The sequence below is a fragment of the Furipterus horrens genome, unplaced genomic scaffold (assembly GCF_987537825.1).
Source record: "Furipterus horrens unplaced genomic scaffold, mFurHor1.1.pri manual_scaffold_16, whole genome shotgun sequence".
In the NCBI taxonomy this organism is placed as follows: domain Eukaryota; kingdom Metazoa; phylum Chordata; class Mammalia; order Chiroptera; family Furipteridae; genus Furipterus; species Furipterus horrens.
The window spans coordinates 12,587,833-12,714,085 of NW_028327186.1; the positions used below are offsets into that span (position 1 = coordinate 12,587,833).

At 53.0% G+C, this 126,253-nt stretch overlaps 4 protein-coding genes and 1 long non-coding RNA gene across 18 annotated transcripts; 2 read left to right on the forward strand and 3 right to left on the reverse strand.

Moving 5' to 3' along the window:
• Window positions 1–286: 286 nt before the first annotated feature.
• FAH (fumarylacetoacetate hydrolase) lies at window positions 287–13,639 on the reverse strand. Its single transcript, XM_090263619.1, has 14 exons — window positions 13,438–13,639; window positions 11,584–11,694; window positions 10,746–10,867; window positions 10,238–10,287; window positions 9,732–9,822; window positions 7,658–7,755; window positions 7,499–7,551; window positions 6,139–6,238; window positions 5,390–5,520; window positions 3,913–3,988; window positions 3,321–3,367; window positions 2,627–2,728; window positions 1,917–2,034; window positions 287–496 (listed from the first exon to the last, which is right to left on the reverse strand). The coding sequence occupies exons 1-14, from the start codon at window positions 13,516–13,518 to the stop codon at window positions 417–419; spliced, it is 1,260 nt and encodes a 419-aa protein (XP_090119745.1). The 5' UTR covers window positions 13,519–13,639; the 3' UTR covers window positions 287–416.
• Window positions 13,640–15,740: 2,101 nt separating this feature from the next.
• On the reverse strand, window positions 15,741–43,076 carry ZFAND6 (zinc finger AN1-type containing 6). Of its 10 annotated transcripts, none has more exons than XM_090263797.1 (7): window positions 42,969–43,076; window positions 32,321–32,413; window positions 26,746–26,918; window positions 25,663–25,831; window positions 24,330–24,430; window positions 18,462–18,575; window positions 15,741–16,485 (listed from the first exon to the last, which is right to left on the reverse strand). In XM_090263797.1, the coding sequence occupies exons 3-7, from the start codon at window positions 26,897–26,899 to the stop codon at window positions 16,337–16,339; spliced, it is 687 nt and encodes a 228-aa protein (XP_090119923.1). In that variant the 5' UTR covers window positions 26,900–26,918; window positions 32,321–32,413; window positions 42,969–43,076; the 3' UTR covers window positions 15,741–16,336. The 10 variants fall into 10 exon arrangements, with proteins under 10 accessions (XP_090119923.1, XP_090119921.1, XP_090119926.1 ...); XM_090263795.1 differs by having other exon boundaries at window positions 26,746–26,915; window positions 32,319–32,413; XM_090263800.1 differs by lacking the exon at window positions 42,969–43,076 and adding an exon at window positions 42,870–42,932 and having other exon boundaries at window positions 26,746–26,915; window positions 32,319–32,413.
• A 6,540-nt stretch (window positions 43,077–49,616) lies between these two features.
• LOC149992176 (uncharacterized) lies at window positions 49,617–53,069 on the reverse strand. The gene is made up of 2 exons (XR_016508433.1): window positions 52,605–53,069; window positions 49,617–50,348 (listed from the first exon to the last, which is right to left on the reverse strand). It is a non-coding gene; the product is annotated as an uncharacterized LOC149992176 (long non-coding RNA).
• A 413-nt stretch (window positions 53,070–53,482) lies between these two features.
• Window positions 53,483–66,445, forward strand: BCL2A1 (BCL2 related protein A1). Of its 5 annotated transcripts, none has more exons than XM_090263663.1 (3): window positions 53,483–53,500; window positions 61,944–62,524; window positions 66,203–66,445. In XM_090263663.1, exons 2-3 carry the CDS (start codon window positions 62,105–62,107, stop codon window positions 66,308–66,310), a joined length of 528 nt encoding a protein of 175 aa, XP_090119789.1. In that variant the 5' UTR covers window positions 53,483–53,500; window positions 61,944–62,104; the 3' UTR covers window positions 66,311–66,445. The 5 variants fall into 5 exon arrangements, with proteins under 5 accessions (XP_090119789.1, XP_090119786.1, XP_090119788.1 ...); XM_090263660.1 differs by lacking the exon at window positions 53,483–53,500 and adding an exon at window positions 53,584–53,804; XM_090263662.1 differs by lacking the exon at window positions 53,483–53,500 and adding an exon at window positions 53,812–54,141.
• Window positions 66,446–70,036: 3,591 nt separating this feature from the next.
• Window positions 70,037–82,106, forward strand: MTHFS (methenyltetrahydrofolate synthetase). The gene is made up of 3 exons (XM_090263656.1): window positions 70,037–70,238; window positions 72,910–73,171; window positions 81,653–82,106. Exons 1-3 carry the CDS (start codon window positions 70,119–70,121, stop codon window positions 81,883–81,885), a joined length of 615 nt encoding a protein of 204 aa, XP_090119782.1. The 5' UTR covers window positions 70,037–70,118; the 3' UTR covers window positions 81,886–82,106.
• The last annotated feature ends 44,147 nt before the right edge of the window (window positions 82,107–126,253 follow it).

Here is a 126,253-nt window from a genome sequence, read left to right on the forward strand (position 1 = left end):
TCTGCAACCCCACGAGCCAGTTCCTTACACTAAATCCCTCTAACACATACCTGTCCTGGTGGTTCTGTTTTGCTAAGAACCCTGACATGGTGCCATCCTCTTCCCAATTCCAGGGGAACACGGGAGGCCGGGGTGTCGACTCAGAAAACTGTGCCGAGACCCCAGCCACACTAATAAGAATAGGAGTGAATGTCGCTCAGGGAAGCAGCACACACCCTGACCCACTGAGTGAACTCAAACAGGAGTAGACACCACGCTCCACGACAACGCAGGCTCCGAGCGCAGACACAGAGCACAGCGGCTTTATTTGTCACTGCAGGGAGGACCAGCCTACGGCCACAGAGGGGCCCCGGGTCCCCGGATCCCAGGGGTGGGGTGGGGGTCTGGCACTTTGGTTCAGGATGCCAGAGAGAAGCTCACGCTGGTGAGAGAGAAGGCAGCACTTTGCCAGCACATGGGCCAAAGCCGATGCGGTAACCGTCCCCCTGGCAGTGTCCTGGAACAGAGGAGGACAGGGGTCAGCAAGAAGCCATGGGGCTTCCTGGAGCCAGTGCCCACATGGCTGCGGCAGCGCTGGTCACCACACAGCTGGGCCTGAGGCAGGAAGGCGCTGTCAGAAGGACAACTGTGCACTTTAGACAGAAGACTAGCCCTCAGAAGCTTGTCGGAGCCACAGGAGTATCTGCGGTGGACGTCCAGGCCCGCCCCCGTCTCAGACCCTCCAAAGTAGCTCAAGGATGCGGCACAGCTTTCCATGTGGTCCTGGGTTCAAACCCCAGGTCCGCTAATTAGCCTGGAGCAAGATGCCTGGGTTCAAAGCCTGGCGTCTCCCCTAAAGCTCAGTTTCCTCATCTGTGAAATGGGTCTAACAACAGTAAGCACATCGCAGGACGGTGGCAAAGATGACAGGTACCCACAGAAGGAAGACTCTGAGAACCTGGTCCGCAGGGAAGGTGCAATGATATCAGCTACTGCGACGGTGATAAGCTGGGTGAGGGGGCACCTGCTTTAAACTCAGAGCCCGGCCCCCTCCCCTGACAGCGGGAGTAACAGCGCTCATCTCTCAGGCACATGAGGATTCGGGGGAGCACGCCAGCGCAGCCCCCCGCGTGATCTCTCCCACAGAGCAGATGTTCAATGAGCATTAGCGTCATGCACTAGATTCCATTTCAACACTAGCGACAAAAAGGCAGAGAGCAGGGGGAGAGCGCGCGCCCGTCCTCGCAGGGGGGCCGGCCCGCCTGGACGAGAGTGAGAGGAGAGGAGCCCACGAAGTGACGAGGGCGCAGCGTGGAGGACCCGGGAGCAGGAAGGAGGGAGCCTCGGAGCTCGGGGCTGGTGGGGGAGAGGAGCCCCCAGGGAGGGCACCATGGAAAGCGGGTGCCGGCAGAGGGAACAGCACGTGCCGCCTCTGCTGGCGTGCGCGCTGCCCTGAGAAGCCAGGTCACGGAGTTTGCACCTTATCTGTCCTTCCAGCCCATGAGTTACATCAACACCCCCCGACCCCCCACTGGACAGCTTCCTGAATGCAGACAGTGGTTCCATCCGCTCACTCCCCTCTCACTCTGTCCCGGTGGGCAAAGTTGGCCCCCGCCTCCCTACTTCAGTGAGCACAGCAGGGGCCCAGACACAGGGTCTCTGCCCTGTGATGTCCACAAGGATAGGAACCTGACATTATTTTATCATTCTGCTCAGAGAGAAGGGGGACAGTGCAGGACATCTGTGGTCTTTCTGGGGGAAAGCCAGATTAAAAGCCCATGGTAGTCAAGCTGGGGCAGAGGACAGAGCCAGCAGACAGAGCCCCAGGAATGCCAGAGTGGGGCCAAGCCAGACAGATGGCCGTGCAGCCGACGGGACAGAGCGCGCAGGCAAGGACACGCAGCGAAGGAGACAAAGCCCTGGCTGGCTGTCCTCACCTGTAATGACAACTTCATCCCCGTCCTGCAGGAACTTCCTGGTCTGTCCATTCCCCAGCTCGATGGCCTTCGTCCCCCTCCACGACAGCTCTAACATGGAGCCAAAGCTTTCTGGTTCCTTCATAACAGGACAGAGAAGAAAGGGTCACGTGGACTCACCTCTTGGTCAGCCTGTCATCCCCGGCACGGGCAGTGCTCAGCAAGCCCTGGGAGCCCAGGCAGGGGCCGTAGACCCCGTGCCCCCCAGAGACCCTGCTGTGGTGGAACCACATGGGAATGCCCCCAGGCTTGGTGCCCTGCCCCTGCCCGCTGTGTTCAGGGCTTGGGGAATGCCAGGTCCCTGCCCACTGGGAACAGAGGCTGAACCCTCAGGAAGGGATGGCACACACACTGCCCCCAAGTCATCATGTCTAAGGCTCTGAGACTCTACCGTGGGCTGAGAGTGGCATGGGGGGAGGGGGAGGGCCACAGCAGTGGGGCCCCCTCACCCTAGAAGGATCCAACCACACACTCTGGCTGTTTCCTGAGTCTCCCCACATAGAAGACGCGGCCTCCTGTTCCTACACCATTGCTTTAGCTCTGAATTTGGAAAGGGAGGAGACTGAGCAGGACAGAGGGGTCAAACACACCCGCCTGGGGCTGGAGTCCTTCTCCGAGTACGGTGGGGGCCCCCCAGCTGCATGGCAGCCCCAGGGCAGTGAGATACTCACCGGCCCGCTGATGGTTCCAGAAGCCAGGAGGTCCCCCGGACGCAGGTTGCAGCCATTGACGGTGTGGTGAGTGAGCTGCTGCAGCATCGTCCAGTACATGTGCTGCGGGCGAGGGGCACTGGTGGGGCCGGGCCTCCTGCACACGCTGCCCCCGCCGTGGTTCGGCACAGCAGCCCCCCTCGCCTGCTCTCCCAGGTTCCCTTCCGCAATGACAGCCGTCCCCCTGCAGAGCTGCCTGGGCACCTTCCCCGCTCTGCCCCAGCCCTGCTCCACCCCACCTTGCCCACGGAACACCCCTGGAGCAGCTGGCCTCTGTGCAGAGCCTCAGCGTGCAGCCTGCTCATCTGCCCACAATCACACTCTGCCCGGGAGTGCCCCGAGCCCGGCAGTAGCTTCTTGCAAACGAGGACCCCGCTGTCCATCTCCCACCTTGGGCCGTGGAATGCAGGGTCATGGTGGGAGGCCCGGCTGTGGGGAGAGGGGCCAGGACCCCATGTCCCCCCAGAGGCTAATATGCAGCATCCGCCACGCCTCTCTGCGCCCACAGCTTCTTAGGTGTGCCACTCCTGGAGCCATGGGGCTCGCATATGGCACATCATTTCTCTAAACGGACGCCACCCCCCTTGTTCCTGCCAGGAAGAAAGACTCCCTCCCCCCTCTCAACCAGAGCAGTCTGCCCTGCTACCGAGCTTACCTTAAAATTGGACTTGCATATGGTTGCCGCCTGGCTCATTCCTTCTCCTGTTGGAAAGACAAGGAACATCGACAAAGAGACTCAACTCTAACAAATCAAGGAGGGGAACAAAACCACCTTGTGAGGTGAATTCTGTGGACCAAGTTTCCCATGGTGTGACATGGTCTGGCCTGAAGAGTCCAAAACACAACAAGTTCATACATTCTCTGAACGGGGAGGCCTCCACGAGACCCTCTAGTCCTGGGGCGGCTCACACCGTGCCCACCGCCTCAGAATCCTTCTTAACACTGCACTCCTGGCAGCCACAGGGTCACTAGCAATAGGTACAAAATGAATGGCACGGCCATACCCCCAGGAGCCCTTCGGAGAGCTCGGGCCACCGGCCCCTTCACAACTGACCTCAGCAGGGCTTACTAAACACCCACTGCTCTGCCTGTGGGCCCGGTGAGGCTTCCTTTGCGCAGCGTCCCTTCCCCTCCTTCTTCCTTTACGAGAGCCCACAGGCCTAAGGCTTCAGCAGGTGGCAGTCCCTCCCCCACCACCCGGAGCTCAGGAACCATCCAGGACACACCCTCCGACCCTATGACAGCACCTTTCAGGGCGACAGAGAGGTTGATGTTGAATGTGTAGGGCTGGTCATGGCGGAGATACGGCAGGGGCTGGGGATCCTGCAAGGGCAGAACACAGCACAGAGGTTACAGCAGGAGGCCCCTCAGCAGAGGACGTGAGGCAGAAGGGGCCACGCTCCAGGGGCTCAGCACCATGTCCCTGGACAGCGAGAGGTGAGGGTGGTCCAGACACCAGGAAATGGAGCCACATAGGGGCATCAGCAGGTCAAAGGTATAGGGGTCAAGTCAGGGATGTCCCAGAAAGGCAGCCCTGGAGCCCAGGGGCCGGTGGGCAGTGGGAGGGTCACGGACGGGAAACAAAGCGAGGCCTGTGACAGAGAGGGTGGCGGGGGCAGGTGCAGCCAACAGAGGCTCACAGCCCCGACCCATCCGGGACCCTCCGCGGAGGCAGCGTTGACAGCCTAGCCTGAAAGTCTGCACTTAGGCCAAAAGCACTGCTTTCCCAGGGCGCAAAGCTTGAGTCAGAAGTGGTACGTGACATAATTAGTGTGGTTTTGTTTTAATAGTTGTGTGTTCCCTTTTAGGATTAACTGGGAGTCCAGGGACGCCGGCAGGATTATAAAGTTCCTTTTCTGAGCACATTATTTGAGTTTTAAAACTGGAGCTGTTTTCAAGAAAAACATTCACTATAAAATAGTTCAGGAGGGGCAAGAGGCACAAAGACTGTGCTCAGGTGCTGTTTTGGAGGGGCTGGCACCGAGAAGAGGAAAAAGCAGTGTGTCCTGTGAATGGAGAGAGGAGGGAGTCCGGGGGGGGATGCAGGGCTCCGGGCGGTGTCAGGGTGCACGAGCACAGAGGGGGTGGGGGTGGGACCCGAGCAGGTGAGCTGCTCAGGGGAGGTGTGGGCTCCAGAGACTCAGAAGAGCTGGGACCGGTCACGTGCCAGCAGCCAAGGAGGGAGAGTGTGTAGGAAGAAGAGGGGGCTCCAGGTGTCCACCCTGAGGAAGGCACAGGCCATGGCATTAGTCATAAGGTCACAGGGCACTTGGTGAGGCCATTGGGGGTCGTGGGGGCAGGGGTCATGGGGACTGTGACAGGCTGAGGAGTGAGGGTGAGGCCGGGGACGAGGCCTGAACAGATGTCTGGGCTCCGGGACCAGGGCCCGCTGGTGGCCCTGCACAAAACTGCATTCTGCCAGTTGGGCTCCAGGGGTGCCCTTGCGCAAGCAGCAACCTGACCGCCCTGGTGAGCCGCGCAGCATGCTGGCAGGGACTTTTTCTCTGGCTCCCCTGGCCTCAAGGGATTCTGACAGTTTCAAAATCGCGTGTCTTCCCCAAGAACTGCAGGGGACCGGGAAAGCACAAGGCCGAAGGACCAGCACCCGCTTGGAGGTCCTGGGCGGCTGTGCTGGGGGCACAGAGCTTCCCTCCCGACAGGCAGGCGAGCAGCCTCAGGGCAGAGGGGCCAGGGGTGGGCGCGTCCTGCGGAAGCTGTGCTCACCTGCTCTGGGTTGGGCACCACGAAGGGCATGAGGGCATCCATGGGCACCACCCACGGCGATATGGTGGTGGCAAAACTCTTCCCGAGGAACGGCCCGAGGGGGACATACTCCCACTTCTGAATGTCGCGAGCTACAGGAGGAGGACCAAGCGGGGCTCACTCAGGCTGATGGGGCCTGGCCTCCAGGCTCCCGCCTGCCCCTGACCACAGAGCACACACGCCCCGCAGAGCCTCCCCACGGTGCTCTGGCCCCAACCAGGCCACCTCAGGACCAAGGGCCAACAGCATTCAATGCCGAGGAAAGAGGTCCTTTGAGGTCACTGTGCCAGGTTACAGCAAAGGATGACCAAAGGGCAGGCAGCTTCTCTCCCCGTGAAGGGGTTGCACGTCATCCTCATGCTGGGAGGCGACGCCCCTGGACTCAGGCCACATATTTCTCTTGTGCGTGGCCCAGGCGCTGAGATGGGCTCAGAAACCAGGCTGCTGGGTCTGAAATCTTAGCTCAGCAGCTAACTGCCTTAGTGCCTCCCCTGCAAGCGGGACATGCACGATGCACACACCCGTTCGCTATGACACCAGCCCTGTCCCGGTTCAACTTACAGGGACAGTTTGGCTCCAAGCGGAGAGGTCTGCTCGGTGCCCACGCTCACCCTCTCAGGTGCCATTGGGCATCCCCAGACCCGGGGCTTCTGTAAAAGGGTCCCAAACGCCCAGCCTCCACCTCAGGCCGCCCAGCTCCCAGTGCTCACCGCTCCAGTCGTTCATAAGGACCATCCCAAAAATGTGCTCATGAGCCTTGGAAATGGGGATTGGCTCCCCAAGTGTGTTCCCAGGGCCTACAAAGAAAGCCTGCCATATGGAAAAGCTGATTAGAATCTGGGGCTCGCCAATGCCCCAGGTCACTTGCCTGGAGGGCAAAGGTCAGACATTTCCAAACCGGAGCCAGAGACCAGGACTGCCCAGGGGATCCTGGCAAGGCACCAAATGCACGGTTTCTAAGTCATGAGCTGCTGCACTCAGGTGGACTGATAGCTACCCTGGGGGAGGTGGTTAAGTGCCAGCCCATGACCTCTGCACAGTTCCTAACACCAAGCACGGCAGCCCCGCAGCCCCCTGAAGCCCCTCTGCCGCCTGCAGCCCCTCCGCCCCTTGCAGCATGCCCCCGCCTCTCTGCCCCTTCCCTGTTACCCCACACACCTCTGCATTTCAGCAGCTGATGGCTGCACGAGGCTTGTGAAAAATGAGAGCACTGGGGTTTGTGCTCGTGCCAAATTGCAAGGCTGCCCCCAAAACACAGCCAAGAGTCTGACGGGGTGCACCTGTTCCCCAGTCTATCACCCACCGCTGTAGAAGAAAAACATCACCAATACTGGGACAGTGTCTGTCAACAGCACAGAATCAGCTATGACATTTGCAAAACTGGAGTCACAGCTTTATTTGTTTTGTGGCAGTGTTTAAACATTGCAAATTACTCACCCAGACAAAAAACAACTAACCCAAGGACACCAGCTTGGAGCGCATCTTACCAGTCCATCCAGCCCAGATTACTTGTGCTTCCCCCAACTCTTTCTGCCTTTTCTCTACCTGCCCCATCTCTTCCCTGATGGGAACCAACCAGGTGAAGCACCTATCTGCAGAGTCCTCTGTGTGCCCAGGAAAGACCCCGCTCCCAACCTGGGCCCTGCACCTGCTCTCTGGGTCAGGGCTGGGAGACCTGCTCTGGGGTCCACGTGGCACTGTCACTACGGCAGCAGGAGGCAGCGGCTGGCTGGGCCTGGGGGACCACGGGGCAGTGCCCCACACATGTCCTTCCTCCTGGCAGAATCCAGAGATATCACCGGCCAGGACTGGACAGACAAGGAGCTCCTGCCTCCTGCAACCAGCCCTGATTTCCACAGCTCCAGCTCCAGGGGGTCCCACACCGCTTCTCCTCCACCCGCTGTGAGCAGACACCAGAGCTTCCCTAGGTCTCACCTAAACCACAGTGCTGCTGTGAAGAGCACCCCCATCAGTCCGCCTGCACTCCCACGGGGCCGGGCTCCAGCACCCAGCACCCTGCCACCTGCTTATATAGAGCCCCTGCCCGTAACACGCCAACGCCCAGCTTACCATTTCCAGCTCTATATCCAACAGTTTGCAAGGACCGTACACAGGAGGCTTAGCTGCAGTGACACCAGAACAAGAGGCTGCTGTGGGTGCCAGGCCAGGGAACTCCCTCCGTGGGGACACAGAGCCACCAGGGCGGGGCCTGAGCGCTGGGGCACTTACAGTCATCGGGTCTCATCTGTCCCACAGGCCTTCGAATCGAGGTGCCCGACACCACAATGGAAGAGGCGCGGCCGTGATAGCCCACCGGTAAGTGCAGCCTGACCAAGGAAGGTGAGAGAAGAGAGAATGCAGGTGTCAATGCTGTTACATGTTCCAGGAGACATTTCAAAATTCTAAATAATTAAAAATAAAAAAGGAGTCAACATGTATACATGCTTTACAGAGCAAAAGGTATTTCCACACATTTGTCAGGAGGTAAATGGATAAGCAAATTTGGTCTATACATATAATGGAATATTGCTCAGCATAAAAAGGAAGGAAATTCTGTCACAAGCTACAACATGGATGAACCCTGAGGACATTATTTTAAGTGAAATGAGCCAAAGAGACAAAACTTGACTTTAGCCCATAGATACTAATTTTGTTAATACAATGAGAATGATTTGCGTGACATAGATGTAACCTGGCAGCCAAGGAGAGTGGACTGCAATGCATATGTGCAAACAATGGCGACTTCACTGTACTAGTCAGTGGGGGTGGCAGATGCCGTTGAGTGAGTATGTGTACTGTGTGGCCCTCGCATTCATTATGACTGAGCCAGTAGAGCAACAAATTTGCATCTATGTTTGCATTAAACTTGCACATTCTTCCACAGAAACTCTTCCGATGCTTCAGAAGGCCGCAGCTATGGGCGACTAGTGATTGGCAGCTTCTTTACAACCATGCAACTGCTCATGTATCATGTTTCCTGCAGTTTTTTGGTGAAACATCAAGTCATCCAAGCGGCTCAGCACCCCTACAGCACAAATCTGGTGCCCTGCAACTTCTGGCTTTTCCCAAAACTAAAATCACCTTTGAAAGGGAAAAAGATTTCAGACTGTCGATGAGATTCAGGAAAATTCAGGCAGCTGATGGCCACTGGGAGAACAGTGTGAGGTCCCAAGGTGCCTACTTTGAAGGGGACTGAGGCATCCTTGTCCTATATAAAATATTTCTTGTATTTTGTATTTTTTTCAATAAATGCCTCTATTATCCATATTACATGGCTGGATACTTTCTAGACAGACCTTGTATATTACCTTTGTAATATATATACATAAAATAAGCAAGGCATAGCCGCAGGCTGCCTTGTACCACACACCTTGATAAAGGTCATATCCTGCAGAAGGAAACGGGCTGCGGCTTCCCCATCGGTCTGGAGCCTGCCCACGGCCATAGTCCCAAACATCTGCCCACCAGCAGTCCTAGCATGTCTTACAACCTTGGCCTTCTTGCTTAACTTCTCTGCTCTCTCTCCCCTTCTTCCTTCTTCAACCAGGGTCAAACAGACACATCCCCTCCCGGCACAGCCCACCTGAGACTCTGCCCACTGCAACTACTGCATGTGCTGAGAGCACCTGCCTGGGGGTGGGCACGTGCCACTGTGTCTGAATAACCATCACCTCCAGAGGACAACATGGAACAAAGGGGCAACAATCTTAAGTGGGACAGTGGCCTCGGCCTGGGCATTAAGGAGATGGCCTCTGGCCTGTTGGTCCTCAGGTGGGTCAACCCTTATCTGGGCCTGTTTTCCCCCCAGTGAAATGGTCTAACAGTCATAGCCTCGGTGACCCCATGGAACTCCTGGGAGGGTCAAATAAAAGCATGTAGCTCCCATTTTGAACTGACCACACTTTGAAGGATGCACAGCACTGGGAACAGGTGAGGATCCCCATTCATCACAGAATTCTAAGTTGAAGAATGCTGAAGTCTAAGACTTGCCACAATAGTACATTGTTTACAAATGCAAGATTCTGGAAAGATCTTAGTGGCTCAGGGGACTTCATTCCACCCACCCCCACCTCATTCTCTAGATAAAAGAGCTTAAGGGATTGCCCCATGGGCCCAGCAGATCCAGGGTGGAGTTGAGAGACCAGAGGCTGAGACAGTTGTTTGCAGACACATCATGGCCAGCATTGTTTGTCGTTGAACTGGTTTATTGAACCTTGGAGGGACTTGGCGGCTCCCGAGACAGCATGTTGCCGCACACACAAAGACAGACTTCGAACTTATCAAACCCTGGCCTGGGACATACCAATTGGGCATCAGCGCGTTTTCCTTGCCCCTGAACATGATCCCGACGTTTGTGGCATGCTGCCGAGAGGAGTAGAAGTCTGTGTAGTCACCTGCAGAAGAAAAGTCACAAGGGAGTCCCTCAGTGACCCAGACGCCTCAGGACAGAGAAGGGACTGTCCAAGGACCAGGATGAGAGGAATAAGGTAGAGGAAGCAAAAGACCAAACTTCCTCTGCATCCCACTCTGTGGGGTGGGAGGCAGGGGCCATGAGCACACACCCACATTTGCACAACCCCAAAGCTTAGCACAAAATGTATACAAATTAGCCTCACTAAAAAATTATTTCAGAACCCTCAACTGAGAAACAAATAATAAATAAGAATTTTGGCCTTCAACACGGCCTGAGTCAGTGATGACGAGGAGTAACAAACAGCCCCAGTGACCCTGCCCACCAGGAAGCACAGTCCGGCCATCCTGGCCCGCTAGGCTGTGCTGTGCATGTCCCAGTAATGAGATTGTACTCACCTATGGCAGCTGGAAGGTGCATCATGGCAGAAGCCTGGGAGACGAACGCACTGAAACAGAACCAGGGGTTTCAGGGTCAAGCAAGTAGCGAAGCGAGGTCCCTGCTCTGGTGGCCCTCCTACAGACTCTGCCCAGACCATCCCAGAATCCTGCTCATAACCAGTGAGCAGCTCGAGGCTGGCCTGGGCCAGAGCTGGACTGAAGTGGTCACACCAGGGAGGGGCTCCACCCAATAGAGCTGACCTGGCTCTTCTCCATGTCTGTGTTCCACTCTAGGGAACGCGTTAAATTACTCCTGCTCTGGGAACCAGACAAGGAATACGGATGATGCTGACGAGGAAGTGGGCCAGTGCCACAGGGGTAATTCCAGTCCACCCAGAGCCCTCCCATCCACATAGAGCCTGGGCAGCGGCCTCATGAGGCCAAGGCAGCCCTGTGGTGCCTCCTAATGACCCTGATACCACACTGTCCCCTTCTCCCCATCCACCAAGGTCCACAGGCTCCTCACCGCTTCCGAAGCTCCGGGTCATCTCTGAGCCTAGCCTGACTGGCAGACAGCAAATTCTGCAAGAAAGCTCTTGCCTCCTTCCAGGCAGCCTGGCCCAGGCCCATGAAGCTGTTGAGGGTCGGCTACATAGCGAGAAAGAAGGTCACACACAGGAGAGGCTGGCCTTCCTGCCAGGGCCCCGTCACTCATCTCCAGGCCACTGAAACTCTTAGCTCTGTCATCTGTTCATCAAGTTGGGGAAAGGTATCACCTTTCCTCATGGGACTTAGCCCCTCATGGACTCACACACAGCTGGCAACACCTGGGAGCTGCTCCCTGGGTGCCCCTGGTGCAGCCTGGCCTGGCCGCGGGTGGAAGGGGTCTAACGGAGGCACACTCCCCTCTGTGGGTTATCACGGTCTGTGCACCTCCCCTTCACGTAAGTTAACAGGAGGTGTCTCGGCCTGTGAGGCATGGCAGAAAAAGCACTTGTGGATTCTGAGGCCTGGAATGACAGCCCCAGATCCAACACCCGTAGCCATGTGACCAGGGAGAGTCATGTCTTCTTTCAGGTTAGATCCTCACCCATCTAATGAGAATCCCAATTCCTATGCCAGAGGGTGGCAGTGAGGACTGGGCAATAGAGGTGTGTGAAACTCCTGGCACAGAGGATGGGAAGATGCCCCTCAAAGCACCCGGCCATCTACAGGGAGGCACATGCACACCCTTCCCACAGGTATGTGTACTGCAGGCTGAGAACACAGAGGGCACTGGGGCCAGCTGTCCCCGCCTCCCAGGCCGTAGCTACAGATCTGCAGGGCCACTGAGATCCAAGACAAGCCATGTAACCATGTCCTACCTGATCAAAGACATGCTGGCATTTGGAGAGGACAGGCCCGGTGAAGAGGTGCTTAATGACACTGAGGTCCAAGATCTGGTCACCAATGGCCACGCCAATCCTCGGTCTTGGCTGGGAGGAAGGTGGCATGGTTAGCACAGGGAAGAGCCTCAGCTGGGCTCAGCTTGAGTCCCCAAAACGTCTGTCCACTGAAGAGCCCCTGGGTTCCCCTGTCGATGACCCTCTATGGAGAGAGACAGGAACTGGATCCTCAGCACTGAGCCTGGGCGCCCTGCGCCTCCCCACGGGCTGAGACACCTGCAGGGATGGCTTCAGATGAGGCCTGAAGGCCCTGGGCCCTCTGGAGTGCCAGGGAGGCCAACCGAGTCCCCGGCCCAGCGCACTTCACACGTTGTATGTGGGGCACGGAAAATTACGTTTTTCGCTAACTGTGCCTAGAGTTCCTTTATCGTTCACCCTAACGATGAAGAATACAGCAGTCCCTCTTCATATCACGGTTCACTTATTGCGGCCACACTGTATCGCGGGATTTTTTAAAATATTATATTTAATTATTTATCGCGGATTTTTCGTTATATGGTGGGATTTTGCGGTACTGTACAGTAAATACTAAAATAAACGTAAGGTTCCAACTTCACAGATTTTCACCCATGGCGGGGGCAGGTCTAGAACGTAATACCCGCGATAAGAGGGATCACTGTACACCCTCAGGTGAGGAAATCAAAGTGTCACAAAGAAAATGCAGAGCAGTTTTCCATCTAGAGTGGTTTCATGTCAGGCCCAAGCGTGCGCAGCACCCGACGCCGCGGACAGTGTGTTCGGAGGGCAGCGGGAGGGGCTGTGTGTCCCCGGCGTCCCGGGCCGTCCCTGCACACGCGCCCAGGAAGGCGGCAGGGGGAGCGGGTGTCTGCAGGCCGCCAGCCACGCTCCCAGGGGCGTTCACCCCGAGTCCTGCGGAAGAGCACGTCCGAGCAACCCCGCTCGCCCCTGTTCCTGCCTCATTGATTTGTCGTCCGGGACTCGGGGAGGGCCGCGCCGCCGAGGACCAAGCCCCAGCGAGGGCAGGGCGAGCGCCCCGGGCAGGCCGCCCGCCGGGGGTGGGTCGGTCACGGGGTCTCGCGTGTTTTCCTTTCCTGCGTCCGGAGGCGCAGGGTCAGCCTGCTGTGTCCTTGCGACACCTGGCCGGGCCCGGCCCTTGTGAAACCGCAAGTGGACTCTTCTCAACCCGGGCACCCACGCGGGCAGCAGGCCGGCCAGACCCTGGGGTCAAAGGTCACCGGGGGAGCGGGCACCCCTGTCCCGAGCTCTGTGGGATCTGGGGTGCAGACCTCGAAGCAACATTACCACGAGTAACCCCCAAAAATGTGTTTTCCGCACCTTTGTCAATAAGCCCCAACTTCTCGGATTGCCTTTTCCCTGCCAGACAGCACCGGCGATTTTCAACCGTGCGCCCCCAAATGTTTAAGATCCGCGATGCCTGACTATCCGGTCAGACTGTCACGTGAAGATAAATGACCACAGCCATTTTCTGGTCGGGCCGGTACAAAGTCTGGTTTGGGGGCGCCGCGGAATTCCAGCCGCCCGTCGGAGCGCCGCGAGAGAAACAGGCTGGAAAGCCGGCTCGCCGCCCCGAAGGGCTGCTCCTGACCGCACCGCGAGGCCCCCGCCTGGGGCCCCGCCGACGCCCAGGAGCGAAGGCGCCCGGCCGAACCGTAACCGCCCCCCCCCAACCCCCCGGCTGCCCGGGGCTCCTCAGGCCGCGAGCCGGCTCCTCTGGGGCGTCCGGTGGGGACGAGAGGTCAGAGCCGGGGGGACCCGCGTGAGGGGACGCCCGCCCGCCCGCCCGCAGCTCACGTTGCCTGCGGTGGAGAAGACGCCGTAGGGCAGGTTGTGAATGGGGAAGTCCGAGTTCTCGGCCACTGGGACGAACGACATGCTGCCGGGCTGGAAGCCGCGAGGGGGTTCGGGGCTCCGGGACTCGGTGAGGCGGCCAGTCAGGCGGGAGCGCTCCTGCGGAACCGCCTCTCAGCGCGGCCTCCGGGACTTGACGGACAGCCCCCCGCAGACCACGCCCCCTGCTCCAGCTCCGCCCCTCACAGACCCCTCCCCGAATGACCACGCCTTCTGTCAGAGTAGCCACGCCCCCAGCTGCCTGTGCCCCCTTGAGCCCCGCCCTCCAGGACTATTGACTGGTTCTCTGTACTGGCCCTGACCCTCCTCTTAAGCGCAGGAACTCTGCCAACACCCAGCAGAATTCCGGGCACAGAACGGGTGGTGCTCCACCAATGCTTAACTGACTAACACAAAGCTGCTCAAGGCCATCCATCCTCGCGAGGATGGGCCAGGAGCTCCCACCGAAGACACACAGCCTAGGAAGAGCCCAATGATAAAAGCCCTGCAGAGAAAACCAGAAACTTTGGGGGGAAGAGGGTGTGTGTGGGCACAACATGGTTGACGGTGGAAGTAAGATTTCTTAGTTTTGTTTTGTTGAAGATTTTTTGATTTATTTTTAGAGAAATGGGAAGGGAGGGAAACACCCATGTGTGGTTGCCTCTCGCAGCCCCCCTAAGTGGGGACCCCGCCCACAACCCAGGCCTGTGCATGACTGGGAATCGAACCGGCGACCCCTTGGTTTGCAGGCCAGTGTTCAATCCACTGAGACACACCAGCCAGAGCAGATTTCTTAGTTTTAAAATAGACTTGCGAACCCACTAATTACACGTAGTGTCTGCAAGTGCCAAAGCTGTTCTCTGGAAATAAAGCATTGGCAGTAACCTGGAAACACACTCTATGTTCTTTCCTCCTTTGGGGGAGGGGTGTATGTGTGTTGATCATATACACTACAATGATAAAAATATAAATTTAAGAAAAAAATGCCCCTAATCCCACCCACCTAGTCTTCACATCTCCCTGTTATTTGTTCATTTCCTTTGTATGGACAGGATTTTTCCCATCTCTGTGAACTGTACAGAGAGGCCATTTTTCAGGCTTTCCCTACATTTTTCTCATGAACACTTCTCCTTGTCTGAATAGGCTTCGTTACTATCATTTTCGTGGGTTGAAGAGGCTGCGATGCTTTGGATTGTGCTAATAATGGAGCGGTGAGGGTCTCTGTCATGAATTACTCTGCTGGCCAGGACCTACAACACCGTTCTGAATATAAGCAAGGGGCAGCCCCGTGCTTTTTGTTTGGTTTTACGAAACTATCAGCCCGAGGAAATTCCTTTCTATTGCTAATTTATCATGAGGTTCTTTTAATCATGAGTGATTGCAAAACTCTATTAAATACTTTATCTGAATCTGTTGCGATAATCCTAATGATTTTATTTTAACCTGTTAATGGGGTAAATTACATTTTCAGATTTTAATGCTAAGCCACCACTACATAAGATAGAACATATAAGTAGTAAGTAAACAAATTTAAAACCTAGAACTTTGTATTATAAAATACTGCTGCCATCTGTTTTACGTGATATTTTATGTTTTAAAAAGGCTGGCTCCCAGGTAAGTTTGAAAACACAGGACAAATGGCCTTTGGAGGGTCTTTCTACTCCACAATTCTCCAGCTGCTCTGTCTGAATTATGATTTCCGTTTCTCTAATCCCACCAGAAAAGGGAGCTTCTCCCAGATACTAATTTAGTGTGAGAGTGCAGAACAGAGAATCAGACAAGAACTAGGAAGTACGATATCTTAAGTGACAGGAGTTCTTGGCTTTTTGTTGTTGTTGTTGAAATTTTATAAGAGTTTGAGCCAAACTGACTACATAGGCCAGGAAGCAAGATCTTCAGTGCTCCCGGAAGCTCTTGGCTTTAAAGAAATGCTGACATCTGCAGCTCACAGGAATGTGGAATCACAATAAAGCACTGTGAGATCAGTCATAGACAGATGTGAGATGAACAACAGGAGTTCTCTTACAAAATTAGTGAAGCAGCGAACTACAGGGCAAGAAGTCAAAACCTACTACCTGAAGAGTAGCAGAGAAAAGGCAATCCACAGGGTTGTACGGTTTTCCTTTTTATTTAATCAAAGACTGGTAGATAAACATAAATACAGCACAATTACTTCAGATCATTCTTCATATCATACACACAGACAGATGAACCTGAAAGAAACCTGCAGTCAGCAATGAAACGCATACAGCTTTTCCTTTCCTTGCTAAAAAAAAAAAAAAAATTCTCATTAGCACATTCTCTCCTGTGACAAATGATTCAGACATAAATAGTGGGTGCAAAGAAACTATGTGCTAACATATGTATCACCTTTGTTAACGAAAAAACAGAAGCAGCCATAGTGATTAAGATACATTCAGTTACTGATATAACTAGCTGTGCCCGAGTGGGCATTATCCAAAGAGAGATCGTGCTGCAGAGAAAAGCTATATACACACACACACAATGAGAAAATAAACCGCAAGATTAACGCATGCATGTTTAATACTGGAAAAATCACAGCCCTCCAAAATTTCTCCCCGTTTGTTATAAAAGCCCTCTGCACTCAACTAAAATTAAAATGATCATAAAAGGAGAATACTTGTAAAGCTTACTTAAGTCTTTTCAGCCACAGAAACTGCAATGGAAATAAATGTTCAGTCATTTTCAAAACAAAAACAAAAATCTAGTCTTCTGATGACATGCATGATTAAAAGGTCTATGCAAGATACAATGCTCTACAATCCCAATGACTAGGAAAAAAAAACCTCAAGTCAATTTTTAGTTTGCTGATGGTCAAAGGATTTTGTATTCCAGCAGGAGTTCAAATCTTCTGGATCTTTTCGCCAACAACTACTGGATTCTCTTTTCTGATTTTCTCAGCAGCATCGGCTTTGTAATTGTACGAGCAATTGTGTACATCGGAGTAACGATGTACACCACAGTAAACATTTCCACACCGGCATTCAAACCCTGAAAGTGAATTAATACACACATCTGAGTTGGATGCAAGGTCTAAATATTCAATTCCTTAGCATAATTAATGTTAAACACATCATGTATTTAGGACAACGGTCTAAACCATCATTCTAAACAGTTTTACAACCCCAGAACATTCTACACATTCTCAAAATTCGCTAGCTGACCGCTTCATATCTTGTATCAGGTTTGTACCAGGGTGAGTCATAACCAAGTCATGGCCACTGCTCTGAGCTCCATTTTCTTACCCGTGGCATGGCTCAGTTCCTTCCCATCAAAGACAGGCCACTCAATTGGAAATGTGAAACACTGCTCAAATCCCAATATTACAATGTGAAAACAGGCCTGCTGTCAGAGGCACTCTTCAACTTTAACTGAGAAAGACAGGATGACCTTCTGACAGGACTGCTAACCAGGAAGACGGCACCTGCGCCAGCTCCCCGTGGCTAACGTCCCACGGACAAGTGACCTGGACTTTGGCAAGGTGGTTAAGACCGTGGGACCCAGTGTTAAGCTGCCCAAGCATGAACCTCCTTACTAACAAGGGCAAATCACTGAAGTCTCTCTGAGCCTCAGTTTCTGCACCCATATTTAGTTACTTTAAGGATATAATGAGGAAGGTATTAAGCACTTACTACATAGTAAACACACAACTAATGCTACTTAGTTTAGAAAAATGTCCAAAGCTGAAGCCAAAAGAGAAATATAAGGAAGGTGGACAGTCTTTGCACCAAACTGACCCTGCCTTCCAAAATGAGGATTTTATGGTGTGATGGAATGACTGGAAATGGAACACAGGAATCAATATTTTAAACACTGACATGTGCTGTAAATTTCCTGTACCATATTTTTCAACTATAAAAATGTATCTGCAACTATAATAATGAAAAAAAGGAAGCCAACAATAACCCCAGACTGACAGATCAAAAAAGATGAGAATTAGTAAGTCTCAGCCCTCCAGTCATAAAGTTTGAGAGATTCTGAGATTTAGAAAGACTATATTTGACACTAAATATACGTATTTTCAAATGTCGTATCTGTGCATGTTTGGATGGGCCAGCCTTACGTATCTTTGTTGTCAGACTGAAATCTCCTTTCCTCTTTACCGCCGACCTACTCCTCAGCCCGAGGAGCCTTCCTGAAACGTAGCTGCACTCCCTGCCTTACCCGCTCCTTTCTCAGCTCACGCCGTACTCAGCACAAAGCCTGGCACGGCAGGCAGTACGTGGTCTCTCCTGTAGCTGCAGCTGCTTCCCCCGAACCCTCTGGCCCACAGCTCGGGCCCGGCGTCCGCTTCTGTCTGTGCGGCATCCACACCTTCCCCCTCGAGCGCCCGCAGCTCTCTCCCCGTTCCCGCCCGAATGTGCCCTGTGCTTTCCCTTCTCTGAGTTCTCCTTCAGAAGCTCCTCTTTCTGGCCGAAATGCCCGTTTCCATCAGTTCTAAGTCCTGCTCATCTTTCAAGTCCCAGCTGAAACAGTCTGCCTTCGGGACACCTTCCTCGATGTGCCTCTTCTCTCCTCTTATATGAACCAATCACGGCGGCCCCCGAATTCCCAAACCATCCAATCTGACTGCACTTACTGTGCTTCCTTCGCTGAACACCCAGGCAGGATCTGGACACGGTCAGCTCCTCTCTCGGCGGCAAAGCCACCTGCCAGCTGCTCCGGCCGCCAGCGCCGAGTACTTACTGCGGCAGCACGAGGCTCCTCGCTGCCTTCTCAGCCGGGGGTGCACTGACCTAACTTGCCTAATACTCTCCAACTCAGCTGAAATGACGTTTTAAAAGAAAACTATTCCTTCCACTTTCAAGTATATAATCAGATCTACTTTTACTTCTTTCAGCAAATTCAGAAGCTGAAGTGTGACTCTTACAGAAACAGAAACAATCCTACTTGAAGCCTGTGATAGTAAGCCAGGCATCCGTTTAAAATGCAACCTTAATTGTGAGCCATTTGATGTGGACCCTTACCAGTAAGTCCCACTTTCTTCCTGCACATGAAACAGCGGTTCTTTTTCTGTTTTGGTTTTTCAAGAGACTTGTTTTGCTCTTCAGACGGCTGTTGTGCTGTCTCTGATACTGAAGCTGACAAAAACAGGAAAGGGGTAGATTTAGTTATTCAGTAAGTGATATCGGGGTGGCTGCTGCCCCCCTCCCCCACTCATCTGTTATTCAGAGGATGACGAGGACTTTATTTGTGCCTGGGAAGATGCTCACAGTAAGTTACAAAGCAGTTTATATAATGATCCTTTTTGTTTAAAAGGTATGTAGGTATATATGTAATGTATATACACTCAAGCAGAAACTATACTGGCATGTTCATAGAGTCTCCATCTTGTAATTTTTGTAATAATTATGTATTTGATCAATGAAAAGGCATGCACACACACACTTAAATGCTACTTGTGTACCCTAAGGAAGTGGGTAAGAAAATGGCCCTATGCAAAATTTCAAAGCATTGCTGGGGTCAGAACTAAGTAGGCTACTACAAGAAAAAAAAAAGGAAAGGAAAATAAAAGGCTGAAACCAAGATTCAGTAGAATAATACTAAGTATGATTAAAATTTTCAGAATGTTTCACATAAAATCTTTAAAATGTTAGAAATAAAATAAATTGATGAAATTTTATAATCAGAATAAATGGATGCATGTAAGTCGTGAAACCAGGGCTAGCAGCATGACGATTCAGCTCGAACTACTGCCCCAAAAATAACGTGTCCCCCCCCATCACTAACACTCGGGATTCCCTGAACGCTGCCACTGGACGCAGCTGTAACATGACCTAGCAGACACGACATCTGGCTCTAAATCAGAGACGTGCCTTGGAACATGTCCCCAACCTCCCGATTTGATCACCAGACCTTCTCTTTTGGAATCTACTGCAGGCCCCGCCCGCAGCCAGTCCAAAAGGCCTTCCTCGGTCTCCCTCACTTCATCTAGGCTGTCTCCTTCCTCTTAAGGCTGGGCTCCAGCGCCTGTCCTGCAGGAAAACCCCACGCAGTTCTCGGCAGCCCTCCCTCTGACGGCCCTGAGCAGTGCCAGCCCAGCACCGGGCAGTGCCACACTCCCCACACTGCCGCCCACCGTCTGTCTCCAGTGGAAATCTCGCGAGGTGCCCTCCATTGTTTAAATTTTTGGACTCCCCACGAACCCCAGGCTAACGCCCAGGCCCTTCAAGGTCTTTCTCATCCTTGGTCCTCCAGCCTCACCTCTCACCTTGCCTCCTGGAGGCTCCATGCGTCAGTCACACAGAAGTACACGTCGTTTCCCTGACTATGTCAACTTCACTTCTATCTCTGGACTTCTGTGAGATGCATCCTCTCTATGAGGAATGCTTCTTCCGGGCCCTCGTCCCTTTCTTTACCTACAGCGTGATCACTGCACACCCAGACATTCTGACGCTAGACAGGAGGCAGTTCTACTGATATATACATTTTATTTTTGAAACAGAATACGGACACACAAAACCCTTCGTTTTCTGTAACAAACTATCCCTAGAATGTGCGCTGCACAGGGCAGGCCGCTTGCCTTGTTTACGGCTTTATCCACAGCCCTGGACAGTTCCAGACAAGGCCGGGCTGTATGCGAAGGGCTCGGGCAAGGTTTTAATTGCAATCCGCAAAGAATCTATTATATTTATTACCTTTGAAATCTGTAAGCCATAATATCTCATCTGTTCTCCCAATTATATTCAAATAAACTAATATAACTAATGTTCTATAATGGCAGTAACATCTCCACCAAAAGATCACATTTTTGACAGAACCTGTTGGCCTCCTGAGACGCCAACGCCGAACGGTTTCTGAAAACGGAGACGGGAGACGCTACGTGTACCTGCAGCCACGCACAGGCCACCCCACACCCCAGGGCGTTTCACGGGTCCACCCTGGGGATCCGTCTCCGCGGTCTCTCTGTAACTGACGTGCGTGCACACCCCTTCAGGTCCTGGGTCAGTGGGCCTGCAGGCCAGCGCTCCAGTGTGAGGCCAACTGGTGTCCAGGACACCCCACGGGACTAGGGGCACCTCAGCCCCTCTGAGGCTAGTGGCTGGTGGCCGGAAACGTAAAAGCCAGCACATGACTTCATGGGGAAGATGCAAATATTCTATAAAAGTCTCTGATCCCTAGAAATTCCCCATGTCCTCAGTTCTAGGTGAGACTTAAAACCAGAGCATGTCTGATCAAACTATGTTATGTGGAAGGAAGCAACTGAATCCCTTTAAAACTGCCAGTCAGTGGACTGAAGGCCAAAGGACCATAATCTCATTGAACCTGAAACCAAAATAAGGACAGTGTCCTCAGAACAGGCAGTTTTTCATATTCTGGAATGAGAATCGTTAATGATTGATAACAGGCAGAGGCTGGGGATTCAGCCATGGGTCCTAAAGGCCCGCCCGGGAGGCCTAGGCAAGGGCCCAGCGTTTGTGGAACAAACTGCACGGCACTGGCTGCTTTCGTGTTTCATGGGAACCGCAGCGAGACGGAGCCTCCCGGCCTCTGCTGTGAATGTACTTCGAGAAGGACCAGGCAGGTACATCAGTTTCACTACCCACGTGGGGCATCACACGCAAGAGGCACAAGGCCCTCTGATCCGGGCCCTGGGAGGGAGGAAGGAAGGAGGGAAGGAGGGACGGAGGGACGGGGGGAGAGGAAGAAAGAAAAGCACAAACGTGACAATGCGCACACACAGCGAGTCAGCACTACCCCTGGGGCTCAGATACACGCGGTGAGAAATGAAACTGGACGTCTGACGCCCCAAACAGGAAGCTCCAAGTATTATCATACAGCGGACACAGTATCGAGGTAAGAGAACGGGTGAGGCTAAGCGCTGTGGGGCCGGGGCCGCTGCTGCTCACGCCGCACGCCCGGTGGGCACACGCAGCCGCTCCGCAGACCCTACTGAGCGAACAAGCGTGTCCGTGACCCGCTGGGAGAAAGCTCAGTCCCTGTGCTGGACCGCCTTTGCTGACCTGCAAAACGAGGGGCTGGACCCAATGCTCTCTAAGTTACCTCTAGCTCAAAAATTTGCAACAAAATGAGGAAAATTTAAATATTCCAGAGAAAAATAAGCCTGTATGGTAGCAGAGTCCAAAAGAAATATGAGTCATATATTTAATTTTATATTTTCTAGCAGCCACGTTAGAAGATGACAAGATACTGCCCTGGCCAGCTGGCTCAGTTTGGTCAGAGCACTGCCCCAACACCCCACGGTTGTGGGTTTGATCCGCAGCCAGGGCGCAGACAAGAAACAACCGATCAAACGCACAGGTAAGTGCAGCAACAAAGCGATGTTTCTCTCTCCCTTCCTCATCCCCCCCCCCCACCAAAAAAATCAATCAATAAAAAATGTTTTAAAGTAGAAAGTGATAGAATATGTATTATCATTTAAAAATGTAACCTGGTGGCAACACATTCTAATTATAAGCAGAATACCCGCAGAGAAAAAAGCTGTTTCAAAGGACACGATTCTGAGAACTGCAGTAAGAAATGTTAGGAAACTGGCTCAGGCACACAGTTGCTACCCACGTTCCCTCTGCCACCTGGGGCAGTCTTCCCTTGAGGGACGCAAATGGAGACTCATAAGGAAAACAGATCCCGGGTAGGTCACCGCCCTGGGAAGAGGCGGCCCGGACGTGGCATCGGGAACGCACATCCACATCCCGGCCCAGGAAGCCGCACGACAGCTTCTGCAGCCCCATCACGGGCCTGCGGTCCCGTCCCAGCTCAGAGGACCACGAACGCGCTTCAGAGACGCTTCCTCCCTCTGTCTCCTTTCATCCATCTCTTAAATAGGTGGGAAAAAATTCTCTGCTTCTGCTCCTGTCAAGCACTTTTATGTGTTAGGAAGGTATGAGTCTATATATAGATTCACACCAGTGTGCATGTTTTATAATAAGACTTTCTTAATTCAACAGTAGAAGCAAGATATTTTTAAAAACTAGGCTAAGAGATTTTACACATTGAAAACTAGTCCTCCCAAGTGCAGATGAGAGTTATACCAGATTTTTCAAAGATTCTGCTATGCAGAAATTACAAATGTTAATTTTTGAAACGTATTTAAAAGTTAATACTGGTTTAACCTAAAAGCCATTGGAAAAAAAAAAAAGGCGTTTTTAAAATTTTAAATCTCCTCACACACAGAATTTCTCTTACTATGGCACCAAGACCACCTTTTGTATCAACGAGCCCAGGGCTAAGCAGAGACACCCTTCTTCTCCAGAGACAATGGATGCTGGGAAAACGCTCCACCTGTGACAGCGGCCACCTTGCAGCCTGCGCCCCTGGTCAGACGCGACCGCCGCCCCTCCGTGCACTCCCACTGCTGTACCGCACGTCCCACTGTGCGGCATCGGGGCGTCTTCCTGACACACAGCCTGCGCCCCTCCTCTCGAAACTGCCACGCAGCCCTCCCTTCGGGAACCTGGCCCGGCCTCTGCGGCCTGACGCTGCCCAGGAGGAGCTGGACGGCCCTCCGCCCCTTCGCTGCCTCGCCGGCCCCCTGCGCCTCCTGATCTGAACCCCTCGTTTTCGACCGGTGCTGAGGACGTCCAAACCTCAGAGCTGACACTGGTCACATGTTCAAATACCTGTTATCTACCCACCACCTGACACTGAGCGCTCTGAAATTTTCTTCCTTTCAGCTCACTCTACCTAAAACCCCGTGGCCACACTGCCTCCTGCAGCCTGTCTTTAGCAGGCCGCCATGGCCACCCCCGCCAACGGGAACTGCACACCGTCCTGGCCTTACTCCCAAGTCCAGTGGAAAACTGAATCGTGGGAGCTTTTCTATTTCTGCTTTAAACATAGCCCTCACCTGTGCCCTTCCTTAAACATTCCTATTTAGATAAAAATAAAATTATTCACTTATAATACTTATGAATTTATAAATAATGTCAGGTGGACTAGAATATTCAAATTGGACAAATAGTATATTTTCTTGCGATAGCAAAATTGGCAAAAAGGCAATTTATACCAGTTATTTACTGGGCATGAAATCAGAGCAAGGCATTAGCTGGCGTAGCTGATTTACCCCTTAGCAAACTGAAGCCAAGACTGACAGGTTTACCTGCCAACACCACGGAACACCACGCACCACGGAGGCCTCACCAGCGAGGGAGCCCGGGTGTCTCCTCTCTGTAATTCCTGCCACAGGCCAAGTGCCACACTGCGCGTCCTCGGGCCTGTCTTTCCAGAGCCCCACCTTCAACGAGCGCACAGTTTCACGCTCTGGCAGAACACAGGTCAGGAAGCCCAGGGACTTCACAAAGGCCGCCCCTGCTCTCTCCGCCCACTAAGAGCGCCTTCCTGCACAGTCCAAGTCTTCCCAGGTCACATGGACCCGCACGACAGGGCACCAAGAGGACGGGCAAGAACAGAGATGCCCCCTGTAAGTACAAGCAGCTGAATGTGACAGTTGCACTGGGAGTCCCTGAGGGTGGCTGCCAGTCAAGTTAAATAGTCTCCTCAAAAACCTGAGTCAAAACAAGAGATTCCTCTCAAACCAGGGACCCCAGGTTGCTTGGAGAGGAAACAGCATTTAGATTAAACTGACTGAAATAGTAAGAGCTGATAACGTCACACCACCACTCATTCATTTAAATATACTTCTCAAACTAAACAGATTTTGAAGTTTCTAATTTTATGCTGAGGACATAATTTTATATAAGTGGGACATGGAATCGGTTCCCAACATTTCAGTCAATTAAATATTGAGGATATAAAATGTTCTGCTCATAAAGAAAATAAATATAAAAATAGGTTACAATTTAAAAACTAGTACCTGACCTGTAACACTGACACATTAATTACATGACAAAGTACATGCTAGTTCATATGCAAACCTTGCAGGTCTTCCGTTGCAGGTACTGCTTTGTCCGCAGGCACACTGTCCGCTTGGGAAGATGCTACAGACTCTGATAAAAGTGACTGATTTGCTACAGGACTAGAAAGCAAAAATATTTAGATTTTAAAAGATCATCTCTGCATGAACAGGCCCTAAAGTGATATAAGGAAAAGTTCGACATATCTAAGTAAATCATTAAGACAAGAATTAACACAAAAATACTTTTTATAATTTAAACAGAACCATAGAGCTTTGAAACTAGAGACTAATTTGGACCAAAAGTTTATTGCTTTGGAAATAGAGCCACAGTATAGTGTGTGTCCTTTGTGTGGGAATTCACTTACTGAAACTAGCGTGATGGAGACACGCGTGAGGAACCCTAACACAAAGCTGTCAACGCTATACTGGCGAAACGGAACTGAACATCTCCTGTCATGAATCGGGAAAAAAACCTATGGCGCCCTAGCCGGGCAGAGCGTCGTCCTGATACGCCAAGGTTGTGGGTTTGATCCCAGGTCACGGCACGTACAAGAACCAACCAATAACGCGTAGTTCGGTGGAACGACAAATCCATGTTTCTCTCTCTCTCTGAAATAAATTTCAGAAAAAAACAAAAAACCTGGCTGGTGTGGCTCAGTGGCTTGAGCACTGGCCTGTGAACCAAAGGGTTGCCGGTTCGATTCCCAGTCAGGACACACGCCTGGGTTGTGGGCCGGGTCCCCGGTTGGGGGTGCGTGAGAGGCAACCACGCAGTGATGTTTCTCTCCCTGTCTTTCTCACTCCCTTCCCCTCCCTCTAAAAATAAATAAATAAAATCTTAAAAGAAGAAAAGAAAAACCTACGGAATAGAAACTTAGGATTTGTTTCTTAACAGTAGAATAAAAATAAAACAAATATTCTGCACTTTCAGGCTTCTAAATGTTACTCCCAAGTTAACAAGAAAAAATCCCCTACAGTACAAATAATACGACTACCACATCACGATATGAAACAAAGAGTGCTTGTGAGAGGGCTATTCAAAAAAGTGAGATACCAGTACTTGCAGAATAAGACTATAACTAGAAAAACTTAGCATGCTTCAGAAGGACTTCAGGAGTGGGTCAGAATGTATGAGGAGAAGGAATCCAGGAAAAGCTCCCTGGAAAAGAAATCTGGGACTTAAAAGACAACCCCCTTTCCCCCAGCTCAATGTAAAAACAAACAAAAAAAGCCTTTCCTAACCAGTCAGCAATGATCACGAGACAGATACACCTCTCGGCCAGTTGATCCTAAAGCGACTTCGCACAGTGTCCTTACAGGACTGGCCGCACCCACCCCGAGGCCACACGCACCTGGGCTGCAGAGACGAAGAGGCGGAGTCTAAGGTGGATGGAGCTTCGGGGACGCTGCCCTCTGTGCACGGGACTGGTAGCGACTCGGACAGACTACTGACAGAAGCTGCTGGAACGGGACCACGAGTCACGTTAGAGATGCTGCACACCGGGCACTCCCACATCTTATCTAAAAATATCAATATCAGCTTTCCACAAAATACAGTATATGAACTTGGTTACTTTTAATTAAGAATTTTTCAATACTGTAGTTTTCTAATGAAAATAAAAACTATATTTATTTTAAGCATGAGGGAGGAAACCATATGCGGGCCTTATATATTCATAAACTAAGCTCCACTTCTCAGGAGTAAATGTCCCCCAAGACTTGAACTCACAAACATCTCCCAAGTACCGGTGGAGAACTGAGCTGTTCATAATAAAAAGTAATGCAGCAGTGAGGCAAACCTCGGTTCAGAGTTAAAATCTGTGCTCAGGATATGAGGTTACATAATTTTCCCTGTTCTTCAAAAGACAAAAGTGTAGATGATGGCTTAATTTCAAAAACAGTAATTTATATTGATTTGATTTTAGCCTTAAAACACCCGAAGAAGCTTTGATGAAATGGCTTGAACACAAAGCCATGACGAGAAAGACACCACACAAAACGCTTGATGGGCTAAGGACCAGCCTGCAGGTGCACCGACCACGGCCACCTGCACCCTCAGGCGCTCACCCGCACAGGCGCGACCCCAAAACCGCACTTTGCAAAGCTTACACTCAGACTCCTCACGGTCCTTCTTACCCAACTGCTGATGCCTAAAGGCCCACCTCGATGCCAGGAGAACCCTTTGATTCCAACAGGCAGAGAGCGCAAGTGACGGGGTGGGACGGCGTTTGGTAGCACACCAGGTAAGACTATGACATGGATTTATGGTGGCTGTTTCCAAGGGGTAAAAACACTCGTATTCCCGCTTCCCCACCGCTGATGACCGCCGTATGCAACGAGACATTTTACTGCCAGGAACTCAGTAAAGCAAGGACAGTGCTGGGGCAGAAAAGGGTGTGGGGCACCCTACTGCTGCGCTTTCCAGAATTACCTACCAGGCGGGCTTATTCGACCATTACCACTGTTCTGTCGTTGGAGGTGCTCCTTGTAGCACACGGAGCACATGCCATTCGTGCGAGGGTTCCCATAAAACCCGCAGCCGGTGGGACAAAGCATGGGCACTTGGCTGTGATTAGTTTCTTGAGCCATGTCCTCTGCTGCACACCTGAAATTGACCGAGAATTAGCAAAAAGGTCACACACGGCATGCATACATCTTCCACATCTGCTTTATGTGATAAAGAAAGATCCTCATACACGCCCCTCGAAATCCTCTGAAGGATGTGCTGTCTCAAGACGGAGGGCTAAGATACGGAAAGAACAAGTAAGAACTGAAAGGACACAAACAGAACCTGCATCACTAATGCACGGCCCACCGGTCTGTCCCAGCTCAGAAAGTAACCAGAACTCCCAGAGAAAGGTCCTGTTCGGAAGACCCCACACCACCAGACGGCACGGAAAACCCTTTAAGTCCAGTGCCGTTTGAATTCCTAGTGGTAAGAAATAGACATGAAAAGTTTTGCTATGTTATACTGTTCATTTCTAGGCTTTTAAGCCTTGGTCCAAGCTCATGTTTTAACTTGTTTAAACAATTTCTTCTGTCTGAAAAGCATTTAACACAACAGCGATGCTGGGTAAGACACAGAGAAACGGGCAGAGTGCTGCCGAGTGAGAGGCTGGGCCACCTCGCTGGAAAGCGACCTGGCAGGTCACCCTGAGAGCCTGTGAAAACGACCCCTGGCCCTCTCGTTTTCCGAAAGAGCCTCCAATAGCATAACGCGGACACAGTCAGAAGGAGGAACGGGCGCAATGTGAAGTGCGTATACAGTATGTGGAGATAGAGCTGCCTTTCCGACAGAATGGAAGCTGCCTGGCTAAAAGGTGCGTTTACCAACAGAGGTGGGAGTCTGATTAGAAACAAACTTTAAAAAGGTTCCTCAGGAGGGTAATAAAGAAAAAAGACTACCCAACGCTGCTGCCACCAACTATTGTACACTGCCCGTCGGTGACATTAAAGTGACGAAAGACGAGAATTAAAGACACTTTCCCCACTGGTGCTTTAATGCATGGCTGGCAATCACATGCACCCACAGAAGATATTCAATTTCTATTAAAACTCAAGTACACAGCCCCAGACTGGAAGTACAATATGACCACCAAGACGTTACATATCACAATATCTGCTTTTTGAACAGGAAGATTAAAACTGAAAAACATAACAAGGCAATTTCCCAAAGCCAAACCGCCCTGCACAGCAGCAAATTAACAGTGGTTTTCAAAGTCAGGAGCTTTCTTATAAAAAAAACTATTATCCTGGCAGGTAAAAAAGCACAAAGGATTTCACAGCTTACTGAAAAGGGAAAAAAGGGGGGGTCGACCTTATTTATTCATCTTGAGGCCTCACCGTGGCCCTGGGCACGAAGATGCAGAGGAAGACAACCCACGCAGGGGATCTGAGCCCAAGAGGACATGCAGCGCTTGAGACGGGGCAGCCGCGGAGAGGGGGGACCCCTCCCTGCAATGCTCCTGCCGGGCAGGGGACCGCATGCGGCTCGGGTGCCCTAAGTGCCCCGCTGAGGGATTACAAAGCTCCCCCCACCCCGTCCAAGAGGTCAAGAATACGATTAGCAAACAAAGAGACGGATTAGCATGGCATCGTTTTTTTAAATGTCTATGAATTGCAGAGAATACAGAAAACATGCTTTCATCATCAAAACCACAACCCAGTACCCTCTCTACCCCCTTGGAGAGCACTTACAGAACTTACTAGGCGCCAAGGATGGCCTTGTTTTATTTATCTCACTGAATTCTCTCCAGAATCCTCTGACGTTGGAGCTACTGAGAACCCATTAAAAACGAGGACACTGATATTCAAAGAGACTTGAAATACTTGCCCAAGTCACGTATGTAGCAGGCAGCTAGGTTTTTTCCTTTATCTAAAAGATGAAGATAATGACTTTCAAAGTCCATCCTCTTACTTTGTGAACATTCATCAATTTTTATTTAAAGATAATTTAAAATTTCATTCATTATTCAACCTTAAGATATTATGCAGCTTTAATCAGCTTAAGCAAGCACTTGAGAAAGTCTGTTTTTCCTTTGTCTTTTTACGTAAGAAATTCTCATTAGCATAAACCTTGAAGATCAAAACTACACATGGATGTTTCTCTCCCTCCCTCTCCCTCCCTTCCCCTCTCTCTGAAAATAAATTAAATCTTTAAAAAAATAAAATAAAATAAAAATCATATGCCAGATGACAAGTCCATGTTGAAGACTTTCTGTTGCGTGCTATATTCTCCTTAAGAATTTAAATGGCACCCATAGGTCATTTTTAAAAAGGCAAAATGAAGACCGCATACAAGTACAACTGAAGGAGGCCCTTCTTCATACCATTAACACCTACATGTCTGTTTTCATTACTTCGAACGCTCAAACAAACGAGAAACCTGACACATCTTCAAGTCTCCCTTACTAAGAAAATTAAAGTAGAAGCCTATTAGCTCTAAAACTACTTAAGAGTCAACATTGGAACCTGCGTTGACCTGATCTCAACATTAGGTAGCAGCAATTCTCAAACTTGTTTCATTGGTGGTGCACATAAACTAATTACTAAAAATCTGTGGCACACCCCAAAATATATTTTTTTCTGATTTGACCAAAAAAAAAAACAGTGGGCGTAATTTTGATTCATTCACATCGGATCGCTCTTGTTGTGTTTGCCTGTTGTCATTTTTTTAAAAAATCCTTTCCCAAGGATATGTTTATTGATTTTTAGAGAGGAAGGAGGAGGAGGGATGGAGGAAGTGGGGTGGGGGGGCACCGATTGGTGGTCCCCTGTCCACACCCGGACCAGGGATGGAGTCGCCACCTCTTGGTGTGCAGAACAACACTCCAACCAACTGAACCACCTGGACAAGGCTGCTGACATTTGTTTACTTGACAATCTGACGGAAAGAGATCAGGGCACCTGACTAAACAGTCAGGTATTGAATGTTTTGAACACCCTCGCAGCACGGCGGGTGAAAATCACCGTCACACACAGATCACCTCGGTAACCTGAGGTTCCAATCCGACTCTCGCCGTCTGGCAGGCCCCCGTCAGCCATTCCAAACAAGCTCTTCTCTCCCATTTCTACGTGTAGTTATAAAACACAAAATAAACTGCCAGGCACCATGCTCTTTGACGCCACTTAGCATTCAGGGGAAAACAGTTTCCACTTCATCAACAATGTGCCCTATTTATTTAGTGTTCTCCTGATTTACTGGCTTTAAATCAGCTGGATGAGGGCCAAGTAGCTCCAATATATTTATTGCTAGGAAGTTCAAATCCCAATGACCTGGCTTTAAGTCAGCCAAACCAAAGATCAAAGAGAGTCTAACTCGAAATTCCAAAATAGAAGCAAGCTTAAAAAGTCAGTCTTCCTGAACTGATCGCCAGCATGGATTTCCCTACATAACCTTTCCATCAGTGTCTCCCAAATCATGACGAACAGCATCAGAAAACTGCCTATTCCTATGTCCTCCTCCGTACCCACTGCATCAGTTTCTGGAGGCTGAGCCCAAGGATAAGATGCACCAACAAGTTCCTAAGGAATTCTCAGGTTCAAGTGGGAGAACAGCCACCTTAGTACCTACCGGAAAATACTACTTTCATACATAATACGGCACGTGCATTTTTTATAGTTGAAAGAAAAATGGTTTCAAGGTACTGCAGATGTGATAAATTTTAGAATAATTTAGGTCAACTAAAATGAGGTGAAAGGCTGCATTTCAAAAGAAACGTCTCAAAAAAAACAATGGTTTCCCACTGTAAACCTTGGAAAACCACTACTTAGAATTTTAGCAAGTGCTTCTGGCTGGTCAGATGTAAGAGACACGGTCAGTACCCACTATGGCAGCTGGGACGGAACAAGCGGTTTTACCTTCTCAGCAGTTAGTGATGACGACAGCAACGAAAATGATTATAAACACAGAGATTTGCTCCTCAGATCTGGGGGCACAAAAGGGAGTAGCTACCCAGATTTGGGATTCACTGAAAAAAGATACAGCATATCTTTTAACCAATTACCTAAAAATTTAAGAAAATGATTTTGTATTAATGAAAACTATGTAATAGTCTTTTCAAATTATATATTATTGTGTTATAACATTTAAAATCTATTAAATTGTTGTTTTGCATTTTTATTATTTAAAAAGAACAGCAACAAACTTTTGAATAGTAAAATATGCCAAATTAAAAATTTGAGAAGTGTATGGCATTTCCTGCCTCTAAAATATTTTCATGGTTAAAACCAACCAAAAAATCAAAAATTTGTTTTTATAATGAGCAACCACAGATTTTATAAAAAATGTTTAACTGTATTAACTCCCAACTACAGGTAAGAATTCAACCCCTTAAAAGAAAATGATATCACGTATATTTTCAAAAGTTCTACCCACTTGATCTTTCTCTTTTACTACCAAGATGCTTTCAAAGCTATAAACGAAAAAGATTTTTGTTTTTGTTTATTTTGCCTTAAAATATGTTAGAGGGGGATAACGGAGAGAAATAGAGTAAAGGAATATAATATTTGGGAAAAAAAGGCTCCAAATCAACTACGTCTCAGTCCACCTCATCTTTCCAGACGAGAGGAGCGGCCGCCGCTTCTTTCCGCTGACATGAAGTCTGATGAGAAAGAATGGGTGTAGCCTGTTTTCCTACCTGTAGTTACGCACTAGCGGGTTTGACTTGTGGGCACAGGTAGATGCTTCGTCCACCTGGACGCAGCAGCGGACACGAGGTCCGGGTGAGCTGCTACTGAAGGAGGTCGGCAGCGCTGCAGACAACAGCCCGGGGACAGGGCGCTCGCTCTCACACAGCGCGGTCTCTGGCTTCTACTGAACGTCAGGGCTCCAGCAGCTCTAAAAATCAACACTTATCTTTATTTTCCCTATGTCTCATTCTTTTATCTTCTTATATTCTGCGCATTCTAAAATGCCTATCTCTTTGGGGATGTTCCAGAACACTGTCAGAAATGTTTACCTTAAAGCACCTTTAGACTCGGGCACTAAGCCTTCCGCACGCCCCAGGAGGAGGAACAGCACAGAGCAGAGCGGGAAGGAGCTGCAGAAGCACCAGGCCCAGCTGGGGAAGCACACCGCTCAGGGGTGAAGAGGAAGGGCTTTGGCCAAGGTCAGTTCAAAGTGTGGACCTACTTATCAGCGAAGGCAACCTTGGACCAATTAGTCAGCCTTGCTAAAATGCCTCGCCTGTTAAATGAAGGCAACACTATACTCACCTCTGGGTACTGCCCTAGAGAATGTTTAGTCCAGAAGCAGTAGGTATTATCATTCTCCCCAGGTAATTAAGAAAGTTCAAAGGGCAATAAGGAATCCAGAAAGAATTGTAAGCAGAGAAGGACAGACTTGATCACACCGTGCAGAATACAGCACAGCAAGCCAGAACCGGAAGTGAAGACCAGTGAGAGGCGATCTGAATGAGAAGCCGTGGTGTGGCCTCTGCTGATGGAGGGGCAAAGGTGTGGGTTCTAACATACCGTCGATTTAAAGTGGACAGGAAGCTGTGGCTACCTGGGGGTGAAGGAGAAGGAAGACCAGAACGACCCAGGATCCGGCTTCAGTGGCAGCACCACCCGCTGGCTTCGGAGGGGAGACGGTCTGAGACCCTGTTGGGAGGACAGACGAGCAGTTAGGGTCAGACTGGCTGGGCTCCTGCAGGTGTGGGAGGAACACTGATAAGCTGGATAAATACGGGCTTCAAGTGCAAACAAAAAACCTGGATTTAAGACCCAGGTCTTGGAATCATCAATACATAAGTATGTTAACTGAACATGGGGACTTAACATGACCCGACGGATACAGTGAGGACAGTGTGAATGAAGGTCCACATGCTATAAAATTCCAGACTGCGTGGTCGTCATGAGGAAACACGTGCAAATGACAGGCAGCGCGAACAGGAGGCGAGGAGAGCTTCAAGAAGGACAGGGTTACCAACAAACAAATCGCCCCCTAAAACACTCATCGACTTCCACAAAGAAGCTGCCACGAGCCACACTGCAGGCCTGTCCCGTCCCCACTACACAGAACAAGGAGCCCGTGCCACTGCTAAGCCCCTGGTTCTAGGTTGGTTCAGTTTTACCGACTATGGCCCACGGAAACCTCCCTTCTGTCTCTGTCCGCAGCAGACCTCGGGGCATCTCTTCTCCCCCCTGGATCCCGTGAGCTCCGCTCTAAAAGAACACGATGGAGCTACCACCATTCCCACCCCGCCTCAATGCTACGGCAGTTAGCTGCCTGACCTCCGGAAAACTGGTTTCTTCCCTGTGAATGACACGTTCACACCAAAAGGGAGTACTAGGTGTCCCTGGTTCTGCCAACCAGAGGCCAGTGTAGCAGAGGCAGCAGAGGAACAACGACAATCATTTCTCCAAGTGCCAGCGTCCCCAGAGTACTAGGGTGCCCATCAAAATGTAATCCACAGACACACTTGAAATGACTTTCACTAAACTTGTTATATTTACAATGACCTTCATCTCTCCCTTGGCAGCAATACAATTAATCTTTTAAGAAGAAAATTAAATACATTTCCTCAAATACAGAACAAAGGAAATATTCATGACATAAATATTTAAGCATGAACAAAAAATTTTAAATATTCAAGTGAAAACCATTCTATTCATGAATAAAGTATTTGTGTAAATACTGACACATCTAGGAAATTTAAAAGCACAGAAGATGTATTTCATAAGAATTTTTCGCTAATGAAAAGTGATGAGTTTTAAGGTTTTCTTTTCTATTCCAAATATGAAAACAAGTGTCTTGAAAATCGAAATTTTCAGATATGACAAGCAAAATACACATTAAAAAGAACTTTCCCCTGAAACAAAATAACCGACACACCAGTATCAGCTCTGAAAGTTAGACAGACTAAACTTAGTAAATTGGGGAAAAAAAGTACCGATAATAAGTTAAGTTATTTAAATTGCAAAATGAGCTAGACAATTTCAAGATTATACATGCTCAACGGCTGGCTGCACCAATGAGTCAGGAGTTTAACCCGCGACTTATCATCGCTTCCCTTTTAAAGTATTAGTATTTTTAATTGTCTTGATTTTTGCTTTAAAATGACTTTTAAAGTTTCTTCTGGAACACTGAGTTGTTAACAAGTTCCTAACCTGAGCGGTGAGAGCACCTCCCCGGTGAGCTGGCGAGGACCCACGCCACGGGCAGTCCCCTCCTCAGGGACAGACAGAGGCCACACACCCAGGCCCACCACGTGCATGGGGCCAGCTTACCTCTAACTGAAGACCTGGGAAACACTGGGAGGGTGCCGATATACCAATTTTAATTCCTAAATCTACAGATACATATTCTGTATCTCATTATATTTTAAAAAATCAGAAGTGCACAAACAGTGACAAAGGCTTTTCCTTTCTGTTCTGAGAGAGGTAACGGTAACTGGCGCTGCTTCAGCCCCCACTCTAAAATGTTTCTGAGATATTTTCTTGGAAGAAAACATTTCTTCTTGTATGCGCTTACCAGAAGCACGTCCTCAGGAAACCTGGCCGGAAGCACAGTGCCGGTGCAAAACAGTAAGGAAGCCCTGTAGTTGTGGACAGCAATCTACGTAACAAGTAAAATACCCAACAAGAAGGTAAGTAAGTGCTCACTGAAGTGGGTAAGAATTTTCCCAATTTCCTTCAGATGACTTTAATGTCCAGAAAATGGATTTAGATCCAACTGCCTATGAGAAAGTGAAATCTAAAATAGGTTATCAGTTTAGGCAAAACTAATCAATAAGTCGGCGGGCTCAGAGGCACACACATTCTGAAGCACACCCGCTGGGGGCAGGTAAACCGCTGTGTCCTTTCTGAAAAGCAATTTGGCCAATCAAGTGTTCATATCCTTTAATCCAGGTAAGCCCACTCCAGGGGATTTTTCCAAAGCAAATAAATCATTTTTTTTTTTTAAAGGAAAATATTTAAAAATTTACACAGACGTCTGTTTAAAACAATGCCTACTTAAATGGTGAAAAGTTAGGAACAATGTAAATACAAAACAGACAAAAGCCTAGGTAAAGTAAGGTCCCACTAACAAAATAATTATATAAGCAACAGAACTTAAAAACAGTTTTGACAACAGATGATACACTGTAGTAAAAAATCTGCACTTCTTCACAATTATGGGGAAAATATGGGAGGCTATAGAAGAGGGAAAAAATAAGAGCACCATACAGTAATCTTGTGGGTACTGGGTAACTTTTCTTAATTTTATTATAACATTATTTAAGCACTATTTAGAGCAGGAAAGCATGATCCGGAAGGAGCAACACAGCAAATCAAAGGTATACGGGCTGAGATGCTGAGCTGGCACTTGGGCTGATTATTCATTAAACTTTTCTTCCTTCATTTCCACGAAATCAAAGAACAATATAAAGAAGATATCTCTTAAAGAAAAATTCTGGTACTGCAACATAACACGATTATATCCTAAGTAAGAAATGTCAACAGATTCCTAGATACTTTTGAAAAAAAGTTTGGGTAGCCGAGTTACAGGTCTTAGCAATACCTATCCATTTATTTCCGGTTTCAAAGGGTGCTAATGGCTCGTCGACAGCTTTGAAATAAATAGTTTGAATGAAGGAGAAAGCAGTTTTACCTTGTTTTATATAAATCAATTAATTATCTTTTTAGAAAGAAAGCTGAAACTTATGAGCATATTAAGAATGCCAACATACTGCTGAATTTAAAACACACTGAAGTTAAAGGGGGGAGGATTACGCAGGCGGAACGGAGGGGATGAAACAACGGGCATTTCCATTCCCGAAAGCGCAGGACAGACTGGAGCCGCCGCTCGGGCCGCTCTCGCAGCAACTTCACGCCTGCAGGGGTGGGAGCGGCGGACCCAGCCCACCTCCGCCAGGTGTCATTCACAGACCCTGGGAGCTGCCGGCTCCCGGCCCGGCCCGGGGGCAGCGCCCGGCCCCGGCGGCGGCTCGGACGCCCGCACTGGCCCCGGCCGCGCCGGTCCGCACCGAAGGGGATGATAAAGGAAAGTCGGGCTGGATTCTCTCAACACCTATTTCCTGTCCAAACAGCCCTTTTGTTCTGCTTCCCTGCTTCACGTTACTGCTCGGTTCGCGTCAGGAAGCGGCAAGGCGGACCGAACCTGGCAGACGCGGACGCAGAAAGGAGCAGGAGTGGGAAACGAGGAGCATGACAAGATTAGAACAAAGATCCTACCAACAAAACCTCCACAATTCTCTGTTTGCTTCACCTCAGATTAACTTCACTTGGAGCTGTACCCAGCGCAACCGAACCTGAAGCGCAGGCCCCGCCCTCCCCGGCGCCAGTGGCTCCGGGCCCTCGGCCCCGCCCCGCCGGGGCGGCTGCGCGCGCTGATTGGCCGCGGCTGGGATCCATTATGGGCGAGAACTTTTCCTCGCTAGCAGGTTAGGTGAGACGCACCAAAACCCCCTGGCTAAGCTGGTTTCTTAAAGCCACAGCGGCGGCGTTTCGGGCTCCCCTCCGGCGCAGCGCGCCGCACCTCTTTTGTCCGGGCGAGAATCGACAACCACCGGCAGCGAGGACGTCGCAGGGGCGGCTGTCGTCGGCGGGCGCGGCTCGGCGGCCGGCCGCCCCGGACACGGGATTTTACACCCGAACCGCTCGGCGCGTCCGCGGCCGCGAGGCTGACGGAGGCTCCGCACACACAGACGCCGGTTTCGGCAGAGCGCGCGTCCCGCCCGCAAGTGTCACGACGGCGACAGAGAGTCCGCGGCAGCATCCTGCCCAGAGGCACCAGACGAACGGGCCGCTCCTGAGACCCGCGGGGAAGACCGGAACTTGTACACACGCCACGCTGAGCACTGCGCGCAAAGCAGGAACTCCAAGCGCCCCGCCGGGCTCCCGCTGCTTCCGCGAGCCCGTCGGGGACAGGAAAGCCTGGCTTTTCTACCCGAAGGAAGGGGAGGCTGCGAGATGCTGACAGGTCCGCCTCTGCGCGGCGAACGGGGGTCTGTAAACGGCAGAGCCGCTTGTTCTAATAATGACCCGTTCACGTAAAAAGTTTAGGATGGCTCGAGTGGTTTATTTTTTTAATGTCGTTTTTAAAAATAAGCGTGGGTACTATTTTGTACCCTACTTACTTCTTTAAGGCGGCACGGGAACCTTGAGATGCAGCTGAAGGGTATGCACACTCCCCTGAAATCCTAAATTATAGCAAATGTCATTTCTACTACAGTTTTCGAAAGCGAGTCCATGGAGACTCTGATTCTAAACAAAAAACGACGTCCTGTCACTTAAAACATGACCAAAAAGGAGAGACGGGACTGAGCTATTCCACATTGCTCGAAGACCTCCACGGTCTCAAGGGGATAAATATCATCTCAAGGCGGCTTACAGGTTAAAATTAAGGGTACTGTATTCTACGTCTCAATCAGGAGAAGCAAGCAGCAAAAAATACATAACAGGAAAGCAATTTCACAACCCAGATTATTTAACAGCAATATTGCTTCACAGGAACCAGCGGCTGCAGAGACTCCCTGAGCGAATGTGACAATACTCCTTTCTGAACGTCAAGTATTCAAAGGACTTCTTGTATATCCTTCCTGGGAGCTCAGGTTTCCCAACCCGTCCACGAAAAATAATTTAGAGGAGAACAGGTGCTCAACCACTTGTTCTCAGTCCACTTTTGATTTAAAGGGCAATTTTTGCTTTTCAAAGTTGTCAGCTTGTGACTATAATTTTTAAAAATGGTCTGCTGTTGAGAAAAGAAGCTTTTCTTTTGATAGCTGTGTAAAAAGTTAGCCTCATTCATCTTTCCGTTTTTTCCTAGCGTAGGCTGCCAAGGACAGAGGGAGCCCAGGTCTGCCGGGCGCTTCCTGTCATGTACATGTCCAGCAGTTTACTCTGGTATGTGGTTTGGCACAAGGAAATGCATGACTATTAAGTCTTAATAGCTGAGGATTCTGGTGCTTTTTCCTTTACTATCCTTTGGTCTGAATATTGGGATCCCTGTTTCTTTTTAATTTACATCTATTGTGTTGACCCTTTAGACTTAAAGCGATTTACTGTCTCATAGAAAGATCGCTCTTCTTTCAGCTAAGTTTTTGCTTTCTTATCTGTTTCCTTAGTGTTTAGTATTTTGCTGAATGGGATATTACCTCCCTTCCCTTCCGTCCATATTCCCCTTACGGAGTCAGAAGATACATCTCAGGAATTGCAAATTCAAATACATACCTCACTTGTAGGCAGTGTGGATCTGTCAGGGAAATGTTTGTGAAAATTATTTGGTTTCCTCATCAGTTGGTGGTTTTTTAGGCTTTATCCTAGTGACCCGTCATGTTTTGCTAATGTCAGAGACTGGTCCTTTTATCTGTGTGACCACCTGTGGTGCCCGGGGGTGACGCCAGGACGCATCTCTGTGTGGGAAGGATAGCCTGAGCCATTCTCAGCCCTGCAAAATTCTAAGGAAGTTTTCACTTCGCTCTCTTTGCACAGAAAGCGAAAAAGATTTTTTAAATGGGGCGGAAATACCTGATTAACAATTAAGAAAAAAATAAATAACTGAAGTTATTTCACGTCACATATTATGTCCAAATAAATCCCAGATGGACAGGAAGACAGATGTGAAAAATGAAACCAGAAATGAACTAGAAGAAAAGTTATCTGGGTAGAAGAATTCATTAAATATGAAAGTGAAGTAGAAGCCATAAAAGGAAAGCACTAACCTAAATTTCTTGCATGGTAAAAAGTCTTCCATAGTTAAAAAAAGATGTAAGCAAATAAAAGGCAAATGAAGAGCCAGGGAAAATCTTTGCAGTATGTGGCACAGGGCTGCTACCCTACAAATACAAAAGGCTAAAAACGGTATCACAGATACAAACCACCACCCAAAACGAGCAAAAGATAAAACCAGAAGATGTCCAAAGCCCCATCTCTATTCATCATCGTCATTAATTACGAAACAGAGGGTACATGTTAGTTACGAAGAGGGAAGGAAAGTAGGAAGAAAACACTCGTGCTGGCAAAGACGTGCAGGAAATGGGTATTCTCTCATACTCTTTGTTCCAACTTCATAGATTTGGTCAACTTTATACTATAAGAATGCTAGTCAAACTTTTAAGACAAGATTTGGCTATATTTGTGAAAAGACAGAAAATGTTCATATGCTTGAACTCAGCAATTTTAAGACAGATTAAGTCCTAGAGAAATGAAAACATGTAGGAAGACTGAGCTCTTATGGTGACCTTCACACCACAGTGTAGCAGGGAAAAAGGGTGAAAGTTACACACAAAAGCGACTAGTTACCTAAGTTCTCTCATATATCAAGAATAAAAACCTTATTCTAGATAGATGGGGACCCAATGGTAAATGTGACTTACACGTGAGGACAGAGACAATAACCGCATAAAACGGTCCAGATGACAGGTTCTACAGAGCAGTGACGCAGTCGGGAAGGCGGTCCGCAAAGGCTTTGCTGGAGGAGAGGGATTTGAGCAGAAACGTGACTGTTCCAGGCAGCAGGGGCAATTTTGAGGGAGTGAGCTTGGCGCGCTCAAGCGGAGGTTGGCGTGTCGGGGGGAGGGTGGCAGAGATGCGTCTCTGAAGCTGGCAGGGCCAGGTCGTCCAGACAGCACCGTTCACTCAGGCGCCACGCGTGGGCCCCACGTGGCTGACGGTGCATCTGAAACAAGGCCAGCCCAGGATGCGCCTGAAGTGGGAAGTACACCTCCGACATGAAGACAGTCTCAATAAAGAAAAGTAAAATGTCTCATTAAAAATGTTATACTGATTACTTGTTGAAATCACCGTATTTTGGGTTAGATAACACATATGGCATCTGCCTCTCTCTCTTTCTGTTGGAAATGTGGCTATGAGGCAAGTTTAAACTACTTACGTGGCTCCCACTGGGTTCGCACTAGACACTGCTGGTCTAGGGTATAAGTGCCACAGTAAAAAATTAAAATTTCATTTTGTCTATTGAGATGGGTCATATCTGAGATAAGCTTTGAAGGAGAAGCAGCCTAATAATGTTCACATTCAACTTGTAATTGTTTAGGGTATGAAGGATACACACAGACAGAAAGACTGGGGGTATGCCTGCCAAAATATGAACAATGGTTATTAATTCTTTGTAACATCGCATTCCCTCTTAAAAGTAAAAACAAAATACACTGCCCTTATAATAAAATACAAAACTGAGGTTTTTAAAAGCAGAACAGCCTTTCCAAACCAAAGCATCCTGATGATGTGGCTGCAAGTTACATAGACTGTTAAGACCAAGTCCAATCATTTCTCTTCCCAAGTCTTTAAATAAAAACAGGTTATTCAAAGCTATGCATGCTTACACACACGCCCCTTTTTCCGGAAACTAAAGCTGCTCCCTTATGTGTCACCGCACAGTAGTTAGCATGATAAATAAAACAGACTGCTCTAGAAGCACACCTTGGGGCGCTTCCAAACCTGGGGCTAAGGAAGGAAAAAGCGCTTCAATGTCTGGTTAACATATCCTGATAAATACCCACCTTCAAAACGTTCCAAAGGACCCACTAATCCTTTTCCTCAAACGCCCCACTATTTGCTAGGCGCTTTCCTTAACCAAGGTCAGCAGAACTGGTAGGATCAGCTCAGAACGGTTCCTATCCCAGGAGCAGGTTAAGGCACAAGAGACGTTTTAAGGACAGGCCTCCCTAGTTTTAAAGCACTCTGCTTTACTGTGCTTCATATATATATATATATATATATATATATATTTTTTTTTTTTTTTTAAGCTGAAGGCAAGACCCTCCAGCAGCAGAAGGATTGTGACTTGCTTTATTATCATGACCTGGAAGTGGACTCGCCATCTCCGAGGTACGCCTGTATTTTGCCAGATTACACAAGGGAGGAGAGGGGAACACAGAAAGAATAATTTATGTCGCATACAATCAAGTGTGGTTTTTTTCCTACTGTATTTATTTTTACATTAAAAAAGGAGTTTGCAAATAGTGCCAGACATTTTACATTGTGATTTCAAGGGAGAAGATTCATCATATACCGGTGAACAAGGAATCTTCCGGGTTTCTCATGCAAATGTTCAAAAGCTATGAACTAACCACTATGGTTATAAATATTCCACTAAAGAAGGAAAAAAAAAAGGAGAGAGAGCGCCCTGGGGTTCCATTCATTGGCTTTCTAGTATTTTAATCTTTGCTGTTCCTGACCACCCACCCAAACCTCTCTCATGCAACCCACATCATGTCCTCCAGGGGGGCTCCTGCACTTGTGCACCAGGAGTCAAGGAACAAGAAATGTTCAAAGGGTACAGCTGTTGATAGCAAAACAACACCAAAAACATAATCTACGTGCCCATGAGTAATGGAAGATGAACACCATCCTGTACAACAATGAAATGAATGGACCACAGTCACACACTATTTTTATAAAGCTCAAAAGAAAAGCAAACCTGCCCCAGATGGTGTGGCTCAGTGGACTGAGCACCGGCCTAACAACCAAAGGGTCACCAGTTCGATTCCCAGTCAGGGCACAGGCCTGGGTTCTGGGCCAGGTTCCCAGTTCGGGACAGAGGCAGCCACACATGGATGTTTCTCTCTCCCTCTTTCTCCCTGCCTTCTCCTTTCTCTAAAAATAAATAAATAAAATCTTAAAAAAAAAACAACAACTAAAAACTTATAAATATATAGATGTAAGTTTCTTTCTTTTTTTATAAAGGCAAGGGAATGAGCTCTAATAGGATGGCTCAGTTGGGTAGAGCATCTTCCCTAAACGCCAAAGTTGGGGGTTCGATCCCCAGGCAGGGTACCTAGAAGCAGCAACCAATGATGCATCGAAACTCGGAACAACAAATCAATGCTTCTTTCTCTCAAACCGAAATAAATAAAGGCAAAGGAATGATAAATACAAAGTCTCCCTGACTAGACGGGTCATGGATCAGGAGGCAGGATGCATGAGAACTGCAGAAGCAGATGCAAATTTTGGAAACACTCCAGTTCCCACTTTGGGAGAGGAGTCATGGATTTTTATTACACTGAACCTCTTTTTCCTGTACTGTTGCCTATTCTTTTGTGGTATTAAAATGTTCCTGAATACTTGTTTCCGGTTTTACTGCACTATACAATACATACAATAAACTGTACGTACTTAAAAGTTTAAGATGTGATCAGTTTTGACACAATGATCTCCACAATCCAGATAACAGTCCATTAACCCCCGAAATCTCCTCCTGTACCTTTACGATCCCTGCCTCCCTTAAATATATTATTTTTTAAGTTTTTACAACAGATTTTTATTAAAGATTAGTATCCCCTGCATTCCTAGAGCCATCCTTTTTTTTATCTATTAATCCTTCAGTCCACCGACAGTAAACAGTATTGATTGACAGGGGGAAAAAAAGTTAAAAAACAACTTGTTTGGGAAATTCAAATGTGCGTGTTTGGCAGAAAGAGAACTTCTCCCCCGTGAAAACCTGGATTATGAGTAACTCGGCAACCGTGCAAAAACTGGAAATATAATTACATAATGAGCCTGAACACTCAAAGCTTGTGGTCCTCCGGTGGGGCGACCACTCGGTGAGGCACGCGAATGGGCAGCCAGGGCTGTGCGCTCCAACCAATACGTATGCCAACTTCAGCTTAATCTTTTAAAAAAAAAACTTTTTCAGCAGTTTATTCTATTTTATATTTAAAAATCAAAGCCCGATTTTGATTTCAAAGACTTCCACCCTGTTCCTCAAACTTGTGCACGTCGGGCAACAACTTTCCAGCCGTGCAAACAATCACGACGGCGTTCGGACCGGGCGGCTCGGCCCCCACAGTCGGAAATAAAGTTCAAGTCCCTTCACACGCCGCCGTCACCCGTCCTGATCGCGCACAAGGACGACGTCAGAGCGGAGAGGGGGTGCGGAATCCCCGAACCCGAGCGGGACCAACGCCGGCCCCTTCCCTTCCGCGGGCGGGGCAGGTGGGAAGGTCCCGGAAAACCTGACCCGGAGCGCGGTGACAGGGACGCCCGGGACCCCCGCCCGCCAGCCGCCCCGATCGCGGCCGCCGGGGTGCCGCCCGGCGCCCCCACCTCCCCCACCGCCCCGGGACCCTCGGCCCCGCCGCCACCTGCCACCCACCGTCCGCTTCCGGTCGCCGCGGGAGAGCCGGGCCGCGCCTCGAGAAGGAGTGGAGCGCGGGAGCCGGCGCCGCCCGGGCCGCCCCTCGTCTCGCCTCACCTGGCGGCGGCCCTGTCCGCCGGTCGCGCTGCCCGCCGCCGGTCGCCGCCGGTGAATGGGGACAGGTGAGGCCGCGAACCCCCACTCGCTCCGGCCCCCTCGCCGCCGCCGCCGCCGCCGGCCTCTCGTCCGCTGTTTAGTAAACTTTTCTGTTTGGTTGTTCGGCCTGTGACGCGGCACGGGGGGCGCTCCCGATTGGCCAGTGCCCGGCGCTGACGCGGCGCCCCGCCCCCCGCAGTCTAATTATTACCGGCCGGGCGGCCCGCAGGCGGCGGGCCGGGGGCGTGGCCAGGGGTCGAGGCGCACGGCGATTGGCTGTATCCGCCAGAGGCGTGGCAGTGAGACACCTTCCTCCTCCTCCTCCCCCTCCGCCGGCTCTCGCGTCCCGGGCCTCCCTCGGAGGCTGCTCCCCGCCCCCGCGGTGGGAGCGGGCTTTGGGGGGGTCTTGCGACCAATCGAAGGGGCTGGGAAGTAGGTCCACGTGTCTTTGCCACCAATCAAGGCCCGGCGTGCTTCTGTTCAAGAGGAGTCGCGCTCCCCCTGCCGGCTGTGCAGCAGATTCCGCGTGAGCTCGCCCACGTGCAGCCCAGGGTCCCCGACCGTGCGAAGTCCGAGCTCGGGGTGCGCCCCGGAGGGCAGGGCGCCGCCTGGTCCCGGGCCAGAGCTTGCAGAGAGGAGCCAGCCGGGAAGCGCGCGTGCACACGTGGGCCGCAGCCCCGGGTCCCCACACCGCCCAGCCGAACGGGGTGAGGGGGTGATGAGGACAACGGCTCCCCGGAGCGTCCCCACCTTCCGGCTTAGCCCAGAGCCGCAAGTGCCGGGTCGGGTCGGAGGTCATTTCATCCTGTTACTTTGAGTGCGCGGTTCCGGAAGGGCCGGCGGGTAGGAGGCGGACCGAGTCCCTAGGGAATCCCATGTTTCTGGTCAGAGTTCCTGTTTCGTTCGTTAACGTGGTGCATTCATTTGGATGATTTAAAAAGAGTATGAATTTGCTATTGACCCTGATCCCTGAGCTTTTGGGTGTCCCTCTGAATTCGACGCTGTTCGTACCTCACGCGTCACCTGCAGGTGGGTGGCACCTGGGAAGAGAGGTGTTCGCGTGAGTGAGAGCGGAAAGGTTAGGGGTGCGGTAGGCCTTTGGGATAGGAAGCCGTTAACGACGCAGAGGATACAGGCCAGAAATAAGGCTTCAGAGAGGAGGTGGCCTTGGTCGTCAGGAGTGCACAAGCCCTGCTGGAAACCAGAAGCGGCGTTTTCCTGCTCTGCCTAAAAGGCTGGAAGATGCCCCAGGCGTCAAGTGGATGTAAGCAATTCAGGGGGGACCAGTAGTGAACTGCAGGGTGGTTGCCCAGGGCCTAAAAATGTATTTATAAAGGGCATACCCATTTAAATTTTAAAAACCTGCAAACAATGGACCAACCCACCAAAACAGGATCTTGCCCAAGGGTGTCAGCTCTGCGGATGGAGACCAGATTATAACGTAGCCTTAGGTTCAATTGGGACAGGGCCGGAAAGCCAGATGCAGCTGTTGGCTGCACTTAGTGGGAAATGCAGGCTCCGACTGAGGCTGCGTCACCGTCAGATGAGTGATCTGGGGCAAGTTGTTTAAGTTCCCCGAGCTTCAATCCCTTGTCTTTAAAGTGGAGAAGCCAATAGTTCCTTCATTAGGTTGATTAAAGGGAAAACAGCTTATGCTCAGTATCTAGCACAAAAATAAGTGCTCACTAAACAGTAGTTACGCAATCTAATTAGTTATCTGATCCAGTCATGGCTAAAAGTAGACGGTCTTCTGCAGTAGATCAATAGGACACACACACAATTAGCAAGCAAAGTTTTAAAGGTGCTCAGCCTTGCTAGTAAGCAGGGAAATGCAGAGTAAAACAGCAGTGTGGCACCATGGGTTGCCTCCAAAAGGAGAACATTGCTTCGGTGACCCTTCACACTGGAAAGGACACTGTGAAACAGGGCCTCTCGGTCATTCAGTTCAGGGCTCACTGATGCCAGAATGCCATCATTTTCAAAGTTTTTAATGCACCTACCTCTCTGCAGGTACAGAAATACACACAAAAAAGTGTGGGTACAGCTGGGTGGGGATGAAGACAGAACCCACAGGAGTGGCCTGTCCAGAGATTCAGGAAAGTCAACACAGAGGTTGCCCAGAGGAGGCGTGGGGGTAAAACACAGCACCCTCACTGTTGGTGACTGGACAGTCCACACACAGTGATCAGCCCCGGAGGTGGAGACCCCAGCACTGGGCCCTGGGGCGTCTGGCAGGAGCGAGGCAGGGCCATTTCAGGGGGAAGGCAGTGTTGAGAGCCCCCAAGGGCTGGGAAAATGAGAGAGGGCTGGGTTCCAGACCACAGGGGTGCCCTAGGCTGGTCCCTGGTGTCTGGAACAGCGAGGGCAACAGGGAAGATCTGAGCAGGGAGCACGTTGCCTGGGTCAGGGGCTCACTCATTCACGCTGCCTTGTGCCAGCTGCTGGGAAAGAGTCCACCTCACAGAGCTCGAAGCTGCCTTCCTCCTCCAGCAGGACTGACTTGACAGGCCAGGTGCAGCTGAGTCAGCAGTAGCAGGTTTGAGGGGCCTAGGTCCTGGGAGCTGGGGCTGGCAGGGCGCCAGACCAGGGAGGCAGGTGCTGCTACCAAGATGTTTCTGTGCGGCCATTAGCGCCTCTGTGTCCCTTAGCACTGGTCCAGGCAGCTGCCCTGGAACACGTGTGGACCAGCACGTGCAGCAAAGCACACAGACCAAAGGGTGGCCGGCTGCCACTGTTGCCTCAGGACTGAAGGGGGTGCGGGAACAAGGCTAATACTGAGCCTGTCCTGAGCGAGCCAGTTGGTCCCTCCAGGACAGAGTGACGAGGCCAATGGATTGAGCCCCTTGGCAGCTGAGAGTGAGGAGTGGCCTGCTGACCCCAAGGCTACCCCCAGGCAGCCCCAGGCCTGGTCCCTGGAAGTCAGGCTGCTTCAGGGTTAGCGTTTGCTCCCAGCTGCCCTCAGGGACCACACAGCTGGGAGTTTGGGACACAGAGGCATCTCTGACCCAGATTCCTCCAATCCCTGTCCATTAGTCACTTACAAGGAGGAGATGCAGGCAGGGAAGATAAACAATACGCGGTTTGGGTTTGGTGTCTGCCTCCGGTGTCCCCTGGGTGCATCATTCTCTCATCACCCGGACGGGACATGTTTATTATCTGGCTGTCTTTCCATATTCTCCTACAGAATCTCCAGTCGGGTGACATCGCATCCAGCACATTCTAGGGATGCAGGAGGTGTTTAATGCGTAAATGCACGAGCTGCACTTAGCTGCTGCAGAGTGCAGGAGCTGAAAGGGCAGCATGAAACGGTGACGGTGATCCCTGTGAAAGGTGCTAAGTCAGAACGAGAGGACCCGAGCAGGCGCTGAGGGGGGTCTGGTTTCCAGCACACACACCACAGGAAGCGCTCTGGCAAGCACCTCACAGTCATCCAGGGGCCTTGTGTTGCTAGATTTCCTGAGTTTGTTTAGGGGCTTCCCCACCAGCCAGGTCCAGCGCTCTCTGCAGGCCATTCATTCTGCCAACACACACGTGCTGGATCCTCCTCGGGGGCACTGGGCAGGGCACTGGCAGGGTGCAGAGGCTAATAGGAAAGGGATCCCCCTGCAGGGGTGCACGTGTCCCAGGGGACCTCAGTGCAGATACACACAGACACGCACACACATGGCCAGGTGCCGTAGAGAAGCTGTGAAGTGTCACGTGTGGCTGTTTTCTTTTGAAGGCCATGGCGTGGCCTGGCAGGCGTAGGCCAGAACGCTGAGGGCAGCCAGAAAGATGCCATCTCCAGTGACGTGGGCCCGCCCTGTGGCTCCTCCTCGCGTCTCCTGCACCTGCATCCTTGCTCACTTCTCCTGGCTCCAAGCATGTGTCCAGACATGACTGTCACATGCCACTGGCATGTGTGTGCTCTGCTTGGCTCTCAGCCTCTCGTGCCAACTGACGCTGGCAGCTGACTCACTAAGCTCTACTCACTTCCAGCTCCACCCTCTCCTGCCCCACTGGCTCTGAGGCTTGGTGTTTACCTCCTGGGCCAGCCAAGTCATTAAGTATTTATCTGCAATGCTTCCTCTGTGCAGGGCTATCTCGGTAAACAACCAATTTCAGCGGACTGATGACGGGGGAGGAGGAAGAGACAGCCAGCCCGCGAGGACCAGGGTGCCGGTGCCCGGCTGCAGTCAGCGGCGAGGGTGGCAGGCCTGGGTAGGGAGATCTGGAGGCCGCAGCCCTGTTCTCAGTTGCAGGTTGTGCCTGAATTACGGCTTCATGCCTTGTCCATCTGTCCCCATTGTCCCTTCACACGTGCATCTGTCTGCTCATTCGCAAACTGTGGAGACCCCCGTTACATGCCAGGTACTCTGCGAGGTCCTGGGAGTACGAGAGAAAGGACCGGCTCCTGGGCCGCTTTGGACTTAGGTTCCCAAACGTGTCCTGCTCCCGCCCGCCTCACTGCTCCCCCTGCTCAGAAGCGCTTGGTCCCTCCCTCCTCCCTCCTTTGCCAGTCCACCTGCTCTGACCTTTGGACCTCGGCTCAAAGGTCACCTCCTCTGGGATGGCTCCCTGACCCTGTGACCAGTTTCAGGCCCCATTGTGATGCTCTCATACCCTGTCATCTTCATTCATAGCACTTGTAATTACATACTAATTAGTGGGGCTATTTCATTAATGTGGGTCCTCCCAATCATCTCTGCCACAGTCTCATTTCTTATAGTGTTTACACTGTCTAGCACATGGTAACACATTTAATAAATACAAACTGAATGGACGGATGGATGAATAGTTGAATGGTGGGTAGGTGGACGGACGGATGGACAGACCGGGGCTGAGGCAGAGCGAGGCAGGGACCAGTTAGGACACTAACCCAGGTGTGAGGACAGGAAAGAAATCAGAATCAGGGAACAGCCAAGGCAGGAGAAGTGGGACCGCTGGGGAAGGATCCCTGGGACAGGACCTGCAGGACTTGGTCTCTGGCTGGGTGTTAGGCCTGAAGCAGACGGAGGGGTGCAAGGTGACAACCAGGGTTCTGACTGAGGGCCAGGGAGACAGAAAATAGACCAGGGGCAGGATTGGATGGTGGGGACAAAAGGATGACCTGCTGAATCGAGAGAAATGCTCAGGCAGCAAAGTGGGAACATTACACTCTTTCTGGCCACTGTGAGAGTCAGGGTAACACAGGAGTCCTCCTTTCCCATCGGGGACGTGTCCCAAGGCTTGCGATGGATGCCTGGAACTGTGCATAGTTCCAAACCATACACATTACTACAGTTTTTTTAAAAAGATTTTATTTATTCACTTTCAGAGAGAGGGGAGGGAGGAAGAGGGAGAGAAATATCAATGTGCGAGAGATGTGAGGGAAACACCTATCGGCTGCCTCTCGCTCGCCCCCACACGATTTTCTCCTGCTTTTATTTTTTCCATTTTTTTTATTGTTGTTTTATTACAGTTGGTCCATCTTCCCCCTATTGCTCTCCCCTGCCCCGCCCACCTCGCCCCTCTCCCACAGTCAGTCCCCACCCTGCTGTCCGTGTCCATGGGTCATTTACATTAGTTCCCTGACTAGACCCTTCCCACTCTGCTGCTGCTTTATTGACAGTTTTGTCCTCTGCAGGCTGCCCAGCAGGCTTCCACCATTATCATGATCAGGACAGCAGCCTCTCCTCTAGTGTGGTCACCTCAAGTGTGTCACCTCCGTGACACCCCGGTGCCCTCCCAAGGCCAACCCATCTCTGGCAGTCACAACAGCCACCTCCTGATCAGTTGACCTTGCCACACCTAAATAATAATAAAGCCTGTGTTTTAAAACACCCTTTGTCAATGCATCCATACGTTTAAAGAGTATCTACTTAAGTCGGTCACTTTAAGTGTCACGATTCTAGGCCTCAAGGGCCCAGCGATGAGTAACTCAGTGTCGCTGCCTTTCTGAAGTATAATTAGAGCCACAAACATGAAACAATGACCACACAAATAAATGTGTTATTTAAAAGCATGACAAAGTATATGAGGAAAATAATTACAGAGCACTACATGAGCGCAAGGGGGCAGGCAGGACTGTGGCTTCTGGACTGAAGCCTAGACCATGTAACCACAGGCCGGCTCAATCAAGACAGCACAGACTATTTCTAGCACCTCAGAAAGCTCCCTCGGGCCCCCGCGGTCAGTCCCTGCTTCAGACCCTGCTGTGGGCTCTTCACACGCATTAACTCTGTGGCCTTCGCCACAGTCTTGGGGAGCAGATATGATGATCACCCCTACAGGGAACAGGTAGGGGAAGGGAGCTAGAGGGTGCCTGAGTAACTTGCCCAAGGTCACCCAGCTAAAAGGTGGCCAAGCCAGGATCTGACCCTTGCAGCCTGGCTCCTGGCGCTTAACTGCCCTGCTCCGCTGTGTCTGCTCAGGAAGGGCCACGGGCAGGTAACAGGCGGGTAGGCTGAAGAACCCTGCTGCAGGGGCGCTGCTTGCATGTGCCCTGGGGTCCCCACCAGGCTTCTGTACCAACAAGCTGCTCAGCCATCGCCTAAGTGGAGCTAATCTATCCTCCTGGCCCCACCACATGCAAAGCAACGTATCCTGCACACGAAAATACGAAGTCTGTCCAGAAGGTATCCAGCCATGTAATATGAAAAATAGAGATATTTATTGAAGAAGATACAAAATACAAGAAACATTGTATAGCAGGGCAATGATGCCTCAGTCCCCTTCAAAGTAGGCACCTGGCGACCTCACACAGTTCTCCCATTGCCATCAGCTGTCCTGCTGTATTTTCCTGAATCTCATCGATGGTCTGAAATCTCTTCCCTTTCAAAGGTGATTTTAGTTTTGGGAAAAGCCAGAAGTTGCAGGGCGCCACATCGGGGCTATAGGGGGCTGAGTCACCTGGGCAACTTGATGTTTCGCCAAAAACCGCAAGAGACAGGACGCATGAGCAGGTGCCTGGTCGTGAAGAAGCTGAGAATCAATCACCAGCTGCCCAGCGCTGCGGCTTCTGCATCATCCCAATCATTTCCGCGGAGGAATGTGTAAGCTTAATGCAAAATCTGATGCAGATTTATTGCTATACTCACTCCATCATTTTGAATGCGATGGCCACGCAGTACACATGCTCACATAACGGTATCTACCGCCCCTGCTGATTAGTACAGTGAAGCCATCCTTGTTCACACATGCGCATTCCGGTCCCCTCTCCTTGGCTGCCAGGATACATTGACGTCACCCAAACTGATCTTGGTATAGTAATGATGGATGGACGTTTCCTGACAAGACTTCATACGCTGAGAGGTTACAGGTTCGATCCCTGGTCAGGATGCGTATGGGAGGCAACCGATTGATGTTTCTCTTCCTCTCCCTCTAAAAATCAATAAAACATCCTCAGGTGAGGGTTAAAAAAACAAAACAAAAAAAAACCAGAACTCCTGCTGCAAACTGGGAGTGACCAGTGGCCTCAGACCTGCTTCTTGACTATCCCCCAGGAATGTTCTCCTGGGGTTTGCCCTCTCACCTCCCATGGCCCTGGTAGGGACCGCCTATGACCCTGGATGTCACCCCTCTGTTTTCATCTCCTGTCTCTACCTCCACTCCAGAGCTTTTGAACCATTTTGTTGGTCCTCTGGCCCCATTTGATCCCAGTTCTGAGGGACCCCTGCAAAAGCTCACCTCCCCACTGCTCCCCGCCACAAGCCGAGGGCTGGGAGGAGTGGGAGAATGTGGGACGGGGTCTGTGTTCCCATTTCTGCAGGTTGAGTTGCCAAGAGGCAGGGGTGGTTCCAAGGGAAGGCCAGCCTCTGGGGACAGAGGCCCAGCACGGCCAGGGGTACACACATCCGCCCCCCCCGACCCCCATCACAGCACACCTCTCTCCCAACATTTCAACCTCATTTACTCATGTTACAAATAGCAAGACTTTTCAAAGCAGGGAAACAATGTATTGACAAAAATATTTAATTTGTCTGAAAACCTGACAGAATATAATTTTAGCTTTTCGGCTGGATTCTAGTGGTCTATTGTTTGGCTGCTGTGTAAACATCCCAACTTTGCTTTTATTCAGCCAGAACCAAAGACTAAAAGAAAGACAAACTCCGGCATTATCTTCTGTCCATAAAAGGCTGTGAGAAACACAGCCCCCCCCCACCCCACCCCCGGTGATTTCGCACAGGAACGGGAAAGTAGAGGCTGGCACTCTGTCAAGAGCCTGGCAGGACCCAGGAGCTCTAAGAGGGCTGGGCCCAGGCAAGTTACCAGGACAGTCAAGGCACAGAGATCCAGACCCCGGGACACAGGGCCTCTGGAGGACAGGACCTGGAGCCAGACCACTTACTGAAGCACCCCCCCGCCCCCTGCCCCGGGACCCCCAAGTCTCCGTCCTGGAGCCTGGGCAGGAAGCGGTCAGAGGCACAGAAAGGAAAGCGACAGAGGGCAGCAGGGAGCCAACAGGTGCTCGGTTGTTCCAGACGAATGGTGAGCATAGGGTGCTTCCTGCTCACTAGTGTGGACTCACCATCGTGCGCTCACCTTGAAACTAATTTGAAGGATGTTTGCGTGACTTAGTTTTCTTACTCATCTAATGATAGGCAGGGGAGGTTTTCCCGGTTATGCAACCAATCCCAGAACTCTATGATAAGGAAATGCGGTGGCCAGAGCAGGAGGGCCGAGGGAGTGAGGAAATGCACCTGCACGCCCGCCCGGGGCCTTTGCACCTGGTGTGGGACTCTGTGCTCTCCCCTTGGCCCCAGCATATGGGCAAAGCCTGGCCTTTTCCTATTCCTCCTCCCTAGCAGCTGGACCTGCCCCAGTTGTGAGGTCACCTCATGCCAGTAATTACTGTAATGGCTTAATCCTCCTGCCATCCAGGGCCCTGCCTCTGTAATGATGATGGTGGTGGCGTGCAGCCAGTCAGTGGGCGAGGTCTGAGGAACCCTAAAGAAGCCAGGAGTGCCCTCTAGGTGCCAGGGGCTGGGGGTGGGGACAGCAGAGAAGCCAAAGCCTTGGTGTTGGCTCCTCTTCCTGGACCCATGACCTGAGCAGGTTTGAGGAGCCTGACACAAGGAAGGAAGAAATGCATGGTCCATGTTACCACTGAGAGGGCCTCCAGAATCAAGTCCCAGCTCCCCATAGTATTTTTTTAAAGCTTCAAAAAAAATTTTTTTTTTAATTACGGGAAAAGGCGCTGGCCAGGTAGCTCAGTTGGTTAGAGCATCGTCAACATGCCAAGGTTGTGAGTTTGATCCCCAGCCAGGGCACGTACGAGAATCAACCAATGAATGCATGAATAATTGGAACAACAAATCGATGTTTCTCTCTCCCCTTCTCTTTAAAGTCAATAAATAGAAAAAAAAATTTTTTTTTAAATAACAGGAAAAAACAGAATAAAGAGAGATCATCCCCTCCAGGAAGTGAAGCTTTGATCACAACAGGAAAGGATTCCCCCTACTCCGTCAGGCACAGCACACGCCAGCGGGGCACCCATGTGCCCGGCACAACCTCCAGTCTCTGTGTTTTCACAATCCCTCACGATCTGGCCTCATCGTCCTTCTGGCTTCCTGTCCCATTGCTCCCTCCTTTGCTCTGGCCCACGGTTGTAAAATCAATAATAAAGGGATTACATACCTGCAATAGAAAATTTCCTCAAGGACACACCAAATACACCACCGTGGTCCCGTAAGGTCATAACGCAGCTGAACGATTCCTGCCCCGACTTCCCAACCCGCGTGATGTGTCCCCGCTGGAGGGACACTAAGCACACGTGGTGTCGGAGCTGACCTGACTTCCGGCGCAGCGGGGTGACCGCAGAGCCAAAGGAGGTCTCGCGTCGCCCTCATGCGATGCTGAGGCTGGTTTGATGTCCCCTAGCCTCTGAAGCGACGTTTAAGTCTAAGCGCGGGCGCGTGATGTCCCGTTGCTGTTACAGGACGTAACCGATCACGGTGTATCGCAGCCAGCGTGACGCCTAAGAGCGGCAGACGGGACGTTTCCCTCCACTTACCGTCGCAGGCAGTGGGAGGCATAAGGATGATCTGGTTGCGGCAGAGATGACGTATAACCCAGCCGACCGAGCAGCCATGTTAAGGACTCGACGCGGAGGAAATGACGTTAAAATCAAGTCGCCCTCCCAGTAGGTGTCTCAACGCTTAAAATGATTTGAACACACTCGATCTTCGCGGTATTCTGACGTTTCGTCAGGGCAGAAGTGACGTTAAGACCCAGCCTACGTTGCTGGAGTTTGTACATAAATTCGGAGCGGAAATAAGCCGTTTAAACCCAGTTGACGTAAGACCCATTCAACAGCTGGTCGCGGCGGAAATGACGTTTCAATGCAGTCCGCCATCCCTACTGGACTTTCATCGCGACGGAAGTGACGTTTAAACTCAGTCGACGTTGCAGCCGTTATGAATTGTCTTCGGGCGCAAATACCGTTTATTTTAATTTTAATTTAATTTATTTATTATTTTAGCCTAAGAGGAACGGAGGGAGAGAGGGAAACAACGCCTTGCTGCCTCCGGAAGGTGCGTACTGACTGGGAATCCAATCCCTAACCTTGGCATTTCCGGTTAAGGCTGGAACCGAGGGCGAATGCGGCCAGGGCCGGAAATGACGTTTAAAACCGCCAGACATGCACCCTGTATGGGCACCGCTGTATGTCGTTCTGCCCAGCTGGTATCGTGCCAATGTGACATCTTAGCTTATTACGTGAAGTCCTGTCGCACCCGGCCTGACATTGCTTCCGTGGTGCGAGAAGGCGGGACACCGAGGTTCCTGGCTGAGCTGCTGCTGCCCGGCAGCGCTGCCTTCCCCGGCCTCAGCCTCCAGGTCTGTGACGTGGGGACAGGGTCGGGAGGCCCTTCCTCGGGCAGCATTCCCCGCCTGTTTGCACCGGGGCAGCCCAGAGCCAGACTCAGCGTAGGGATCATGCTTCTCCTCTGGGGCGCAGAACATTTAGCGGGTTTGTCAGGCTCCGTCTGCACCCTAGCCCTGCTCATACAGGGACTTATGATTGGATCACGGGAGAGAAGTAGGGAGGGGCCGTAGGAGGAGGTTGCCATGGCAATGGAAAGCGGTCCAGGAGGGGATTGGCTCAGAAACTGAACCGTCCAGAGCCAATGGAAATAAAAAGGGGAAAGGGGGAAGTTACCTTGACCTTCCAAAGGTAAGTTATCTTAGATGCAAAAAGACAACAGACAGGCTTTGTTAAGGTAAAGATTGATCTTTGTTAGGGAGAAATACTGGCCTAGGACATGACTATGCACCACGAACTGCTTTTAGTTAGTAAGTTTTAATTTCAGACCATTCTTTGTGGTTACCTTAGATCTCTGAGTCTGTAATGCTGCCTCACAGACCTCCCGAGCTTGTCAGGTTAATATGTGGTCCCTTTTCTTCCACAATTTATATATCCATGGATGACTATTTCTTTTTGCTAGGGTTCAGCATCATTTGTCTATATTCTTAGGTGCCCATGAGAAGTGAGAAACTTTTTTTGTTGTTGTTTATAAATAAGTAGACAGGAATGGAAGTTTTGTATGTCATTCAATTAGTAACCTGCCCTCCTTCCCAAATTACATAGGGATCTAGCATCAAAACAATCTCAAGTAATTTCTCAGCTGACTACTTGATTGATTCCATACTGATACTGGGAGTGGCCCCTCTGCTGGCACCCAGAGGTTTCTTACCCGGGGAAAATGCACCACAGTGGGAGCCCAGGGGAGGTGTGGAGCAGAGAGGGGGAGAGAAACCCACCAGGACAGTCCTTCCACCTTGGCAGCTCGTGTTCAGGGAGCGTTCCGGAAGCTCTGTGCCTACATCTGCTGCCATCTGGATAGTCCTCAGGGAGCCCCATCTGCCTGGTATTTTTCCTCTTTGACCGACTGTCTTGTTTCTGTACGAGGCTCTCCTGCAAGCTCACAGACCATGCAGGGTTCCAGGGGCATGAGCCTCTCCTGTGTCCTGGGCTGTGCCGCCTCTTCTCTCAGGGTGATTCCAGCTTCTTCCTTCAGAGCGCAAATAGGCGAATGATTCCCAAACCACTGACTTCCACCCTCCAGCTGAAAAGCTCTCTGAAGCTCCAGGCCCACTAGGCTGTTTCTGTATCTCAAACCCAGCCTGTCCTGGGTGAATCTCATCCTCCACCAAGTAAAGATTTCTTATCTCAGCAAGCCTGTCCCTTACTTGCTGAACTGCAGTTTCCTCGTTTCCTTGTCCCCAGTTCCTGTGCTTCCACTTCCTTTTTCTCTCCGTCCTCATGATCTCGACCTTGATTTGGGTCCTGTCTCCCCTAGTTACAGAAGCCTTGCAAGCTTCCGGAGGCATCCTCAGCAGCCTCCATCGCCTCCATCCTCTCCCATGCAGACTCGCCTGTTCCTGGAGTGGTCTTTCTCAGGTGCAGTGTGACTGAGTCAGGGCCACTCGTTGGCATGGCTGAAGACCCTTCCGGACCCAGACCCTGCCCACTGCCAGCCTTTCTTCCACTGGTGGTTGGGCTCTGGTTTGTATTGAACTTGCAGTTGACCCAGCATCTGTTGCAATGAGTAATCATCGTTGTAATGAGACTATTTTTGGTGTCATACTCTTTTTTTTCCCCTTTTGTGACGCAGATATTTCAGGCAGAGACTTGACATTAAATAAAAGATTCTTTTCCATCGAAGTGTGTGTCTTTGGAGATTTGCCTGGTAGGCGGCGAGCAGTAGGACGCCCCCTGCTGTCTGGGTTCGGTCACGTGTTCCCCACCCCAAGGCAAGTCTCCTTCCGGGCTGTGCCCTCTTGCTTCAGCTTTCCTACAATAAATATGTGTCTTTGTCGAGATTTATTAGCGGCCTGTTTTTGCAGTTTTGTTGGTGACTCTGCTGCCTTAAAGTAACTTGCTTGCTTAGTGTTTCTGTGACGTACTTTACAGAGAGAATGTGCGTGTTGGATTAGCTTCCTTCAGGCATGAGTTATAGCGCGGTTGGGAGGCTTCAGTGTTAACCAGCCCGTGTAATAAACAAGGTGTCTCCTCCCCGACTGTAAGCCCAGGTTTGCAGGGCCGGCATGGCCTTGCTGCATTCCCACGTGGGGACACCAGGTGGCGCCCTTCGGACGCTTATGGCCGGAGTGCTGGGTGCTCAGACTCCCAGCCCCGCAGCAGGAGCCTCGGAATCCAGAGTCCATTGACTGACATACTCGACTTGTTTGTGACAATGAGCAGACCATTGTGAATTCACGTCCAAATGGGAATTTAGGAAAAACTTGTAAATAGCATGGTATCTGCGTATTTTGGCGTCAGACAGTCCTGGGCTTCATTCCTGGCTCTGCTGCTTGTAGCGGTGGGACCTGCCGGGTTCTGGGTGTCAGACTTCTCTGTGGGGAGCTAGTACTTTCATGGCTCCCAATGAGACGAGGTTTTTCAGGATTCCCGGCGTCATTCCTGGCACGTACTACATATTCACTTTCCCTTTTAAAATCCTCATGTCACCTCTGAGCCTCCGTGACATCCATTGCTGTCTGTCCTGTATAACAGTAGCTTCTCCGTCTGCCTCGTCGCTTCTTACCTCAGGCCAGGGACCCTGGAGTGCGGGACTTGTCTGATTTCTCTGCATTCTGCACCCAGCCTTGAGCCAGGTACATGGTACACACGCAACAGAGGGATGATGGCCAGGGACACCTCTGCCCCACCTCCACCCTGGAGAGACACCTCAGTCATTCCGTCTAAGTTCTTAGCTGTCTTTGCATGAAACACGCAGTTGGGAAGATGTGGCAAAACCTGACCTGGTGCTTTTGCTGAAGGGACGCCGCCTGTGCACCTTCTGGGGAGACCGAGGTGCCTGCCCCGCGCAGTGTAGTCACGAGAGAGGTGGCCCCCTGGGTCACCTGTGGCACAGGCAGGCGGGGACTCGCCGCCCCTGGTTGGCAGCAGGGAGGACCCCGTGACAGAAAGCGTGGATGGGCTGGGGTCGCCCTCCCTCTGGGGTTCTGTTTGAGTCCCTGGAACGCTGCCAGCCCCTCTGTTCTTAGGGGGCGAGGGTCGGGCGGCTCCCCTGAGTGGCTCTTCCTAGGCTTGGGGGGGGGCGCACATTCCTTTGGGCTTCCCAGCCCCTCCAGGCTGGAAAGGGGGAGCGACCCCAGGTCCCCTCTAGCTAAGGGGGAACCCAAGCCGGTGAGGGCGCATGGCGGCCGTTCACCAGGGAGCGCTGGTGGAGGTGTGAGGAGAAGGGCCGAGCGCGGGCTGCGAGGTCTCCACACTCGCGTGTCTTCAGCTTGTCTGGGCACTGGGCACCGTCCCCATCATGACACGGGAAGGGGCCACCTCTGACCTTCAGCTCCGCCGCCCTGGACAGAGGGTCCTAGTAGAGACTCAGCTCCAGCTGAGAGGCTCTGTCCCCTCTGGGGGGGCCTCCCTAAAGCCCCCACCTTGGCCAATAGCGCGCGTCTTCCCATCGGTCTTTTTTCTTTACATATGTGATATTTCAAATCACTGGGAAAATGGGAAGTGGGGATAGAAGATTCTGGAAACCCCCAGGTCTTGTAACACGGGAGCAGCGTGGCTGCCGAAGCTCGGGAGGCGACAGATGAAGGGCAACAGGAAGGGGGTTTCCTTTGGAAGGCACGGGGGGCTAGGAAGCAGGTCGTTATGACACTTGTTCATCAGAGCTTCTCTTTCTTAAAAAACTTTCAGCCTGGGAAAGATGCCACAGGCTCAGCCCAGAGAGAGCAGGGTCGCAGACTCCCATGGGCCCTCACCCAGCTGCAGTTTCCAGCGTTTGCCCATCTTTTTTCATCTCCCAAACTTCTTTTTCTTTTAGTTACAGTAGGAGCGACTTACTCTATTTTCAGAGGCTACAGAGCCCTGGTAGAGACCCAAGATAAGGATCCAAGGACTATGGAGCTGGTAGGAGTCTGCACACAACCTGGCCCGTCTTCCTTAGGTCACAGAGTGCCGGCCAAGTCACCTCCCCGCTGCTGCTGCTGCTCCTGGGGGTGAGGCTCGGCCCTGTCCTGTCCGTCCGCTGGCGCCCCGTGCCCGTGGCCCCGCCAGCACGCCCTCTGGCAGCCTAACCGCGGCCCCCCCCAGCCCCTCAGCCGGAAGCCTCACGTGTGACGCGCATCAGTCGGACTTGACGTTTCTAAGCTCACTGAGTGATAAATGGAGTTCTTGCGCCAGCTCCCTGCCCCTTCCCTGTCATGAAGTAATGAGTTCATGCCTTTTCTCCGTCTCACTTTACAGCACCTCCCAGTAGGGAAGGCAGAGTGGGTTTCCCCAGCTCGCTGGTGTTTGCTTAGCCCTGCGACCCACCAGTGCAGGACGGGACAGAGATCGTTAGCAGCGTGAAGGGAGCAGAGGACTTAGATGTGCTTTGTACTTTGGTGTGGCCTCTTGTGCTTCTGTTATCGGCCAGCAGATTTTGCCCGAGGCCACTGCTGGTCCGGGAAGGAGCTGACTGGAGCTCGGCCCACAGCCAGAAGCAGCGCCACCCAGCAATGGCAGGCCCGGGAATCAGAAGCATGAACATGTGTGTGAGCTTCCGTAAGTGATGGTGTCTCACAGCATCGGCACAGCAGCGGCAACTCCGGGGGTACAGAACCGATGGGTGACGGAACTGAACCGCCCGAGGCCGGTGCAGCTGGGCCCTCTGCAGAGACTTGCCCCCTGGGGCCCGGTTTCACCCACCCGCTGTCCTCACGGGGCCCACTTCTCCTTCCTCGTGCCCGCCTTGCTCATGTGGTTTGGGGCACTGGAAAGTCCACGGCCCTCTGCCCGCAGCTTTGGACATTCCGATTCAAATAGGCTTTTCTTTTGGTCTTCCCCTAAGATGGCATTTAGGAAACAAAAGAAAAGGTTCCTTTCGCTTTACAGAGCAAAACTTAACAGAAAACCCAGTGTAGCTCCAGCCACGGCATCTCACCACTTGTGAGAGACCCGACCTTGGCAGAGAGAACAGAAGCCAGCCACGTCCCTCTGGGGCCAGCTCCCCGGTTGGCCTCTGAAAGGAACCAAAGATAAGAGGGGCAGCCGTGCCCCCAGGACAGAGGCCGGCCAGGAGCCCCGCAAAGGGCGCCCCCAGCAGAGGAGCTGCCCTGTGAGGTCCACCCCGCAATGTACTGTCCTGTGACTCCTGCAGGAGCATGTGTGCACTGAGAGGGGAGGGTGGGCCCGCACCTGGGGACCTGGGGACGCAGGAACGAAGGGGAAAAGCCATCCCAGTGAGAGGCAACGGGAAGGCCCAACTCCTGCAGCCAGGACAGCGCCCGCCGTCGGGGACTGGGTGCTGAGCGTGGGAGAGGAGGTGACCGGGAAGGTGGAACCCGAGCACGGCGACCCTTGGAGGGGTTGGGGCCCCTCTCCACAGGCCACGGGGAGCCCTTGGAGGATCCTGAGCTGCTGAGCGGAGTGAGCAGTGCTCAAGGGTCAGAGGGGGAGGGAGCGCCAGTCTGAGCGCCCACCTGCACGCGGGTGTGCGGGGCCGGCCGAGGGATAAGTCAGGGGTTCGTCCTGTGTGGGACCCTGTGTGATTTTTACCTCCCCCTGGCTTTTTTAAAGTGCATTTTATTGATTATTCTATGACAGATGTCCCAATTTTCCCCCTGTGCCCCCTTCCCTGCAGCAGGCCCCCCGCCCCCATCGTCCATGGCCGTGGGTCGTGTGTGTAAGGTCCTTGGCTTTGCCCTTTCCTCACTATTGTTGGCGTCCCCCAGCCTGTTTTGTCCCTCCCAATTGTGCTTCTCGGCCCCTGCTCCTTTTCCTCCTCCATCCCCCTGTGGCCTCAATGACCTTGGTTGACAAATCCCACCCCAGACTGCACGCTTGAGGACGCCTCTCCTCCTGTCCCGGCCCGCAGCCCCCTCGTGCTCATGTCAGCCCTGCTCCCACGCACAGCGGGAGGCTTGGGGGAAATCCCACGTCTTGTTTGCTCGAGGGACCTGTGGACATGGGTTTCCTTGGATGGAAACGGAGCTCCCACCGGGTGCCTGGCCTCACCTGGTTTTCTTGATGGGTAGCGGACGTGTCCCACTGTGTGTTCTGACACCCGTGGGGTGGCTTCTGGTCCGGTGAACCGCGTTACCCTTGACGTGCACTGTCCTTGGCAGAGAGTCCGCCCCCGCGGCGCTGGCTGGCGTGGGAAGCGGCTGAGATCAGCTGGAGGGGCTGGGACTTCCCCCGAGCCGCTTCCTCTGAAACAGCCGAGAGCTCATGAGTCTCTGCCCGAGTTCCGCCTTTTGGGGAAAGGGGAAGCTGACCTCAGCGGGCTCTCCCCGAGGTCACACACCCCAGGAGCCTGCCTGGGACCTTGGGTCCCTCTGGCTGCTCATGGGGCACAGAAGCATCAGGGTCCTACCCGCATCGCCCCCGTGGAACCTGACCCTGAGTCACTCTGCACCTTCCGCTCCCTGGTCAGAGCAGGGGGCGGCTAACGACAGGCCTGGGACCAGGCGGGGGGCTGGAGTGAGAGCTCCCCTGTTTCCCTCAACCCACGTAGGAGACGTCTGTCCATGGAGGGTTCCAGTCCGGGGGCCCAGCCCTGTGGCAGCCTGATGGGGGGAGGGGAAGGCGGCCACCCCAGGGCTGGTTTGTGTGGGCCATATCCTGGGCCCAGGTGCGTGGAGACTGACTGTGGGTCATACTAAGAAGGGGACAGTTCTCTTCATGCCTGGTCACGGCCGGCCTCTCCAGTCTCTTTGTACTTTATAAACAAAGAAATGATTATTTTTGGGAAATACTTTGTTTTTCTTTCACCTGTCCTTGAAAAGCATTTATTTGTAAACTCTCCAAGATAAACTAAAGCAGGCCACACTATTTAACATTTTTAAAGCAACTCGTGTTTGGATCCAAGGGGTCAGGCCTGTGGAGCCCTCAGGGTAGCTTGCGGGCCCCCTGTGTGACGGATGGCATGCCGGTCACACCACTGGGTCGGCTCTCTGCCCCTCCCCGGGTCCAGGCTGGGCCCTGGGGACATGGAGGGAAGGGGCCAGTGCTGAACTGAGAACCCTGCCCTCAGCTTCTCAACTGCCTGCCGGACTGTCCTGGGGGACGAGGGGCTCTTCCCATCCTCTGGTGGTTCCTTTGGACACTCAGGGATGATTGGAGGGGCAGGAGGACTTGCTGTGCCGGGGAAACGTGACCGGGTCGGGTCCTCTGCCTGTAATTGAGCGCTCTGTGTGGTCCCACAGTTCTGATCCCTGTATTGGATGATTCGGGAATTAAGGGCTTTGTCAGAAGTCCCAGACCCTCCCATATGGTCCTTAAGCGCCAGGGGCTCGCTTGCCTCCCTCCCGTGTTCTCAGTCATCCCGTGTAGCCACTGGGTGGCACTGGAGACTTTTTTTTGCAGGAGACACACATCATAGAAAATGGCCCATTTTAAAGTGGACAGGTCTGTGGTGTTTCGTATATTCACAGTGTTGTGTAAACACACTTCTGTGGAATTCCCAAACATTGTTGTCACAAAACAAAACCCTGCGCCTCGTGGGCAGTCACCGCCCCCTCCCTCAGCCCCAGCAAACACCAGTTGCCCTGCGTCTCCTGATTTACTCCTGGGTTTTTTGTATATTGGCGTCTTTCCCTGGGCCTGATGTTTTTGAGATTCGTCCGCAATGCAGAGCACCCCTTCCACGGCTGAGTAACCTCCTGTCGTTAGTCCAGTCACCTGCTGGTGCACGTTGGGGTTGTGCCCGCCTTTTGGCTGTTGTACATAGCGCTGCTGTGAACGCTCGTGTGTCTGATTGAGTCCCTGCTTACAGGCCTCCGGGGTACGTGCGCTTAGAAGTGGAACTGCCGGGCCGTCTGGTAATTCTCTGTTGAACTTTCCGAGGAACTGCCAGATGTCGCAGGGGCTGCCCCGCGTTCCCTTCCGCCGGCCGCGGAGGAGTGTCCTGGCTCCTCCGCACCCTTGTGTTTAAGACCAAAAGCTGAATTAACTCACTCTGACAGGATGGGGAAGTGGCCTCTTGGAGACATTCTGAACTTTTACTTTCATGCACACAGCCTACGCATGCAAGCGCTGGGAGGACCGGGGCCCTCGGTGATGCAAACAGAAATTCCACCGGCCCTGTGTGACATCCTGCCGCATTCTGCGTTCTGGCTTCAGATCGGTTCTGCCCCTTCCCGGTGACCCAGCCCCGGCCGAGGCTCTGCGCAGACGAGAGATGACCGACGGTGAGTTTGCCTACGTCCGCTCCCTGGCCCAGGACTACCTGGAGCACGTCCTGCAGATACCGCAGCCTGGACCCCGTGCGAGCAGAACCTCCAAGCTGCTACAGGACGTCGCCTCCTCCGTCCAGCAGGAAGTGGAGGAGAGCTTGAGGCCGTGCCTGGACAGCTTCTCTCTGGAGTCCGTGGACACGGCCAGGACGCTCTTCCAGGAAGTCATGAGGGGGGAGTTTGAGGACGGCGTCATCAACTGGGGAAGGATTGTGACCATATTCGCCTTCGAAGGGGTTCTCATCAAGAAGCTCCTCAGAGAGCGAATTGCCCCAGACGTGGACGCTTACAGGGAGGTTTCTTACTTTGTCGCCGAGTTCATAACGAGAAACACAGGAGAATGGATACGGCAGAACGGAGGCTGGGTGAGTAGTCCTCGCTGTTCTTTACTTTGAAACAGGAATGAACAGCTTTCTTGATAATTTAAAAAATATATATATATATGGGTTGTATTTGCAAGCACACCTCTAGCCCATCCTTAGACTCAACAGTGCAGAGCCTAGTCTAAGACTTAGTGTTTGTTAGGGTTGTCATGACAACGCAGACTTAGCAGCAAAGGGTTGGTGTTAGGTATGGTTGTATTTAGGTATGTATTGTGTTGCAAAAGGCAGGTGTAGATTTTTGCAAGTTCATTGCTTACAAGTTGATCCCCCCACCCCACCCCCCAGTTTTCTAATATAACAAATTCCGGCTGTGCAGGCTTGATGATAGAAAGTCACGTGCTGCACAGCAGCAGAGGCTGTTCCCAAGAACTCCGTGCGTGGGGCCTGCGTTAGGACTCACGAGGAGCAGGGCCTCTCGCAGCCGGTGCCTGCCCTTGTCTTTATATCCCAGGGCCTAGCTGTCAACGCACTGTGTCCCCAGACGTCCTCTCCCCAGCCCCCAGTCCTGGCCCTTCCCTCTCCCCAGAGGTGACCACTGTTACCATGTAGCTGCTGGACATAGCCGTGGAGAATGTGCACAGTGCTTCTTTGCAAAAGAGGTTTTTTAATACGTATAAATAGCACATGGTACTTATTCTGCTTTTTCTTCACCCAAGGGTATTTAAAATAGCGTTTTAAAAAGAGTGTTACCTACATGCTGTTTGGGTGCAAATGCTCTCGAATGTCTGGCCCTCGAGCTGATGGACATTTGGGTCACTCCCACAGTTCACCGACACGCACGATGCTTCACGGCGCAGGGACCTTCAGCTGACCAGATGGTCTACGTCACATGTCTGTCACCACGTAGGGGAGTGCCGGCGAGCACTGGGTCGGAGCAGTGTCCTCCTCTCCCCGCTGTGTTGGGTTAAAAACGCATGCCTGGTTTATCTTGTTTAATTCTTCCTTCCTTGGTTACTAGTGGGTTCAGTGCCTTTTTATATGTTCATCGATCACTGGCAGTTCTTACTTAGGGAATTGCATACTCATAGTCTTCGCCCGTTTTCCTGTTCTTTTTCTTACTGACTTATATAAATTCTTGAATATTCTGGATACAAAATGCTTTTACACATGTGGCAAGTATCTTCCATTTTGCTGTCTTCTAAGGCTATAGATGTCTTCAGTCACTGTGAATGTTTTGAAACTGGACGTCATTCTATTTCTTAGCGTTTTGCGTTCCGTTGGAGGCCCTCCTGCAGAACGAGAGGGTTTACGCCAGCGCTCCCCTCCCCTGTCCCCTTTCCCCTCTCCCTCCCGGAACCCCGCTTTCTAAGCGGCCCGCCGTGGGGCTGGCTGAGGTGAGTGAGATGCCACGTGTTCTCCTCTGGCTGCCGTGGGCGCCGTGCTGGGGCACCGGCTGGTGGGCACGCCAGGGAAGGCGGGGGCTCCTGCGCACTGCGGCCCCCTCGCGAGCCTGGGCCAGGCTGCATGTCGCCTGCTGTAGGGTTAGGGACAGAGACGGCCACCAGTGTGTCTGAACATTTAACTTCTGCACAGTGAATGCTGTGAGCTCCCGGAACTCACAGCCGGTGGGGGGCTGGCTCTGAGAACCTCTGGAGTGTGCTGCTCCTTCAGGAGACACAGGAGGGCGTGTGTGCATGTGTGTGCACGGGTGTGCGTGGCACAAACACACGCGGTGCCGCACGCACACACGCAGCCTGCACGGAGTCCGTAGGCGGCTTTCAAGCTCTCCCCTAATTTCCCTCTGAGACGCGGTGGAGACACTCTGTGAGCAGTCCTTCCCCCGCCGCCCGCGTCCTCCTCCCCTGGCCCCGTGACTCATGTCCCGCTCGCGGGGCCCCGCTTTCCTGAGTCAGGACGCGCCTCCTCTCAGCGAGGCTGACGCAACTGCTGGAGTGAATGAGCTTCCTCTCATTCATTTGGGGAAACGGCTGCCCTGGCCAGGGCTAAAATGTGAATTTGCTTAACTGCCACTAATGTTGACTGTTTTCCATGTGCTCATGAATGATTTATATTTCTCTTTTCAATAGCCTTTGCCCTTGTAACTACTAAGAGCTTGGTTTTTCTCTTACATTTGAATGAACTCTTTCATTGGAAGTGTAACTATTTTCCCAGTGTCTTCTCTTTATTTTAGTTTAAAACATTTCATCTTCATAGAGCTGAATTTGTCAGTTTTTTCCTTTGTTGGCTCTTTTTAGAAGTTGAATGTGTCTCAAGAAGATGCCTACTAACGGCCCAATCATAATGGGCGGTGCTCGCTGGCACAAGAGTAAATTCAGAGTGGGGCCTCCTTCCTGTGGGACTTGTGGAAATTCAGGAGGGGAGCACTGCCTCGGTGTACACGTGGATCGGCTGGGGGATGCGTGCGTGTGTGCGTGTGTGTGTGCAGGAGGAGGGAGGAGGGACAGAGAAGGAACAGTCTGGCCCCTCCTGGGGCCAGACAGCGTGGGTCTCAGAGTGTGACTACACCTCACAGACAGAAACTGGCTTTCCTGGGCAACCTTTCAAGTGGGAAATTCCCCTGACTGGTTGGCGTTGACCTTTGCCACCAGCGATGCTCAAAAAGCTGATTCAAGACACTGCAGAGCCCTCCCGTCCCTGCCGGCTGCCCGGGTCCGGCTTGCTTTACCCGGGCATGTTCTCTTCACACTAGACACGAAGGCGTTTCCAGCTCCAGAGTCTGGAGCTTGCTAGGCACAGAGCAAATGTGTACTAGATGAACATCTGAAAATGCTGTTTTACCAGTTCTCTAACCCTTTTGGTGGTTGCTTGGACATGTACGGAGGGAAAAGGACAGTGTTTGCATCCCAGGGCCGGTCCAGGCGCTAAGGAGCTGGGCAGCTGCAGGTAACTTACTTTGTCCCGTTTCCTCATTTGTCAAAGGCTGGGCGACCTCAGAGGTCCTTTGCGGTGAGGATGCTCCATAATTATAGGTCACAAATAAAACACAATGTGCAGTCCACACTCTATTTTTTAACAACTAAGGCTCAGAAAGAAAATGAATTGTAATAGAAACAATCAACAACCTTCTCACTGGCTCAGAAGCACCAGTTAAATCTGCCCTGAGTATGAGCGCTTGTGACTCTCAGCACAATGCAGCTTACAGACACGTGCGTATTTCAGTGCCAGGCACCTGAAAGAGAACGGGGGAAGGAGACTTTCCAGCCCCCACAGGTGCTGTGCCGCACAGTAGCCACTTGTCACTTGGGGCAGGTGAGCAGCTGAAACATGACTAGTCTGAAGGAAGCTGTGCTTTAAGTACAAAATACACGTCGGAGTTGAAAGACTTGATACAAAAAATGTCAGCTGCCTCATTAATAATTTTCATATTGATTACATAATGAAATATTTCAGATAAATAATTTTCAAAAATCAATTTTGCCTATTTTTTCCTTTTAAAATGTAGCCACTAAAAAATTAAGATTACATAAAAATTAAAATTAAAATCACATAAAATTATATGTGTAACACTGTATTGTTATTGGGTGTGCTGCTCAGGGTCTTGAATTAGAGATGGAAAAAATGATGAGGATGAACAGAATAAAAGTAGTGAAACCACAAAGATTAACCGTCTGCATCATTTAAATTCATATTTCTTTGTTTTTATTTCAGTAAACTTAGTCTCCACTGATTTTGTAAAATGTTGAATCTGTTCTCTCTTAGGAAAATGGCTTCGTAAAGAAGTTTGAACCCAAATCTGGTTGGCTGACTTTTCTGGAAGTTGCAGGGAAGATCTGCAATATGTTATCTCTCCTGAAGCAACACTATTAACTAGGAAGGACACTGTATTGTGAAACCTGGAAACTCTTGTACTTCTGAACAAACAACATTCATGATGCAACTTGATGTTCCAGAACTAACAGCAATTTTGCCCGCATTTTAGTGAATAAAGCAAATGTGTGTGTCTCCCTGTGTAACTGTGTCCTGCCTGGGAGTCCGGCTGAGGAGTGGAGCTCAATGCAGGGACAGGTACTAGATTAAGAGGATGAGGAGGAGGTAGGTGGTGTCTTCTGCCCCGTGGCAGATTTTCTTAAGAGGGTGCCCATGACCCAAAAGCCATTTTCTCTGTCACGGGTCTCGATTGCACAGCAGACAAGCTGGCTTCCCAACCCCCTCTTGGCCCTGTCTTTTGTCGGACCCAGTGCCCCTGGACGCGTGGCGTTTTCCGCTGAGCCCTCCCCCACCGTCAGCCCCTAGCCTGCCATGTGGGGCTCACGGGTGCGGGAGCCGGACCCTCGGCACACAATGGGACAGTTTGAACGAAGGCAGGTAAATGATTCAGTGTTGCCATTGTGCACCCTTCCATCTAGAAAATGCCACACGTTCGAAAGTTGTCTTTTGTTAGACTGTGTTCCAGTTTTGAGGTCAGCAGTGTCCCTTGTCCTGGACCTTCCGACTCTCCTCCTCCCACCGCACAGTCCCTGTCCCTTGGGGTTTGCATTGACTTCCTAGGAAGCTGTAGATATTACCACTGTTTTACCCTTGAGGAAACAGGCTTAAAAGCAGCAAGAATCCTGTCCAAGGTCATGGGGTTGGGGGGTGCATCACATGGACCCTCAAGCCCGCCCTGAGGCCCCTCTCACGGCAATGCCTCCCCCTGAGCACATGGTGCCACCAGGCCCTCTACTTCCTTCCGCACCCTGTCACGAGATGAAACTGCTTGTCAAGGTCAGCTGGGTGAGACAGGGTTTCCCGGCAGGTGGATCTGCAGCTGCCCAGTGAGTGTCCTGTGCCCCCCTGTAGTATCGCCCAGCTTACAACTGCTTGCCACTCCTGGATCTGGAAACTTACCAGAGGGTGAAAGCTGCTGACGAGGCAAGTTGCTTTATATCATCCTGCATGAAAATAAAACAAACCCTTTCTTTATGAAACAGCTGCTCTGTGTGGCACTTCTGCTGGAAGGTGCTATGAGGGGCACGGTGGGAGGGCAGCGCATGGCTCAGGCACTCCTCTCGGCTTGGTGGGCTCTGATTCACATGCCTTACGCCCAAAGGCAGGACTTGGAGCTGATGGAGCCTAGGGCCGCGACTGCCTTCACAGAGTACATGTAGGAGAACCAAACCCATGACCAATGTTCTCCAAAACTGCTCAAGTTGGAGGTTGATGAGTGTGCTGCTTGAGCAACAGAAGAGCATGTATACAGACACTTGCAACACTTCTAGGACATTTAATTCCCACTGACCTTGTTTCCCGTTTCACTGAGAACGTCCACATCACATGCCCTCCCCACATGTTTACCTGCCTGCCCTGCACCTCTCCTGGCATACCCCCCCCCCCCCCGTTAAAGTGAGCCCGTGGTTCTGAGCCCAGCCCCTAATATTTGTGTCCTAGACCCCGTCCCTTACTGCCTCTGCAGGGACAGCTCTTCGGCCTCACTTTTGCCTCCAAGTACCCCTCTCTACAACCTCAGTCCCATTCGCGCACACACTCGCTGTCACTTCTGTGTCAGTGAGGTCTGGCGGTGGTGTGGCCAGTAGACTTTTAACAGCTGGGAGACCAGTTAGGAGCCTGCTGTAACAGATGGTTCGTAAATACTTACTTACACTCGAGTTAACTGAAATTTATATATCAGTTTGTGTGCGTGTGCATGTATTTAAATCCACCAGTTTACACTGACACTCTTAATTCCAATACAAATGCCACAGGGTTCAATCCAAAATTCTTTCCTTATTTGAAAGTTGTTTTTCCAAAAGGGAGAAACCTCTCTTGTTATCCACAATATATTAACTCAGTTGTTCAGTTCTATATCACAGGTAAAGGAGTTTGACAGTTGCTAATTTATAACGCTATGAAAGACAAATAACTAGAGGGCAATATATCAAGTTATTCCTGTCTTTGGCCTTGGCATTGAGTCAAAATGCTGTTTTCCAACGTTACTTAAGTTCTTCTCCACCCATTTGGTCGTGGTTCTGTTAATGATTTACAAGACAGTTCAGTGTGTTTGTCCCTGCTTGTATTGTGTTTTGGCTTACCGCCACAGCCTGGCTATATGTACGTATGTGTGTATGTATGTAAAACATTACCATGGCTCCAAGAGTCAGAGCTCTACAAAAAAGTACCAAGAGAGAAATGTCATTCTCTGTTCCTCACTGCTCCTCCGTTCCATTTCTCCCTTCTTTCCCCCCTTTTCCCACCCATTCCCTCCAGGTCCCCAAACTTAGGTTCTGGTGTAGGTGTACTGCATTTGTCCAGAAATGAGCTGCAACATTTATATTTTCTTTTATCCCTTTTATCTATGGAAATATAATTCGCATTGAATTCACCCTTTTAAAATATATAATTCAAAGCCCTGGCTGGGTAGCTCAGTTGGTTAGAGCGTCACCCCGATAGGCCAAGGTTGTGGGTTCCATCCCTGGTCAGGGCACATACAAGAACCAAGCAATAATACGTAGTTCAGTGGAACAACAAATCCATGTTTCTTTCTCTGCCTTCCTCTCTCTAAAATTCAACAAATAAGAATTTCAAAAATGTGCAATTCCGTAGTTTTTAGCATATTAACTCTTGTACAACTATCACCATTGCATTTTAGGACATTTACATCATCCCCCAAAGAAATCCTTTACCCTATTCTTTCCTCTGTTTCTCTTCGTTTCCAGCCCAAGGCAACCACTAATCTGCTTTCTGTGTCTCTGGATCTGCCTGTTCTGGACATTTCCGATAAATGGGATCAGAGAATACACGGCCTTTTGTGTTTCGTTTCTTTCACTTAGTGTACAATTAGCACTTTAGTTCCCGTGAGTATGAGGGTTTCAATTTCTCTACATCCTGACCAGCCCCTTTCTGTTTTGTTTCGGTTTTCATTACAGCCACCCCAGTGGGTGTGAAATGGCATCTGTTTGCAGTTTTGATTTGCATTTCCCTAATGGCTAATAATGTGGAAATCTTTTCATGTCCTTATGAGCCATGTGCATATCTCATATGGAGAAATGTCTGCTCAAGACCTCTGCCCATTTTAAAACTGGATTGTGCTTTTTTATTTTTTAACGACTGAGTTGCAGGAGTTCTCTAGCTCCTTTTCTGGATGACCAAATACATGGTTTGCAAATATGGCCTCCCCTTCTCTAGGTGATCTCTTCACTTTCCTGGGCGTCCTCTGGTGCACACGCTCTCAGTCCCGATCATTCCCTTTCGCTGCGGGGTCTTCCGTCCGTCTGTGCACCGGGGATAGTGCCGCGCCGCGCCGCGCCAGTCACAGTCCGTACCGCATGTGTCCGAGCGCGGAAGGCCGGTTCCCCGCTGTGACCTTCCGTTTCCCTGTTCGCCTCGCTGCTCCCGAATGTGTTTTCCGTAAGAACTGGAGTTAAGCCGATTAACATAAAAGCAGTCATTTTGTTCTAAACTTGCAATTATCTTAAGAGTTTAATTTCCGTTCCCTGGAACCCTCCCCCCTTCTTTCGATTACTAAGCGTCCCCAGAAACACCGCGGGGCCTAAGCCTGTGACGAGCAGGGGTGGCCGCCGAGGTCGCCCAGCGGGGCGGGGCGGGGGCGGGGCGCCCGCGATCCGGAAGCCGCGGGACCCTCCCCGGCCCGCGGGCTCAGCTGCGGGGATCAAGCGTGAGGGCGGCCCGTACCCCAGACATGGCGGCGGCGGCGGCTGTGAGTGGCGCCAAGCGGAGCCTGCGGGCCGAGCTGAAGCAGCGCCTGCGGGCCATCACCGCCGAGGAGCGGCTGCGCCAGTCCCGCCTCCTGACCCAGAAGGTGCGCGACTGCAGGGACGGCCACGGCCGCGGGCCGGACTGACGCTCTCACGGCGCTGCCGCGCGGGCTTGCGGGTCTGCGCAGGCGCAGGGCCCAGGCGCGCTCACGCTCCCCTCCGCGCGCACGCACCCCCGGCGCGCGCACGTTCCCCAGCGCGCCCCGCCCCCTGGCGTGCGCACGCCCCCTGCGGCGCGCCGGCGTCGTTGCAGCGTGTCTGCACGCTCTGAGGCACGAGGCCCGCGCGAGAGTGCGGCCGGGAGCGTTGCAGGGCAAGCGCAGGTGCGAAGCGGCACCTGGTGGGCGCCGGGCGGGCCTCAGCTGCGCTTCCCTCAGCCAGTGTTCGAGGCCGCGAGGCAAGAGCAGGACGGGAGGCCAAAAGAGAGCGGAAAAACGCACGTGTACACGGGGCGGAGGCGCCAGCACGCGACGACCGCCTGACCGGGTGCGAGGAAGGCCGCAGTCGCAGCCTCAGGGCCCGGCGGCTCCCTGTCGGGCAGTAGGTGACCGGGGCGAGCCTTTTCTGAGTGAACGAGAGAGACCTGGTTCTCAGGGCGTGCGCGAGGTTCCCTGTGTGCGGCCTCTCGGCGACGTTCCCCGCGGACGAGCGGTCTCTCGGGCTGTTTGTGGGACGTGGGGTTTCTCGTCAGGAGAGCGCGGCGACCCGCGGGGCCGAGTGCGGTTGGACACCAGAGGACAGAAACCCCCAGGAATAGATAAATGTTAGTGATTTACAAGAGAAGGCATTAGTCGGTTACAGTTGACGAGCAATATTATCATCAGTTTCAGGTGTACAACCGCCGGGTGAGCCTGGTGCCCGCCTGGCGTCGAGGAAGAGAGAGGAAAATTGAAAAGCAGCCCCGTGACCCTCAGCAATAAGTACATTTTGCTCCATACAAATAAACACAAAAATGGTAAAAACAAAACCAAAAAGAAACCTATAAGAAATATGTTTTACAAGCCGGTGTTTCACAACGCTAAAGACTCTTTCTTCTCATTGGCACGGGATTTTGTCTGTCATTTAGAAACATCAGCAAAATAATGTAAAGACATTGAACTCGATTCCGTATCTTTTTTTAAAAAAGATTTTCTAAAATTTATTTTGAGAGAGGGGAAGGAGGGAGCAAGGAGAGAAACGGTTTGTTGCACCGCTTACGTATTCATTGGTGGTTTCTTGTCTGACCGACGGGGTTCAGGGATCGAACCCCCAACATTGGCTCATCAGGACAACGCTCTACCCAACTGAGCTCCCTGGCCGGGGCATCCGCTCTTTTTAATCATTTTTAGTTTTTGTTTTGACTTTTCTAAAATGTTTGATGACCCTTTGTCATCTGTACACATCTGTGAACAGAAGAGGGATGGCTCATGGGGTCTCCTTTGCCTTTTGCAGTCACTTAGGGATTGATTCTGTGAGAGGAGTGGATTCTGTCTGACCCACTTCCATCATGTGCTCCGAGGGCTGTGATCTGCTGCGGTTTTGTCTGTAATTCCTCTCTCACCCACTTTCTGTCTTATATAAATTAGTCCAGTCGCTATGCCCTTGTTCTCAGTGCTGTATTGGTGGGTTTTTTTACTGTCATATAAATGAGATTTAAGGAAGAAAGAAAGATAAATGCATGCACAGCCTCACACTGCGTTTTAACTGATGTTAATTACTACTTACTCAGCTATTGATTTTCTATATTCTGCTTTTAAGGCCACAAAAAACAAAAAACAAAAAAAAACCACTTAACTTTCGCAGATTAACTGGGTGCCAAAAACCCCAGATCTGCTACCCAAGGTCTGGGTTTCACATTTGCATTTGCTTTGCCTATTTCAGGCTTAACAGCTTTGTAACCTCTCAGATGATGGAATTAATTTTCTTTCTTAATAATGGTTTTGTGGGCTCTATTTACTCAGTTTCTATGTGTCCCTTTTTATTAGGAAAACTTGACTTTTCTGAATCAGCCAGTCGTAGTTATAAGCCATGTTTTCAGTATCTTTTTCTTGTTTGCTTGCAGAACAAGGGAGGACAGAAAAAGAAAGGGGAAAAAAGGGAGCTAAGAGCTACCTCTGAGTCTGGGGAAGCTCTGAGATTGGTAACTTTTCTCTGTTCAGCAACATCTGGTTGACGTGGCTCAGTGGATTGAGCACCGGCCTAACAACCAAAGGGTCGCTGGTTTGATTCCCAGTCAGGGCGCAGGCCTGGGCTGCGGGCCAGGTCCCCAGTTGGGGGCGTGCGAGAGGCAACCACACATTGACGTTTCTCTCCTCTTTCTCCCTCCCTCCCTTCCCCTCTCTCTAAAAATAAATAAATAAAATCTTTAAAAAAAAACTTCAAAACACTCTAGGGGAAGTGAGTGAGCAGAATCGGTAGGTGAGGTCAGTCCTGGAATACTCTAAACAGATAGTAGGGCCCCACGGTGGCTTTATAATGACTTTTCATACCTTCAAAAGTAGGTGTAAAGGGATCAGAGGAGTAACTGTTGGGTTCAGAACCAGAAGTTAGGGTTCAGGATGCAGCACTGTCTGACCCATGGTAGCATTCTGCTGTTTTTGTCTCTTATTTTCGGATAGTTAAGGGAGTTGAAGAAGGCTGACCAAGAAGGGAGACAGTGTTGAAACCATTAAGGAGAGTCTCTAATTCTTAAAAGGATAACCTTGGAAAATGTCATTGCCATCCTTTCCCGTTTAGGTGATTGCCCACAGTCAGTATCAGAAGTCCCAACGGATTTCCATCTTTCTGAGCATGCCCGATGAAATTGAGACAGAAGAGATCATCAAGGACATCTTCCAACGAGGCAAAACCTGCTTTATCCCACGGTACCAGTCCCAGAGCAATCACATGGACATGGTCAAATTAGCATCGCCCGAGGAGATCTCTTCACTTCCCAGAACATCCTGGAACATTCAGCAGCCTGGTGAGGACGAGGGTCGAGAGGAGGCCTTGTCAACAGGTGAGCATGTGGGATTAGCACTGACATCTCAGGCCGGTGTCAGACTGTGATGAGCGGTTAGACCTCTGGGTCACCTGTTCCGTTTGAGTCCGTGGGAGTCACTTTTCCTATGGAGATGAGTTTGTCTTTCACTTGTATTTCAAGGCGCTCCCATTACCCGGCCTAGGATGGATGCTGTCTGTAAGCCAGGAAGTGTCAGGGGTCATAGTAAGGTATTAATGTGCAAAGACTCTGGCCGTGACCTTGTGGTTTGAATTACACATTTTCCCTGAATGGTCTGTATGTTAATGAGCACGTTATTATTAACGCTAATAAGCTTTTATGTCTCCACTACAGACCTGTCATTTACCTTTTGGACACTGCTGCTTGGATGTCACATGGGCATCTCAGACACAGCATGTTCCAAACGGGAACATGGTCCCCTCTCCCCTGCTCTCACGTACCTTCTCTCTCAGTGCGCGTCACCATCAGCCACCCGGCTGACTGCGCCGGAAGTGTCCGGCTCATCCCTGACTTCCCTCGTTCACTCGTGGCCTTCACGTGGTCTGTTGCCAAGTCCTGATGACTTTATCTGCTGAATAGGCATGGCATCTGTCCACTCCTCTCCCACCCCACCGCGGCTACTGCGGTCTGAGCCGCCATCTGCCCCTGCCTGGTTACCTAACAGCCTCCAGGCTCTTCTTCCTGTCAGTCCACTTTCTGTAATTGAAACAGGAACCTGACTGCTTCTCTCCCCTGTTTAAGTCTTTCAGTGACTTCCTGCTGTCCTTAGGTTGAGGTAAACACTCCTTAGCAGGGCGTTTCCTGATCTGCTCCTGCTTATCTTTCTCTGTTTACATCTTTCTGCTCCCCCACTGCATAGTCTGAGTTCCAGCCGCTCTGAATGTCTCCCCGTTTCCCACCCCCACTTTGCTTTGCTGCTGGCCTTTACAAGAGCAGTGCCCTGGCCTACAGCCACTGGGAGATTTAATTATTACCAAGCAGTCAAAGGGCTGAAAGTAAAGCGGCGAAGGGCCCCGTTTTGTAATAATACCGAGCCTTGAACCCGCCTCGGAGGTGTATGTTTGTGACTCAGATTTATGGTTGCAAAGAAACCCCAGCACAGCCCTATCCAGCCTCCTTCCAAGTTCCGTCCCCCTCCCAGCGTAGCGCCACGAGGTGCAAAATCAGTCTTATGTCGGCGTGGGAAGGGGCAGGACCAGGGGCTCCTAGGAGTGGGAGGGTTATCTGCTTTGCAGCTTGAACTTCTCCTGTTACCCAATCCTGCCCTTTGCTAGATGTTTGGGCACCGGTTACACCCCAACCTACCACCTTCATGTCCTGCATTTGTAGACCAGGTGAATGCCAGTGTCACACTACTCTTCACATTTTCAAGAAGAAAGATCACAGGCTTTTTATGATAAAGAGGCTGATAGATGAGGAAGGAGTGGGGACTATCCCTATAGTTGACTGCGACTGCCCTCTGGGAGCCGGCACCCCGCTGTTGTTACGGGAGTGTCCTAGCCGGCAGTCTCCGCTCTCCGCTGTCCCCCAGCCCCACGTTCTGCGCCATAGAGTTTTCCTTGCCTCAGTGGCAGCTTGGAATGTGCCAACTTCAGCGCTAAAGTGTGAATTTCGCTTTGTGTTTGGGATAAGCTGGTCAGAGCTGGTTGTCACCAGTGTGGCTTAGGTGGCCTCTTGATCTTTCTGGTTTGCTGCCATTATCGTGGCTGAGAAACAAGTGAGTGTTCATGTCCTCAGTTGCAATGATGAGTTCCTAAGCAAAAATTTCACGTGTGGTATTTTTGTGGTCCATGTACAGCAACGTCTCAGACTGGCAAATGAAGCAGAAGGGCTGCCTCTTTACTGAATTTATCCCCAAGGCGTGGCCCGCTTGGGCAGTTAGATTAGCCAGGGATTTTTCCATTCAGATAACCTGACTCAATCTGGGTGTAGCAGAATGAGATTCTCTTGGCCCCGAGATTTAAAGATGCACAGAAGGGCTCGCTTTAGAGGGGGCTGTATGACTGCCTCTGACGGTGGACTCTGCCTTCCTTCTGGCCGCATGGAGGAGCCGCTGGGCCCGGGAGGAGATGCAGAGGCTAAGTCCTCCCAGGCCTGCTAGACCGAAAGCCTGTTGCGTCTCCTGGGTTAGAGGGCCAGGGGACCCCTGTGACAGCATCTGAGCCAGGCAGCGTTCCCCACACAGGGTGCGGGGTGTCTCTAGTGATGTTAGCGGTCACTGACACCACTGCCCCCAAAATGACCGCCGAAGTGTCATGAGAAGTTCAGTTTCTTTGTTTAATTCTTACGAAGCCAAGACATGACTGGTCACAAGATCCTGCTGGGTTTGGTATTTCAGTAAGATTCATAGCAACATGTTCTTGCTGCAAGAGGAGTTTCTAAATCTTCAACACATGTCTCTTTCACGTCACAGAAAAAAATCCCCTTCACTAATTTTATCTGAATTCCCAAAATAAGTGATGGCGATTAAAAATAAATTGAAGTAGTTGTAATTCTGGAATGTGCTTTTGCGCAGCACATCTGCCAGCGTGGGGGCTCGGGGGGCAGAGACCCGGCCCCAGGGCCCGGCGCGGATGGAGGCAGAGCGAGCCCTCAGGGGCCTCGCTTCCTCTGCCTGCCTTCAGGTGGGATAACGGCAGCCCAGGGAGGCAGGGGTCTCCTCCAGGGACACAGAGGCAGTTCACAGGGACAGGGGCACCCTCCCCTCCTGTTCTCCAGCCTGGTGCCTTCTGAAGCACCCTTGCTTTCCTTGGCATCCCCTTCACTAAGGTTTGCCACGTGCACGTGCCGTCTCTCTCGCGACAACGTTCTGCATGAGAACCGTTAGCACGGAACAGGCACCCTTGGTGACCGTATTCACGGAACGTTGTAGGAAGAGCATACGCTGAGTCAGGTGTGCGTAAGGGACATTGATCATAGCCTTGAGGTTGGTTTTTTTTTTTTTTTTTCTTTTCCAGTTATTTTATACTCAAGTAAATACACAGGAAGAAGAGCCAAAGCTTTTCATTTATAACAGGGCCTTTCATTTGACTTAAAGTGCACTCGGGATAGGCTTCCCTGCAGCTGTTCCAGGATCGTCTGTTTTATCTTTTGTGGCAGCAAATTTAGACGACAGTCTCATTTCACAGCGTGGTAATTTACTTTTTGTTAACTCCCAGCCCATTAAGATGAAAAGAGACTTCCTCTGGGGTTATGGCCTGTTATTCTTGCCAAGCCGGGTGAGCCTGCTCAACCTCCGCCTCAAGCCTAACGGTTCACCGAGTGCCGTGCCGAACACTGAAGCGCCGTTCAAGGAGCTGACCCAGGGGACTCAAAAGTCCCTGCATGCGGAACTTCGGATGTTCCAGCTCCTTTTCCAATTCAGCTTTTATTTCATTACCTTTAATTGAGACATTTAAATGTCTATTAGGTTTATGTATGTTTCTGTATATGTTGAATTGAGAAAAGAGGCAGAATTTTTAATTTTAAGAGGAGTTTGAAATAGAAAAAAGAAAGAAGAAGAAGGAGGAGGAGGAGGAGTTGTTTTTAATTTAGTCCTGATTCTTAAACCTCATGCTAGACCAGTGAAAACCTGTGTGTGGGTCAAGGCTATCATGGGTTCAGTGAATGTGCCCCCCTCTTTTTTCAAGTTTATTGAATTTATTGGGGTGATTGGTTAATAAAATCATGTAAATTTAAGGGGTACAGTCCTATAACACATCATCTGTACATTGTATTGTGTGTTCACCACCCCACGTCTCCTTCCAGCACCATTTCTCCCCCCTTTCCCCTCTCTTACTCCCCCCGCTCTCCTTTCCTCCTCTCTCTCTGTCTGTCCGTCCCTCCACCCCTCTCTTCATCTCTCTGTGCCTCTCCGCATCTCCCAGCCCCCAGGGAACAACGGGACAGTCCTGTGGCAGGCCTGAGGGGGACGCCTCACCCCGAGACTGGATGCAGCCTCCTCTTTTTTATCTGTTCTCTGGGCAGGAGCCAAGAGGATGATTTTCTTTGAATGACTTCATCAGTGAAAACATCCCTTTGAAATTCTTCATTAGTGTATTTTGAGAGGCTACAAGCCTGGGAGGTTTCTTTTTGATGAATTAGAACATGTCCTTCTTTCCAGAAAAGTGAGTGCATGGAATTTTCTCCACTGAAAAATGAGGACAAGAGATGGTTTCAAGGGAGTTGTGCCAGGAAATGAAGTTTCGCCCCGGCCTCCAATGAGTTGGCCAGCACTGGGGCTGTGTCCTCTGTCCTGGGTTATTGCGGCGAACTCCCCGCCCGCCCCCTTCTCCAAACACGCGTCTCCTCAGTTTCGCCTTCCTGCCAAAGTGACCTTAAAGTGCAGCTGGGGTGTGTTGCTCCACCACGTGGCAACTTCGTCTTTGTGGCCTAGAAAGTGAGTCCACGTTCTATAGCAAGATCCATGGCAGAGGAGAAGAGGGACTTGTGCGTTTGTGTCTCCTCTGGGGGGGGAGGTCTCTCTGCCATGTACTGGTACTTCTGATGGGCTCTGTTAGAGATTGTGTGGTTGATACTCAGACCCAGATAGAGAAAGAAGAGCAGAGTTTAAAGCCACTGGTTTATTTTGGCTGATTAGAGATGCATTAAACCAAGGGAAGCAGGGAGCAAGTGATTGTTGTAGGCAGCTGCTGGAGAGAACTTTGCCACACTGAAGTTCGTTCAGATCTTCGTCTATAAACTGAGTGAGTCCTGGGCGTGTACTGCACAGCGTGGTGATTGTAATTAATAGTGGTTTTCATATTTAAAGTAGCCCACCATTTTCATGTACTCAGTTCTCCTGGGGGTCTTCTTCTGACGTTTAGTATTTACTGTTGGTCATTTTGCCTGTTCTGGAGCTAGTGCCATAATATTTGGATTGGTAGGGCTGTGTAACGGCTGCTTAATGCACGTGAATACCTTAGTACCTGGTAGTAGAATAAGTCCTGTCCCCTTACTTGTATTTGAGACACTTAGCTGACTATTCTTGCATTCACTTTTGAGATTCACTTTAGAATTATTTTGTCAGTTTCTTCCCCCAGATCGTCTAAAGATCTTGGTTGGAATTGTGTTAAATTTTAGATCAGTTTAGGGGAATGGATTTCTTTGGAACAGTCGGTCTCCAGGAAAACAGCGTCCAGCAGGAGTCAGTGTTTCCCGGGTGCGCCCCCTGAGCTGGCCGTCCTGTCTGCAGGCTCCCGAATCTGAACACCCTCGAGCCGTTTAATGGTCATGCCAGGGGCTGTCTGAGCCGCAGGGGTTCCGCACATCATCGGAGCCCGTCCTCGCGTTTCACGGATGAGGAGACAGGCCTAGGTGGGAAGCGCGTTGCCCAAAGTCCAAGTCCCAGCGGCGGCTGGGTTCCGGGGGGTGGTGTTTCTGAGGGCCCTCCCTCTGAAAGGCTGGCCAACAGCAGTCACAGTCACAGAGAAGAAGACCCGTAGAGTCCAGGGGGGAGTCACATTTGGAGGAAGGTGTATCTGGGTAGACATCTGTTTAAACATTCTCCATGAATGAGATGTCAGATTCTTGGATTATAATAATTGGGTAAAATCAACTAAAAACAGCTGATTTTCCTTAACCTGAATGTACAATTACTGGATGTGAAAGTGACCTTTGATGCAATGGCCCCTTTGTCATACCAGCCGTGGATACAGCATCAGTACTGTACATGGCCAACTGCAAAACCACCCCCTACCCCCACCCCCGTCTCTGCACAGCCTGACTGGTTATGTTAGGGGGAAATAATATAAATCGCTCACTTCCCCCTATGTCAGAAACACTATAAGGCATCTATAATCTTTTCCAATACACACCGAGTCATAGAAAAATGTTTTTTGTTCTACGTTATGACAAACCAGGGCAAAGATGCCAGGAGAACATTTGGGGGCAGCTTTAGATGAAGTTCTGAAGCGGGCAGAGCACCAGTTTCAGAGAAGCAGTCTTCCTTGCATCAGCTGACATCTGCTGGTGGAGAGGCTATGATGGGCCGCTTAATCTTCAGTGCAGAGGTGGTGGCTTCCGGAGCAGTGGGAGCCCTGTGTGTTGCGGGGGGTGGGGAGGGAGGCAGTGAGCGGGGAGTCGTACAGGGCGGGGAGGTGTGACTTCCGTGCAGAGACGTGAAAGGTGGGCCACGTGTGGAAGGCTGGGCAGCAAGTCTGCCAGGCCAGGTCGTGAACAGGTATCATGTTCAGAGTTTAAGGTCAAGCAAAGGAAGGTAGGACTGAGGGCAGATAGGGGCTGGTCTGGCTTAGACTTTCTGAGTTGGAGGTCCCAGCATGAGACTTTTCCTAAAGATGTTTAAAACTTTTTATTTGAAACAGTAAGTTGCAAACATAGTAAAGAAAGGTCCCGTGGCCCCTTCCGCCAGCTCCCCCTGCTTGTAACTCTTCGCACGATGGCGTGCAGTGTGAACACCAGGACGCTCACCTTGGTGCGTGTGGTGTGGTGCATGTGCCGATCTTGCTCAGATTTCACAGTTTGTTCATGTGCTCAAGTGTGTGATGTGTGTGCACACCTCCGTGCAGCTTTGTCACGTGCACAGACGTGTGTAACCACTACAGCACCCGGCATTCAGAACAGCCTCGTTACTGCGACGGAGCTCCTTCATCCTGCCCTGCTGAAGGTTTCAGAAAGCTCTCGAGGAGTCCAGCTGCCTGGTTGGGATGCGGGGCTGTAACGCGGGTGTCGGGTGTCCAGGGAGCTCGCACAGGTTTTAGGCCCTGCGCACCGCGCTGGCGGGCCACCAGAGGGCACCGGCGCTCCAGAGCCAGCACCCCAGGGAAAGGCCACACGGCTGAGCAAACTGTGGGGCTGCGTGAGTTCTCGGAAGGTGAGCTGGGCAGGTTTGGAACGCAGAGTCATGCTGGGGAGCCACAAAGCCTGGGGAGGGCGCCCAGCCAACCGTGACTCTGCAGAACAGTGTGGGCCTCGGGAGAGCCCTTTCAGAACTCGGGGTTGCCGTCCGATGCGGCTGGCGCTCCGGACAGCTCACCCAGGAGTGAGCAACACCGGGCGGGCGCTTGTCGCCTGTGGCGCTGCCGTCCGTGTCCTCTCTTAACGAGCCTTTGGTGGTTTCGAATGGTTCAGAGGCTCACAAAGAATATATGTCAACTGACCTTCAACACCCCCCTCCCCAGGACTTTGCAGAGCCCCTCGCCGCCCTCTGAGGGGGCAGGAAGCCCAGGAAAAGGCCGGGCGGCACTGCAGGCCTGCGTGTGCTCTGCAGCAGAAAGAGCATGAGCTGGCACAGGGCCTTGCGTGCGCAGCCACTGTTCATCCCCAGGGGACGCGTGAGCAGGGCGGGGCAGCGAGGGACGCGAAAGGCCGGTGACCAGGGCCTTTTAGCAAGTGGAGATGGGAACGGACAGCAGGTTTACACGAGAAGGCCGTGACTGTGACCTGAGACACGCTCTGCTGGGCTGACAGGTGTGCGCTGGGAGCCAGCGAGCTGCTGTGTGCCCCTCGCAGTCCTGCAGGCGGTCAGACAGCTGCTGGGAGCGGGGCCTCTCTGCTCGGAACAGGGACTCCCTGGCGCCCGGCCCTGCGTGACCGGCAGTGCTGCGTGAGTGATGTGTCCCAGCAGCCCCAGGACGGCCACAGGAGGCTGGAGCCCACTACAGGAGGGCCGGAGGGCAGGCCCTGGGTTGGACATGTGACCTGGCCCTTGAGTTCTGTCGTGCTCCCTGCCAGAGGCCGGGGGACCGTTTTCTGGGCCTCCCAAACCCATGGAGGGTCTCCAGCTCATGACCTTCATTGCCTTCTTCATGTGACGCTCCCACACCTCTCACAGTGGTCAGGATTTTGTAGCCTCTAAGACCCTGCCTTCCACCCTGAGCCCCAGCAGTCTGCTCGGTCCTGATGATGCCACGGTCACTTCTGGTCCCTGTGTCCCCGGGAGGGTGCCAGCCAGAGGACCGGTTACGGGGCCTCAGTCTTGTGCTGTTGTAACGTCCCAGAGCATGTCAGAGCCTGCTCTCGCTGGCAGCCGGCCTCGCCTCGCCAGGGGGTGGGGGCATGGGGAAGGGGGCTTAGTCCTTCACCCGCTGTCCCTGTCCCCTGCTCCCGCCCACTGATGGAGAACATCCGTCCTGCGGGCTTCTTTTTGATGCTGTCCCACTCCTCCAGTTGTCATGGTCCCGGGGCACTGGCCCCCCAGCCTGGCAGGTGTGTGGACTTGAAGAAGGAAAGGACAAAATAAGTTCCTAGGCCCTGTCCCTGGGGCGTCCCCGGAGGCAGGCGTGGCTGGGCTGGAACCTGACGTGTTTGTACCTATTTACATGGAGAACTGGAGAGGCAGGTGATGGGTGAACTGAGTGGCCAAGTCGTTCTTATTTTCTTCTTGGTCCTGCGCTGGGCTTTTTAGATTTTCCAGACTCACCGTGTGTTTTCTCAGAATTCAGAGAAAGAATAGGTGTCAGGAAGAAACAAAACCCCAATTTGAGAGTGGCCAGTCCCTTTCAGAAAACGCTAACCCCACACGTGTGTCCTTCTCCGCAGGGGGCCTGGACCTCATCTTCATGCCGGGACTCGGGTTTGACAGGCACGGCAACCGGCTGGGCCGCGGCCGGGGCTACTACGACACCTACCTGAGGCGCTGTGCGCAGCGGGCGGGCGCGAGGCCCTACACCCTGGCGTTGGCCTTCCGGGAGCAGATCTGCCCGCAGGTCCCCGTGGACGAGCACGACGTGAAGGTAGACGAAGTCCTTTACGAAGACGCCTCAGCCTCCTAAGTCCTGCCCACGGCAGCCACGTAGTTTTGTTCCTAAGAAATACTGCACCACAGAATGCATGTGCTTTCCCGCGTCGGGAATCAGCCAGCATTGCGCACTAATGGGAACACGGGCTGTATTGTTTTTAGTGTAATTATAGAACACCTCACGCAAAACCATCTTTAAAAATTAATAGACCTGTGAACAGTAGAACATTAATTAAAATGGAGGCTATCACCATAGGATCTGAGCTTAATTTCCTGGCGTGACCGTGACAAGTTGATATTTCTGCTTTTCAGTTTAAGTTAAATATTTAAGAGGAGCTGTGCTCTGGCGTAGAGCGTGGAGGCGGCGGACTCGTCGGGGATGGACACTGGGTCATGAGCACCCCCCCCAGGCCTGGTCAGCCTCGGGCAGGTACGTGGAGACGCAGCGATTACTCACTGGCCTGTTGGTGTTTGCTTTATGTACCACGTTCCTCAAGCATATCACTTCTCACCCGTTGGTAGATATTGAAACATAGCATTTGAGAGTTTTTTCTGGATGAGTTAATGGAATACGTTCAGGGTATTTTCACTTAAAACTTGGGTCCATATTCTTTGGATAATAGCTTATGATTTGATGTTTTATGCACAAAAGTGAAAACACTTTAAAAATGTCAGTTGACCTAAAGTTGGATTTTCACAGTATCATATGGTCTAGAAATGGGAGGGAAGCAGCTTCCGTCAGCTGCGCAGTCACATCACTGTGCCGGCTAGGAGCCTGCAGCGTGACTTCGGCCTGGAGGCTCTGACTGAGCACGGGTCTGAGCTGCTGGAACCATGAACTTCCTGAGCCTCCGTGGGTCTGGGGCTTGAGCGCCGCGCACCGTTGTTCTGCTGCCAGAGGGGAGCAGGAACAAGCCACCGCCTGGCCTCTCGGGTGCAGGCAGGATGCAGAGGCAACTGGCCAAGGTCAGGAGGGAGGGGCTGTGAGCTCTCCCAGAAGGGGTCCATTCCCTGGTGACTACGGTGGTAATGACCCTGTCACCCCCATGGGGGCACTGCAGGGGCTGAGAACAAGGCCTGGAAGCCTGGAAACAAAGCACCGGGTGAGGGTCTAGGTGAGGGGACGGTCCAGGGAGAGGGAAATGGCGATGGGACCTGCAGAGAAACACGTGTTCATGCTGGGCCCCCACGTGTCTGTGTTGCTGCCTGGTTTGCAGTCCGCACCTAATGTAACTAGAAAGTAAACCAGAAACTTCTAGCGCACCTAACAGATGCCAGTCAGAGCAATACCCGTCAACCACAAGCCCTGCTTCAAGGCTGGGAAACATGTCGGCGCGGTGGCTGCGTGGAGCAGCTCTCTTCCTGGTCCCAGTTTTTTCTCTGTTCTCCCAGAGATCATTGGAAAGTCAGTTCATCACATTGCAGTTTAATTGTATGTTTACATGCCACGTCCACCCCCAGCCCACGAGCAAATTCTCTGCCTAACCGATGGTGTGCCCCGGGGCCCCGCCACGGTCCCCAGCACAGAATAGCTGGCCAGGGAGTGAGCTTCTGATGGAGGAAGGACCGTGTGCGCATCACCCATAGTCCCTGGGGTCGTCTTGGAGGAGGAAATGAAACGTGCTCGCTGAGGCTGGAGCTCTCAGCACGGGCGCACCGCTCACACGGTGGCGTGAAGCCTCGGGGGCGAGGCCTGGGAGATAGAACCCCAGCGTTCTCTCCAGGGCCCGTCAGGGTGCGTAGCCAGAATGGAAGGCTGGTCTGCTGCCCAGGTCTTGCCCGGGTTGCTTACTGTAGGAGGGTCTGTCCCTTCGGTGGGCTCAGGCTCTCCGGGTGCTCTGGCAGATTTCGTGGGAGGATGCCGTCTCTGAGGGTGCGTATGTAGTGGGCTTTTAGGGAGCGCTTCCTCTACCGGGAATCACCAGACGCTCCTGTCCTCTGGGTTCAGAACCTGAGAGGAGAGATGGGGGCTGGGTAAGGAACGGCTTCGTGGAGGGACTGGAGGGCGTGGCTTGGATGTGGGCTTCCTGACGCTTAGACGCGCGTCCTGCACCATTGTGAGCATGGCTGGCCGTGGTGCCTGTGTCCCTCCCAGCGGGGCAGGAGCTCCCTGCGGGCAGAGGGCACTTTGTGGCAGAGTCAGATCCAAAGAAATCCCGGAGGGCTGAAGCCAGCAGCCTTAGTTCCTTCTGCAAAATGCACCCGTCAGCAAGGGGAGGGCAGAGGGGACAGAGGGGACAGTGATCTTCCTCTGGCCGATGTCCTCCCATGGGGGCACCCGCAGCCAGGGAAGTGGAAGTGCACTGCGGCCACTGTGTGTGTATTTACCTGTGTAGACACATGCGGTTCCTTCCCAGCCTGTGAGCATCTCCGTGCCCCTCCCACAGAGCAGAAAACCGAGGCCAGGGTCCTGCTCAGGGGAGGCCGTGGCTTGGACTTGGACGCGTCTTCTCCGATTGTACAGCCCTGTTCTTTTCACCGCCCTGCCGTCCCCTCTCCATGTGCCGTCCGTGATGGGGAGTGACCCCAGCTCTCTTCCTGAGCCTCCCGGGAGCCCTCCTGGGTCCCGGGGCCGCCTGTTCAGGCTGTTTGAGCTACCTCACCTTCCTGAGTCCCCCAGGATGTGGGTGTGGGGCAGACGAGAAGGGGCAGACGGTGCCGGGCCTCAGACGGGGAGCCCAGGAAGAGGGCTCCTGCTCTCTCTCTATTTCTCTTTCTCTTGGGTTTTTCACTCATCAGTTTCTACAAAGCACAATTTTTCAGCTTTTAGGCTTTTCTTAAGAATCAGCAAGTGCTTCAAGGCAAACGGCTGTGCCAGGTAGCAGGTTCCCCTCCGATTGCCTGCCTCTGCGATCTCGGTGGCTGACGACCGCGCCGCGTTTGATAGCTCGCTGCGACTTCCAAACAGAATGTTTTCAAATGTTGCTTTGTTCATTGTTGCTGTTTGTTTTGGTAGAAGTGTTGATCTGCGTGAGTTATTACGCCAGGGGCAGAACTGGAACTCCTTGGTATTGATGCCTGATCTCAGGGGGTCAGGGTGAGACGAGCCAGCCCCTCGCCAGGCCATGAGGACCACCAGAGACCCTCGTTTACACGGCTCGTGTTCTGGGTCTGCCCCAGGCGCGCTGATCACAACACGAGGAGGAAGGGGGACATGGGCCGCTCCTGCAGACACCCTCACCAAGGCTTGGGAAACGCGGGGGCCCAGGCACCTGCCAGGGGTATTCTGACGGTCTCCGCCTATTCCAGGGGCCCCAGGGAGCCCACCTGCCCCTGGACCCTGTCTCTGCAGGAGGAAGAGCCTGGCTGCTCTGTTAGGCAGAGAGGGCAGCGCTGCCTTTTACCGCCACCTCCTAATCTGTTTTGCATCCTGCGGCTCCAAGAGTGGGAGCTTCCTTTGCTGAATTATTTCCAATTTCTTCCTTAGACACTTTAATCAGAGATGAAAAATGATTGGTCTTTTGCCAGCATTTCAGTCTAAGAGGGTGTTATTTGCCTCTTAAAGGCACATTAGTTTGCAATGGCTTTCATGCAGAAGGCAGAGTGGTGGTGTAGGAAGGGACCCAGAATCTGGGGATCAGGGATGCGCCCCGGGTCCCGGGTGGCCCCGGAGGTGGGGGAGGCACTGGCCACCTCCCTCCTCCCTCCACAAAGGCAAATTTCCTTTGCCTGCTTGAGTATATCGGCTTGTCATCCTCTTCACTGCCAGGCGTGGGACTGGCGTGCAGTTCTGAGCTTCCCACCGACACCTTCTAACCCTGGCCGGCTCCTCTGCCCCTCCCAGGCCGTCCCCGCGGGCCCACTGAGGCCCCAGGGAAGATGACCCTGCGTGGACGTCCTGCCCTTGTTTTCGTCCCCTGACACTGTTCCTCCTCCCTCCTTCCTCCGCCCTATCTTCTCACACCCTCCCTCCGTCTTTCCTGGCCCCGCTCTCTCCAGAGCCCCCTCTCAGCAGCGCGGGCCGCACAGCCAGGCCACTTCCCCCGCATCTCTGGCCCAGCAGGACAGGTCCCACCTTGGAGGGGTCTCACCGTCTAACCCACGGGCTGCCGGCAAGTGCTACTCAGATCAGTAACAAAATAGTGGAAAACGTCAGAGAGACAAGGACATGAAACAGTAATTCATAAGAGACACAAATAGCCATTTATATACGAGAAATATTCAGTTTCACCTGGCATCAAAGAAATGTAAATGAAACCTCGTGAGTGGTACAAGTTCTCAGGACGGTAATGCGGGAGTCGGGCTGTGGCGCAGGAAAGGGCCACTCACGTCCTGCGGCGAGAGTGTAGGTTCTCCCTTCTTCCTGGGGAGCAATTCAGCGAAGCATAACAGAAATCTCCTCATGTCCTACCACTGGGACCCCTGGTTTTCAGTGCAGGAGTCCACCCCAGGGAAAGGGTGCTGGGCTGGGGCTGCTGTCACAGGGACACGTGGCTGGCACCACCACCCGGTGAGATAGTCCCCGCGACAGTGGGGGCCGCTCCACGAGGCGGCCCCTGGAAATACCGTCCGTGGATGTTGGAAGAGGAGAAATGTTCAATTCCTAAGACAGAAAAAAACATTATAAAATCTATGCCAGAATAATTGCATTTTGTGGGGGGAAAAATCAATGAAACATTATCTACGAAAATGTTAACATGGCCATATCTCATGGGTTTTTTCCTGCACACAAATCCAAGGAGCATTTATTAAGGAAAGGCGGGGAGGAGGCAGACCCTGATCGCCGGCCCGTGGGCCGAGGGGCCTGCGGCCCTGTCCTGAACCTGCCTCTGCGCTCCGCTCACAGGCCTTGAGGTCACCTGGCTGTTCCAGCCACGGTGCCCTTGTCTGTCAGACGTGGCCCGGCCCACAGCTGTTTCTAACTGTTGTTTCCCGTGGTCCTCACACTGTACCTGATCAAAGCCGATCAGCCCTTCGTAGGCCATTGGCTCTTTTATCATCTGTTAATTAGTAAGAAACCCGTCATCCTTCCACATGCTTCGTTGCAAAGAAAAGCTTCCTGAGGGTCACGAGGGGTGAGGATCTGAAGGAACCAGAGTGGCCTGGGTGGTGGCCGAGTCAAAGCTGAGCAGGGCCTGGGGGCCAGCAGCGCGCACGTTTGGGTTTGTGGCCGGGTACTCGTGAGGGCGGAGAGGCTGGCAGCAGGCCGCGGCCGGGACTGGAGTGTTGGAAAAGCCAGGACGCAGTGGCTGGGGGAGCCGCTGGAGCTCCAGGGGCTGTCCGGGGAGGGGGTCCAGCTGGAGGTCTAGTGCCGGTCCTGGTGGCCCCAGGAAGCAAGTGGGGCCACCCCTGCAGGGCCCAACAGGGCATGGGGAGACATGGATTCTCTTGAAGGCTGGGCAGGCCTGGCAGGCATGGCTGGAGAGCCCAGCAATGGAGATTTGACTCCCGCGGACTGTTTGCAAGCTGCAGGCCTGCGTCTCTGTAAAACAGGCCGCCTTAGAGGGCGGGTAACCACGAGCCCATCGAGAGAGAACCGCAAAAGCACGCTCACTGACGTGGAAATCGAGCTGTTGACGTCCTGCTCAGGAATAGGTCGAAGTCTAATCCTTAAAACTGATGTCCTGACCCCCAGACGGTACTGTTAGGTCCCCGAGACCTGGTGTGGCTTTCCCATGAAAGCATTTTCCTCTAACAGGGAGCGTGGCTTCCCTGCCCACGGTGTGCCCTGTACAGAACTCTGCTCGGGGAACAGGCTCGCTATGAAACTGCACCGTCCTTTTAATCACTGCACGTACCCAATTTCATTTTCCAGTTACGGGTAAGAGTAAAGTTCACCAGCCTACTCCTTTCATGTGAAATGCCTTCATTTCCATGAGATCAGAGAAACAAGAAAGGACAAATGGGGTAGTCGACCGCAGATGCCATGGGCTGATTTATCGCTGATCCTCCCTAAGCAGCAAAGCCAGCTGGGGCTTCCTCAGTATAATAGGTCTGTGCACACGGTGTTCTGTACATCTGCACCCTTCAGCCTCGGGAAAAATGCGCTCTGTGCCCAGTGGGAGCCATCACTCCCCCGCCTGCAGATTGCTTACACGTCCACAGTGTCCAGCCGGTTCGTTACAGCAGATGGATGGAAGCCCACGGTCTCGTGAAATTGCTTCTGAATATTTGCAGAATGACCTTTCCCCACTCTGTCTCACCCAAATGCATGAGTTCCTTCCACCTGCGATGGAAGGGCGCCGGACCGAACCTCTCTCCCCGTAAGGCCCTCTGAAGCATCACGCACTTTCCGCTGAAGCCATTCCCGGCTTGCTCCCCTCTGGCCCAGCACCTTTGCCCCGAAGTCCCCCTCCGTGGAGGAAGGGGAAGGACTGGGGCACCTCCTGGGTGGCAGTACCCAGGTCAGACAGCCGGTCAGTGGTGGTGCCGTCTGCCCAGCCTTGGCCTCGTCCTCTTCCCCACCCCAGGACATGTAGGGAATGCACCTCTGTGGCTTCAGCCCCTTGCGCCTTCTGTTTGAGCAGTTGGAGCCCGTTTTCCCTCTGTCGAAGCGGAGCTGCAGGTATCGGTGCAGGTCTCTGCCACCACGTCAAACGCGCCATACACTTGGCAGGTGGGCAGGTATCAGGCAGGGCTCCCTTGGAGAAGCGTGCCCAGCACATGATAAGCACCATGAAAGTGTTAACTGCAGGTTAACAAAACAAAACGTGCGCTCCTGACCACTTCCAAGTGTACAGCTCAGTGACATTCGTACATTCATGTTACTGCGCAGCCACCGCCCGTTTCTAGAACGTTCCAGCTCCCCACACCGAGACTCTAGCCATTCATTAATAACTCCCACTCTCCCCGGCCCCAGGCCCTGGTATCCTGCCTTCTGCTCTCTGTCTGTGAGAATGGCCGCTCTGGGCACCTCCTGCGAGGGGAGGCACACAGCACTTGTCCTGTGGTGACCGGCTCGTTCCACCGTCTTCATGGTTCATCCATGCTGCAGCCCCTGTCGGAATCTCCTTCCTCTTCAGCCTGAATAACAGCTCATTGTATGTGGAGAGCACATCTTGTTCATCCATTCACCGGCCGATGGACACGTGGGCAGCTTTCGCGCCGTGGCTTTTGATTTGCATGACGTGGAGATGTAAGGCCTGGACGTGTTAGGTCTGAGCTGCTTCTGAGACAGCCCAGGGCAGGGGCCCAGCGTCCAGCGGCTATCAGAAGTTCAGAAGAGAGCCAGGGTTAGAGGCTCACGTTTCGGAGTTGCCAGCACGTGGGTGACTGCACCGCACCGGCCCGGAGGAGGTTGCCGAGAGATCAGGGAGGGCAGCCAGGCTGGTCTTGTGGAAACCCACCCAATGGAGGTGGGGTCGAGGGGCAGGATTCAGAGAGCACCTGCGGAGGGAGAGCCGGCTGACTGAGGAAAGAAACCCAGACGAAAGGAGAGCGGAGGGCGGGGTAGTGTGCCGCGTGGGAAGAGCTGTAAGGCCACCCGGACGCCTTGGCTGCAGGAGGGTCCTCGGGAGCCTGGGACCAGTGGTGGGGCCTGAGCCACAGCGGGAAGTTTTCATTCTCCTGAGAAACCACGTTATTCAGTCCGGCACGCACAGCCACAGGTGGGTGGAGGCTGCGCAAGCTCCCACTGTACCTGCCTGCGGTATGTGGGTGCAGGACAGCCTGAGGCCTTGCCGCAGCCTCCCCCAGGATGGAGAGGCACCAAGGCCTTCGGGTGCGACAAGAGAGCGCCGCCCTGTGGGTGGTGTAGCCGCTCTGTGCTGTCCTGACACCGGGGCAGGCACGAGACGGGGGCTGGGTTGGCCGCAGGTAACAGAAGACCCATCTCACAGTGGCTGCAACCTGCAGGGACTCATTTTTCCCACGTAACAAGAACCCCAAAGACATCTGTTCTGGGAGGTGCAGCTGCTTGAGGGAGAAACCACATGTCCAGGTTCCTTTCAGCTCTGCTTTGTCATTCTTAACATGGGGGGGGGGGGGCGGCGGTTATCCTCCTGGTTGCAGAGCGGCTGCTCTTCCTCCAGCCATCACGTCCGCATTCTGGGCAGGAAGGAGAAAAAAGCTGAGGCACAGGCCTATGCCCGCGAAGTCGGCCTTGCTCCCCCCCGAGGTCCCGCACAGCAGCAGGCTTTGGTTTGTACCCCCCTGGCAGGCGGCTTCCCCTGGCCACTTCTAGCTGCAGCAGAGTTGGGAGGTGTTTTAAATCAGAGATACTGTGTGCTGAACAAAGTCAGCGTCTAGATTGGAGGAGGGGGGATGGGTCAAGTGCAGCCAGGAGGAAAGCTGCTAGGGTGGGGGCGGGAGAGGAAGGGGAGCCCAGGAGTGCTGTCTGCGGGCACTGGGCGGTGCTCGTTATGAAGCTGAGATGTCACGGCAGGAGCCTTCACACGGTGCTTGAGCTATTTTCATCTCCTTCTAAATGGGTCTTTCTTGACTCAGCAAATACCCCCGCATGGTTCTGGCGACTCCCATTAGTACCCTCATTTGAATCTCCTTCTTGGCCAAGGCCCAGCTCACGAGACCATAACGTTTTCCTTTATGTATAAATAGTTCTCTCTGGCTGTTTAAGGGGGGGAAAGAAGGATAATTAAAAAATACATCATTACCCTCAGACGACATTAATTGTACCTCAGTGTCCCCGTGGGGATCTCCAGCCTAGAGATTCTGGAACACCTGGAGAAGCGTCATGAACAAAAGTCGCAGGAGACCGGCACTTTGAGTTATTGCTGAGCAGGGGGGTTTCCTGGCTTTTCTGGTCTGATTGCTCACCCAGCAGACTCGAGGCCGCAGGAAGGACAGAAGACGCAGGGGTCTCAGGAGCAGCCACTGAGTGAGCCCGTAGGGACCCTGGATGATGACAGGCTCCTCAGGATAAGAAGATGGGGAGTTTTCTTGTTGACAGTTTGAGGTTTAGAATCACACGGTCGAACGAATGGGCTCTTTCTGTCTCATAATTACGTTTGTCATGACACAGACACTTCAGTGTTTGGCTGCTGGTCTCCTTGGATGAAAACGTCCCCACATCAATGGGAATTGTAATGCTGTGATGGGCCATCGCGCTGGGGCCGAGGGCGGTCCCCGTGGGGCGCTCACCACCCAGCGGTGCTGCTCTCTGCAGGTGCAGCGTGGCTAACACTCAGGACGAGGGCCGTGTTCTCCATGAGCTGCCCCACAGCCCCGGACTCGGAGGCAGGAGGCACCAGCTTGGGAGCCTTTGGGGGTGCATGGGTCCTGGGGCTGTGCCGTCCCCTCTGCCGAAACCTGCAGAGCTGTCCCAGTGCCACAGTCCGCACGAGGCAGCTCCGGCCTGACTGTATCTCCGCTGAGTGGCTTCTGTGCCTTCGATGGAGGGATCGCAGAGAACCGGGCGCCACATCATGCGCCCTGCAGGGAGAATGGACACGAGATCCCCGTGTCGGGAGCGATCCACGCAGGATGAGTGTCATTTGTGTGCGGCCGAGGCAGTTGGCAGTGAACCGCTCCAAACAGGCACGAGGGACCTTAGGAAGCTGGCTGAGGCCGACACCGAGCATTCCAGAGGGACGCAGCCACCTGAATCCAGTGTGAGAAGGTTTCACGATACTACATTTCCAGGTGGTGTGGGCCTCCTGAGCTACTTAAGAAACTGAATTTTCTTTCCATCAGGCAATATCTTAGAGCCGTTTTGGTCACAAGAGAGAGGCACGAATGGGAGGTTATTGCAGTAGCACAGTGCGATGGAGGGGAGGCGGGGCAGCCTGCTGGAGGCCTGGGCTGTGCTCTTGCCGAGGGACGGCAGCAAAGGCCAGCCTGCGGGGCCACTGTTCTGGAGGCCTGACGTGGCCTTTGCTCCCGGAGAGAAGACACTGCTAGGGCAGTTTTATTGGTTGAGATAATTGACATACAGTAAAATGTCTCGATCTAAAAATACAATTTGACGAGCTTTGAGGAAGGTGCACCGTCCTGTGACCACGGAGCGTTTCCCTGTTCCCTGAGCCCCCCGCGTGGCCCCTGCAGCCAACCCCTCCCCGCCTGGCCTCTGCTTTCCGTCCCTGGCTCCGCTCCGTGTGGGACTGACGTCAGTGGGTCCTCAGGGTGGGTCTGCTTGTGCTGACTCCTCCGCCGGGCAGTGCCTTTGCGACCCAGCCACGCTCTCACAGGTGCCAGTAATCCTTGTCATCGCCATGTTCTGTTGCCCAGCTTCATCTGGTCACCTGCAGGCCTGCTCCTTGGTCGGCTCCCTGCCACTCAGCCCTGGGCTCCCCCCCCCCCGACGGGGCCCCAGGTGGGCCCTCCATGCAGAGTCCGTGCCCTGGGCCCCGCTGCGGGACCGGAGGGCTTAGCAGGTCCTCCGCTCACTGCTGCTTAGTGCTTAGTCGTGACGTGGTGTGTGGCAGCCCGTAGCCTTCTGAGGACACTCCAGGCTGGGGTCTTCATACGAAACACAAAGGATCACAGACCTGTGTTCTTTGGTGACTTTTTGGCTTGATGATTGCACATATCAGCCAAAAAATAAAAAATAGAAAGATGAAAACTCTTTTGCGTTCTTTAAATCTACTCATCGCTTGGTAGCCAATAGTTTATAACTAATGGGTTTTGCTGTTCCTGCTTCAGTACCTTGGAGAGCGTCCGACTGGGGGGAGGTGAGTGGCGGAAGATGAGCTTACCTAAAAGGCTCAGGTGGGTTGCGCATGTGCCTCCTGATGGGTTGGAAGGTGTGGTAGGCACAGAGAAGGAAGGCCAGGAATTTGGGGCCGATCCAAGTGACCCAAAGGAGGCTTCTAACATGGCCTTCCTGTCGTGGAAGAATAGGTACAGGCGGCCATCACCCTGGATGTTCTCCTGTGCTGGTTTGGTAGCTACGTTTGGACGTTAGGATCGTGCATCCACCTGGTGACTCAGAGTGGCCTGGCTTCAGCAGCTTCTCTGGACTCAGAGAATAGTTCAGCCACAAGTGCATGAGATTCTCAGTTCTTGTTCCCAGTGCTGCAAAGGGTTGAATTCAGTTCCCCGCTCCCCGCTCTTGGGGGTAGGGGGGTGGGGGCGGGGGGCGATGGCAGGTGGTTGGCATGAAGCCTGAGCTCCGGGTCCCTCTGTTTGGCCTGGGGGAGTTGGCGGGAGCCTGCCAGCCTCATCCGTCCACTGCCCAGCTCAGCCTAGAAAGTATATAGATCGTTCTGTTGTGAACACAAGGTTAGTGCTCCTATAACAAAGAAAATGATAAATAGGCTCATTTCATCCACCCAGTTTCTTTTTACCTTTTCATCTAATTTCAAATTATCTCCTTGGAAGTGACAGGACATGGAATTCAGCAAGGAGATCGTGCACCTCACAGACAGGCCACTGTGGCCCAGAGCAGCAGGTGCCGGGGGCCCTCTGCCTGTGAGCACCCGAGGGCCTCTCGTGTCCCCCCGCCTTTGCATCTCCTCTCCTCGTGCCCTGTGGCCCCTGTGTGATGCTCACACGGTGTTTGAGGGAAGACAGCCAAGAGTGCCCGAATCCTTGCTGTCAGCGACCAGCTGGCTGACCTTGCGAGGCTCACCCGGCCACCTAGAGTTGTCCCGAGCGTCATGTTACAGGGGCTGTATCACAGGATACGATGGGTTTCCATTTCAGTCAGTAGGGTGACCCCATGCTTGCCTGGCCCTGAGAGGGGGCGCCTCACTGTCTCGCCCCGTCCTGACCCTGGGTGCCGCACATGCGTGTGAGTGAATGCTCATCCCTCCGGGAGGCCACGGACAATGCGATGAAGAGGGATTGGACTCCCCGCAGGGCCCGAAAGAGAAAGCGTGAGCCAACGTTTTCCAAATCTGAGAGGACAAGGTGACTTGAAAATGAAGGGACGCCTGCAGAGGAGGCTCTCAGCACACCGCAGGCTCCAGATAGCGCTCACGCCCTTCCCCAGGCGGCAGCAGCCCCCGTCACCCAGCTCCTGTCCCCTCCAGGAGCAGAGGGCGAGGACGGGCTGCCCGGCTCTGGTTCTGGAGAACCACTCGGTGGGTCAGACCGGGGCAGACATCAAACCATCAACCAACCCACGAGCCTGCACTAAGCTGTTAGTTACTTTGGATTCTCTTCCCTTAAAAGTCCGTGACTGCCAAGTGCTGCCCAGTTATTTGCCTTCTGGTGTGATTCCCCACCTGGCTTTCTGTGGGACTTCTCTGAGCAGTTCGACCACAACGGAAAACAGAACAGTTCACCAGCCTCCCGCCGTCCGTGTAGGCTGCGCAGTGTGGTGCTGGCGCCCCGACTGGGTGCCCGCCGTGGGGCTCAGACCGACATCTGCCAGTCCTTCTCCTGAGGCAGGCTTCAGGCCTCGCTCACATTTACCTTGGAAACGAGGAGGGCCCACGCAGTTGGCGGCTGTCTGGAGCAGTGATGCTCCAGGAGGGGCGATGATGTCCCCCGGGGACATTGGACAGTGTCTGCAGATGCTCTGGTTAGGACAACCCCGCAACAGAGACCTAGCCAGCCCCAAATGCCAGTAATGCCACTGCAGGGAACCCTGCCCCAGCCGGGGTGTGTGTGTGTGTGTGTGTGTGTGTGTGTGTGTGTGTGTGTGTGTGATCAAGCCAGGAGTCCTGGCAAGCTGGATTCCTAGGGCTTCCACGCAAGTAAGCACGTCCTACCAGTCAACACCGACTTTGCAATAAGACCGATGAAGACATTAAAAGATATTAAGGAGGGAATATGAACTTCTCAGGTCACTGTGAAAGAACGGCCTAGTCTCCGTTGAAAACCAAACCCTAAAATAAGGAAAACCATCACCGTGGGGCTCCAGGCAAGTCCGTACAGAGACGCACACTCGTTGGACTGACTCCATCACCCACCTCCCTTCTGAACCAGGACGTGCCTTTGTTTAAATTGCTGTCTGGGCAGCTGTGTGTGCAGTTACTTTCCCACCATGTGGCACATCTCGGTCCTGAAGCGATGATGTCTAATTACCCTCCAGGCGCACTGCTGAGCTCTGAGCAAGGTGTGGACTCTTCGCAGACACGATTGGCAAGCGTTCTCAGTGACGTTATTTCAGACGGGGGCTCATTAAGTCCCGGCCGAGTGTCCGACAGAGCCCCTTCCCAGTGCCCGCTGTCCTCAGGCGCCCCGTGTAATTGCAAACACTTCCGTTCAGCCTCACATGCCCCCGTTCGGCTCCCCCTTCACGAGTCCAGCCAGGTCCTAGATTTAGTGATTATCAGTGGCAAGCATAGTTATTCCATTAGCATTGGAGCCTGATGCCTATCAGCCACGAGACAGGTTTGCGCAGGCGTCTGGGTGTATGCGTGGGGGGGGTGCGGGGACAGGAGAACAGGTGCTGCCGGGCCTGCCCTCTCCTTTCACACCCTCTTGAGACACCTCCCCCGCCACGGGCTTTGCCGCCTTCTTGTTGCGTGTTTGATGGTGCCCTTGACTGGTGACCTTGTGTCCTGTCTCCTCCATCTGCAAGGAAAGAGTAGGGCCAGGATCCCTGCTGCCGATATAATCAGTCTCCGTTCTTCGCTGCCCCCTTGTCTCCAGCCCTCACCAGAAGTCCTCCAAGCCAGGAGAGCAAGCCTGGCTACACACAAACGCAGCCTTCCAGGCGATGCTCCGACGGCTTGGCGTCAGCAAGCACAGGTCGCTCCTGGGCTTCCGCTTCCAGCTTGTGCAGCACCGCAGGGTGCCCTTAACCGGCAGGGTCTGCGGGAGCCCCACACCGGAGCGGATGTTCGGTCCGCAGAGCACGTCACATGTGCGCCGGTTCAGGCGGGTGCAGCAGCCTTGGTCAGCCTCAGTGCCTGGGGGGGGGTGGGGGTCGTGGCTTTCCCTGGTGCCCCCGGCCTGCCTCTCAGCTCTCACACTGGGTCCAGGACCCTGCGCTTTCCTTGCGGGCTCTCTGCGTGGCTCCACCCTCGTGTGTCCTCCCACCATGCTTCCTACAGGACGCACAATTTTATGAATCTGTAAACACGTGGCCCACAGAAGAGCTGCAGCTCCAGGCAGCCTCCTGCAAGTCCAAGTCGTATGCCGCGAGATACCTCCAGTGGCCAGAGCACTGTAAAAATTGCCCGGGTCTCTCTTTACCCCCATGGAATGGAAGCAGGTCCCATGCCTTGTAAGGTCACTTCCAAATCCCTGGTTCATGGCTTACAGGGAAGGAGGGCAAATTGCCCACAGGCCATGCCAGCTGGTGTCACATCCTAACGTCCCCGGGCACAGCTGCCTGTCTGTCTCCGCAGTGCTGGCCGGGAACAGCGTTGGCCACGAGGTGCTGGCCAGCTGAGCATAGTTGTGCATCCGCCAGCCGCTGTGAGAGCCTTGTAAATGATTCATGCAACGTGGGCTTGAACGGACGAGCTGCGGGCGGGGGCACAGCTGCTCATTTCTCTGCCGACTTAGACACATTCCTTTCCTAACCTTCCCAACCGAGCGGCATCTTGACAACAATTAGAGGATGAGCCAAGGCCCTGGGTCCCCGAAAACAGCCGGAAGAGGCATTTCACGCCGCACATGGGGAGGAGACCGCATCGCAAACCATGATCCCATCCTGCACCCTAATCACATTCCTACACATTTAAATGTGGTCCTCGGCCCTGGTTATGGAAATAGCAATTTAAATGGCTCAATTTTTCTTCATCAGACTTTGCTTAACACGGACTCATTGAAGTAGAAACCTAGTCTGTACAGAGTTATTTGCAGTTTGTTGGCTTTTTAAAAGGAAGGGTTTGTAAGAGGACAAATCATGGGCTCAAACGAGCGGCTCCTGAAGCCCAGATCGCCCCTGCGGGTCCCACCTCACAGCACCTTGCTGGCGTGCCCTGTCCCTCCCGTCGGCCCTGCCCATCGGCCTCATTTCGGGGCGTTCTGTTTGCTGTGCCTGGCATCGTGCGTGGGTGTCACCGTGGGGGAGGGAGCCTGCTTCCTCCTGCAGAGGCCAGGACGGCCCGACGTTCACTGTCCCGTGCCCGCCCTCATTCTCAGAACTCAGGTGTGATGGCTGGAACTGAAACATACCTCTTAGGAATTTGAGGAGAAAACCAAGATCACGTCAGAGGTCTTGGCCCTGACACCCTTGAGCTGCCAAACTGATGGCAGAACCCTCCTGTCAGCAGACTGTGCCCTAGAAGGGCTTCCTGGAGGAGGTGGACTTCATGCAGGGTTTTGAAAGATAGAATTGCAGTTTGTGAGAAATTCCAGACTGACCCACATTCTAGCCAGAGGGAAAGTGATTCACAACAACAGTCATTGTGAGGTTTGTGAGATTTTGAATCATCTTTGCTCATTGAAAAGCTTTCAGAAGTTCCATATCTGACAGTGTTCAACAGAGTACTTTATGATCCCTCTGTGGGGGACAGAGATCTGTAAACAGTTTCAGAGGGATGACTTCCGTTTTCTTGCTAAGAGAGCTGTGTGGATGTGGGATTTGAGCCTGAGTTCGTCTGAGGTTGAACTCAGATCAGATGGACAGCAGGTATGTCCTGCCTTCTGGGGCATAAGCTGGGTGAGCTGAGCGTGAGCTTGGGGCCGGGAGTGAGCCGGCCAGGCTGCAGTACAGGTTGGTCTTCAGCTGCTGGGGCAGCAGGTGGGCACGGTCTGCCCAGAGGGTCAACCCAACAATGACTCTGAATCCTGGTTTCTTCATTCATCACCGCCCATTCCTGCCCCTGCTCGCCTCACATAGTTGTTGGAAGACAATACATAGCCAACGGGGGAAGACCCAAACAAACAATAACATAGATGGAGACATTTGTTAATAATTAAACGTTATGCAAAGTAATTGATTACTTGCATTTCTAGTCAGTGACGTTGGATGACGGGTTCCTCTGGAGAAGCCCTAGAGCTAGAAGCCACCAAAGGACCAGGACGCCACGAGCCCATGTCAGGCTGTGTGCTCCCGGGGGCGGGAAACCCCTGAAGGCTTGGGTCAGCCATGTGGCCTAAAAAAAAAAAAAAAAAAAAAAAAGATCTTTTAGGAAGAGAAGCTGGTGACCATGGGAGCACTGTAACCTGTCAGTTCTGTTTTCCGAATTGCTCTTGACTTCGTCCTCCCCTGTCCAGTCCTGCAGACGCTCACAGCTCTCACCTCAAGTCTCCCATGTGGAGCACATGCTGCAGCTCTCTCTCAGGCGCCCTTCTTGCCTCCGACTGTGCCGGGCTGACTCACTCTTCGTCTGCACCTGGAGCATTTGACCCAATTCTTTCTTGGGTGACTTGTTTGTTCGTTCATTTATTTATTCATTCATTCATTCAATATTTATTGAGCTCTGTCATGCACAAGGCCTTGGAACGTGGCCACAGTTTTTGCTGGAGTGTCAGTCCTAGCACATAGCCACCTTTCCTGGCGAGCATCTCATAGACCCTGTGGGGTGACTCTTGAGGCCACAGGAAAGCCTGTGCTGTGACCACCGTCCTGCGGTCCACAGGGTAGGCACTGGGAAGGATGGGGGCGCGTATGGGAATGCTCTGCCTGGAGCGTCTCAGGGACTGGGGATACCCAGGCCGTTCTTCTTATTGGAGGGGCACTGTTTTTATAAAAACGAAGGGAGGATAACTGGGGTTGCAAAAATGATCATAGGTTAAATTTTATATTTTACAAATGAATGCTTTACCCAGAAATGTCCTGTAACTGTTCTGCTCTGAAGGATTCGTTCACACTGGACCGTGGGTTTGAGGTAGGGTCTGCATGGTGAAGGCCTCTCCTCTCAGTCCCGTGTGTGGCTCAATGGCTCCTGTTTGGCCTCATCTGCAGGTGACATTGAAGCATGCACCTCTGAGGCCTTTGGTCCCAGGGGTCCGTCTGGCTCCCCCTGTGACAGGCCTTGACTTGACCCCCATACATTCTGGTCTCTCATTTCAGTGACGATGCCCCGAGTGAAATGCTTTATCACAGCATAATATGTTTTCCTGCCCCCAAATGTGCTGTGGCCTGGGTCACACTGAACATCCCACCTGCTGAGAGAACTGTCCTGGGACCCCGGGCAGAGGGTGCCTCCGTCGGCTCTTCAGCCCGCGCCAGGGTGGCCGGTGTCCTGCCGTGTGTGGAACGCACCTTCTGCCGCGTCTCCTTTACCGTCTGCTGAGCACTGTGATTTGTGCGGCAGAGGACACACATGTCAAGGTCTCTCTTTGCAGTGAAATGTAGACTTGCCACTTAAAGTCGAGTCCTTTGTTTCTAACTGCTACTGGAGGGCCGTGTCCCAGAATCCCGGATGGTCAAGTGAGGGGACCGAGAACTAACGAGAGAGAGAGGCCCGCCCCAGACTCCCTTGGTCAGGCAGGAGCTGCGTTTTCCTTTGTCCTCAGTGTGCACTTCTCCTTCATGCTGAGGTCACTGCCGACCCCGGGCAGGCGTGGCGGGGTCCCGGCTGCACCCACCCTCCCTCCCCAACCCCCTTCTCCTGCCGATTCAAGGTGAGGACGCTCTGCTTAGAGTAGGAGACGTTGCCAAGAACGTAGGGGTTCCCCGTGCGGCTCGTCGTTTGCGGGGACAGGTCCGCGTGCCTCTGTGCGACTTTCTAGAATCCCCTGCAGGCCAAATCTGCCCACCGCCTGTGCTTTAAGTAACGTGTAATTGGAACACAGCCACACCCGTCCATTTCTGACTTTTCTGTGGTTGCTTTTTGCTGCAAGGACAGAGTAGAGTATTTGCAACAGAGACTGTATATGGCTCACAAAGCCTGAAATACCTACTTTTTGGCCCGTCACAGAAAAAGTTTGTCAACCCCTGATTTTAGCCACCGCGGTTTTGCAGAATAACCCCTCCCTCCCGATTGCTTTCCTGAGGACCCTTTTTAAAACTTGCTAATCTAATGGATAAAGAAAAACAGGGGGGGTATCATTGTGTTTGGTTTACGGTTCTTTGATTGTCACCGGAGTCACACATTTCTCTGCTTGTTGACAAGCTGTTTCTCTTTTGTCCGTGTCCTTCACCATCTTATCATCACGGCTTCAGTGATCTTCTTATTGATTTGATTGAGTTCTCCAAGGAGAGAGGATATTAGTGCTTTGTAGTTTATATTTGATTTATTCCACCAAGTCTCAGCTTCAAAAGGAGACCGTCCTCTCCCTCCAGAAGTTCAATAAATATTTAATGATATTTGCTCTAGTTTAATCCATCAGCAGTTTGTTCCGGCGCAAGGGAGAGGGGCCTAATGGATGCTTTTTTAAAATGGGGAACCAATTTTCCAGCACTATTTATTGATAAACCTTCCCTTTCCCGTTTTTAATACTTTATTATCTGATAAATTCCTCAATATGAAATGGTTCATCTTAAAGCCCGTTTTTCTGTTGATTGTGTTATCTTGCATATTCTCGCAAAATTGCTTTTGTTAGAACGTGAAGTGGAAAGCAAAACACAAAGCTATGTATGTATACGTGTGAGTACGCATATGCATGTATGCACATATATATGTATGTATGCATGCACACACATGCTCACTTACACAAAAAGAATAGACTGGATGAAAAATAGTCTAAAACGTTAATAGCTAGTGTTTGTATGACTGTGTTTCATAGTGTTCTCCATCTTTCCATCTTGGGGGGTCCTTTGCAAAATCTTCTCCTACACACAATCATGAAAAACTCATTTGTCTTATGGGAAGAACGTCATCCTAAAATGGAATCTGGTTTTCTCATTTCTCTGACTGTGGTATTTACGGCATCCCAAGAGCCTCTGCTGTGGCTGGGAGCCGACTCCCTGCTTGTCCGTCCCCGGGAGACCCCGCTGACGGCCCTGGGGTGCCCTTGTCTCTCCAGCTGCTGCTGTTACCTCAGACAGAGCCTCCTCCTGCCTTTGGCTGGTTTCTCAGGACCAGTGCCCCATGGAGGTAGGCTGAGATCCGTGTCGTTGAAAGCTTTGGCTCTGAGCAGAAGCCAGGGTGTCTGGCTGCAGGAGAAGGAACCCCAGGCCTGACGGCTCCCCATTCTGCCTGCAGCGCCACCTCCCACGCCCACGGCTTTCCTCCTCAGATGCGCCCTCACCTTCCTGTGCGTTCCCGGCCTCGCCAGCTGCCTGGCCACCCAGGCCAGGGCCTGGGACTCCCCCTGTCGCCCAGCCTCCACTGTTGCTACCACCACGCAGCTCAGCCATCCCTCAGAGCGCTCTCTACACGCTCGGCCAGGCCTCATCCACTGCTTTGCCTTCGGGAGTCTCCCCTTCTCTGGGCTGATGGACTCTCACTGCCTGCCAGGGTTTCCTTTCTAAAACAGAAAGCTAACATCAGGCTCTTTGCTTAAAACTCCCCACTGCTGCATTTTCTCCCTGGACATCCATTCTGCTCTTGCTGTTCAGAGTCAGTATTTATATTCCATCTTCTTGGACCTGAGCTTCAGCATTTCCTAATGAGCTGCAGCTAATCATGCTAGAGCCGCCCCTTACTGAACACTCTTACGTGCCAGGGCTGTGCTCAGAGCTCTGTATGTGTCCGGCAGCACACATGAGCACGCGTGAGTCCTGAAGGCGCTGGGAAGTGGGCAGAATCAAATAAGAGACGGCTTGTTTTCAGGGGACAGTTCCTCTGAGGCCCACAGGGGGGCTGCTCCTCAGCAGGCATGACTCAGGGGTTCACAGAGATGGAGCCAGGGGCCCACGTGACAAGGAGTTTTGAAATCTGGCAGACCAGAGTGCCAGGTTTTACAATTTGAAAATTCTGACCTTGAACAAGAGACCTAATTTTGCAGAACTTCTGCTTCTCACTTATGAAATTAGGATAACCTCCTTGGTGTCTTGGGAATCACACGAGCTAAGAATTTGTATATGAATGACCTTCACTCTGTTATAAACCATTTCGAAGCAATGACTGATTTTATAACTTTATGGGATGACGAGGTGGGAATCTGGTCGGTTCTCCTGCAGGTCTTGCCTGGAATCCCGGTGTGACCATGCCATCCGATGGCTCTCCTGCAGCTGGAGGTGGGTCCAAGGCGGCCTCACTCATGCATGTGGTCGTGGCGGTGGCTGATGGCCGGGAGGCTCGGGTTCCCTCCACTCGGCCTGTCATCCCCCAGCTGGCTGGCTGGGCGGGATTTCTTCAGAGAATAGTGGCCTCAGGGTTCCCAGAGCAGAAACGGAAGCGGCAAGGCTTCTTTGGGACAAGGTTCCGGAACTTGCGCGCACCCCTTCTGCTGCATGCTGTTGACCCGGACAAACCACAGGGCGCGTCCAGATTCCAGTCTCAGTGCAGAGGGGCCGTGAGCAGTCGGGGATGCACCGGGCCGTCATGACCATCACGCCCACACCTGCCGCGCGGTGCTCCCATCCTCTGCTCCTCCTGCCGCTTCCCTCGTCCCAGCTGACAAAGACAGCACTGTCCCTGTCCTTCCAGTTTCACACAGTCTCCATCTTACCGGTCGCCTCTGCTTGCTTGGCTGACTCTGGGTGTGGTGGGGGGTTTTGGTGCGTTCTGGGTGCACGTGGAGAGTGGGGTTGGGCTGAGAGGCATAATCAATATTTGTTGAATGAATGGATGAGGGAATGGAGCCAGGGACAAAGGGCTGAGGGCGGACCCAGAGCCCCTCCAGGGTGGCGGGCCCAGTGCCCACGGAGAGGGCTCCCGCTCAGCACTAGACCTGCTTCCACGTGACATTATTACATTGATTCTGCAGGGTAAACCCACAACAGAAGAGCAAACTCTGTTTACCATTCAAGGCGTTTTTTAATAAATCTGCCTCCGTCTCCAGGGCAATTTCTCTCAAGTAAGTTTATTTCTCCATAGTAGCAGCATCATTAAAATAGGTTTTATAGCTTAGCTTCATGTAGTAACCACTTTGGAGGGACATAACAAATTCAGATATGCAGCTCCGGGATCTTTGCTAAAGACAAAGCTTTCCTCTAATGCCCCTTTCTGTGTGTTTATTCTTCCCTCCGTTGCTGGGCAGTTTTACTATGAATGTTAGCATTTTCCATTCCTAAGCGTATTCTAGTTTTGCTTACACATGTGAAAAGAGGTTGTTTCATATTCTCGAATCACCCTTTCATTCGTCAAAAGCCATTTTTAAGTTTCTGAGGAGGAGGGTCGACGTGGAAACAGTACTTCTGAGAAGAGTGTGCCCAGGGGTTCTCGGCGCTGGTGGTGCGTTCAGATAACCTGCAGAAGCGTTGAAGATGCCCGCCCAGCCCCGCTCCCAGATAATGAAGTCTGGAGGTGGTTCCGGGCAAGTCCCGTGTGCAGCCCCGGGGACAAGTGAGCCATTGGATTCTGAAGCCAAGCTCGGGGGGCGGTGGTGGTGTCAGCTCCTCCGAGGGAGGGCTGGAAAGCTCTGGAAGCCCCGTGGTAGGACGTGACAGGCTCCTGGGTGCTGTGAGCGCAGACATGGGTGGGCAGCAGTGGAATCTGGGCGGAGCCAGGTGGGAGCAGTCACTTCTGAGTGCCTGGGGACATGCGTGTGCATCTGGGGACAGGAGGGTGGGTGGTGAGGGACCGTGCTGGAGAGAGATGCAGAGGAAGGGCCGGAAACCATCTAAAAACTCTGACGTTTGTTGTGAGCACAGCGAGGACATGTGGATGGATGTAAAATAAAGGAATAACAAGATCAGGCGTGAGGTCTTCAGAGACTCAGCGGACTTCAGCGTCAGACGGCACAGCAGAGAGACGAGAGGGGTGGCAGGATGGGGACCCGTCAGAGGCAGCAGCAGGCCAGCCAAGGCGCGGTGGTGGCCTCGTCAGGATGGCAGCCGTGGAGCTGGGGAGCAGCGGCGGCAGGATGGGCGGACTTGGGCTGAGGGAGAAGGCGGCAGTGGGAAGGATGACCTGAGTGCCCGGCCTTCTCTGGGGGAGGAAGGTGGGAGTGGGGACGATGCTGAGGTGTGACGTGGTCACCCTGTGCTTTCGCCGGGGGGTCAGACGGACTGTCTGTAAGGTCGGACTGCTGGCCGGGGACGGATTTATGGCTTTGGATATCAGACCGTTGGCCATCCGTATGGAAGACAATCAGCTTAGACCCGTAACTTATGCCATACATCACCGTGAACTCCAGAGAGGCGCCAGTGCTAACCGAATAAAGCCACAGCACCGACGTCACAGAGGGACGTGAGGGATTGTTCATAACCCAGGGATGGAGAGGCCCGCCCACGTGCGATGCAAATCCAGAAGCTGTTAAAGGGAAGATGGATAGACTTGATTACATGGACGAGGAGGTAATTACAGCATGGTTTATAACGATGAAAAATTAGGAACAAGGTGAAGATCCCTTCACCAGCAACAATTTAAACCCAGTTTGAGCACTGACACTGAAAAGCGTGGCTTTCGGGCACCAGACAACCGGGGACTGAGGAGCCCCCTCCACCCCTCCAGGTGCCGTGTGTTGTGGAAAGTGACCTGACACCCTCAGCTTCCTCGTCTGTAGTGAAGCATAACGATGCGTTTCTCTCGGAGGTTGGCTGTTGTGATCAAAGGCGGAAAGCTCTGTGACCAGGTCCTCACACATAGTGACTTCCACGCACGCGCCGGGGCCACATCGCCGTGTGCGCCTTCGGAGGCGACAGGGCAGGCCCGTCCACGCGGCTCCCCAAGAAAGCAGACAGCATGGGGGTGCGGGTTCCACTTTGACAGGAACGTGTTCATCTTTGCCACACGTGATAAAAATGAACGGTCTCCATGGCTCTGGACCAGGACGGCCCCCCACCCTGTCTGGGAGGGTAGCTGGAGCGTTTGGAGGGCAATGTCCACGTTCCGTGCTGTGTCATGGAGCCCTGCTCTCCTCTTCCACGGAGAGAACGGGGTTCCACAGCTTTGCGTTCCAGAAAAAAAGGGAGGAAGGGAGGGTGGGGAGGAGGACGCCTTTAACACTCTGCGCCGTTGGTACAGGATAAAACTGATGCGGAGAAGCACAGATGCCCCTCACCCCCCTCTGGACACAGCCCTGGTCCTGGAAGCTGGCTGTGGGCACACGGGGTCCGAGCGCAGCGGAATGAGCTAGAAATGGGGGGCAGGGTCCGTCCTCACTGGAAGCACAATCAGGCACATCATGCTTACTGTCTCTAAAATAAACATCTGATGTAGTTTCAATGTAACCAAACATGCTAATAAACCGTTCAAGGACTATTATAGATATAAAAAACTATGGAACCAGTCCAAGTAGGATAAATACTAAGAACAATCTAGTCAGGATCACAATGATGCAGAACTAATGTAATTAATTTGCCCATTTTATAATGTTACAAAAACAAGACCATCAATCACCGTGCAGTTTCTTTTTACTGAATGTGTAAACGTGGGTGTGTGTGTTATCAAACATCGGTTTTCTGATCTGGAGGATAATTAAATAAGAACCAAATGTAAAGAGGAGAAATAACTCCACTGATTTTATGAGACAGCATGATCAAACTTTCTTTACGGGTCGGATGACAGAGAGAGCGGCACAGCACTAAAAATGGATCAGTCTGGACGTTACGGTTTTTTTTCTGATAGGAGGTGGGAAAGAGTCCACACTTCTATGTTGAAATATGATGTGAGCTCAGAAATAGGTGGGGTTTCCCCAGTTAGTGATGTGATATCTTCCCTGGGTGGGGGTGATGGGCCCTGGAACCCAGTGCTGGTGCCCCGCTGGTCTGAAGGGAGTCAGGAAAGGTTTGGGGGACCCTCCAGGACCTGAAGGGGGGGATGCCAGAGGCCACGGAGACCGTCCTTGAGCAGGTCTGAGGGAGGAAGCCGCGGGTCCCAGATGGAGGATGGGGTGGTGGCCCGGGTGGAGGGTGGGCCCAGCCTGAGGGGCGCCTGCTCCTTGTTTATCTTCGGAGTACCCTCCTTCCTTGGCAATGGCCCTGATTCTCTTGCCTTCCTCTCCCTGCTCTGCTCACACGGGGCGTCCCGGTCCTGTCGGAGGCTTTCGTCAGGCCTGCCACCTCCATGGCCAGTCACGGCAGCGGGAACGAGGCTCTGGCATCGGGGAAGCTCTGGGATGCGCCCCTGGAGGCAGAAGCCGCCCCGCTCGCAGCCCAGACCTCACACCCGCCAGGCGCCCAGGGCCCTCGAAGGCATGGAGGCGCGCTGGTAGTTGGCTTAGGGCCCCTCTCCCTCCAGGGCCGACCCCAGCGGGAGCCCTGGGTCTCTGTCGTTAAAACATGAAGACAACTCTGTGCAGGGAAAGGTCCGTCACTCTCACTGTTCTCTAGGAACAAATGTCTGACAAAAACGTCTTCCAAGGGACACCATCTGTAACGACGGGCAAGGGTCTGTAAAACCTCATTCAAAGAACAGATCGTTGTAGGCAGGCGATGCTAGTTTCACCGCCTTTCGGATATTTAGTGCCAAAGGTAGTGCATCTTAACGGGAAAGGCACGCCGTCACTTGACTCCTTGCAACTCGTTTTCGTCGTGAAGGCTTCTCCCTGTCTCATCCTGTCCTCTGGGGCACTTAGCTGAGGCTGCCAGCCCAGCAGGGAGCCCGGCGGCAGGGTCAGGTCGCACCAAAGCAAGGGGCTGGAGACCTCGGTGCAGCTAAGCTGCCTTGGTGAACACTGTCTACAGGGGGCAGGCGCAGGCTTTCAGAGAAGAGATAAAGACGCCTGAGTGATGGTGACGGGAAGGATGCTCTCGGTGACAGGAAGGATGCTCCCGGAGACGGTCCAGAGGCCCCGTCTCCTGACTGGATGGAGCGAGGAAAGAGTCCTGTGGAAGCCACGCCATCCACGGAGAAAAGGCAAGCCCGCAGGGCTGTGATGTGGGCACGCGGGGCGAGGGTGCGGCTGGCTAGCGGTGTGCGGAGCGGGAGAGCCCACCAGATGGAGCCGGGACACGTGAGCCCAGGAGGGAGATGCAGCCCGAGGACGCAAGCAGTCACTGGAGCCGAAAGCGCAAGAGCGGCTCGGACCCTTTCAGTGGATTGGATGTGCCTTTTTCTAAACACGAAGTAAATATGAAAACACACCCCCGTTGGGGGCAAAAGACCCGAGTCAGAGACGGCGGCTGGGCAGATCCCCACTCACGGAATTGGCACCGGCTGCAGCCCTCCCCACTGCGGCTCAAGGACGCGGTTCTCCTGCGCTCAGCTGGCGTTCCTGCTCCCCATTCTCCCACCCGCAGGAGCGAAAGGAGTGGCGTGGATCAGGTCTCATCTCAGCAATTGGGAGAAGCACTGGAGCAGTTATTTTTGAAAGCATTTAAAAATATCTCCTGAGAAGAGGCTTCCAGAGGGAGAAACTCATTAACACATAAATGGAAGCATTTCCTTTTGAGTTCTTTGTTTATTTCTTCTGCTCCTGACAAAGTTCCTAAGTCTGATCTTAAAAGATGAGCTTCCATCCTCAGATGGCGGGGAGACCAAGGGCTGAGATGAAGAAGGTATCTTTCCCAGAAATGAGCGCACACACAGGCTGCCTGGTGGTGGTGGGGGTGCAGGCACCTGTGTGCTGAGGCGCCGGGGACTGCGTTTCTTCAGGCTGCACGTCGGCCCTGGAACACAGATATTTAAGAAAAGCAAAAACGTACACCTTCTCTTATCACCGAATCCCAGGATGTTGGTACCATATTGTCCATCACTTTTATGAAAACATGGAGATTTCTATCCTGGGAAAAAACAAACATTGGTTGCAAGACACAGTCACATAAGGACAGTGTAAAACACCAGCCAGGTTTCAGGTGAAGCAAGGGAGTGAAGCCCAGTCACAGAAACACCCCTCCATCTCCTCTCTGACCACATAAGTAGAAAAAGAGTAAACACAAAAAAGAAAGCAGGAAGCGGCACCATTTTTGTGGTGCTATTTCATGTCCCAACTTGGAAAAAATGAAACATCCTAGGAAAGCCTTCCAAGCCACTGGCCAGATGCTGTGCAGGTCCAGCCCCACGTCTGTGTCATCGCGGCCCTGTGGTGGGGAGAGGGCACCCCGACACTGCTGAAGGAAACCCGCAGGGACCTCCTCAAGGACGGCACGAGCCCTGCTCCCCATCTCTGCAGCGACCTAGGGCGTCATCGGACGCGCTGCCAATTCACCTCTGCTTAGGCGTTCCTGTGCCTTCCCGAACAGCAGCTGTTCCCTGAGCTCCAGTCTGACGTCTGGAGCAGAAGCTCCTGCAGTCCTCGGAGCGGCGTGAGGGGCAGGTGCTGATTTTATCTCTACGGCACACGCTCTTCGGTGCAGCAATGCCAGTTGTGGGGACTTATCCTCTACCTGTGTCTGCACCTACGCAACTGACCCCAAACAAGGTTGTTCACGGCAGCACGGACTGTGGGACAAGGCAGAGCTTCACCAGAGACGGGTGACACGGCCGTGGTGAACCCAGGTAGCCCCGCACGCCTGCAGCTATTGATCCGGAATGGGAGGACTCTAAAGTATATTTTTAGGTCCAAAACAAAAAGTGCTATAGATGGACTGTATAATACAATATTGTTCCTGTAAACAATATGCTGTGCACACATTTGCTATGTGTCATTGATTATCATCTCTGGGAAGTGGGTCTGGGGTGCCCCTCACCACTGTCGCTCAGCTCCTTAGACGGGAACCACGCCGCCTTGGATGGCGGCTGGATGTGCTTTATTTTTAAGCCTGACGGAGCACGAGCTAGAGAAATTTGCCTAGGAGAACCCCCTTGTAACTTAGCAAGATGCTAGAATTCCTCCTTGTCGCTAAAAACCAAAATGCTAGGACCGTGAGGCAGCAGAGTGAACCACAGGGGCAGCGTTAGGGCTTGCGTTCACAGGAACTTCTGGACGTCGCCGTGATAAATGTTTCATGAGGATCCGCACAGGCCAGGACCCTCGCGAATGTCTGCAGAGTGAAAGGAGTCCCGGACCGCCTGCCATGGCCCTTCCTTCCTCCCCCGCTGCGTCTGCCTCGCCACCACCCCCCGGCCCCCAGCCCCCAGCCCCCCTATATCCACCTCGTCCTGCAGGCCGAGTCCCTGGGAGGGAACTGGGGGGTGAGTCTGAAGGACAAGGAACCGCAGAAGCAGCAAGTGCCCACCCAGGCCAGACATTATTCTAGAGGCAAAATTTAAGTCATCTCTCAGGTACAGATGAATTTGGAAAGGCGGGGGAACTCCTCAGGGACAGGAAGCAGCACCACTAACAGCGCCTTGAGCAGTAAAGACGTCTAATCCTCTCCGGGGCCCAGGAGTGCAGAGAGGGGCCGTCTGAGGGCGGGGCGGGGCATCCTCTCTGCTGTCCCTGCCGCCTGGCGGCTCCGCTGTCTCCAGGGTGATCGCCTGTCCCATACAGCTACCAGATGGCTGCGGTAGCTGCAGGCATCCCGGCCACGCTTGTGCTGGGAAGCTGCACGGAGGAGCGGTACCATCTGCCTCTACCCAGTGTTAGGAAACAAACCCAGCCGCGTGAAATGTAAAGAAGCGTCTTCCTGGCTCTTTTCCACGATTGGTGCATGGGCGGCATCCCATCGAGCAGAGGGGAAGGAGCCCCGAGGAGCGGCACACAGGGAGAGACCTTATAGGCTGGCAGGGGCGGGGCATGAAGTGACCAGCACCCAAGTAGGTGTTTCCGGCAAGGCCACCTTCCCGTGGGGGCCAGCGGTCCCATCAGGCCGAGGGCCTCACCAGTGCCGAGCTGCCGATTCCCGTGTGACTGGTCTAAGGCTCCCGCCCTGGGAGGGGTTGCAACTGTGATTAAGTTGGATACCAAGTCGCGGTTTGGGGGGCTCAGCACAGTGACTCCGGTTATCCGCCACATCCCTGTGGCTCTGCTCCCACAGCAAAACGGGGCACGTGGCCACTTTCTGTTCAGTTCCTCCGACATTTATCAAGTGCACTGTGGATTAGGTGGGAAGGAAGGGGCAAATGGCGGAAGTGAAGGGATTATTGCAAAGTCAGAAATGGATACATTTCCCTGGGCCAGGCAGTTAAGCAAATGAGGAGAACGCTGGGGGCTGCAGGGACGATGGGGGCTGTGGAAACGGGGCGTACTCACCCTCTTGAAGGAGCGTTAGCCCCTCATACCCAGCCGATCGGTGCCTGGTAAAAACATGGCGTAGAGTTGTAGCTCTTCCCGCTTCTTCAAAGAGAGGTTGGGCTCCAGAGAGCAAGCCTGGGGCTTCTTCAGCCTCCCCGGGGCAGGCTGGGTCCCGCAGGCCGGGACGTGCCTGAGCCCACAGGGCTTCCGTGGGTGTGCGTGGGGCTGATACGGGACCTGGTCTGATACTGAACCCGGAGTTTGTTTCTGGTCCTGCCCCGATTACAGAGCTCTTGTCAACCCAGCTGATGAGCAGATCTGTGCTTCCAAAGCTCCCTCCTGTTTCTTTTCCAGGAGACATGCTTTTGTCCATGGGGGAACTAGAGGAGCCCTGTGTTGCCTCTGCATAGCGTTCCCCAGCCAGGACTCTGGCCGGCCTCCCTGGCACCTTGTCCTTCCCGCGACGCTCTTCCCTGACCTCTGCTTCCTGACCTCAGCACAGGTCCTGTCTCCATGCCAGTCCTTGCGAGCCGGCTCCGGGGCCGAGCAGGAAGGGTGGCCCTGAGGGTGGCGGGGCCAGGGCAGCAGGCTGCAGGCTGGGGACAGTCCAGCTTCCGTGTGTTTCTGTAAAGGAAGTTCCGCTGGAACACCGCCATGCCTGCAGTGGCCAAGGGGACTAATAACAAAGGCCTCCAGAGCCTGAAATAGTTACTCCACTCCCAGCCGGTTCTCCGACCGCAGGCCCGTCCTTCCCTGAGATTCCTGGCTCCGTCCCCCAGAACGTCCCTGCCGCTTTTATCACTTTCAATATCATCACCATTTTATTTGTATTTGGTACCTTGGCTTCTTTTTCATTTGCGGAACAATCTGTTTCTGACAAAGAAGCGTTCTGCTCTCCCGATGGGAGGGGTTGGTGGATCGCTGTTTCTCCCCCCGTTTCTGTTATTCACGGCGTTGCGGTACATGTTTTCCTGGACACCTCGTTGGGTACACAGCTTGTCTTCATTTTTCTTTTTGTCGGTGCGTAACGTCAGCACAGCCTCCTGTCATGTTCGTTCTCTAGGTGCTGTCGGGTCGGATATGACCCTTGCTTCTTGCCGTGGCTCCTCTCTGTGGGTTTCTCTCGCCCCCACTCCGGTTGGCATCGTGCTGTGAAAACCCGTCTCCCGTGTACGGCGTGTCGCTGAGCGTCCTAGGTTTTGTTTCCCTGCGTCTTTCTTAAATTCAGCGTGACGGCTGCCCTGGGGCTCGTTTACTCATGTGCCGTTGTTGTAATTAATGGAATTAATTCCATTATTATAGTGGAAATTGCTCTGCAACCTTTCTTTTTCTATTTATGTACTTTTTTTATTTAATCGAACATTTTCAGGCTCAGGTGGAAAGCAGGTGGACGGCTGGGGTGGGCGGTCCTGGGTGGGTGGAGGGATTGAGCAAAAAAGGAAAAAAGAGAAAGAACTCATGGACACAGACGATGCTGTCGTGATTGGGGGGAGGGGCGGGAGGTGGAAGAGGGGAGGGGGGACAAGTGGTAATGGAAAAAAATAAAACTTTTTAAAATGCAGTCCCCTCTAAAATCTATTTAAAGTTAACCCCCTTCAAGAAAGAAGGGAAACGGAGGTGAATCCCTTCCAGCAACCAACAAATGCTCAGTAATCAGGTGCGGACCTACTCAGGGCCCCACAAGCTGCCGAGAAGCCCCTCCGCTCCAGCCCTCTGTTGCTCTCGGGGACGGCTGGCGTCTCCTCTCCCAGCGGTGCTTCCAGCACGGGCTGGCCCGCACTGGTGGAGCTCAGACTGTGCCTGACGTAAAGTCCAGGGGACAGGCTCAGCCGCCTTCCTGCGGGAGACGGGGTGTCGGGACCCCAGGGGCTTCCCCAGGCAGCAGCTCGGTCTGGCTCAGAGGTTAACACAGCAGCTCTGGGGCCGGACTCCTTGGAACCGCATTCTGGCTCTGCCCTTTGCTTTGGACGCGTTATTTAAACTTTCTCTTCCTCGGTTTCCTCATCTGCAAGGGAGGACACGCAGCTCCCTGGCCGGGTGGCTGTGGGCAAGAATGGAAATCTTTGCTCTAAAGCCCCAGTCCTACGTGAAAACTGTCGTGATTACTCCAGACTCCGGCTGCTCAGGAGGACGCCTCTCAGGGATGCCCGGCCTCTGCCCGCAGGGCTCGGGATCATCGGGCGCTTTGTGCAGGCAGCTGGCGTGGGAGCTGCGTGGATTATCTCACGTGCTGAGGGTGGCTGAGGGCGGGCCCCAGGCTGCCTGAGTTCGTGTCTCCTGTCCACAAGGACAGCTCCGTCTCCACCAGCCCCAGTGGGCTTCCCCTTGCGGGGACGAGATGGTGGCAGCGGCGTGCAGGATGACGGCGACTCTCCCTTCCCCACATCCGCCGGCAAGTCTGAGAGGCCTCTCCTTGGGCCACGGGATGCAGTACCTCCCTTAGCCTGGTGAGATCAGCTGAGATCGGTGTCACCCTGAACAGGAGCAGCTGCCAGGGGTGGACACAGCACGCGGCTTAGACCAGGAACCCCGAAGCTTCCCAGGCGTAAGACACCTGCAGAGCTCGCAGCGCTCGGGGGGCTGTTATCTGCTGAGCCCCGCCCCGTCTGGCTCCATTTCACAGTCTGACGCATGGCAGGAATGACAAATACGGAAAAAGAGCCCAAATGCATGTTAAAGACGCTCCTCATTCCCCTCTGGTCTCAGCGTGTCCTCCCAGAGACAGACGCCCAGCACCACTGACTCAGTCCCCGTGACGGTGATTGTGACACCTTCTGTCTTCAGAGGCTCCCACACTGGTGATCTCATTGGCATCTGGAATGGCCGAGCCTCCCGGCCTGAAGCTCAGAGCTGGCGGGGGTGTGAGCGGTCATCACAGAGCACGTCTCTCCCCGTGGTCACGATCAGGGCCGTGCAGAAGCAGTCGGGGCCAGAGCCCTGTCCCCTCACCTGCTCACGTGGGCCTCACAGCCACCCCTGCCGCAATGCTGGCTGCCGGCAGCACATCGCACTGCACGCCTGCCCAGGAGAGGCCAAGCCCTGTCACAGCTCAGCGTTGCTATGCAGGGACACAAACCAGAACCCGTGCCCCCAAGAGGGAAAGCAGGCCAGGGCTGAGGTGCAGGAGGGGTGCCCGGCTGAGCCGTTTGTAATGATGGCAGTTCAGTCTGTAACGTGCTGTGAGGGCCCAAGCAAAACACGCCTGCACACGCCCACCCCGAGGGGACCCCTGCTTTTCAAAACCGTAGGCCGCCTCTCGCTTAAAACTCAGGTTCCTTACCACTCAGTCCTCTCTTTGAGGCTCAAAGGAAGACAGCCCTTGCCAGGACAGCAGCCTCAGACAAGTGCCCCCTGAGCCCAAGTTCATCATCAGCCCAACAGCTGGCCCGGGCGGCCCCAACAGCTGCACACACTCTCAGCTGGAGCATCGTCCATATGGGGTCATTAGCCTCCAAATGGACCCTCAGGGTCTGGACGTGAGACCGGGCTGCCCGCCAAGTGGTGCGGAAGGCGTTCACGGGGGTAAACGGGGAGGAAAGGCCTGTCTGTGGACCCCGGCTCCCTGTGCCTGGCTCTGAGGGCTCAGGCAGACCGGCTTCATGCCTGAGGCTCCCCGCGGGCGTCCCCAGGCCCGGGGACGCTGAGAGAGAGCGCTGGTCGTGGGGGTCCCGGGAGCCGGGCGGGAGCTCGGACTCTATTCTGTACTTTAGAGGAGGAGCCGGTGCCCTTTTCTGAGGGGCAGAGTGAGAGGATTAGTTACACGTGTCTCATTCGGTGCAAATTGAGTAAAACCACTGATCCGCAGCCCACTCTGGCACCTTTTCCAGAACCCAAGCTCTCTTCCAGGACGATGGAGATCATGATGGATGGGATTTCTGAGCACCAGAACCGAGATAATTTATGGAAATGCACAGTGCCTGGCACCTCATTCTTTCTGGTTATCAGAAAAACCAAGCGTCTCTGCCCAGGGGCCGTGCAGTGTAATGGTTAGGAGCGTCCCTTTGTTCCCAGCAGGCTCCTGGGTTTCACTCCTGCCCTACAGTGCGTTGCTCACGAGGCCTCTCTGCATCTGCTTCCTCACCTGTGGAGTGGGGACAGCACCTTTATTATTGGATTATTTGAGTGGTAAACGCACTAACATGTAACATGCTTAGCGCTCTGCCTAGCACACACTAAGCATTCAATACGGAGGGCGTGCAGTTAAAAATAGGCATTGGTCTTCCCAGTGGAATTCTTTCCTGGCGTTTGTCTTAGACTGGCCAGAACAGAGGGAAGGTTTAGTTCGAGGTCTTGGCTTCCCGGGAGCTCCGCTGAGTCTCTGCCCCTCGCGGCCACTGCTGAGGGTGTCATTGTCGTTACTGAAATTAGAAGAAATTACTTACTTTAGAAGATCAGCGTTCTTGTCCTCACTCCTCTACGGACAAATATTCACCCCTCTCTGGACCTCAGGAGCCCCTCTAGCAGCATGAAGGCCCCGGGCTCGATCAGCAGTTTTCAGCCTTCCTGTCATTCTTCCCAGCAGGTGCGAGGAGCTGAGAGCCGAGACCTGGGGCGGAGGCGGGGGGTCCCACTGCAGAGCCGAGCAGGTGCTGGGGCAGCTGCAAAGCCCCTCCGCCCTGGGCTCTGGATCAAGTCTGGCTCATGCACGCAGGCTCTTGGACGAGTCCTCATCTGTTCTCCCCCTCTGGTCACGGCGTTCACTTGCACCACACTGCAGGACGCACCCGTATCCCCTCTCCTGGGAATTTCAAAGTCTAATTGGAGAGTCTGAAGCTGACATTGACTTTTTTCTCTCTGCTGTTCCGCTCTGAGCGGCCTCTCTGGATGCAGCAAGGCCAAAGAGCTCTAGCTACTTCCTGGAATCGGGAAAGGGGGTTGTCATGCAGCCAAAGGGAATGACCAGGAATTAAAACATGCAGGTTACTCTCAAAACCTTACTCCGCACAGACCTGCAGGCCAGCAGCTGGGAGAAATGATGGAGAAACAGCCTTTGCCCTGGAGGGAGGTGGCCTCTACGTCACTCTCAGCTCAAGCCGCTGGTTCCCTGGGAAACAGAGAGAGCACCCGTTATGGGGGCGGCTCCGGCCCAGACCCCTCTCCTGTGATTTGCCCCCTACAGCCACCCAGATGCAGTTCTCCCTAGAACGTCCCGTGGGAAGCTCCAAGCGGACAGGTTGCCAACCAGCCTCTGTCCTTCCAGCTTCCATCCCAGCGCCCGTTTCCTCGCCCCTCCTCGCCTCTCCTCGCCCCTTCTCTGTGTCTGGCTTACTCACCACTCCATTAATTTAATCTGATTAACAGTTCTCATTTCCCTCTCCTGGGTCAGTGCGCAGGTCCCGTTCGTCCCTTGTCTCTCACCTGAGCAGATGCCGCGGTTTCCTCAGTGGCCTTCCTGCCCTCGGCTCCCCTTTGTCAGCCCTGCTTGCCAGGGCCTTCCCGTAACGCAGAGCAAGTCCCATGGAGGCTGAGACCCCTGGGGACCCTGCCGCCTCCGGGCCAGATCCCATGCTCTGCTCCCGAGTGAGGTGTCCCCGACTCGTCCCCTCCCCCCATCCAGGCCGCAGCCCCCAGCTGTCCCCTCTGCTCCTGCGCTTCAGCCGCGTGTCACTCTTGCCTGCTCCGGGCCTTAGTCACTCTGTTCGTCCTCAGACTTTCATTCACCCACGTAGCTCCTCCCTATCTCTCAAGATGCAGCCCAAGGGTCTGTGAACACTTTGCTGTTGGCATTCCATCCCGGCCAGGCCTCCGTCCTTGTCCTGGCCACTAACTCCATGAAGCAATGACACTTTGTGTTACTCGTTTAGTCTCGGGAGAGACTTCGAGGCTCTGAGGTCGGGGACCCAGCCTCGTGGCCTCTGTGGTCTGCGTGCCGGCCTTGCTAGGAACTCACTCAGTGACGCTTGTAACTCCTCTGCCACGGCACCGTGACGTGCCAGGGGCCCCTGTCACAAGCCTTTTGCCCTGTACACAGGGAGAAGGGTGGTGTCACCTCTGCTGGAGCTCAGGACCCCTACCGTGGATCCTGATGGGTCCAAGGGCAAAGGCAAGGTCATGGGACTGGATCCCACTCTTAGAGTGTTCTGAGCAGCGAGATCTATCTCCTGTTTCTCCTTAGATTGTTTCCCTCTCGCTCTCCAGCACCCAGTGTTCTCACCCTCCCTCACACTCAGAGAGAGAGGGGGGCCCGTGTCATACCCTGTACCCCAGAGCGGGCATCTGCAGCGGGGGCTGCGCCTGCAGCTGAGCAGGGACGACAGAGGCTGATCCGGCGATAGCTCTGGTGACAGTCTGGCCTCAGGTAGCAAATCGGAAGCCCCAGGAATTTCAAAGGCAGCTATTTTTGGCAGGGCCTGCAAACGCACATCTTAAATAACAGGCCTCGCACGTGACCCAACACCGAAGCCATTAGAACGGGAACTGTGGACTGTTTCTAAAGCCTTTGCTAATGCTGCTTGGACTTAAATTTAAAAAAAGGAAGAAAGAAAAAAAAGGAAAAAAAAGCCTGTGTGGTGGCCACAGTACAGAATGCCAGTCCCATATCAGGAAATCTGCTGAGTCTGCCTTTTGAGCTATGGAGTGAGTCCTCCCCTGGAGGCTCGTGGAGAAAAGGAAACGTGCAAGCGGCAGGGGGGTCACGTGTACCACCCACCCCCACCGCCCGCCCAGACGTGGCTGGTGTCGCCGCAATGCCTGCTGAGCTCAGGGGGGTCTTCACAGAGACCCCTGCTCTGCCGCTGGGCAGTGACTGAGTCTCCCAGTGTGTGGGTACGAGCCAGAGCTTCCAAGGTGAATGCCCCCAGCTCTGACTGCACGTCTGGCCGTGGGGCGGCTGCCAGATGCTGCCCGTCAGGTGTCTGGGACATGACTCATGACAGGCATCTGGGTGGCCTGGTGACATCTTATTCATCAACGATGTCAGGTAACCGAACCGCAACACCCTGGCACGGGGCTCGGCGTTTTCCTTTTTTTAAATAAACATCTCAGGTGTTGACTTTGGGTTTCTTTCTTAAAGATAATGTGAGCCTCTAGGGGAATTTGTTCTGTTTTGTTCATATTTAATCAAGACGGCACTTTAGTCTATACCCCTGTGAGGAGTCCTGAGGAGATGCCGCTCCACAGAGACAATGACTGTTCTTGTTTTGCATGTGGAAGAAATGAATGTTTCAAATGGCATATTTGCAGGTAATCAATGTGAAAGATTTTTGATTGTTTTTCTACATTTTGATAGCATCTCCTGTGCGCTTTGGCTTGCCAAGTCCTCTCGCAGATGCTGTCTCCTTTACGTTCGTCCTCACAGCGATTCTGTGTGACAGGCGCTGTCTCCATGTGATGGATGCGGAAACTGGCTTCTGTGACTCACCTCCTCCCTGCAGCCAGCGCATTTCATAAAGAAGGCTAAGATCAGCTGTCCCTGGAGGCTGCCCTTCCCTCTCCCACACGGTGGCCGGGTCCCTCCATCCATCCCTCTGGTCAGCCGGCACCTCTGAGGGTCTGTCTCTTACGGCTCCAGCTTTAGGCAAACATTGGCAATACCAAAGCAAGGACGTGTCGTGTCTGTCTTAGAGGAGCTCCTCATCTCACAGAGAAGTCAGAGGGGCGATCAGGAAGGTCAGCTCCGCCCTGACTGGTGTGGCTCAGTGGGCTGGGCATTGTCCCACAGAGCAAAGGATCGCTGGCTCGATTCCCAGTCCGGGCACAGGCGTGGGTTGTGGGTTCAGTCCCCAGCCTGTCAGGGTGCCTGTGAGAGGCACCTGATCAATATTTCTCTCCCTCTTCTCCTTCCTCCCTTCTCTCTCTAAAAATAAAATCATTTTTAAAAAAGAATGTCAGTTCAATATGCTAAGACAACTCAGAGTATTTCTTAAATTTAAAGCTGTTTTTCCATCCACATCCACTGAGCACTCACATGGGCCTCGCTCCTAAGAGATGCCAGATGTGTGAAGGTGGGTAGGACAGAGGCCGCTCTGAGAAGGGTCCCCGTCTCGCTGGTCAGGGGCCTGGAGAGGCAGCCGGTCCCGCACTGCAGAAGCGGGTGGGCGTGTGCTGTGCCTCTGCATTCACGGGCCCTCAAGGTCCTGTTGTCTCCCCTGCTGTGCTGGGGCGGGGGACGCAGAGCCTTGCACCGAGGTGGCGCTGGTGGGTCCTCACAGGTCAGGGCCGGGCCTTCTCCTATCTCCGTCCCCATGGCCCCTTCCTCTGCTGCTTCTGTGTCATGCTTGGGGGGTGGGGACGTTCCTGCCCCTTCCGGGCCCCGGGCATGTGCTTGCGGCGGTAGGTTTCAAAACGGCCATTCCAGACAGGCATCCTCGCAGCCAGCCACCCCGGGCTGGCCGCGCTGAAGCCTGCATTTATCAAGTGACAGACTCTGTGAAAAATGAGGCGCGGACTCGGGGAACTGAGCTTTCTTGGCGACGTCCCCCGACAAAACCAGTGTCGTGCAGCCTGGCACCATGAGACTGATTTCCTGGAGCCGTTCCTCCCGCCCTGATCGTTTGTCTCGGGAAGCCAGCGCCGCGGGTGTTGTTACTGAAACAGCGTTCTCTGCTGCCCGTCTCTGACTGTCGTGGGGGAGTTGGGGAAGCTTGTCCCACCCAATCTATCCCTTTATAATCAGAGCCGGCCTCTTCGTTGCCTTAGTGCAAGAAAGGCTCGGCCGGGTGAGCCAGCCAGCGTGGTGCTTCTGGCAAGATGACCAATGGATCTGAGCTTGAGGTCCACTCAGGGCCCAGAGCTGACTGGGGTGGGGAGTGGAAACCATGGGACGTCTGGGCTTGGCCTGCTGCTGTCCTTGGTCCTGAAGGTGGTGGGCGGGACAGCCGGGCCTGGGAGAGGCGGAGAGTGTTCAGTGAGGTGACGGCCGAGCAGGGCCAGGCAGGGCCGCACCTCAAGGGGCCGGCGTGCAGTGCCCTGGGCCTCAACTTCTTTGGCCCCACAGAGGAGCCAGATCTCTGGGAAACAAGCTGCGCAAAACCCTTGGAAGGCCAAGTTTGGGCAGCTACGCCTGGTTACTTTGTCATTTGGGGCCTGGACCGATGGCAAGGGAGGCTGTGCTTGGTGAGCGAAGGTTGGAGCAAGGAGCAGAGGGCCTTCCGGGGCTGCTGCTCGTCTCGGTGGGTCCTGCCTGACCCTTCCTTCCTCGCCCGTGTCTCCCGCCCTGTCCCCCTTCGGGATTTAATGAGCTTTTATCACGGACCTGGCCCTTGCTGGGCACTGGGAACATGTGCATCACTGTTTCTGTCCCTGAGAGACAGATAAGCGAGCAGGCAACACAGGGCCCATGTGTCAATAACGGCTCTTCGCCTTTGACGTGGGCGCTTTGGGGGGCTGTGGTCGCCTCCCCGGGGCCGTGCACACCAGGTTAGTGACAGTCCGGTGCGTGGCCTGTAAGCACCCAGGATGTGTTAGCTACATCGTCAGCCTTTGTCTCCTTATCTTGATGAACAGGAGCCGTGGTTGCGTAGCAGTGCAGAGGGCTCCCCGGGAAGGCAGGAGGGGCAGTGCCTCTGGGCTGGCGAGCAGGGGAACGTGGGCCTCCCCTGAGTGCAGAGGGGCCCACAGGTCCCAGCCAAGGCACTTTCCACGAAGGACAAGGGACGTTGAGGGAGAGGAGGAACCAGGAGCCAGGACAGGAAAGAGACCGGGGTGCGGCCAGGTGGCGATGCGGAAGGTGGGCCCTGAGGAGCAGCGGAGGCCTGAAGCAGACGGCAGGGTCGGCGCTTTAGAGAGTCAGCGCTGATGGTGGCCCAGAGCGAGGACTCTAAGTTGCAGAAAGAAGCCCAGGAGGCACTTCCGTGGGGCAGGTGCGCGTGTGAACGGAGAGGGGAAGAGGCTGGATCGTGAGATGCTGGAGAGGCAGACTTGTCAGAGTGGTCGCTGACCAGACTCCAGGGGCAAAGGAGAAGGGATGGTCCTGTGTACCCAGCACGCGTGTTGGAGGAGGAAAAGGAGGGGGAGGAAGGGAGGGGCCTTCCAGGGGCACCTGGTGAGCACTGGACAGGCTGCCTTGGGGCCCCAGGAAGTCCTGGTCACTTAAGGAAGGTGGAGGACAGACAGGCAACTGGGACACTCAGAGTGGAGGACGCAGGCTGCGAGACGGAGGAAGGGGTGGTGCCGGGAAGCAGGGGAGGGGAGGTGCCGTTGTTGGGGTGCCGGAGCTCCGGGGGCTGTGGCTCTCCTGACAGGTCTCCCTCCTGGATAGAAATGGACAAGGACCCGCGAGCATGCAGCTTCGCGTCTCCACCATCCCTTCTTTGTCAGCACAAGTCCTGTTGGCGGCCAATCGCTTCCCGTCCACTCTGTTGCCTGGTCAAATCGGTGCTTCAGTAAAGGCTGACCAAGAGGGTCCTGAAATTTTCAGCCTGACAGCTTCTCTTCCTTCAGGCTGGTTATTAAGATTTCAGAAGCTTCTTCAGCTGTCCAGGAACACGCTGATATCGCTTTAGGTGGGTGGTTTCCATGGAAACTAATCTCATCGATTTTTTAATCATTTCTCTTGGTGCTAATGTCAGCGAGTGACTGGCGTCTGACCCTGATCCAGGTGGGGTGGGATGTGTCCATCCCTGACTGGAAGGCTACCTGTCCATGGCGCTGAGAGGCGGGGAGGGAGCGGTCTCTATCCGGACACCCTCTGAGCAGGCGTCCATTTTCAGTGGACCTACTGTGCTCCAGAGGCCTCCCTGCTCCTTGGGCAGGGCTCAGTGTCTGTTACAGGGGGGGCCACGTAAAGATAAGCCCTTCCGGCCGTGCCAGTGACCGTCAGCTCCGCACTCACAACGATGAAGTACCAGTCACAGGGCAGTGAAGCAAACTAATAGTGTGAACGTAGGTACGGGGTGGAAGAGGCACCGAGTGGGGGCAGCTACTTCCCCTTGTAGGGCAGGGCCGGGATGGCTGCCAGGCAGGAGAGCCGCTCCCGGGCTCTCGGACAGGGGCACAGACAGGCGTTTCCCGGCCAGCTCCGGCCCCCTGCTGCGCAGCATGTCCCACACCGTCGGCCCCCTGTACATACGTCCCCCCCCTTCTCCCAAGGTCCAGCTCGGCCCCACCTTCTCTGGAGGCCTGTCCCAATCACTCGTGACTCAGCCGTCTTCCCCTGAACTTGCTCTGATCCACATGCCGGAGCTCTGACTGCAGTGCCAACAGCATGGGCACCTGCCATGTGCGCCCCTCCCCCCGCCAAGGCCCCCCTGCTGACACCTGGTTGGTGCTGTGATGGATGAAACGGTCGCACTCGCCATGTGATGATCAGCACAGGGTCCCCCGTCCCGGCTGTGAGAGCCCGTGAAGTCCCCATCAGTCTTGAGGAGGAGGAGGAGGAGGAGGAGGAGGAGAGCCCAGCAGACCTGTGCCCCATGCGAGGCTCTTGGGTTCAGGAGCAGAAGGGAGCTGGGTCCTGGCTGCAGTGGGCTGGGAGACAAGGAGAGGGGTGTCGGACGCTGGCAAACGCACCCTCGTTGTGAAATGTCAGAGCCACCGGAGTCAAGGCCATCCATCTTGTTTTATTGCGAGAGTCAGCGTCGCCGCGTGGTGGCAGCCATAGAAGTGATGGATGGGGCTCCCCGCCTCACGGCACCTCGCTGCCTGGAGACCAGATCTCAGAAGAGCGGGGGAAGGAAATTAAACCCACCTCGAGGTTTTTCAGTTACTGCCTGTAGGGAAAGATGGGCGGGCATTCACGGCCTCTGCCCCAACCCCGGTGCTCACACTCGGTTTTGCTGCCTGTTTTATAAGCAGATCAGCGCAGCCCCAGTGTGGACGCCGCCCGATACGTCTGAAGCTACTCCTGGCTCCGGGGAGGGGCAGGAGGGCCACGGCCGGGCGGCCCTGGGACTTCAGGCCACCAGGCGGTGATCTCGTTTGACATTTTGTTAATGAAGTGGGTGAAGGACGGCAATGCCTGGCTGTTTTAATTTGCGGTCCTTTGACCACCGTACATCAGTCTTCTCTCAGTGCCCCACTGTCTGTAAATAGCCGTCTTCCTTGCGTCCCCAGGGTGCCTGACAGTCGGGTCAGCAGCTGCGCGTGCACTGAGGGACTACTGTGTGCTCAGCACAGTGGGTGATGGGTCTGGTCTATTTCCTAACGTAACGGAGGAGAGAGAGAGCGAGAGCGAGAGAGCGAGCGTGTGAACGACTGGAATGCCATCTCACTGCAGTACAGCTGAGAAGGGTATTCCCTGCCTTTGTTGTGACTTTTGTTGTTTTTGGAGAACATAAGGTATTTCTATGTTTTAAGTTCTATCTTTTCCTCTGTGGTTTTTCTGTCATTTGTTTTAAATATTCATTTCTGTCCCTGTGGTCAGATTTTTTTTGAAAACCTGCTATCAATCCATGAGGACCATTTCGCCTCTGACCTGTCTCTTTCAGGTGTGCATGTGTGTGTGTGCGTGTGTGTGTGTGAGAGAAACATCACATCCATCATACTCACACCCACATGAACTCATACCCAATGCGTGCGCGCACACATGAAGTATGAAAAATATCACTGAGTTGCGTAAACTTCTTGTCGTACAACTGCATGTACTCTCGCCGCAGACTTTAAACTCTGCCCTTCCTGTCAGTTGCTGGGTCGCCGTTCTCATTCCCAACGGTCAGTTGCGTTTTGTTTTTTGCAGACTGTTAGGGGGTTGAGCAGAGGCTAATGAGCTTCACTTCCTGTGCAAAGATGGGCCCTCTCCTTCTCTCTCTGTCTCTGTTTCCCCCCTGCCACCTGCATTTCAGTAACAAAGGACATGAAGGTGTAATTGTGCACGGGGCTTTCCCAGGCCGACTCAGGTTTGCAGAAAATGGGTGCCCTTTGGCCCAGGACGCCTACGGGAGAGCCCCAACCATGACTGCAGGTGTGTGGGGACTCTCTGACAGGTTAGTTCCCTCCTGAGGGTGCCCCTCACACCTGCACATCCTTGTGCCCGGAGGTCGGGGCCACCCCGAAGGGCACCATGAACCAGGCGACTGTCAGCCAGAGCCCAGAGCCTCTGGGAGCCTGTCACGCAGCTCACAGCCGGCCAGCCTCCTGCAGCCAGCTCTGCAGACAGTGGTGTGCCTCAGGGGCTGTGTCTGATGCCAGTCCCACGTGGGGGGCTTCCCTCTCCCTCTGATGGAGACAGGCGTGCACAGCCACACACACACGGTACAGGTGCTTGCTGCTTCACACACACACACCATGCATGTGCTTGCAGTACTCACACTGCCCCACACACACCATGCATGTGCTCACACTGCCTCACACACACCATACATGTGCTCACACTGCCCCACACACACCATACATGTGCTTGCACTGTCTCACACACACACCATATGTGTGCTCACACTGTCTCACACACATGCTCATAGAACACAACATCACCGCAAGACAGAATTTTTCCATTTATTTTCGATTATTTGGGGAGGCAGGTTTTACATGACCGCTTCGAACCAACTGTTGTACATTAACCAAAGTTGACACAAGCCATTTGAAAAAAGATCTAAAAATGTGCTTCGTTACTGGTATTATACATATAACGTCGGTCAAGCACCAGGAGTGTGCTGGGTTGTCCAGGACGAACATAGAAAAGACAAGTCCCGGCCTTCACAGATGCCCGCTCCCTCGGAGTCTCACCCGTGAACGTCCCCTTACCGGTCCCCTCTCTCCGTAAGGCAAAAGCAAGGAAGAGTGTTGCGTTTCTCATTGTTACTTAATAAATACCTTACCCCCTCTCTCCCGACTTGTCAGCGATTACTAACACCTCGGCCTTTAAAGACAAGTTTCCGTAGTGCAGGATACGGTACGTACTGACTTGGTGTCGCACGATGGAACACAATATTCCTGCAGGTTGGTTATCACAGGAACCCTGTGGAGTGTTCACCATTCACAAACTTTCATACCACGCAGAATCACTCACTGTTGGCAGAGCCCCCCCCCCCTTTTGTCTTTTTTGGTTGATAAAATGAGGTGCCGTTGCTCTCATGTTGATGAACGGTGTGTACACGAAACAGCAGGGCCTTGATTCCAGCACAGGCCCCGGCACTTCCGGCACGCTCAGAACCATGGATCCTGGCATGGCCATTCGGGCAGCTGTGCAGGGACCGGTCACGTAGCCGCGTGCCCTAAAACGCGGACAATGTATGACCGGCTGGCAATGGTGGTATGTGGGATCTGCTTCAGTGTATTTGCAGTTTAAAGACGGGGGCCCTGGTGTAAAAGCTGAAAACCATGAGCTGGGAAAATTGGGGGCTCAAAGCAAATTAAGACTAGAAGAAAGGGTGCAGTGATTCTGAATCTTATCATCGGCTGAAGGCATCTATTTTCAAAATAGTCCCTTAAATAATAACATCTGAGTGTTCGTTTTTCTTAAATGCCGGGGAAATGCGGGGCACTTTGATGGTGTCGTGATTTTAGGCTCAGGCACGAGAAATGACGCTTCTGGTGAAAGCGCCTGAGCGTGTGGTGAGGGCCGGCTCCCGGTCCCGTGTCTCTGCGGGGAGCCCACACAGGCTGGGCGTGAGAGGGTGGGGCTGATGTCTCCTCCCCAGCCAGACTGGTCTGGGCCCGTTCTGCACGTAGGGGGGTGTAGGAGCTAGAGCGGTCTGGGGTCCAGGGAAAGAAGGCTGGAATGAGCTTGGGGACCATGGAGAGCTGGAACCCAGCTGTGAACCTCTCCTTCTCCGGATCCTCAGACCCCAGGCATCCATGATTTCAAGTCCCAGCCACGGTGTGAACATGACAGCAGACGCGGAGCCGTCAGGCTGAGCGGGGCCCTTCCCAGAGGACACCGCCTGGCCTCCGGACTCTCACTGTCTGCACGTTTCCAGGACGAGGCAATGAAGTCGGGTGCATGTGAAAGGTGTGCTGGACTCAGAGCGGAGCTACATTTCTCTCAGGACCTCCCCGGATATGAAGAGGGGAGAAGGAGATGCCCCAGGGTCCCTTCACTCCCATGCGTGGGGTGGGGCTCACGGTCATGCCCCCCACCCTCGGTCACCAGGCCCACGGCCAGACGGGGCCCATTGGGAACAGACTCACCCAGGGGCAGTGGCAACAGGGGTTGGTCCGTCCCCCAGGACGCTACCTGGCACATGAGGAGTCCGACTGGGATTTGACAAGGTTTTTCTTATCCTGGGTGAGTGCATCTCCATTCCGTGCAAATCACAGAGCAAGAGGTTGGGACCTACCCGTCTCGGACGCTCTGGGGCCTCATTTGTGGCAAAGGGGAGCAGGTGGGAGGGGGACGTTCATAGGGCCATGCTGGCTGGGAGGGCCAGCCCCCAAGGCTGGCCACCTAGTGTCCCCGCTGAGGCGAAAAAGAAAACAACCTTATCTGATGTGCCCCCACCCCAAACCAAGCACCAAGAGACTAAAATTCTGACAGTAGACAGTAATATACATACACACACGTCATTTTCAATGATAAATCCTCAGTTTTCCATCCTAAGGCTTAAGTTCCAGTCACCTGGTCGGAAACCCATCCACACATAAACATGAGACCGAAACAGATAACATGAAGACCTCTAAAAATGAAGGCTCCCAACAGGTGACATCGGTTAACAGCGTGGAATGTTCTGGGCGCCCCTCATGGTGAACCACAGAATGGGATGCAGCAGGCTAGGCATTCCCTGGGGGTCCTGGGAGTGGGTGCTGGGCTCCTATTGCTTTAGAACCGGAGATGTTTTCCAGATGGCCCTTCAGGAGTGGACCCCGCCATCCAGGCGGTCCTTCTCACTGCAGCACACACGCATACCCCGCCTCGCTCTCAGGAGGTGTGGGCAGCCCGTGTCTGCCAGTCATTCTCTGTCACCTGCAATACGGCATTTGACTCAAATACTGAAAAGGGTTCTCTCTGTCCAATGAGATCAAAGCGCCGTTCATGGCAGGAATTCCAGTGACTTCACAGTGGCTTCCTGGACACCGAAGAAACCTTGCTCTCGAGTTATTGGACAGAGAAGACAGCAAACCAAAATTAGACTTTAGACAGACGTATAGATAGATAAACGGTTAAATAGATACTATGTTCTGCTCTGTGGACAAGGACTCGGAACTGGAGCAGGTGCTGGGGTCGTGGAGAACAGCCTGGCGCCTTTGTCATACGGCGGACGAGCTTCCCGGTCGCCGCAAAGCCATGGAGGGGGCCGCTCACACGGGCGCACGGAAACTCTGGGCCACAGTCAGAACGTCAGGTGTAGCCATTCTCTCTGCTCTTCAAGGCACAACGACAAGTTCCAGACTCTTCAGCTCAGGCGTGAGAAGCAGAGCATCTGGTCCCACCAGGAGATAGAAAAGGAGCGGAGCCACACACCAGAGCAAGAGTGGGGGGCCCTTTGGGGTGGCCATGATGTGCATCGTTTACAAGCGGCTCTCCCACATGGCAGGGCGGGGACAGGAAGGCCTCCTGCCTGAGCTCCTTGGCCCGTCAAACAGAGAAGTGCACCTTCATGCTGCACGTGGGCAGTTCAGCTCCTACCTACCGTGGGCACAAGGCAGAGGTCCCAAAGCTGTCCGTGCAGACCCGCTGTGAAATTCGTCATGATGGCGGAAGGGCAAGAACGAAAAGTCAGTAGCCCTTGATGAAAGTCAGCGAAGAAGTAACGTCTTCGGTGGGTGCACACCTGTTACCTGGTCTGCAGTGCTCTGAGGACGTTCAGAAAACAGACCTCATCCCTCCCCCTTTCCCCTTCCCGCGTCCCTCA

Excerpts from the sequence above, each read along its gene's own strand:
- ZFAND6 (XM_090263794.1), bottom strand. The coding sequence starts at position 39,159 with ATGCGGTTATTGTCTCTGTCCTCACGT. Across the intron at positions 26,916-32,318 it reads TCCTTCTCCTTCACCCCCAG|GTGTGCAGCAGAGGACATGG; the intron begins GTAGCCACAGCT and ends GGTCAATTTCAG. Across the intron at positions 18,576-24,329 it reads TGCAACGGAAGACCTGCAAG|CTTCAGTATCAGAGACAGCA; the intron begins GTTTGCATATGA and ends TGTTTTTGTCAG.
- FAH (XM_090263619.1), bottom strand. The coding sequence starts at position 13,518 with ATGTCGTTCGTCCCAGTGGCCGAGAACTCGGACTTCCCCATTCACAAC. Across the intron at positions 11,695-13,437 it reads TCTTCTCCACCGCAGGCAAC|CCAAGACCGAGGATTGGCGT; the intron begins GTGAGCTGCGGG and ends CCTTCCTCCCAG. Across the intron at positions 7,552-7,657 it reads ACAGATGAGACCCGATGACT|CTAAGCCTCCTGTGTACGGT; the intron begins GTAAGTGCCCCA and ends GTGTCACTGCAG.
- MTHFS (XM_090263656.1), top strand. The coding sequence starts at position 70,119 with ATGGCGGCGGCGGCGGCTGTGAGTGGCGCCAAGCGGAGCCTGCGGGCC. Across the intron at positions 70,239-72,909 it reads CCCGCCTCCTGACCCAGAAG|GTGATTGCCCACAGTCAGTA; the intron begins GTGCGCGACTGC and ends TTTCCCGTTTAG. Across the intron at positions 73,172-81,652 it reads AGAGGAGGCCTTGTCAACAG|GGGGCCTGGACCTCATCTTC; the intron begins GTGAGCATGTGG and ends CCTTCTCCGCAG.
- BCL2A1 (XM_090263663.1), top strand. The coding sequence starts at position 62,105 with ATGACCGACGGTGAGTTTGCCTACGTCCGCTCCCTGGCCCAGGACTAC. Across the intron at positions 62,525-66,202 it reads TACGGCAGAACGGAGGCTGG|GAAAATGGCTTCGTAAAGAA; the intron begins GTGAGTAGTCCT and ends GTTCTCTCTTAG.